The sequence below is a fragment of the Ranitomeya variabilis genome, chromosome 3 (assembly GCF_051348905.1).
Source record: "Ranitomeya variabilis isolate aRanVar5 chromosome 3, aRanVar5.hap1, whole genome shotgun sequence".
Lineage (NCBI taxonomy): Eukaryota > Metazoa > Chordata > Amphibia > Anura > Dendrobatidae > Ranitomeya > Ranitomeya variabilis.
This window is the reverse complement of record NC_135234.1, coordinates 488,592,069-488,736,247: the sequence shown is the minus strand read 5'-3', so window position 1 is coordinate 488,736,247 and position 144,179 is coordinate 488,592,069. Positions and strand designations below refer to the sequence as shown.

General features: G+C 43.7%; 1 protein-coding gene across 2 annotated transcripts; it reads right to left on the bottom strand.

The window, feature by feature from the left end:
- Positions 1–23,892: 23,892 nt before the first annotated feature.
- LOC143816432 (zona pellucida-like domain-containing protein 1) lies at positions 23,893–124,063 on the bottom strand. 2 transcript variants are annotated; one of them, XM_077296796.1, is made up of 11 exons: positions 123,976–124,063; positions 117,224–117,341; positions 108,206–108,435; positions 90,993–91,177; positions 57,765–57,837; positions 56,673–56,770; positions 50,449–50,529; positions 41,089–41,260; positions 39,240–39,348; positions 28,454–28,477; positions 23,893–24,233 (listed from the first exon to the last, which is right to left on the bottom strand). In XM_077296796.1, the coding sequence occupies exons 1-11, from the start codon at positions 124,042–124,044 to the stop codon at positions 24,070–24,072; spliced, it is 1,323 nt and encodes a 440-aa protein (XP_077152911.1). In that variant the 5' UTR covers positions 124,045–124,063; the 3' UTR covers positions 23,893–24,069. The 2 variants fall into 2 exon arrangements, with proteins under 2 accessions (XP_077152911.1, XP_077152912.1); XM_077296797.1 differs by having other exon boundaries at positions 23,935–24,233; positions 28,454–28,474.
- Positions 124,064–144,179: the final 20,116 nt, after the last annotated feature.

Sequence of the window (144,179 nt, the reverse complement as noted above, 5' to 3'; positions counted from 1 at the left end):
TTATAGAATAAAAGAACAATTTACATACTTACTCAAAAATATACGTATAAAGAGAAAAATCAGACAAACTGAACATTCTGCAGTGGTCTCTTAATTTTTGCCAGAGCTATATACAGTAAAGATAGATAGATAGATAGATAGATAGATAGATAGATAGATAGATAGATAGATAGATAGATAGATAGATAGTTAATTTTTCAAGCCATTTTTTCTTGTGAGAACCAAATGAATTTAAATATCAAAAGAGATTTACAACGTCAATGATGAAATGCCTGGAGCACAGCTAACACAATATATTAAAGTTAACCTAGAACACGGTAACAGTGTTCGGATATTCATATTTAACACCATACTCATAAACTGCGACTTTCTAAGTTAAGGTTTTGACAGTTCTTTTTTAATTAACGTGTTTATAGCTGGAGGACAATGCTAATAAATTAATTTTCTACTTGAAGTTGAGATGGATTATTTTAAAGAAGCCAATGAAAGAAAAAATGTATTTTTCACTATGTTGAAAAATTTCAATTATATTAATAAAGGGTTTTTAGCAAAAATTAAACATACTATTTTTCGACTATTTAATTGAAAGCATAGCAAGTGTTTGTTAGTGTTTGTTAGCTAACCACATTTTTAGTTAGAAAAAGAAAACAAAAAGCAGCACCAAAAGAAAACAAAGGGTACAACAAATCCTTCCAGGCATGTACCAAACCTCATGCTATTATCCAGAAAAATGAAGGCAGCACTATAATAGAAAATATATGTGTAATGTATTGGCCCATGTGCGACGTTTCATTCCAGGATGTGGACTTGAGAAAGGTCCACATTCTGGACTGAAACGTCGCACATGGGCCAATAAATTACACATTTTTAGTTAGATAGTGGAACATATTTTACTTCACTTTTCAATGCCAGCTAAAGCATGCCCATTTGAATTTTGGGCTTTGCAAGCCACCACCACCACGTCCACCACCATGTTATTATGCAGCCCTCGCTTCACATTTTCAAAGGGTCAGCAGATGCCTTGAAACCTGAGTTTGGGAAGGGCCCTCAGGTGGCCCTGTAGCTAGTGTTGTGTGATAACCTTCCGATATCCAAAAGTATCGGTATCAGATTGGATCGGCCGATATCCAAAAAATATCGGATATTGCCGATACCGATTCCCGATACCAATGCAAGTCAATGGGACACAAATATCGGAATGTAAATAAGCCCTTTCTGTCCTTCTACATCCTGTTCCGGAGGGGGGAAGAGTGTGGGCGGTGCGTGGGCGGACACTGTGCATGTCTGTGTGTGCGGGCGGGTGTCTGTGCGGGCCTCCCGGGGCTCTGTATGTGCTGCCGGTGGTCTGTGCGGGCCTCCCGGGGCTCTGTATGTGCTGCTGGTGGTCTGTGTGGGCCTCCTGGGGCTCTGTATGTGCTGCCGGTGGTGTGTGTGGGCCTCTCAGGGATCTGTATGGGCTGCCGGTGATCTGTGCAGGCATTCCGGGGCTCTGTATGAGCTCCCGGTGGTCTGTGCGGGCCTCATGGGGCTCTCTATGGGCTCCCGGTGGTCTGTGTGGGTGTGCCGGGGCTCTGTAGGGGCTCCCGGGGCTCTGTGCAGTGTGCAGGCATCGTCCAATGGAACTACAAGTCCCATCGGACGGTGCCTGCTACAGTGACAGTGATTGACACATTAGCCAATGATAGGACAGTAGTAGTCCCATCATCCAGCTAATGTGTTGAATGTAAAAAAAATACTATATGCATGCTACATACATACTGCATACATTCTACATACATACTACATACATACTACATACATGCTACATGCATACTACATACATACTACATACATGCTACATACATGCTACATACTTGCTACATACAATATACTACATACATACTACATACATGCTACATACATGCTACATACATACTACATACATGCTACATACATGCTGGATACATACTACAAACATGCTACATACATGCTACATACATACTACATACATGCTACATACAACATACTACATACATACTACATACATGCTACATACATGCTACATACATACTACATACTACATGCTACATACACGCTACATACATGCTACGTACATAATACATACATACTACACGCTACATACATGCTACATACATACTACATGCATAATGCATGCTACATACATGCTACATACATACTACATACATGCTACATACATGCTACATGCATGCTACATATATTACATACATACTACATACATTCTACATACATACAACATACTACATACATACTACATACATACTACATACAACATACATACATACATACTACATACATACTACATACATGCATATATACAACATACATACTACATACATACTACATACAATACATTCATACATTGCATACAATACATACATATAGACATATAGTACATTAAACATAGATTACATACTCACCATTACTTGTCACTATGTTCACCAAAGCCAGTGTCATCTGTAAAAAAGATTAAAAGAACAAACAACCAATATACTCCCTGTCTGCAGAAATCCACGAGTGTCCCACGATGATCTCCAGTGGAGAACGGCTGCATCAGCTGGTACAACCACTCTCCAGGGGCTCCAGGAACACAATGATGGGAGGATGGTATCCTTCCCCACTGTATTACTCCGCCACTGTAAAAAAATAGTCCCTACTCTCACTTTATGCCAGTGTGAGACATTTTCCCACGCAGCAATTGCCATAAAGTAAGACTTTGAACTCAGGTAACCTCAGTGATACACTGCAGGAGCCATTGTCTCCTGTCAGTGTGTCACTGAGGGTCCTATAGAGCAGTGACATCACCCGATGTCACTGTTCTATAGGGGAGATCGTCGTGGGACACTCGTTATTTATTGGACTGTGGCGGACAGGTAGTATACGATTTATTATTTTACGTTTTTTGCAGGCGCTGAAGTATGGTAAGTATGGTTAAATGAAGAATATTAAAATACTTTTTTCCTAATGTGTGTGTTTTATTAACCCTTTATTACTATTGGATTAATAATGGATAGGCGTCTTATTGATGCCTCTCCGTTATTAACCCGGCTTAATGTCACCTTACAATAGCAAGGTGACATTAACCCCTTATTACCCCACATCCCACCACTACACGGGAGTGAGAAGAGAGGGGCTAAGTGCCGGAATTGGCGCATCTTACAGATGCGCCATTTCTGGGGCGGCTGCAGACTGGTATTTGCAGCCGGGGGGCCAATATCCATGGCCCCTCTCTAGGCTATGAATATCAGCCCGCAGCTGCCTGCATAGCCTTTCTGGCTATAAAATATAGGGGACCTCACGTCATTTTTTGGGGGGTCCCCCTATTTTAATAGCCAGTAAAGGCTACGCAGACAGCTGCGGGCTGATATTCATAGCAGGCTACAAATTTTGGCCCCCGGCCATCGGCTTTCCCCCTCTGGCGCAGAAAATTGCGCGGGAGCCCACACCGTTTTTTTTTTCCTTTTTTTTTTAAAATTAAACGCTCATTAAGGCCTCTTTCACCCTTGCATCGGTACGGGTCCGTTGTTATGCATCAGGCCGACGTACCGACGCATGTTTTGAAATTTTTCACATCGTGAGCAGCAGATGCAGTGTTTCAATGCATCCACTGCCCATTCTGAAGTCCGGGGAGGATGGGGCAGAGTTTCAGCCACGCATGCGCGGTAGAAAATGGCGGACGCGATGGACAAAAAAAGTTCCCTTGAATGTTTTTCCGTGCCGATGGTCTGACAAAACATGATGGATCCATTGCACGACAGATGCGACGTGTGGCCATCCATCGCAATCCATTGCTAATACAAGTCTATGGGTAAAAAAACACATCCTGCGAGCACATTTGCAGGATCCATTTTTTCACCAAAAACTGCATCAAAAACCGCATCTACAACCGCACCAAAAACCTGCATCAAAAAAGCACCAAAAACTGCATCAAAAACAGGATAAAAAACCGCTCCAAAACTACATCAAAAACAGCATCAAAAACAGCATCATAAACAGCATCAAAAACTGCACCAAAAACCTCACCAAAACCTGCATAAAAAAGCACCAAAAACTGCACCAAAAAACTGAATCAAAAACTGCACAAAATACTGCATCAAAAACTACATCAAAAACAGCATCAAAAACAGCATCATAAACAGCATCAAAAACCGCACCAAAAACCGCACCAAAACCTGCATCAAAAACTGCACCAAAAACTGCATCAAAAGCAGCATCAAAAACAGCATTATAAACAGCATCAAAAACTGCATCAAAAAGCACCAAAACCTGCATCAAAAAGCACCTAAAACTGCATCAAAAACAGCATCAAAAATGGCACCAAAAACTACATCAAAGCAGCATCAAAAACAACATCATAAACAGCATCAAAAAGCACCAAAACCTGCATCAAAAAGCACCAAAAACTGCATCAAAAAAGCACCAAAAACTGCATCAAAAATAGCATCATAAACTGTGCCAAAAACCTGTATCAAAAACAGCATAAAAAACAGCATCATAAACAGCATCAAAAACCAAGCCAAAAAGCTGCAACAAAACTGCATCAAAAACAGCGTCAAAAACCTCATCAAAACTGCATCAGTTTTTTATGCAGGTTTTGATGCAGTTTTTGGTGCAGGTTATTGGTGCGGTTTTTGATGCAGTTTTTAGTGCTGTTTTTGATGTAGGTTTTTGGTGCAGTTTTTGATGCAGGTTTTGGTGCATGTCATGAATCCCAATGGCTAGGGATTGCACAGGACAAGCAAAGTACAAATATATTACGGACGAGCTCTAGGGTGATGGAACCTGGGCTGACCGCTGCCCTACACCTGACAAACGCAACTAGAGATAGCCAGGGAGCGTGCCTACGTTGGTTCTAGACGCCACGCACCAGCCTAAGAGCTAACTAGCACTGCAGAGAAAATAAAGACCTCACTTGCCTCCAGCGGAATGAACCCCAAAAGATATAGTTGCCCCCCACATGTATTGACGGTGAAATGAGAGGAAGGCACACACATAGAGATGATATATATAGTTTTAGCAAATTGAGGCCCGCTGAAAACTAGAAAGCAGAACGATACAAAAGGGGACTGAGCGGTCAGCAAAAAACCCTAATCAAAAAAACCATCCTGAGATTACAAGAACCCATGTGCCAACTCATGGCACATGGGGAGAACCTCAGTCCACTAGAGCTACCAGCTAGCATAGAGACATAATAAGCAAGCTGGACAAAAAAACAAACAACTGAAAATCAGCACTTAGCTTATCCTGAAAGATCTGGGAGCAGGTAGGCAGGAACCAAACAGAGCACATCTGAATACATTGATAGCCGGCAAGGGAAATGACAGAAAGGCCAGGTAAAATAGGATACACCCAGCCACTGATGGACAGGTGGAAACCAAAGGCCGCAACCCACCAAAGTCACCCAGTACCAGCAGTAACCACCAGAGGGAGCCCACAAACAGAATCCACAACAGTACCCCCCCCTTGAGGAGGGGTCACCGAACCCTCACGAGAACCCCCAGGGCGATCAGGGTGAGCTCTATGGAAGGCGCGGACCAAATCAGTCGCATGAACATCGGAGGCGACCACCCAGGAATTATCCTCCTGACCATAACCCTTCCACTTAACCAAATACTGGAGTTTGCGTCTGGAAATACGAGAATCCAAGATCTTCTCAACAACATACTCCAATTCTCCCTCCACCAGCACCGGAGCAGGAGGCTCAACCGAAGGAACAACGGGCACCTCATACCTCCGCAACAACGACCGATGGAACACATTATGAATAGCAAACGATGCTGGGAGATCCAAACGAAAAGATACAGGGTTAAGAATCTCCGAGATCCTATAAGGACCGATGAACCGAGGCTTGAACTTAGGAGAAGAGACCTTCATAGGGACAAAACGAGAAGACAACCACACCAAATCCCCAACAAGAAGTCGGGGACCCACGCGGCGACGGCGATTAGCAAACTGCTGAGTCTTCTCCTGAGATAACTTCAAATTGTCCACCACCTGATTCCAAATCTGATGTAGCCTGTCCACCACCACGTCCACTCCAGGACAATCCGAAGGCTCCACCTGACCAGAGGAAAAACGAGAATGAAACCCCGAATTACAAAAAAAAGGAGAGACCAACGTGGCCGAACTAGCCCGATTATTAAGAGCAAACTCGGCCAGTGGCAAAAAAGCAACCCAGTCATCTTGATCAGCAGAAACAAAACACCTCAAATAAGTTTCCAAGGTCTGATTAGTTCGCTCCGTCTGGCCATTCGTCTGAGGATGGAATGCAGACGAGAAAGACAAATCAATGCCCATCTTGGCACAAAACGTCCGCCAAAATCTAGACACAAACTGGGATCCTCTGTCAGAAACGATATTCTCCGGAATCCCATGCAAACGAACCACGTTCTGAAAAAATAAAGGGACCAACTCAGAGGAGGAAGGCAACTTAGGCAAGGGCACCAAATGAACCATCTTAGAAAAGCGGTCACACACAACCCAGATAACGGACATTTTCTGTGAAACCGGGAGATCAGAAATAAAATCCATGGAAATGTGCGTCCAAGGCCTCTTCGGGATGGGCAAGGATAACCCACTGGCCCGAGAACAGCAAGGCTTAGCTCGAGCACACACTTCACAAGACTGCACAAAGGTACGCACATCCCTAGACAAGGAAGGCCACCAAAAAGACCTGGCCACCAAGTCTCTAGTACCAAATATTCCAGGATGACCAGCCAACACAGAAGAATGGACCTCGGAGATGACTCTACTGGTCCAATCATCCGGAACAAACAGTCTTTCTGGTGGACAACGATCCGGTTTATCCACCTGAAACTCCTGCAATGCACGTCGCAAGTCTGGGGATACGGCGGACAATATTACCCCATCCCTAAGGATACCAGTAGGCCCAGAGTCTCCAGGAGAGTCAGGCACAAAACTCCTGGAAAGAGCATCTGCCTTCACATTCTTTGAACCTGGCAGGTATGAAACCACGAAATTGAAACGAGAAAAAAACAACGACCAACGAGCCTGTCTAGGATTCAAACGCCTGGCAGACTCAAGGTAAATGAGATTCTTGTGATCAGTCAAGACCACCACACGATGTTTAGCACCCTCAAGCCAATGACGCCACTCCTCAAATGCCCACTTCATGGCCAAAAGCTCCCGATTACCCACATCATAATTGCGCTCAGCGGGCGAGAATTTTCTAGAGAAGAATGCACATGGCTTCATCACCGAGCCATTAGAACTTCTCTGTGACAAAACCGCCCCCGCTCCAATCTCGGAAGCATCAACCTCAACCTGAAAAGGAAGTGAAACATCTGGTTGACACAACACAGGAGCAGAAGAAAACCGGCGCTTAAGTTCCTGAAAGGCCTCCACGGCCGCAGGAGACCAATCAGCAACATCAGCACCCTTTTTAGTCAAATCAGTCAAAGGTTTAACAATACTGGAAAAATTAGCAATGAACCGACGATAAAAATTAGCAAACCCCAAGAACTTCTGAAGGCTCTTAACAGATGTAGGTTGTGTCCAGTCACAAATCGCCTGAACCTTGACGGGATCCATCTCAATAGTAGAAGGAGAAAAAATGTACCCCAAAAAAGAAATCTTCTGGACTCCGAAGAGACACTTTGAGCCCTTCACAAACAGAGAATTGGCCCGCAGAACCTGAAACACCTTCCTGACCTGTAGAACATGAGACTCCCAGTCATCAGAAAACACCAAAATATCATCCAAATACACAATCATAAACTTATCCAGATATTCACGGAAAATATTGTGCATAAAGGACTGAAAGACTGACGGAGCATTGGAGAGTCCAAAAGGCATTACCAAATACTCAAAATGGCCCTCAGGCGTATTAAATGCGGTTTTCCACTCATCACCCTGTTTTATCCGCACCAGATTATACGCACCGCGAAGATCTATCTTAGTGAACCACCTAGCTCCCTTAATGCGAGCAAACAAATCAGTCAATAATGGCAATGGATACTGATACTTGACTGTAATCTTATTCAGAAGGCGATAATCTATACAAGGCCTCAGGGAACCATCTTTTTTTGCAACAAAAAAAAAACCTGCTCCCAGAGGGGACGAAGATGGACGAATATGTCCCTTTTCCAAGGACTCCTTAATATAATTCCGCATAGCAGTATGCTCTGGCAGTGACAGATTAAATAAACGACCCTTAGGGAACTTACTGCCAGGAATCAATTCTATAGCACAGTCACAATCTCTATGCGGAGGGAGCGAATTGAGCTTAGGCTCCTCAAAAACATCCCTATAGTCAGACAAAAACGCAGGGATCTCAGGAGTAGATGAAGCGATAGAAATCGGAGGTGCATCATCATGAACCCCCTGACATCCCCAGCTTAACACAGACATTGTTTTCCAGTCCAGGACAGGATTATGAGTTTGTAACCATGGCAGACCAAGCACTAGTACATCATGTAAATTATAAAGTACAAGGAAGCGAATCACCTCCTGATGAACGGGAGTCATGCGCATGGTCACTTCTGGACTGAATTCTATCACATTGCATAGTCTCAGGTGCCTGTTCAGAAGACACCGCCAACTGGTGCACGGGTTTGCGCTCCCGTAAACGCCGATCAATCTGAATGGCCATAGCCATAGACTCATTCAGACCTGTAGGCATAGGGAACCCCACCATAATATCCTTAATGGCCTCAGAAAGACCATTTCTGAAGTTTGCAGCCAGGGCGCACTCATTCCACTGAGTAAGCACCGACCATTTCCGAAACTTCTGACAATATATCTCCGCTTCATCATGCCCCTGAGAGAGGGCTAATAAAGCCTTTTCAGCCTGAATCTCCAGGTTAGGTTCCTCATAGAGCAATCCCAATGCCAGAAAAAACGCATCCACACTGAGCAATGCAGGATCCCCTGGTGCCAATGCAAATGCCCAATTCTGAGGGTCGCCCCGCAGGAAAGATATTACAATCTTGACCTGTTGAGCAGGGTCTCCAGAGGAGCGAGATTTTAAAGAAAGAAACAATTTACAATTGTTCCTGAAATTCAGGAAGGTAGATCTATCTCCAGAAAAGAACTCTGGAATAGGAGTTCTAGGTTCAGACATGGGAGTGTGAACAACAAAATCCTGTATGTTTTGAACTTTTGCCGCGAGATTACTCAGGCTGGAAGCCAAACTCTGGACATCCATGTTAAACAGCTAAGATCAGAGCCATTCAAGGGTTAAGAGGAGGTAAGAAGCAGCTAGACAGCAATTAAGGGCTAGGCAGCAAAACTCTGAAGGGGAAAAAAAAAAAAAAAATTCCCTTAAACACTTCTCTTTCTCCTGCTTCAGCCCAAACAATTAACACTTTGTGGGCCGGCTATACTGTCATGAATCCCAATGGCTAGGGATAGCACAGGACAAGCAAAGTACAAATATATTATGGACGAGCTCTAGGGTGATGGAACCTGGGCTGACCGCTGCCCTACGCCTGACAAACGCAACTAGAGATAGCCAGGGAGCGTGCCTACGTTGGTTCTAGACGCCACGCACCAGCCTAAGAGCTAACTAGCACTGCAGAGAAAATAAAGACCTCACTTGCCTCCAGCGGAATGAACCCCAAAAGATATAGTTGCCCCCCACATGTATTGATGGTGAAATGAGAGGAAGGCACACACATAGAGATGATATATATAGTTTTAGCAAATTGAGGCCCGCTGAAAACTAGAAAGCAGAACGATACAAAAGGGGACTGAGCGGTCAGCAAAAAACCCTAATCAAAAAAACCATCCTGAGATTACAAGAACCCATGTGCCAACTCATGGCACATGGGGAGAACCTCAGTCCACTAGAGCTACCAGCTAGCATAGAGACATAATAAGCAAGCTGGACAAAAAACCAAACAACTGAATATCAGCACTTAGCTTATCCTGAAAGATCTGGGAGCAGGTAGGCAGGAACCAAACAGAGCACATCTGAATACATTGATAGCCGGCAAGGGAAATTACAGAAAGGCCAGGTAAAATAGGAAACACCCAGCCACTGATGGACAGGTGGAAACCAAAGGCCGCAACCCACCAAAGTCACCCAGTACCAGCAGTAACCACCAGAGGGAGCCCACAAACAGAATCCACAACAGGTGCAGTTTTGATGCAGTTTTTGGTGCAGTTTTGATGCAGGTTTTGATGCGGTTTTTGGCAAACAAATAAACGGAAAATGTGCATGATTTGAATGGATGCATGCATGAAAAAACGTATTCGGAGTCCGGATTCATCATTTCACATTTCAGTTTCATAAGTTTTTGCCGGATCCATCGCTGTGCATGTTTTCGCCAGACAGAAAAAAATGTTCCTCTGTATGTGTTATCCGTCAGACAGAGACAGCTTTTTTGATGGATCCGGCAAAAAATGGATGAAACGTGTGGCCATCAGACGCAATCCAACGCTAACACAATGAGAAAAAACGGATCTGGCGGAAAAAAACAGATCTGGCGGTAAAAAAACGGATCTGGCGGAAAGAAAAGGATTCTGCAAATGTGCTCTCAGGATGCGTTTTTTACCCATTGACTTGTATTATGTTTCAACGTATCCACTGCCCATTCTGAAGTCCGGGGAGGATGGGGTGGAGTTTCGGCCGCGCATGCGCTGTAGAAAATGGCGGACGCGACTGACAAAAAAACATTCACTTGAACGTTTTTTCATGCCGATGGTCTGACAAAACATGACAAATCCATTGCACGATGGACGTGAAGTGTGGCCATCCATTGTGAAAATAATAAACTGTATACTACCTGTCCGCCGTAGTCCAATTAATAACGACTCGTTATTAATTGGATTATGGCGGACAGGTAGTATATGGTTTATTACTTTATGTTTTTTGCAGGTACTGAAGTATGGTAAGTATAATTAAATGAAAAATATTAAAATACTTTTTTCCTAATGTGTGTGTGTTTTATTAACCCTTTATTACTATTGGATTAATAATGGATAGGCGTCTTATTGACGTCTCTCCGTTATTAACCCGGCTTAATGTCACCTTACAATAGCAAGGTGACATTAACCCCTTATTACCCCATATCCCACCGCTATACGGGAGTGGGAAGAGAGGGGCTAAGTGCCAGAATTTGTGCATCTTACAGATGCGCCATTTCCGGGGCGGCTGCGGACTGGTATTTGTAGCCGGGGGGCAATATCCATAGCCCCTCTCTAGGCTATGAATATCAGCCCGCAGCTGTCTGTGTAGCCTTTCTGGCTATGAAACATAGGGGGACCCCACATCATTTTTTTGGGGGGTCCCCCCATTTTAATAGCCAGTAAAGGCTACGCTGACAGCTGCGGGCTGATATTCATAGCAGGCTACAAATTTTGGCCCCCGGCCGTCGGCTTTCCCCCTCTGGCGTAGAAAATTGCGCGGGAGCCCACGCCATTTTTTTCCATTTTTTGAAATTAAACGCTCATTAAGGCCTCTTTCACCCTTGCGTCGGTACGGGTGTGTCGCTATGCGTCGGGCCGACGTACCGACGCACGTTGTGAAATTTTGCACGTCGTGGGCTGCGGATGCAGTGTTTTAATGCATCCGCTGCCCATTCTGAAGTCTGGGGAGGATGGGGCGGAGTTTGGGCCACGCATGCGGGGTAGAAAATGGCGGACGCGATGGACAAAAAATGTTCACTTGAACATTTTTGTGACGACGGTCCGACAAAACACGTCGGATCCATTGCACGATGGACGCGACGTGTGGCCATCCGTCGTGATCCGTCGCTAATACAAGTCTATGGGTAAAAAACGCATCCTGTGAGCACATTTGCAGGATCCATTTTTTCCGCCGGATCATTTTTTTACCGCCGGATCCGTTTTTTACCGCCGGATCTGTTTTTTTCCGCCAGATCCGTTTTTCCGCCGGATCCGTTTTTTCTCGTTGTGTTAGCACCGGATTGCATCTGATGGCCACACGCTTCATCCATTTTTTGCCGGATCTGTCAAAAAAGCTGTTTCTGCCTGACGCATAACACATACAGAGGAACATTTTTTCTGTCCGGCGAAAACACGAACAGTGACAGATCCGGCAAAAAATGTATGAAACTGAGATGTGAAATGATGAATCCGGCCTCCGAATCGTTTTTTCATGCATGTTTCCATTCAAATCATGCACATTTTCCATTTATTTATTTGCCAAAAACCGCATCAAAACCTCCATCAAAACTGCACCAAAAACTGCATCAAAACTGCACCAAAAACTGCATCCAAAACCGCACCAAAAACCTGCATCAAAAAAGCACCAAAAACTGCATCAAAAACAGCATCAAAACTGCAAAAAAGCCTACATCAAAAACAGCACCAAAAACTGCATCAAAAACCGCACCAAAAACCTACACCAAAAACTGCACCAAAAACTGGTGCAGTTTTGATGTGATTTTTGATGCATCTTTTGTTGCAGGTTTTTGGCGCGGTTTTTGATGCTGTTTTTGATGCTGTTTATGATGCTGTTTTTGATGCTGTTTTTGATGCAGATTTTGGTGCTGGTTTTTGGTGCAGTTTTGATGCTGTTTTTGATGCTGTTTATGATGCTGTTTTTGATGCAGGTTTTTGCCGTGGTTTTTGATGCTGTTTTTGATGCAGTTTTTGGTGCAGTTTTTGATGCAGGTTTTGGTGTTGTTTTTAGTGTGGTTTTTGATGCTGTTTTTGATACAGCTTTTGGTGCATTTTTTTATGCTGTTTTTGATGCAGGTTTTGGTGCGGTTTTGGAAATAAATAAATAAATGGAAAATGTGCATGATTTGAATGGAAACATGCATTAAAAAACGAATTCGGAGGCCGGAATCATCATGTCACATCTCAGTGTTATACGTTTTTTGCCAGATCCATCGCCGTGCATTTTTTTGTAGGACAGAAAAAAACATTCCTCTGTATGTGTTTTCCATCTGGCGGAAACAGCTTATTTGACGGATCCGGCAAAAAACGGATGAAACGTGTGGCTATTAGGCGCAATCCGGCGCTAATACAACTCTATTAAAAAAAAAAGGATCCGGTAGAAAAAAACGGATCCGGCGTGAAAAAATGGACCAGCGGAAAAAAACATATCCAGCTGAAAAAAACGGATCTAGTGGAATAAAAAAGGATCCGGAAAAAAAAAACGGATCCGGCGGAAAAAAATGAATCCTGCAAATGTGCTCGCAGGATGCGTTTTTTACCCATAGACTTGTATTAGCGATGGATCACGACGGATGGCCACACGTCGCATCTGTCGTGCAATGGATCCGTCGTGTTTTGGCGGACCGTTGGCATGAAAAAACGTTCAAGTGAACGTTTTTTAGTCCGTCGTGTCCGCCTTTCTCTACCGCGCATGCGCAGCTGAAACTCCGCCCCATCCTCCCCAGACTTCAGAATGGGCAGCGGATGCATTGAAACACTGCATCCGCTGCCCATGATGTGCAAAATTTCACAACGTGCGTCGGTACGTCAGCCTGACGCATAGCAACGGACCCGTACCGATGCAAGGGTGAAAGAGGCCTTAATGAGCGTTTAATTTAAAAAAAAAAAAAAGAAAAAAAACGGCGTGGGCTCCCGCACAATTTTCTGCGCCAGAGGGGGAAAGCCAACAGCCGGGGGCCAATATTTGTAGCCTGCTATGAATATCAGCCCGCAGCTGTATGCGTAGCCGTTACTCGCTATTAAAATAGTGGGCCCCCCAAAAAAAATGACGTGGGGTCCACCTATATTTTATAGCCAGAAAGGCTATGCAGACAGCTGCGGGCTGATATTCATAGCCTAGAGAGGGGACATGGATATTGGCCCCCCCGGCTACAAATACCAGTCTGCAGCCGCCCCAGAAATGGCGCATCTCTAAGATGCGCCAATTCCGGCACTTAGCCCCTCTCTTCCCACTCCCGTGTAGCGGTGGGATATGGGGTAATAAGGGATTAATGTCACCTTGCTTTTTTAAGGTGACATTAAGCCGGGTTAATAACGGAAAGGCGTCAATAAGACGCCTATCCATTATTAATCCAATAGTAATAAAGGGTTAATAAAACACACACACATTAGGAAAAAAGTATTTTAATATTCTTCATTTAACCATACTTACCATACTTCAGCGCCTGCAAAAAACGTAAAATAATAAACTGTATACTACCTGTCCGCCATAGTCCAATTAATAACGAGTGTCCCATGACGATCTCCCCTATAGAACAGTGACATCGGGTGATGTCACTGCTCTATAAGACCCTCAGTGACACACTGACAGGAGACAATGGCTCCTGCAGTGTATCACTGAGGTTACTTGAGTTCAAAGTCTCACTTTATGGCAATTGCTGCGTGGGAAAATTTCTCACACAGCAATGGCATAAAGTGAAACTAGGGACTATTTTTTTTTACAGCGGTGGAGGAATACAGTGCAGAAGGATACCTTCCTCCCATCATTGTGTTCCTGAAGCCCCTGGAGAGCGGTCACACCAGCTGATGCTGCCGTTCTCCACAGGAGATCGTTGTGGGACACTCGTGGATTTCTGCGGACAGGGAGTATATTGGTTGTTTGTTATTTTAATCTTTTTTACAGATGACATTGGCTTCGGGTAACAAAGTGACAAGTAATGGTGAGTATGTCATCTATGTTTAATGCACTGTATGTCTGTATTTATGTATTGTATGTAATGTATGAATGTATTGTATGTAGTATGTATGTAGTATGTATGTAATGTATGTAGTATGTATGTAGTATGTATGTAGTATGTATGTTGAATGTATGTATGAAGTATGTATGTAGTATGTATGTAATTTATGTATGTTGTATGCAGTATGCATGTAGTATGTATGTATGTAGTATGTATGTAGCATGTATGTAGCATGTATGTAGCATGTAGTATGTATGTAGTATGTGCGTTGTGTGTATGTATGTAGTATGTATGCAGTATGTATGTAATGTATGTATGTTGTATGTAGTATGTATGTAGTATGTATGTATGTAATATGTATGTAGTATGTATGTAATGTATGTATGTTGTATGTAGTATGTATGTAGTATGAATATATGTAGTATATATGTAGCATGTATGTAGTATGTATGTAGCATGTATGCAGAATGAAGAATGTATGTAGTATGTATGTAGCATGTAGTATGTATGTAGCATGTATTTAGCATGTATGTAGCATGTATGTAGCATGTATGTAGCATGTTGTATGTATGTAGTATGTATGTAGCATGTATGTAGCATGTAGTATGTATGTAGTATGCATGGAGTATGTTGTATGTAGCATGTATGTAGTATGTATGTAGCATGTATGTGTAGCGCCCCCACTGCCGCAGGGCCGAGGGGTACCCGGTACCGGGCCTCTGAGTCTCTGCTTCTGGGGTTGTCACGGCGGCTAGGCCCCGGCCCGTGACCCTGCCGTGGGGCGCACAGTGAATGATAAGTGTGGATGTTGGTGGTGCAGTTGTGGGGTGCAGGTCGCGGTAAATAACGAGGACACCAGGTTGCAGTCTCTTTACCTCTTTACTGGAGATCTCTGAGTCCTCAGTCCAGAATACGGTTCACCAGGCTGCGCAAGTCCGGCCGGTCCAATGGCACCTCCAGAGTTCACTTCACAGGTGGAAATCGGTGCCTTCCTTCTTAGCGCTATGTGTTGTAGTCCTTCCCTGCTATGCTTACGGAAAGTACCCCACAACCGTTGTGTCTGTTTCTCGTGTTCCCTCACAACTCAATTAACTGATCTTCTGCTAATCTTCCGTCCCTTCCTGATGTTACAGTTAGAACGGCACCCGTTTGTCGGGTAGGCCTGGAGTTCTTCCGGGACCCTAGAGACGCCCCTCTCCCGCAATTGCCTCCCAAGACTTCATAGGTGATTTAGGTGAGACAGCCCGCCTGAGACTGACTGTCCTGCCGCTGTTTAGAGTATTGCTTGAAGCTGTCTAATGAAATACTCCCTCGGCGTTCCGGCCGCCGGTAGTGCGCCTCAGTAGGATGTTGCTCCGGTCTTACAGCACGACCCCTACTGGTATTCTCCTATTGCTTGATCTCGTTTCTCACTCAGCACAATCTATCTCACTTCTAGTCCTTTCTTGGGTCCCGCCGCTTCCCGGAGCTGGCGCGGACCCGTTACGTTCTTTTCAATGCCAAGCCTCTGTCAGGATCCCACCCCTGACAGAGACCCTACTGTCTCTTCCTCCACAACACCCTCTGCCACTAGGTGTTGCTTCGTCCAATCCAGTCAGCTTTCTCTTCTAACTTCCTGCCTGACCCCCAGTTTACCCACTATGGTGGGGAGTGGCCTAATGAATAGAACCCTTAGCTCCCCCCGGAGGCCCGGCTGTGAAATCTATTGGTGTCTGTGATACCTGATCAGATGAACTCCTTCAGTGCCATCGGACGCACCATGGCTCCCCATAGTGGCGGAGCCACAGTACTGCAACGACCAGGACTCTGGGGCGCTGCACTCCCCCCTGGTTAAACACAGTACTCCGGGACTGGGAAGAAAACAACAATACAGGTTAGCAAAAAGACATACAATTTTTGTTGAGTGCAAATAATAATAAGTATACTTGAACAGAGCTTCCCTTTATGGGAGGTGAGGACACTTGAACGTTACAAACATGGTTAACATTATAAATTACAGGCTATAAATAACTCCTGTTACCCAAACGGGTATTCTACTAAGTACAAAATTGTTGAACAATAATTTAACATTGCCTTTAAGGATTCACACTCTAAATCCACTAAAGACCTTCCTATAATCACATTATAAGGTATTTTAACTTTCCCATTCGCCTTCTTTAAATCTGCAGGACCGCCTGTCCTATCGGCACCAGACCTACTGCCTCTCCTTTCTGTTACAGGACCGCCCCGTTCAGCCAGGGCCTACTGCCTTTTCAACTACTATACACAGTATAGAACATAACATTACTTTCAGTTTAAGAGCACTAAGTCATCTCTACATGACTCCTATGAGGACTCAGGTTTACCTTCTATCCTAACTATCTATCAACATTATCTAAACATTTTCTATCGAACATTAAGCCTTCTCATTATCTTTCTTCCTTTCTTGCATGCTGGACACCACATCTATCTCTACGGGCCCACTGCATCCTTCTTCTATCTTTCACCTTTTAATTCTCAGAGCACATCATCAGTATTTCTTCACATTTAACTAATTAAACACATATAACTTTCTCGTACAAACATTATCATCACTTTTCTCTCATCAACATTATTGCTACTTGTCTTAAGCAATATTACTATTGAAACGCGACAAATGAACATCCCCTTTAAGAGGGGACCAAATCTCTGTGAGGTAGCGCGTCTTCTCAAGCTACCAGTCCATACTCAGCAAAGGTTCCAGTGCGGTATCTTCGCAAAAAGTCTTTCTTTAAGTAAAACCAGTAGGGAGCGCCTTTAATAAGGTGCAAACTATATACAAAAAGTTCGGATCATGCACTGTTCATGATTTCAGCAGTTCTGTAAACTTTGTGCAAAAACTTGGAAAGCAAACAAGAAAACAAGACAATAGGGATCCCGGGTCAACAAAGGGATCCCTTTAAGAGTTTACCCTGAGCGGGTTTAGCAGCAGCAGGAAATAGTAACTATATACATACTCATGATATCGAGGTTTAACCTTCCAAGTCTGGGGGCGGTTTCCGCGAGTACCGCTCTCCTCCTGCCACCACATAAAGGGCGTCCGCACCCCGGATTGGGGTCTGGGTACTCACAGTTCTCCTTGGGGTGATGGTCCGCAAGCATCTGGCACACAAGGAGATCGGGGGAATGGCTGCAGGTCTTGGGGAATCATCAGGGGCTGGTAGTGTCACTTCCGGCTTGTATTTACGTACATGCAAGGCATACCACCCTTTATCTCCCCAGTGGCGGGTATACTTAACTCGGTCCCCTGGATAGAGATCCCGGCCTGGATGTCCTTCCACAAGGTGCGCCTCCACGTCCCGCCGGTTTACAAACACCTCCAAGGCAAGGCCGGACTCTTTAATGAAGCCCCAACCTCCCTGCAATCGGAAGGTGCTGATCACACCGCAGCGCTGCGGGCCCCAGTTTTCTTCAGCGGCCTGCCTGACCTGGGCTTTGAGTTGAAGGTCTTTCTCCCGCTCAGCCTGACGCCGGAGTTCCTTCTTGCGGGCCCACTCCTCTTCTTGCTGGCGCAGCTGCTGGCGGTATTCCCTCTGGCGGATGACCTCAATACTCTCCCCTTCCTCCTGGACATCCCCGGGAAACCCCATCAGGTTGGTGGTGGCCGCGCGGGTCCACTTGAAGGTGACCCATTCTCCCTGGAACTGCGGGGACTGCTTGATGGGTCGCAGGGGGCGATCGGCAGTCTGCAAGGTTTCCCAGGGCCTCTCGCACTCGATACGGCTACACACCCGTCCGGGTGGTCGTGGTGGGGGCGAGTCTACATCCACCAGCAGGGGTTCCTCAATCGCCACGTCCAAGTCGGCGCTGTTACCTGCTTCCGCCGCATCTCCGGTGCCGGCCTCCTCCGTTGTCGGCTGCGGGACCGATACCTGGTGCGGCTCCTCGCTAGGGGTGGTTGCTCGCTGGCACAGGCTCCGGAACTGCCGACACAGCTCCTCCACTTCTGCCCCGAGGGTTTCCTGATTAGCGCAACCTGGTAAGGACTCCGCCGGCTCCCATTGGTAGAACCTGGCAGAGGTCTTCTCTCCCTCCCCGGGGTGACTTCTGCGCTCCATGCTGCCAATCGGATTCTGCCTCGTGGTCTCCAGAAGTTCTTGCCCCTCCCCGTCCGGAGGGCGGCCTTTCTCTCCTCCACCATCCCACACTAGGAGGTGGGCCCTTCCCCTTGATGGGCATATCTTCTGAACATAGTAGTATCTGTGAGGGGTGGGTTCCATTTTCGCGCCACTCTTCCAAGCTACGCCCACGATGACACGCCCCATGTTCCCTGCGCGCCACATATTATTGTAATGGCGACGGTTTTGGCGGGGAAGGTCATAGCACAGTCTTTGCAACATAATACAGTCCTAGCACAACAAATCTCAGTTCCAAGGCACACATGACCTGATTCTTCAGGCTTAAGTAGATCCTGTTTGTGACGCCAAGTTGTAGCGCCCCCACTGCCGCAGGGCCGAGGGGTACCCGGTACCGGGCCTCTGAGTCTCTGCTTCTGGGGTTGTCACGGCGGCTAGGCCCCGGCCCGTGACCCTGCCATGGGGCGCACAGTGAATGATAGGTGTGGATGTTGGTGGTGCAGTTGTGGGGTGCAGGTCGCGGTAAATAACGAGGACACCAGGTTGCAGTCTCTTTACCTCTTTACTGGAGATCTCTGAGTCCTCAGTCCAGAATACGGTTCACCAGGCTGCGCAAGTCCGGCCGGTCCAATGGCACCTCCAGAGTTCACTTCACAGGTGGAAATTGGTGCCTTCCTTCTTAGCGCTATGTGTTGTAGTCCTTCCCTGCTATGCTTACGGAAAGTACCCCACAACCGTTGTGTCTGTTTCTCGTGTTCCCTCACAACTCGATTAACTGATCTTCTGCTAATCTTCCGTCCCTTCCTGATGTTACAGTTAAAACGGCACCCGTTTGTCGGGTAGGCCTGGAGTTCTTCCGGGACCCTAGAGACGCCCCTCTCCCGCAATTGCCTCCCAAGACTTCATAGGTGATTTAGGTGAGACAGCCCGCCTGAGACTGACTGTCCTGCCGCTGTTTAGAGTATTGCTTGAAGCTGTCTAATGAAATACTCCCTCGGCGTTCCGGCCGCCGGTAGTGCGCCTCAGTAGGATGTTGCTCCGGTCTTACAGCACGACCCCTACTGGTATTCTCCTATTGCTTGATCTCGTTTCTCACTCAGCACAATCTATCTCACTTCTAGTCCTTTCTTGGGTCCCGCCGCTTCCCGGAGCTGGCGCGGACCCGTTACGTTCTTTTCAATGCCAAGCCTCTGTCAGGATCCCACCCCTGACAGAGACCCTACTGTCTCTTCCTCCACAACACCCTCTGCCACTAGGTGTTGCTTCGTCCAATCCAGTCAGCTTTCTCTTCTAACTTCCTGCCTGACCCCCAGTTTACCCACTATGGTGGGGAGTGGCCTAATGAATAGAACCCTTAGCTCCCCCCGGAGGCCCGGCTGTGAAATCTATTGGTGTCTGTGATACCTGATCAGATGAACTCCTTCAGTGCCATCGGACGCACCATGGCTCCCCATAGTGGCGGAGCCACAGTACTGCAACGACCAGGACTCTGGGGCGCTGCATATGTAGTATGTACGTAGCATGTATGTAGTATGTATGTAGCATGTATGTAGTATGCATGTAGCATGTATGTAGCATGTATGCAGCATGTATGTAGCATGTAGTATGTATGTAGCATGTATGTAGCATGTATGTAGCATGTGTGTAGCATGTATGTAGCATATAGCATGTATGTAGCCTGTAGCATGTATGTACCATATATGTAGCATGTATGTAGTATGTATGTAGCATGTATGTAGTATGTATGTAGCATGCATGTAGCATGCATGTATCATGCATGTAGCATGTATGTAGCATGTATGTAGTATGTATATAGTATGTAGAATGTTTGTAGCATGTGTGTAGCACGTATGTAGCATGTATGTAGCATGTATTTAGCATGTATGTAGCATGTAGCATGTATGTGGCATGTATATAGCATGTAGCATGTATGTAGCATGTAATTAGCATGTATGTAGCATGTAGCATGTATATAGTATGTATGTAGCATGTATGTAGTATGTATGTAGCATGTATGTAGTATTTTTTTTTTACATTCAACACATTAGCCGGATGATGGGACTACTACTGTTCCATCATTGGCTAATGTGTCAATCACTGTCACTGTAGCAGGCATCGTCCCTTGTCGACTTGTCATCCCATCAGACAATGCCTGCACACCGCACAGAGCCCCGGCAGCCCATACAGAGCGCCGGCACGCCGCACAGACCACCAGCAGCCCATACAGAGCCCCGGGAGGCCCGCACAGACCACCGGCAGCCCATAAAGAGCTCCGGCATGCCCGCACAGACCACCAGTAGCCCATACAGAGCCCCGGGAGGCCTGCACAGACCACCGGGAGCCCATACAGAGCCCTGGGAGGCCCACACAGACCACCGGCTGCACATAAAGAGGCCCAGGAGGCCCGTGCAGACCACTGGCAGCACTTACAGAGGCCCGCACAGACCCCGCCCACACACACAGACACGCACAGTGTCCGCCCACGTACCGCCCACACTCTTCCCCCCTCCGGAAAAGGATGTAGAAGCACAGAAAGGGCTTATTTACATTCCGATATTTCTGTCCCATTGACTTGCATTGGTATCGGTATCGGTATTGGCGATATCCGATATTTTTTGGATATCAGCCAATCCAATCCGATATCGATACTTTTGGATATCGGAAGGTATTGCTCAACACTAGTGACCACACAACGCTGGATGAAGCTGTCAGCGCCTGGAGAATCAGAGACGTGCAGGGACTGCGCCGGAAGCAGGTGAGTATAATGGGGAGGGGGAGCACTCCACTGAAGTGACGCTCAGGTCAGAGGGCGCGATGGCGTGGTTAGTCCACGCCCTCTGTGTAAACATTAGTGCAGAGGACGCGGAAGACAGTGGCACCGGAATGAGGACAGGTGAATATTGCAAGTGCCGGGGGCCTGATCAACGAGAGGTGAGTATGTCATTTTTTATAAAATCAGTTGACCGATGCACAGTGACACCATCTGCAGCAAGTTGATGCTGCAGCTCTCTGGAGATGGTCTGAGGATTGTCCTTGACTGATCTCACCATTCTTCTTCTCTGCCTTTCTGATGTTTTTCTTGGCCTGCCACTTCTGGCCTTAACAAGAACTGTACCTGTGTTCTTCCATTTCCTTACTATGTTCCTCACAGTGGAAATTGACAGGTTAAATCTCTGAGAAAGCTTTTTGTATTCTTCCCCTGAACAACTATGTTGAATAATCTTTGTTTTCAGATCATTTGATAGTTGTTTTGAGGAGCCCATGATGCCACTCTTCGGAGGAGATTCAAACAGGAGAACAACTTGCAAGTGACCGCTTTAAGTAGCTTTTCTCATGATTGCATACACCTAGCTATGAAGTTAAAAGCTCAATGAGGTTACAAAACCAAAAAAAGTGCTTTAGTAAGTCAGTAAAAAAGTAGGTAGGAGTATTTAAAACAAGAAAATGATAAGGGTGACCATACTTATGCACCTGTCAAATTTTGTTTGAATGCAGATTGCACATTTTCTGTTAGTACAATAAACCTCATTTCAAGGCAGAAACATTACTGTGTCCAACAGTTATTAGATATATGAAACTGAAATAGCTGTTGCAAAAAAAAACATTTTTATAAAACATTAAGCTTAAGATTAATAGGGGTGCCCAAACTTTTTCATATGACTGTATATCAGAGTTGTGATATCCGTATATTTGTGTGTGTGTATATATATATATATATATATATATATATATATATATATATATATATATATATATATATATATATATATATATATATATATATATATTTATAGTCACCAGCTTGGGTATAAATATATATTTATGTTATAGACTGCAGACTTGTGTGTGTGCAATAAATATCCTTTATCGTTACACTGTTTTGTCTCAATTAGTATATAGTATACAGAAAAGATAATGTTGAGGCATATTTAGTGGATATTAATTATTAATAGTCAAGTTTGGTGATAATAGTTAATATCAGACCTCAATAGAGGTGTAAGGAGGTTTCCCCCTTTTGGTAACCATAAGGTTTGATATTTTTAGGGGGAAGCCCTGTCCTTTAAAACAGTCACTAAGAGGTTTCCTTGAGTGGCATAATTAATACTCTCACTACAGTCTTGGTTTTTTTTTAAAGTGTGTCCCTTTGAAGTTAATAAAAGTTATGTTTTACTTTAGGATCTTTCATACGGATCTTTATTTTCCTCTGGAAAATTGTGTGTTACCCTATTCTGAATCCAGACAGTGTAGTTTAATGTTGAATTATGATGAAAAAAATGACATTATTGGTGTGTTTTTTTAAATATTTTTTTCGATGTTCACTGTACGTAATAAATAACATGACCATTTTATAGATTGGGTTGTTCCAAATGCGATTATATGAATGTATACTTTTTCTGGTTTATATTTGTTTTATCACAAAGGCTGCATTTTTAGTGACAAATGGACTTTTTATGATCTTTGTGCGCTTTTTTTTAACATTTTTTACATATTTTATTTTTTTTTTTTTACTTTTTTACTTAGTCCCACAATGTAAAATGAATAATTTTTACTTTAATCACTGGTCTCATGAATTGCAGTACTCATGTACTGCAGTGCATGAGACCTATAAGTGACCCTGGGGTACCATAGCAACAATATTGTTAAAGGATGTCTTTTAAACCCCTTAGATTCCTTTGTCAAGCTTATCGCAGAGTGGCTGCTGTAATGTACAGCTGTCACCAGTGACAATTTTGGCTACAGGGGGTGCTATTCACTTATTCCTGATTGCCATTTTACAATGCTTACGAGGGAATAAGGCCCCTTAATTGCCGCCGTTTTAATGCACATCGACGGTAGTTAAGGCGTTAATGGTTATAATTTAGTCGAAATCATATTTGTGTAGTATATTTTAATTTATTTTCTTACATACCTTTGCTTTTGCATTGATCAGTCAAAGCACGACCATATAGAAAAGTTAATAGGTGTAAACACAAAAGCTAGTTATAATGCGTTCCCCTTCTCTACAAAGGTATTTAGCCAATAGTTTGCAAAAAAAAGATAAGAATATGCTACCATGTGAAAATTGTCTTGGATGCATAGACTCAACAACTACAGATATAGGTCTGCAAAATATAGTCCATTTGCATAGCATTAGTTCTATGTGGTGATATAGCAACTGATTATACTGTACATAAGGTCCAACTCCCAAGCTAAATAATTAGATTCACATTTCAAATGCCAAGTTACTAAGTCTTTATTTTCTAGCACATTGAGAATCAAAATAATACATTGTAATTCCATTTAAATATTTCCACAATAATTAGTACATCTATGGACTCATCTACTTCGCTTCATAGCTTATTAGTGATGTATTTGCTATGTCTAAAAACATACTGTCGGAGAATCTTAATCTAATGAAAATTATTCTTTTCTGGATATCTTGTTTTCTGCAGTCTCCTGTGCATAAGAAATGCAATGCCTCCCATGAGTGTACACAGCAAAGCTAGGAATCCAACAGTTATTCCCAAACCAACAGCAGTGCTCACGATTTCATGAGAATCCTTATTAGAATTGCCTAGAAGGTTAAAAACAATATATGTTAAAGAATTATAGATCACAAAAAATTCTTGCCAAATAATAGTTTTATTTTAAAATATGTTTTTTATACAGAAAAGCTACAGTTCCAACTTTAAAAAGGACATATATGGGTAGATTCATCAATGTATTCATAATAGTTTTCTGGTGGACCATATTATGAAGTACATGCATTAGAAAAATGTATAAGGATTCAGAGTCACACTGACTGAGACTAATTTGTTCAAAATTTCCAGTTCTGTTCTAACTAGTTTGTGCTGTTTTAATAATCCCATTTCTATGTTACACAAGTAAAATTAAATGTCTCTCAGCATAAACAATAAAAATCCCAAACTAATCACAAAAGACTAATATAATCTGAATCTTTTAGTTGTTGGAAGTGTGGAACTGCTATGATGTTGCATATGACCAAACAAAATTCTACTGATAATTTTTGCATATAGGCTCAAGAATTCATAGAAAAGTTCAAATTTACATTTAAAAAACTATTGATGAACTGATTTAAATGAAATGTCGGACTGGGATGCCATGGGCCCACCAGTAACCAACTCCAGGGCTCTATTTTTCAGCTTCATGAAAATGTGACATTATCCTCAATCTCAAATTTATATAATAATGAACTGGGTAGCTTGTTAAATGAATAAGATGCCTCCTTTCTCTGTACACAGTGATTCAAGTATTTTGTGCCATTCTCCTGAGCTCCAGTGGGCCAGTCCAAGCCTGTTTACTTGTGCCTAGCATGGAATGGGGACAAATATATACAAAGTTCAGGGGTTTTAATATTTGAATTTTGCACATAAAAACTAAATCACTCACTGGATCAATGATTTGTTCAGATGAGAGTAAAATATGTCAGTATGCTAAACAGATAGTATATGGACAGCAGACAAACCAATGAAAGTCAATGGGGTGAGGGAAATGAGTGTGTTTAACAACTTCACCACCTTGGGATTTTCCGTTTCTGAGTTTCTTTTTATTTGCTTCCCGTTCGAGAGCCATAATTTTTAATTTTTTTCTGTCAATATGGCCATGTGAGGGCTTGTATTTTTGCAGGACAAGTTGTGTTAGGTGTCGAGTTCCTGCCGCTGTACAGGGGTTATCTCGAACCATGTCTGCTGCGGTCTCCCATTCTCCTCCAGCTGCAGTGTGGCCTGCTCAGCAGAGACGTCGGTCCCAGGATCTGGCTCAAGCAGATACTGTGCGTTTGGTTACAGCTGCCTTTCCAGGCTCAGCCTTTGTAACCAGCATTGATCAGCAGCGAGCAGACATTCCAGGTACTAAGTCCTGCTTTTCTTCTACTGAGCATGCCCACGGGATGACCTCTCATTGGAAGTCGGGGGTCACATGCTCAGGTCCTGTAGCATCTCCTATTGGATCACTAGGAAGGTCCCAGAAGGCTACAGCTATAAAAGGTTTGCATGGCCGCTCAGCCATGCGCTAGTATGAAACTGAAATTGTGTGTGTGTGGATGTATGACTGAATCTAGTGAAAGCTCCTTAATCATTCCCATCCCTAATGTTGTTGAAAGTACTTGGGTGATTGAGCTACCTAGAGCTAGACTGTGCCATACAGCACTAGGCACAAGCTACAGCATCTATTAGCAGCAACCGCCAGTGTGGCACCATGCACAATCAGTGCGCTTTCCTGACCCTAGATAGGGTGGTTAGTGGTGTCCACCAGAGCGGTGCTGTATGCACTCAGTCTGTTAAATGTTTTAGTTAGTCCTGTCCTGACAACTTGTCAGTGTAGGGTGGGAATTCCCACCTGGACTCAGCATCTAACTTAGGGTGTCCTCAGGCATGGGCTCAAAAGCCATCGAGGGTCAGAGCGAGTTCAATCACCAGTTTAGTGGGGATGATTCATAGGGATCCCACTAGCGTCTTTCAGCTGCACCCTGTGACTGCTAACAGGGCGCAGTGTATAGTTGGTGACTCAGTGAAACAACAGAGCTCACTTCCATTCACACTGGGTGAGGTCTAAACCCACGTGTGAGCAAGCGTTTATCCGCCATTACTCAACAGCAGGTTCCATCTCTGCACGGTGGACCCCTGGCTGCAAACGCACAACATATCTCCCTTTATATTATTTGGTGCATTAAGCTAGCCCTAACAAGTTGTACTTTTGAACTACAAAATTAGTTTTGCCATATAGTGTACTGGAAAATGGGAAAAAAATTAAAGTGCAGAGAAATTGCAAAGAAAGTACAATTCAACAATTGTTTTTTTGTTTTGTTTTTTATCATGTTCACTAAATGCTAAAACTGACCTGCCATTATGATTCTTCAGGTCATAATGAGTTTGTAGATACCAAACATGTGCAGGTTCTTTTTTATTTAGGTGGTGAAAAAAATCCAAAGTTTCTCAAAAATAATTAACAAAAAGTTGCCATTTTCAGAGACCTGTAGCATCTCCATTTTTCATGATCGGGGGTTGAGTGAGGGCTTATAGTTTGCATGACGAGCTGAAATTTTTATTGATATTATTTTGGTACAGAGACGATCTTTTGATTGCCCGTTATTGGATTTAATGCAATGTTGCGGCGACCAAAACAAAATTCTGGCATTTTTATTTTTTCTCATTACGCCATTTACTGATAGGATTAATTCTTTTTACATATTTATAGATCAGGCAATTCAGAACACAGTGATACCAAATATGTGTATTTCTTATATATTTTTATTTATTTATTTTTTTAATGGGGGGTGATTTTAACTGTTAGATTTTTTAATATTTTTAAAAACTTTTTTTTTACTTTACACTTCCTTTAATAGTCTCCAAGGAAGACTAGAAGCTATGTTCATCCAATTGCTTGTGCTACACATAGCAGGGCGGCGCTCATAGCTATCTGGCAATTACAACCACAGGGGTCTCCTGCAGACTCCGGGTTGTCATGCCAACCCATCGGCGACCCGCGGTCTTGTGAAATGGAAACCAATAGGTGGGATTAGTGGTGCACTTCCAGCATGCACATGTTAAATGCTGCTAACAAAGATTGACAGCAACATTTAACATGTTAACCGCCGTGGGTGGATCTGTACCAGAAAAGTTGCAAGCTCATCACCGGTGCCCCCAGCAAAAAGTGGGAGCCAACCTTAGATGTACCTATACGTCTAAGGTTGGAAAGGGGTTAAATATCGACTGATGTTAAAAATCTGCATGTGAAAAATCATAACATACAATTCTCTGATCCATTTGTCACATCAGACTTGCCCGTTAAACTCATTGGATGAAACCAAAAATTGGATGACATGCTAACACCATATATAATTATTAAAACTATATTTTGTCTAGTATTATTGTTTATTTTCTGATGCTAAATGGATGTAAAAAACAGACATATACTGTACATGAAAAAATGGATGAAGAATTGCCTTTTTTTCTGGATAAAAACATGATTTTGCTGTAATTTCCCAACAGCTGGAGTGCCGAAGGTTGCTTACCCTGGATCATAAACAGAAGCCAGGATAAAACTTTAGCACTTGGCATCAACTTTGAACATCTTTTTTTGATTGAGAAAGTACTTACTACTGCCTCTTTATTTTTTATGTGATCTGACTATTCGCAATTCTCTCTGTCTATTCGCTATGAAATATACTGTATATGTTGAAGATTTGTGTTGCTTCTTCCTCTACATAGAAGACCCAGTTAAGCATCCTAATCCACCATTCTACATACCACTATGACTGGGTAAAACTATCCCCAACTGTTTAATTGTTGGATGTTTTTTTTTTTACATTTTAATTATCTTTCAAATTAGACAGTTACTTAGCATTACAATTTTCCATCAAATTGACAAATTTTAGTAAAGTGTTAAAAATAAAAACACTTTTTTTCAAAGCATGTTAAGTCATTGACAATGTTTAATTCCACATTCACACGTTCAGTATTTGATTAGCATTGTACATCAGGATTTGTTTCAACCCAAATCAGGAATGTGTGGTGATGTGTTTCTATTTCATTTTACATCTGATTCTTCCAGTCGAGATTTTGGCTTACAAATATTCATGTAAAATATTGACCGAATACCGAACGTATGATTGTGTCACAAATGTGATGAGCCTTCCCTGAAACTAAAAATTAATTCTTCTTTTATTTAATTTTAATTGAACAACTATTTAACTAAAAAAGTTTTAAACATGTAAAATTTTACTTTCTTTGCAACTGTACATTTTACTTGAGAAGGAAACTACTAAATACTTACTGGAAACTGAATGTGTTAATTCTTCTGAAAGGAAAAAATAGTAAAAATTATTGATTATGTGATTTTAATATGCAATTCTTTAATCTTACAAGAACTGCCTAAAAATTCCTGGAATATAACTTTCTTTGTGATCTAAGGAGACATATTACAGCTATTTAAGGAATTTACCAAACATTAGTAGAATAATATGATAGTAAAAAGACATAAAAGCATAGGACTGTAAGACAGATTCTTTTCAGAATATTTTTATTCATTCCATAATGTTGATGCACAAGATAGTAAATCATATCTGACAAAGCTAAAAGGCTAATTGTATGGATGAACTTTCCTTGGACATTATATTAGTCAGCAATTCTATTGGCTGACTGATACATCAATTTCCTTTGAAGAAAACATTTTAGGTAGATGGGGATATCTACATTTTTACATGTACCTATTAAGTAGACTTTTGACGTCATGTAGATATTATAACTAGACATGAGCGAAGATCATTGGCTCCCTCCTTTATTTGGCAAATTATAGCGCTTACTGAAGACGCTGCATCGGAATTCTGATAATGAGCCATTCGGCTCAGCAGCTGCATGTGTCGCTGCTGTGTGACAGTCACAATACATGCATGTAGAGCTTGTGTGCTGTGACTGTCACACAGTCACGACTCACGACACATACAGCTGCGGTGCCGGACACCTGATTATCGGGAGCGATCCAGGTATCCGGGTTCCCGCTGCTGCTTCTTCAGGAAGCGCTATAGCTTGCTGAAATAAGGAGGGAGCCTACAATGTTCCCGCATCTCTAGTTATGACCATTAAATCCAGGGACAGAAGTCAGTTTTCCAAATGGGCATGAACACATTGCTTTGCTCATCCTGTCTCAACTGTCACTGAATTTTCTAGGAGCACTCCACTGCAAGTGCAGAGTTAAAGAAAGGCCACAAATTTTATAAATTAATCTTTAACCATCTAAGCATGTTTTGGCCTGAAAGACAATCCATTGTTTTTGTTTTTTTTACTTTTTTTGTTTCATTTCAGAAGCCATAAATGTTAATTTTTTTAGTCAATGTAACCATATGAAGGCTTCTTTCTTCCAGATAACGTGTATGTGAAATTTGCATTGTTTAAGGTACATATAACTTATTAACAAACTTTTCTTAACTCTTTATAGGGAAAAATATAAACAAAACAGGAATTCTGCCACTGTTTTTTTTGGAGGGTGGAGTGGAGAGGGGAGGTTTAGACTTTAAGCAATGAACCTTGCTGTAGATATAAGCTGTTAACTTTATTTGGTTCATGATCAACATTTATTTTTTTGCAGCTGTAGTTTTTATTGGTGTCATACGACTCCTTGATCACTTTTTATTACGCACTGGCTATGTTCACAAGGCATAATATTGTTATGAGTGCTATCCATGAAAAAAACTTAAAGCACACGGACCAAAGTTAATCAACTGTACTGATCAGTAGACCATTTCTTTCCACTGACTAAATGATCACATGAAAAAAAAATTTCAGCATGAACTAGACTGTTTCATATCTCGAAATTATTTATTTTATTCACTTATACAGCGCCAATAATTCCACAGAGCTTTACAGATATCATCATTACTGTCCCCATTGGGATTCACAATCTAGATTCCCTATCTGTATATCTTTGAAAAGAAAATGACTAATCCATTCAAGTCTATGAGTGCGGTAAAAAATTGGATCTCATAATGATCAACCAGATAGCATCTGATTTTAATGGCTTCATTACAGTTCTTTAGCATAAAAAAACTGTATTTGGTATTTTTTAACAACTGCTCATTTTTAAAGCTGGATGCCATTCACATGACATTGCAGATTAAATATTGTCTGGTTTTCCTTGATGAAGATCAGATTTTTTGTACGGTAGTGTGAACTTAGCCATAAAGAGGTTTTACTCTGTGGGTCAGCATGATTGTGATTATATAAATTATTATTATATGCCATTATTTATGATTTATTACTATTTTTGCCTAAATAATATCTTGAAAAATATATTTTGGTGCTATTTTTTGAGAGCCATAAGTTTTAAAATTTTCTGATAATGAAGCTGTGTGAGGCTTATATTTTGCATGATGAACTACAGATTTTAGATAACATTTTCTTACATTCTTTGGGAGATATAATTAGCAAAAAACAACTATTCTTTTATTTTTTTTTAACTCTTTAATGGGGTTGTCCAGATAAAACAGATTATCACCTATCCAAAATATAGGTGCTAACCTGGAGATTGGTGGGCGTTCCATCATTGGGAACCATATTGATTGGCAGAACAGAGATTTTTTATCCATAAAATGAAACTTTCATTCCTGTTACAAAATAGTGCGACAGTTCAGACATCCCACCATTGCTCCATTCATTTTCTATGGGGCTGCCAGAAAAAGCTGAGGGCAGTGCTCAGCAGCCCCATAGGAAATGAATGGTGCATCAGATGAGCATGCATGCTGCTGCCCCATTCTAATAGCGGTAAATATTCCCTATTCTGTAGATTGGTGAAAATTTGATCAGTCGGACCCCAGGATTGATAAAATATCATGTATCTTGCAGCTATGTGGTAACTTTTTATATTGGACAACATCATTAACTATGTAGCCAATTTTTCTTTTTAAGTTTTCATATTTTGTCACCTTTTTCAAAGCGTAATCACTTTGTATTTTTCCACAGACAGGGCTTGATTTTGGGGTGACAAGTTGCAGCTTTAAAAAACACTGTTAATGTATATCTCCAGTGTATGGAGAAAAAACCCATTTAAGGTGAAATTATAAAAACATGCTAATCCTCCATTACTTTTAATATCTGTAATTATTTTTTTTTTCTTTTCACTTTATTTTTAAGAATCAATATGGACTTGAACTTGCAATCTTTTTAATGCTTGTTCTACCAGTTATAGCAATAATCACTGGCTCTTATGAGGTCCAGACTGTGACTGGACATCAAAGGAATATCCTACATGGCAGTGACAAGAGTCTTCATCAGGCTCCTGGTTACAATGGCAGTTCATTGGCATCCAAGTAAGCCCTCAGGCAGAATGATGGCACTTAAATTATGATGTTCCTGATTAACAGCAGCATTTAAAGGGCTAACAGCAGTGATTGGCTAGATACATGCAGCTTCATAAAATTCCAACATTTTATTTTCTTAAACATATTCCTATCCTTTATGAGGATGCTGTCTTGTCAAAATATATTAGAATCTGGTTGTTGTCAAAAAAGCATTTAACCTTGGTAACATTTTATCCCATAGTTTCTTCAATTCTATCACAGGAAAGATATACACTGCTCAAAAAAATAAAGGGAACATTTAAACAACAGAATATAACTCCAAGTAAATCAGACTTCTGTGAAATCAAACTGTCCACTTAGGAAGCAACACTGTTTGACAATCAATCAATCTTACATGCTGTTGTGCAAATGGAATAGACAACAGATGGAAATTATTGGCAATTATCAAGACACGCTCAATAAATGAGTGGTTCTGCAGGTGGGGACCACGGACCACATCTCAGTACCAATGCTTTCTGGCTGATGTTTTGGTCACTTTTGAATGTTGGTTGTGCTTTCACACTCATGGTAGCAAGAGACAGACTCTTCAACCCACACAAGTAGCTCAGGTAGTGCAGCTCATCCAGGATGGCACATCAATGTGAACTGTGGCAAGAAGGTTTGCTGTGTCTGTCAGAGTAGTGTCCAGAGGCTGGAGGCGCTACCAGGAGACAGGTCAGTACACCAGGAGATGTGGAGGGGCCTTAAAAGGGCAACAACCCAGCAGCAGGACTGCTACCTCAGCCTTTGTGTAAGAAGGAACAGGAGGAGCACTGCCAGAGCCCTGTAAAATGACCTCCAGCAGGCCACAAATGTGCATGTGTCTGCACAAACGGTTAGAAACCAACTCCATGAGTATGGTCTGAGTGCCTGATGTCCACAGATGGGGGGTTGTGCTCACAGCCCAACACTGTGCAGGATGCTTGGCATTTGCCACAGAACTCCAGGATTGGCAAATTCACCACTGGTACACTGTGCTCTTCACAGATGAAAGCAGGTTCACACTGAGAACATGTGACAGACATGACAGTCTGGAGATGCCATGGAGAGCGATCTGCTGCCTGCAACATTCTTCAGCATGACTGGTTTGGCAGTGGGTCAGTAATGGTGTGGGGTGGCATTTCTTTGGAGGGCCGCACAGCCCTCCATGTGCTCATCAGAGGTAGCCTGACTGCCATTAGGTACCGAGATGAGATCCTCAGACCCCTTGTGAGACAATATGCTGGTGTGTTTGGCCCTGGGTTCCTTTTGATGCAGGACAATGCCAGACCACATGTGGCTGGAGTGTGTCAGCAGTTCCTGCAAGATGAAAGCATTGAACACATCTGGGACATCATGTCTCGCACCATCCATCAATGTTACATTGCACCACAGACTCTCCAGGAATTGGCAGATGCTTTAGTCCAGGTCTGGGAGGAGATCCCTCAGGAGACCATCCAACGCCTCATCAAGAGCATGCCCAGGCATTGTAGGGAAATCATACAGGCATGTGGAGGCCACACACACTACTGAGCATCATTTCCTTGTCTTGAGGCATTTCCACTGACGTTGCATAAGCCTGTAACTTCATTTCCCACTTTAATTTTGAGCATCATTTCAACTCCAGACCTCCGTGGGATATTAGTTGTGATTTATGTTGATCATTTTTAGGATTTATTCTTAACACATTCCACTATGTAATGAGTAAATATTTACAACTGGAATATTTCATTTAATGATATTTAGGATGTGGGATTTTAGTATTCCCTTTATTTTTTAATCAGTGTATATCTTGGTACCGTGTTAGCCAGTCGATAGAAAAATATTTAGAATTGAGAGTCCTAAGTGGTTGATACCTTTTAATGGCTAACTGAAAAGATAGTAACAAATTGCAAGCTTTCGACACTACTCAGGCCTCTTCATCAGGCATAGAATAATACAAAATCTGAAGAATCACATATTTATGCACAACACAGCAGAAAGATAATGCAATGGATAAGACAAGTGACGTGAAGCAGAGCTATCAATATGGGAGAGGGGACATATAGTTGTGTCCATAAATATTGGAACAGTTCATAGATAAGGAGTGTGAATGTTTTATTGGGGTCTGGTGTTGTGATGCCCCCACAAGGTCTGAACCACTGAGGACTCTCAAATCTAAATATTTTTCATTTCTACCAGTCAACACAGGACATAGTTAGGTTATCTGGGTTTTTTCAGATGCCACAGCAATAGATGTTGAATGTGCTCGCATTCTCTGATCACATGCAACTTTATCAATCATGATGGTTCACAATATTTTATAATCAAGGAATACAATCATTGTAATTCTCAAAATGTCATCTACATGATAAAATCTGTGGATTATAACCTTATTTACATAGGTTTCACTACTAAGAAACTAAGAGTTTGAATCTCAGAACATTTAACTGATTTTGTTTCCTCTTCTAGTTCTAATTGGTCAGTTCCTCATGCATCTAAGCACTTTTTTTCCGTTCATGAACACCTCACAACTTCTTTAAAAGTCTTGTGTATTGAAAGAGTGCGGAATACCCCCTGAGAGGGAGACACCAAGAGATGCCTCCTGATAAGAGAAACATTTTGGCTATACAATCTTGTCCACCTTATTCCCTGCCGGTTTAAATGCTCCCAGAGAAATTAGTAATCTTTGGTTAAGCACATGTTTGTTTACATGTTTTATCGTGATATTTGTTTATTTGTCTTGGTTTTGGTTTTAATTTTGTATTCATTATTCATTCTTGATCATGTGATTTTTGCAATGAATTCTCATTGGCTGTATCACTGTTTAGAACTCTGCTGTTAATCATTGTTATTAGCTTTGGGAAAGAGTGCCAGAGAGTGTTTGAAAAGCGATGCTCTTAAATTACAACATGAAACTGCAATAAAGCTTTTAAATTTTACTCAATGCAATTTTTGAATTTTGTAAAGCTGGATTCCTTTTTTTTGGATATTTTCATGTGTGTTGACACTTTTTCCATTTGCTTCGGAACTCCACGGGCTGGTCAGGTGAGCTGGTTTAATCTCTCTATGAAAGAAATACGGTGGTTATATAGCACAGTCAGCATCTGCCCTTCGTGGAGCAGATTCAGCTCCTGAGCCCTCTCCACACACCTTGAAGAATGGGGATTAAACACTTTTCCCCATTAGGTGTAGTTGACATGTTAACCTTATTATGTGGACCAAAATGTTGTTATCTACTTTATTATGTTTATTTTTATGTTTTGCACAAAAATTACTTTAAAAAATAGTTTTTCAGTATATTGTGTATACATTTTTGTGTGTACACAGAACTTTGCTCTGACAACTCTGCTGTATTGCATAATTATTGCAACCATGTCTGTCTGGGAGATGAAAGCTGAAGAACTGTGAGGATACCTGCAGATGTGTCAGGGGCATATCTAGGGGGGCAGATGGGGCATTTGCCCTTGCTGAAGCTCTCTTTGGGGCACTGTTGGGGTCACCTGATACAGCGATCTGACATGTCTCCCTGGCGGGTGCATTTTTCCGACCCCAAGAGTTGTAGTCGGCAGCTCTCTTTGCTGTCTGTCAAGCTGACAACTGGCTCAGAGAAGCCAGTACACATGAAGTCCTGAATATCAGCACTTCTGCATCAGGGTGACATCTGCAGCATTTGCAGCATCTGATGACTCTGCTAATGCCTCTCTCCATTGGAGCTGAAGAGACTGTAGATTTATTGTAATAGGGTAGTGGAAATTTAAGGAGCCATGAGGAGCAAGGCGGAAACAGTATTGGTAAGGACACAGTATATGGAATGGGAGTGTGGGGATTGCTGTAGACACAGCAAATGAAGTGGTGAGGGGTGGTGGATTGACACACTGTAAGTAGTGGAAGTGTGGCGTTGGTGTCGACACAGTATGAGTAGTTAAGTGGGATTTGTTAGGACTAGTGTTGAGCGATACCGTCCGATACTTGAAAGTATCGGTATCGGAAAGTATCGGCCGATACCGGCAAAGTATCGGATCTAATCCGATACCGATACCCGATACCAATACAAGTCAATGGGACTCATGTATCGGACGGTATTCCTGATGGTTCCCAGGGTCTGAAGGAGAGGAAACTCTCCTTCAGGCCCTGGGAACCATATTAATGTGTAAAATAAAGAATTAAAATAAAAAATATTGCTATACTCACCTCTCCGACGCAGCCTGCACCTTACCGAGGGAACCGGCAGCGTTGTTTGCTTAAAATTCGCGCTTTAACTTCCTTACGCGAAGTCCCGGCTTGTGATTGGTCGCGCGCCGCCCATGTGGCCGGGACGCAACCAATCACAGCAAGCCGTGACGTAATTTGAGGTCCTTCAGGATTTTAAAATTACGTTCCGGCGTTGTGATTGGTTGCGTCGCGGTCACATGGGCGATGCGACCAATCACAAGCCGTGACGTCACGGGAGGCAGGAGACGCGCGCATTTTACCGGTTCCCTCGGTAAGGTGCAGGCTGCGTCGGAGAGGTGAGTATAGCAATATTTTTTATTTTAATTCTTTATTTTACACATTAATGTTGTTTCGATACCGATACCCGATACCACAAAAGTATCGGATCTCGGTATCGGAATTCCGATACAGCAAATATCGGCCGATACCCGATACTTGCGGTATCGGAATGCTCAACACTAGTTAGGACACACTACAAAGATAGGAGGGTGGATTGGTGCAGACACATTGAAGACATGGAGCAAGGGATTAGTGCCAACACAGTTTGAGGAGTGGGATCGATGCATAAACAGTATGAGGAGTAAGTGGAGATTTGTTCTGACATAGTAAGAGGAGCAGGATGTGGATTGGTGCAAATGCATAGAGAAGGGTGATGTTGGGGATTTGGTGTAGACACAGTATCAGATGGGGGGTCATTAGTGTGGACACAGTAAGAGGAGTGGGAATTTGTTACAAACATACTATGAGGAGTGGTGGATTAGTATAGACTAAGTCTGAGGAGTAGGGAGATTAGTGTGAACACAGTATGAGGAGTGGAAGGGTTTGTGTGGACACAGTATGAGGAGTGGAAGGGTTTGTGTGGACATAGTTTAAGGAGGGAGAGGGAAGTGGTGTGAACATAGTAAGAAGTGTGAATGGGGATATTGTTGCATACACAATATTATCATCTATCATTTTAGCACCGTTTATTCCATGGCACTTAACATGTGAATGTGGTAAACATAATAAAAAACAAGCACAATAATTTTGAACAATACAAGTCACTGACTGATACAGAAGGATAGATGACCCTGCCCATGAGAGTTCACAGTCTACAATGGATGTGTGAGGATACAGTAGGGGAGGGTAGAGGTGGTCATGCAGTGGTATAGTGGATTAGTAGGGTTGCTATAGGTTGTAGGATTGTCAAAAGAGGTAGGTCTTCTGGTTCCTTTTGGAGGTTTCCAAGGTAGGTGAGATTCTGATATGTTAGGGTAGAGAGTTCCAGAATATGGTGGATGCACAGGAAAAATATTGCATGTGATTGTGGGAAGAGTAGATAAAAGATGAGTAGAGAAGGTGATCTTGTGAGGATCAGAGGTTGCATGCAATTTGAGGTGGAAGTGGTGTGAACACAGTATGAGAAGTGGGGAGATTGGTTTGCAGTGGGGATTGGTGTGGGACACATTGTGGGGAGCGAAGGGGACCTGTGAGAAGACAGAATGCCAGTATGGGGAGCAAGGGGGACTTGTGAGGGGACAGTATGTCAGTATAAAAAGCAAGGGGGACCTGTGAGGAAACAATGTATCGGTATGGGGAGCAAGGGAGATCTGTGAGGAGACAGTATGGGAAATGTAGAATATGTGAGGAATCAGTATGAGGAGCAGGGTGGGATTGGGTATTTAAACAGTATGGGAAGTGGGAATATATGTGGAGACAGTATGGATAGTGAGGGGGAAATGTGTGAGGAGACAATATGAAGAGGGAGGGGGGGAAATATGCAAAGACAGTTTTGATGGGAATAGTATGAGTGTAAATTATGAGAGGGAAAGTGTAAGGAGGCACAGAATATAAGCCGGGTAATGTGTGGGCAATATAGAGATGGGCCAGCATGGTGGGCTATGTTAGGACATGGCAAGGAGGGGACAGTATGCTGAGGAGGAGGAGTATGATGAGGAAGCACAGTATAGGGACTGGGCATTATAGGAGGGGACACAGTGTGAGAGGACAGTGTGAAGAGGGGGCCCAGTATGGAAAGTAGGGGGCAGTGTGGAGGGCATGAACCATAAGAGAGATAGTATGACATCATATTTTGTGCAAGGAACACAGTGAGGCACACTGTGAGAGACACAGCAGAGGGCAGACATTGTTATTCAGGAGCATTATTATCATGCTGCTTTTTTTAAGGGCACTGTCAGGATGTGCTGCAGAAAAAGGATGTGCTGCAGAGAAGATGGGAGTTTGCAGAGATGAGCTGTGAATGTGAAAAGTCATCATGACATCTGAACAAGATGAAGAAAAAAAGAAAGAGAACGATTCCCATTAGAGATGATATAGTCTATAAAGTACCTGGATGTAACTATTTATTTGTGATACTGCTTGCATCTCATCAGCACTGTGGTTCCTGCATATTTCGCAGTCTGGTGACTGGTAGCAACAACAACCTTTGCCACCTTACCATTATTAAGGACATATGGGAAGTTGTAGGTTCATGTGATACAAAAATAACATTTTTATTAATGTTAGGAGCCTATGTTAGGAGGGCAACAGGGATTGTCCAAGTTTGTGATAAAAGTCAGCAGTCACTCTATGTGACTGCAGACCTTTGAATCCTCATAGCAAACGCATTTCATGCTGTAAGGATTTTCTGTTGCTGGCAGTGAGAACAAGAATTCATGCACTGCAAGTATGCAGTTTGCATACATGCAATCACTTGCCAACTAGGTATGCCTGGCCTCACTCAACACAAGTGAACTGAGCGAGGGAGGCCTGACACGTTTATTTGGAATGTGGCAGGAAGTATGCAAATCGCACCAGAGTATCCTGACTGTGTGGTGTGCATGTTGTGAGCATTCAGAAATCTGCAGTCCCCAATCCTAACAGCGAGTAATATACTCACTGTCAAGACTCAGCTCTGCAGCATTCATCACATGACTATTCATATGCGAATTTCAAACCTAGAGTAGTGTCAACTAGCTTCTCGTCCTGCTTCTCTCAGTGAAGCAGAGGCTGTAGTATTTCACTGATCATTTAAAGAATTAGGAAGAGCAGCTCATCGGCATATAAGTGGTCACATGACATCTAGGGATGGGGATGTACCAAGCTGAATTCCTGTCCCAGGTACCAGAAAACTTAGATACATGCTTGGTGTCAATTATAATCACATACAGCTCTGCAGTGAGATCAGGGGAGCAAAGAGCAGCCAATACACATCACACTGGTAATGTCCCCTTCAAGATAAAATAAGGTCTGGATGCAGATTCTCATTCAGATCAGTGTCTGACCCATAGCCTGGAGCAGCTTATTTACATATAAGAAAAACAGTGATTTATCTGGAATAAGACATCAGATCGCAGATATCAAAGTATCATTTTATTCAGCTTCTTATGATTTGCATGCCCATATAATCAACATAAGAGAGTTCATCCTACTGACAGATTCCCTTTAAGGGTGGAAAGTGCAGATAAAACTATAATGAAGTTGTTGTTCTCACTGCCATAGCTTTAATCATTATATAATATGCCTTTTTGGAATTGCTATCAATAGAAGGACTCCATTATTATTTTAGTTACTTACCATTTTCAGTAGTGGTGATAATTCCTGGAGAAGTAATGGTTGCTGGATCAGAAACAGTTCCTGAATTGCTAGACACAGCTCTAGCATTCCTTTTTCTTCTTAAGCATGGCTATAAGGTATTATATAAAAGAAGAAAATGTGTAATGAATTCTGTTATATTTGTTGCTGAGCTACATATTCGGCTAGTTCCATCAGTTGCATAAGCAATGAAGTGGTAACATTCATGCATGATCAACACCACAATCAAATGCGAAGATAGGATGTTCCAGAAACCTTCGGAGCACTAATCAGAGGAAGACATGACTTTGGGAGGGGTGCAATATCTAAATGAAATTTGGATATTCTCATTGTGACTTAATGTACATCCTCCAAGTAAAACAGCTGCCACCTATATGTTGAAGGAATATTCACAGCCTCTGGTGCAATTACTGTTTTGTCTATAAGCCAGCCTAAGAAAGAAGTGAACCCCTTCACCACCTTGGGTTTTTCCGTTTTTGCATTTTCGTTCTTTTTCTCCCCTTCTTCCTAGAGCAATAACTTTTTTACTTTTCAGTCAATGTGATCTTATGAGTGCTTGTTTTTTGTGGGACAAGTTGGACTTTTGAAGGACACCCTTGTTTTTCTATGTAGTATACTGGAAAATGGGAAAAAAAATCTAAGGGTGGTGAAATTGCAAAAAAAGTGCAGTTTCACAATTTTTTTCTGGTTTTGTTTTTACCATGTTCACTAAATTCTAATACTGACCTGCCAATATGGATCTCCAGGTCATTACAAGTTTGCAGATGCCAAACATGTATAGGTTCATTTTTATTTAAGTAGTAAAAAAATTGAAAAGTTTGTAAAAAAAAAATGGCGCCATTTTCCGAGACCCGGAGCTTCTCCATTTTTTGGGATCTGGGGTTCGGTAAGGGCTTATTTTTTGTGTGCCGAGCTGATGTTTTCATTTATACCATTTTGGAGTAGATACGATGTTTTGATCTTCTGTTATTGCATTGTATTGTAATGTTCCGTCTACCAAAAAAGTAATTTTGGGGTTTTGATTTATTTCCCGTTTACCAATCACATTAATTTTTTTTATATTTTGATAGATCAGATGTTTCTGAACACATCAATACCAAATGTGTAATTTTGTTTATTTGATTGTTTTATTTTTAACAGGACAAAAGGGGGATGATTTGAACTTTTAATTTTTATTTTTTTTATTTTTTTTTAAAGCACAATTTTTGTATACACTCTTTAGTTTCTTCAATAGGCTCCTTAGGAGACTTGAAGCTGTGGTCTTCTGATCGTTCGTGCTACACATAGCAGGTCATGTGCCCTGCTATCCGTAGCAGAAATGATCATCTGCTATGAACGCCGGCCATGTTCTCCTGCAGACCCCCAGTTTCCATGTAACACCGATCGGTACACTGCGATCATGCTACAGGGGTGCCGAGAGTCATGGTTTGTGATGCACTTCCAGTGCATTCATATTAAATAACACTCTCAGAGATTGACAGCGGCATTTAACATGTTAACAGCTGCGGGTGGATCACGAATCCAACCGCGGCAGTTAGGGGCACATGACAGCTCATCAAATCGGCTGGCATGTGCCTGAAAAGAGCGGGAGGAGACATATAACGTACTTATATGTCATAGGTCATAAACGGGTCAAAAACTGAGCCCCACTAAGAAGGAGGCTATCAAGAGTTGAGTGTGGTTGATTAGAAATGTATAGTTTGCAGTTTGGAGGCACAATGTATTATTACAAATAATAGAGTCAACTATGCACTAAGATTTAATCATTTTTGGTGGTTTTATACATTTTAAATGAACACAATAATAAAAAGTTAAACAATGTCATACTCACCGTTTTAAATGTACTACAAGCAGATGTTTCGCAGAGACGTGTTATACAGTGCAAGTAGAATGTGGACACTGGCTGCCCATATTGTTCTAGAAAACGGAAAGCTGTGAAATAAAATTGTGCAACTTGACTATCTCCATTAACTGTTATAAAAGTAAATTGGTCCTTGTTACATCTAAAAAAACAAACAAACAAGTAGTGTTACTTTTACAGACAAGTTAAAAACAAAAACACAACAATCAATTTTACAATGAAATAACTAATACCAAAATAGGTTTTTACGTATATAGATGAAAGAAGAAAACATTAGCAAAAAGTTGGGCTTACTTACAGCATTTACAGTCTCTAGTTATATTTAAAATAACAGATGTATGTACATTTTTGTAAGGTTTTCTCTTCAACAATTTAACAATTCAAATTTGCTACAGTCACAAGTACAAACCTACATTTTCTCCCCTGGTTAGCAAAGTCTGCATGGTACAGGAAACTATATCATTTTTTAGTTCTGAGAACCTGTGTAAAGTAACCTATTGGAGCATTAAAGTGAATCTGTAAGTAGCTTTTTGCTATGTAATCTGAGAGCAGCATGATGTAGGTGCAGATAGTGCTCAATCGCTACAATCAGGCTATGAATCACCTAAGGAGATTGACTGACCTGGGAGGGTTATAATATTATATTCTACTAGATGGCAGCCCGATTCTAAAGAATCGGGAGTCTAGAATCCATATATACTTTATTTATTCAAATGTAAGAATAATACAATTAATAAATAATAGTAAGAAAGAACAAAAAATGGCTGCACTCACCAGCTCTTGACAATTCTTGACAGTACGGCACATTTCTGATTGGTCGCTCGCGGCAGGCGGCAACCAATCAGAAAAGTGCCGCGCACCACGAAGGCATATATCTTTGTCCACCCTGAGCGGGTGTAGGACGCTGGTGACGTCACTTATCTCCGGACATTATCTCCGGACAAAGCCACGGAAGTTGGCACAAATTGCCGGAAGTAGTATTCTAGGCAATTATATATTAGATTTTAATGTTATCAGTGTTTACCTTTGAACGTTTATATTGTATTGTCCTGTCACCAGCCATGTGTACGATTATCGGCCGAAAGCCTCTCTGGAACCAATAATCACCCCATGTAAAGGTATCTTTATAAGTTAAAGATTCAGAATACTATGACTTTTATCATATCCTGAACAGTCAAGTTTTTTATGAACCGTTAAGGTTTTCTGGTTGAAGTAAAAAAACCTCTGAGTGTTTACAGTTTGAAACCATAAAATGTTGAAAAATTATGTCATTCTTGAGTATATCACTCAATGGTGCTCATAAACGTGTCAAATTTGATCTATAATATACTTTAATATACGTTACTTTAATCTTTAATATACTTAAGAACAGGGCCCCAGACATCACACAGGGGGTCTGAAACACCGCACAGTGGTCCAAAATATCGCTGTGCTCTGCCTGGGGCCCCATATGCTGCCTGGGGCCCCTGTGCTCTGCCTGGGGCCCCATATGCTGCCTGGGGCCCCTGTGCTCTGCCTGGGGCCCCTGTGCTCTGCCTGGGGCCCCATGTTCTGCCTGGGGCCCCTGTGCTCTGCCTGGGGCCACTGTGCTCTGCCTGGGGCCCCATATGCTGCCTGGGGCCCCTGTGCTCTGCCTGGGGCCCCATATGCTGCCTTGGGCCCCTGTGCTCTGCCTGGGGCCCCATAGGCTGCCTGGGGCCCCTGTGCTCTACCTGGGACCACTGTGCTCTGCCTGGGGCCCCATATGCTGCCTGGGGCCCCTGTGCTCTGCCTGGGGCCCCTGTGCTCTGCCTGGGGCCCCATGTTCTGCCTGGGGCCACTGTGCTCTGCCTGGGGCCCCATAGGCTGCCTGGGGCCCCTGTGCTCTGCCTGGGACCACTGTGCTCTGCCTGGGGCCCCATATGCTGCCTGGGGCCCCTGTGCTCTGCCTGGGGCCCCATATGCTGCCTGGGGCCCCTGTGCTCTGCCTGGGGCCCCTGTGCTCTGCCTGGGGCCCCATGTTCTGCCTGGGGCCACTGTGCTCTGCCTGGGGCCCCATAGGCTGCCTGGGGCCCCTGTGCTCTGCCTGGGACCACTGTGCTCTGCCTGGGGCCCCATATGCTGCCTGGGGCCACTGTGCTCTGCCTGGGGCCCCATATGCTGCCTGGGGCCCCTGTGCTCTGCCTGGGGACCCATATGCTGCCTGGGGCCCCTGTGCTCTGCCTGGGGCCCCTGTGCTCTGCCTGGGGCCCCATGTTCTGCTTGGGGCCACTGTGCTCTGCCTGGGGCCCCATAAGCTGCCTGGGGCCCCTGTGCTCTGCCTGGGACCACTGTGCTCTGCCTGGGGCCCCATATGCTGCCTGGGGCCCCTGTGCTCTGCCTGGGGCCACTGTGCTCTGCCTGGGGCCCCATATGCTGCCTGGGGCCACTGTGCTCTGCCTGGGGCCCCATATGCTGCCTGGGGCCCCTGTGCTCTGCCTGGGGCCCCATATGCTGCCTGGGGCCCCTGTGCTCTGCCTGGGGCCCCTGTGCTCTGCCTGGGGCCCCATGTTCTGCCTGGGGCCCCTGTGCTCTGCCTGGGGCCACTGTGCTCTGCCTGGGGCCCCATATGCTGCCTGGGGCCCCTGTGCTCTGCCTGGGGCCCCATATGCTGCCTGGGGCCCCTGTGCTCTGCCTGGGGCCCCATGTTCTGCCTGGGGCCCCTGTGCTCTGCCTGGGGCCACTGTGCTCTGCCTGGGGCCCCATATGCTGCCTGGGGCCCCTGTGCTCTGCCTGGGGCCCCATATGCTGCCTTGGGCCCCTGTGCTCTGCCTGGGGCCCCATAGGCTGCCTGGGGCCCCTGTGCTCTACCTGGGACCACTGTGCTCTGCCTGGGGCCCCATATGCTGCCTGGGGCCCCTGTGCTCTGCCTGGGGCCCCATGTTCTGCCTGGGGCCACTGTGCTCTGCCTGGGGCCCCATAGGCTGCCTGGGGCCCCTGTGCTCTGCCTGGGACCACTGTGCTCTGCCTGGGGCCCCATATGCTGCCTGGGGCCCCTGTGCTCTGCCTGGGGCCACTGTGCTCTGCCTGGGGCCCCATATGCTGCCTGGGGCCCCTGTGCTCTGCCTGGGGACCCATATGCTGCCTCGGGCCCCTGTGCTCTGCCTGGGGCCCCTGTGCTCTGCCTGGGGCCCTTGTGCTCTGCCTGGGGCCCCATGTTCTGCCTGGGGCCACTGTGCTCTGCCTGGGGCCCCATAAGCTGCCTGGGGCCCCTGTGCTCTGCCTGGGACCACTGTGCTCTGCCTGGGGCCCCATATGCTGCCTGGGGCCCCTGTGCTCTGCCTGGGGCCACTGTGCTCTGCCTGGGGCCCCATATGCTGCCTGGGGCCACTGTGCTCTGCCTGGGGCCCCATATGCTGCCTGGGGCCCCTGTGCTCTGCCTGGGGCCCCATATGCTGCCTGGGGCCCCTGTGCTCTGCCTGGGGCCCCTGTGCTCTGCCTGGGGCCCCATGTTCTGCCTGGGGCCCCTGTGCTCTGCCTGGAGCCACTGTGCTCTGCCTGGGGCCCCATATGCTGCCTGGGGCCCCTGTGCTCTGCCTGGGGCCCCTGTGCTCTGCCTGGGGCCCCATATGCTGCCTGGGGCCCCTGTGCTCTGCCTGGGGCCCCATATGCTGCCTGGGGCCCCTGTGCTCTGCCTGGGGCCCCTGTGCTCTGCCTGGGGCCCCATATGCTGCCTGGGGCCCCTGTGCTCTGCCTGGGGCCCCTGTGCTCTGCCTGGGGCCCCATGTTCTGCCTGGGGCCCCTGTGCTCTGCCTGGGGCCCCATATGCTGCCTGGGGCCCCTGTGCTCTGCCTGGGGCCCCATATGCTGCCTGGGGCCCCTGTGCTCTCCCTGGGGCCACTGTGCTCTGCCTGGGGCCCCATAGGCTGCCTGGGGCCCCTGTGCTCTGCCTGGGACCACTGTGCTCTGCCTGGGGCCCCATATGCTGCCTGGGGCCCCTGTGCTCTGCCAGGGTGTAGGACACTGGTGACGTCACTTATCTCCGGACATTAGCTCCGGACATTAGCTCCGGACATTATCTCCGGACATTAGCTCCGGACATTATCTCCGGACATTAGCTCCGGACAAAGCCACGGAAGTTGGCACAAATTGCAGGAAGTAGTATTCTAGGCAATTATATATTAGATGGGCATTTCCTGAAGGAAATACATGGTGCTTGAACAGCGCTACCAGCTTTACAGCAGCACTTTTCACACACGGGACTGGGGGGCGCGCTTACTTTTGCACCCGGGGCCGGGGGCGCGCTTACTTTTGCACCCGGGGGCGCACTTACTTTTGCACCCGGAGGCGCACTTACTTTTGCACCCGGGGGCGCACTTACTTTTGCACCCGGGGGCGCACTTACTTTTGCACCCGGAGGCGCACTTACTTTTGCACCCGGGGGCGCACTTACTTTTGCACCCGGGGGCGCACTTACTTTTGCACCCGGGGCGCACTTACTTTTGCACCCGGGGGCGCACTTACTTTTGCACCCGGGGGCGCACTTACTTTTGCACCCGGGGGCGCACTTACTTTTGAGGCCGCACTTACTTTTGGTGGGCGGGGCTCCTCGGCCTCCGATTTGGTTGGTGGGGCCCCTCGTCCTCCGATTTGGTGGGTGGGGACCCTCGGCCTCCGATTTGGTGGGTGGGGACCGGCCTCCGATTTGGTGGGCGGGGACCCTCGGCCTCCGATTTGGTGGGTGGGGACCCTCGACCTCCGATTTGGTGGGCGGGGACCCTCGGCCTCCGCTTTGGTGGGTGGGGCCCCTCGGCCTCTGATTTGGTGGGCGGGGTCCCTCTGCCTCCGATTTGGTGGGCGGGGCCCCACGGCCTCCGATTTGGTGGGCGGGGTCCCTCTGCCTCCGCTTTGGTGGGCAGGGCCGCTTGGCCTTCGATTTGGTGGGCGGGGCTCTCGGCCTCCGATTTGGTTGGTGGGGCCCCTCGGCCTCCGATTTGGTGGGCGGGGCCCCTTATCCTCCGATTTGGTGGGCGGGGACCCTCGGCCTCCGATTTGGTGGGCGGGGCCCCTCGGCCTCCGATTTGGTGGGCGGGGCCCCTCGACCTTCGATTTGGTGGGCGGGGCCCCTCGGCCTCCGCTTTCGTGGGCGAGGCCCCTCGACCTTCGATTTGGTGGGCGGGGCTCCTCGGCCTCCGTTTTGGTTGGTGGGGCCCCTCGTCCTCCAATTTGGTGGGCGGGGACCCTCGGCCTCCGATTTGGTGGGCGGGGACCCTCGGCCTCCGCTTTGGTGGGTGGGGCCCGTCGGCCTCCGATTTGGTGGGCGGGGCCCCTCGGCCTCCGATTTGGATGGTGTGGACCCTCGGCCTCCGATTTGGTGGGCGGGGACCCTCGGCCTCCGCTTTGGTGGGTGGGGCCCGTCGGCCTCCGATTTGGTGGGCGGGGCCCTCGGCCTCCGATTTGGTGGGCGGGGCCCCTCGGCCTCCGATTTGGTGGGCGGGGACCCTCGGCCTCCGATTTGGTGGGCGGGGCCCCTCGGCCTCCGATTTGGTTGGCGGGGCCCCTCGGCCTCCGATTTGGTGGGTGGGGACCCTCGGCCTCCGATTTGGTGGGCGGGACCCTCGGCCTCCGATTTGATGGGCGGGGCCCCTCGGCCTCCGATGTGGTGGGCGGGGCCCTTCGGCCTCCGCTTTGGTGGGCGGGGCCGGGCCCCTCGGCCTCCGCTTTGGTGGGCGGGGCCGCTCGGCCTTTGATTTGGTGGGCGGGGACCCTCGGACTCCGATTTGGTGGGCGGGGACCCTCGGCCTCCGATTTGGTGGGCGGGGCCCCTCGGCCTCCGATGTGGTGGGCGGGGCCCCTCGGCCTCCGCTTTGGTGGGCGGGGCCGGGCCCCTCGGCCTCCGCTTTGGTGGGCGGGGCCGCTCGGCCTTCGATTTGGTGGGCGGGGCTCCTCGGCCTCCGATTTGGTTGGCGGGGCCACTCGGCCTCCGATTTGGTGGGCGGGGACCCTCGGCCTCCGATTTGGTGGGCGGGGCCCCTCAGCCTCCGATTTGATTGGCGGGGCCCCTCGGCCTCCGATTTGGTGGGCGGGGACCCTCGGCCTCCGATTTGGTGGGCGGGGCCCCTCGGCCTCCGATTTGGTTGGTGGGGCCCCTCGGCCTCCGATTTGGTGGGCGGGGACCCTCGGCCTCCGATTTGGTGGGCGGGGACCCTCGGCCTCCAATTTGGTGGGTGGGGACCCTCGGCCTCCGATTTGGTGGGCGGGGACCCTCGGCCTCCGATTTGGTGGGCGGGGACCCTCGGCCTCCAATTTGGTGGGTGGGGACCCTCGGCCTCCGATTTGGTGGGCGGGGACCCTCGGCCTCCGATTTGGTGGGCGGGGACCCTCGGCCTCCGATTTGGTGGGCGGGGTCCCTCTGCCTCCGATTTGGTGTGCGGGGACCCTCGGCCTCCGCTTTCGTGGGCGGGGCCCCTCGACCTTCGATTTGGTGGGCGGGGCTCCTCGGCCTCCGTTTTGGTTGGTGGGGCCCCTCGTCCTCCAATTTGGTGGGCGGGGACCCTCGGCCTCCAATTTGGTGGGCGGGGACCCTCGGCCTCCGCTTTGGTGGGTGGGGCCCGTCGGCCTCCAATTTGGTGGGCGGGGCCCCTCGGCCTCCGATTTGGATGGTGTGGACCCTCGGCCTCCGATTTGGTGGGCGGGGCCCCTCGGCCTCCGATTTGGTGGGCGGGGCCCCTCGGCCTCCGATTTGGTGGGCGGGGCCCCTCGGCCTCCGATTTGGAGGGCGGGGACCCCCGGCCTCCGATTTGGTGGGCGGGGCCCCTCGGCCTCTGATTTGGTGGGCGGGGACCCTCGGCCTCCGATTTGGTGGGCGGGGACCCTCGGCCTCCGATTTGGTAGGCGGGGCCCCTCGGCCTCCGATTTGGTGGGCGGGGACCCTCGGCCTCCAATTTGGTGGGCGGGGACCCTCGGCCTCCGATTTGGTGGGCGGGGACCCTCGGCCTCCGATTTGGTGGGCGGGGACCCTCGGCCTCCGATTTGGTGGGTGGGGACCCTCGGCCTCCGATGTGGTGGTCGGGGCCCCTCGGCCTCCGCTTTGGTGGGCGGGGCCGGGCCCCTCGGCCTCCGCTTTGGTGGGCGGGGCCGCTCGGCCTTCAATTTGGTGGGTGGGGCTCCTCGGCCTCCGATTTGGTTGGCGGGGCCCCTCGGCCTCCGATTTGGTTGGCGGGGCCCCTCGGCCTCCGATTTGGTGTGTGCTCTGCCTGGGGCCACTGTGCTCTGCCTGGGGCCCCATATGCTGCCTGGGGCCCCTGTGCTCTGCCTGGGGCCCCATATGCTGCCTGGGGCCCCTGTGCTCTGCCTGGGGCCCCTGTGCTCTGCCTGGGGCCCCATGTTCTGCCTGGGGCCCCTGTGCTCTGCCTGGGGCCACTGTGCTCTGCCTGGGTGTAGGACACTGGTGACGTCACATATCTCCGGACATTAGCTCCGGACATTAGCTCCGGACATTATCTCCGGACATTATCTCCGGACATTAGCTCCGGACGAAGCCACGGAAGTTGGCACAAATTGCAGGAAGTAGTATTCTAGGCAATTATATATTAGATTGCCTAGAAAGGCATAGCCCCTATAGGTATGGCCCCTCACTAGCATGCCATAAAGCTTAACCTTCATTAATTGTTAAAATATATGAAGTTAATAGGTTGCAAATAAAATAATTCAAATTTGAGCTGTGTATAAATAGTGAGAGAGCAGAATCCATTTTGTGTCATTGTTATCCTGCGTGATGGTGATCAAATAACACTGATGGGTGAGGAAGTTTCAACTTTCTATGCTAACCCCTAAAGTTCCTACTGGCTTATCGTTCGGAGGGAACTTTTCTTTTGTTTGTGACCCTATTTAAGCGCCTACATGTGCTAATAAAGCAGACATCCTATCTAGTACACCATACAAGTTTTGCAGTATTGACTTCCTCAAGATTTTGAAACATACTTTAATATTTGGAGTTTAAAAGGCATAAAAGAAAGTGGATTTTGCTCACAAAATTGACCCACGCCATTGTTTGGAAGTGTTCTGTCAGCACACTGCCAATAAGTGGTGGGGGCAGGCTTAGCCAGATTAGCCAAATTAGCCTGAATGGCCTGCATGTGAAACCTAGTCATCTAGTCATAATCTCCTGCTGCTAAAACACTGATTGTATTGAAACTACAGCACATAGCCTAATTAGTGACACATTAACTAAAATCAGGGTATCTGCTCTTACATCATGCTGCTCTCAGATTAAAAAGTAAAAACCTGCTGACAGATTCCCTTTAATTCATAGAAAAAGTATATTCAAGGCAGTGTCAGCTCTGCTGTCCTGGAAACTACAGCAGAGCATTGGGTATTTTGGGTTCAAACTATTTTTTGGATAATATTCCAATATTATATTTTAAAATATTACACTGGCAAAAGACAAGAAGATGGGTTTATGCATGCACTATTCTTCTGGTAATGAAAATGTGAACCTATGCTTGGAGCTGACAGGAACTAGGCTACTATAATTACGAAATTCAAAAAGGAAAATGGTGACTGAGATTGTAAATGTTTAGAGGAGGCAAAAGTTACATATTTTTAAATATGTGCATTAAGTATTAAAAGTGATATCAATTGTCCTGACTAGGGTTGAGCGACTTTTATTTTTATAGGATCGGGTCGGGTTTCACGAAACCCGATTTTCTCAAAAGTTGGGTCGAGTGAAATCGACCGATCCTATAAAAAAGTCAGGGTCGGGGTCGGCCGAAACACGAAACCCAATGCAGTGCAATGGGATACTATGGTTCCCAGGGTCTGAAGGAGAGGAAACTTGTGATTGGTCGCTGAGCGATCACGTGGGCCGCCGTGACCAATCACAAGCCGTGACATCATCGAAAGGTCTTTCAAGCGCCATTCTTAGGAACGGAAGATGCCGGTTACCAGCGGGCGATGTCCAGGCTGCGTCGGAGAGGTGAGTATATCAATATTTTTTATTTTAACTCTTTATTTTACACTTAAATGTGGATTCTGATACCGATTTCCGATATCGCAAACATATCGGAACTCGGTATCGGAATTCCGATACCAGATTCAGAAGATCGCCGACCTCATGGCCGACCCCACACAGGTCGGCGACTTCTGAAAATGGCCGACCCGTTTCGCTCAACCCTAGTCCTGACAATAAGAATGCAGAGTGGAAGGATAAAACATTCCAGACAACATAAGAAGACTTGTTTATAAAGCCGGGAACATATGGAAATGTTCATTAGACAGTTGGAGAAACTCTTTACAGGGATTTTGACCTTAAGTTACCTTTACAACATTGGGAAATTGTTAAAAAAGAAGGAAAATACTAAATGTTCTTACCCAACAAACAGGTCATATTTAGTTGAATTAGTTGGATAGGGTGAAACAGATGCATAACATTGGTCCAGAAGAACATTGAACCTGTTAAAAAGAGAATATACGGTATGTAAATAATTTCTGCAATTTGTGTAATATTACTTTTTCATCTAATCCTATTTTCTTCTAATGTAAAATGAACTATTTTAACCCCTTCATGACCGTGGGATTTTTCGTTTTTCCGTGTTCGTTTTTCACTCCCCTCCTTCCTAGAGCCATAACTTTTTTATTTTTCTGTAAATTTGGCCATGTGAGGGCTTATTTTTTGCAGGACGAGTTGTACTTTTGAACGACATCATTGGTTTTACCATGTCTTGTACTAGAAAATGGGAAAAAAATTCCAAGTGCGGTGAAATTGCAAAAAAAGTGCAATCCCACACTGGTTTTTTGCTTGGTTTTTTTGCTAGGTTCACTAAATGCTAAAACTGACCTGCGATTATGATTCTCCAGGTCATTACGAGTTCATAGACACCTAACATGACTAGTTTATTTTTTACCTAAGTGGTGAAAAAAAATTCCAAACTTTCCTAAAAAAAATAAAAAATAATAAAAAAAATTGCGCCATTTTCCGATACTCGTAGCGTCTCTATTTTTCATGATCTGGGGTCGGTTGAGGGCTTATTTTTTGCATGCCGAGCTGGCGTTTTTAAAGATTCCAATTCGGTGCAGATACATTTGCTTGATCGCCCGTTATTGCATTTTAATGCAATGTTGCGGCGACCAAAAAAATGTAATTCTGGCGTTTCGATTTTTTTTCTCGTTACGCCGTTTAGCGATCAGGTCAATGCTTTTTTTATTGATAGAACGGGCGATTCTGAACGTGGCGATACCAAATATGTGTAGATTTGATTTTTTTTTATTGATTTATTTTGATTGGGGCGAAAGGGGGGTGATTTAAACTTTTATATTTTTTGATTTTTTTCACATTTTTTTTAACTTTTTTTTTTAACTTTTGCCATGCTTCAATAGCCTCCATGGGAGGCTAGAAGCAGGCACAGCACGATCGCCTCTGCTACATAGCAGCGATCTGCTGTTCGCTGCTATGCAGCAGAAAATCAGGTGTGCTGTGAGCGCCGACCACAGGGTGGTGCTCACAGCTACCGGCGATCAGTAACCATAGAGGTCTCAAGGACCTCTATGGTTACAATGTACAAGCATCGCCGACCTCCGATCATGTGACGGGGGTCGGCGATGCCGTCATTTCCGGCCGCCCGGCCGGATGCGGTTGTTAAATGCCGCTGTCTGCGTTTGACAGCGGCATTTAACTAGTTAATAGCGGCGGGTGAATCGCGATTTCACCCTCCGCTATTGTGGGCACATGTCAGCTGTTCAAAACAGCCGACATGTCCCGGCTTTGATGCGTGCTCACCGCGGAGCCCTGCATCAAAGCAGGGGAGCTGACATCGGACGTACTATCCCGTCCGATGTCAGTAAGGGGTTAAACATATGCACAGGCTATGTGAACCCGCCCCGGTGCCACCCCCATGACTAAAACCTGAATGTGGTCAGGATGAATAAAATTAATTTCTTCCCGGCAGCGGGGCTCTAAGTGTGGTTTGTGGGAAAATTCAGAACGTTATTAATCTTCAGGTTAACCCCATATATGCAGTTTACTATGCAGTTTCTCTTTAAAGATGAAAGAATAATGACATGACCCTCTTCCTCACATGATCTAAGCCCTAGTGAGAACTTGTGAGCCCTTCCTAAATGGGAGATTTAAGATGAGGAAAAACAGTGCACCTCTCTGAACACTGCCTAGGAGGCTACAGTTGGCGCAGCCCAAAAAGTTGTATGTCTACAGATTAAGAAACTGATTAACTTCATGGATGAAAGGCTTATGACAGTTATTGAAAAGAAGGGTGGCTGTATTGGTCACTGATATTTTTTAAAATGTATTTTTGCACATTTAGAATTGTTTGGTTACTATTCTCATTTTAAGAGATGAAAATAAGTAATTGAGGTTGGAAAATGTACAGTTTTTAGTTGCATAAGTCTGCACACTAATATTTATCAAATAAAATGTACAGATAGATAATCTCCTAAAAAAGACCAAATCTACTTTTTACTTTCTTAAATATTCAGGTTTCATGTGTATTGACCGTTTAGATTGACCAGCATCACTGTAGTGGTACAATAATATAATATAATAATATATAAAATTAATCATAAAAAAATAAAAATTGCCTAATAATTGTACACACAGGATACATGACTGGAAAAAAGTCACTAAAATTCTCAACATAACAAATTAATAAAAATAATACATAGTGTAATATAGGAAATTCAGTAACAAAGGAATAGCAAATATTGGCTCTTTGGGTGAAGTGGTACTCATTGTCCGTCTCAATCAAGTACAGTGCTTTGCAAAAGTATTCGGCTCCCTGGAACTTTTCAACATTTTCCCACATATCGTGCTTCAAACATAAAGATACCAAATGTAAATTTTTGGTGAAGAATTAACAACAAGTGGAACACATTTGTGAAGCTGAACAAAATTTATTGGTTATTTTAAATTTTTGCGGAAATTCAAAAACTGAAAAGTGGGGCAACCAATATTATTTGGCCCCTTTAACTTAATACTTAGTTGCGCCACCTTTTGCTGCGATTACAGCTGCAAGTCGCTTGGGGTATGTCTCTATCAGTTTTGTACATCGAGAGACTGAAAGTCTTGCCCACTCTTCCTTGGTAAACAGCTAGAGCTCAGTGAGGTTTGATGGAGATCGTTTGTGAACAGCAGTTTTCAGCTCTTTCCATAGATTCTTGATTGGATTGAGGTGTGGACTTTCACTTGGCCATTCTAACACCTGGATACGTTTATTTGTGAACCATTAGATTGCAGATTTTGCTTTATGTTTGGGATCATTGTCTTGTTGGAAGGCAAATCTCCTTCCCAGTCTCAGGTCTTTTGCAGACTCCAACAGGTTTTCTTCAAGAATAGTCCTGTATTTGGCTCCATCCATCTTCCCATCAATTTTAACCATCTTCCCTGTCCCTGCTGAAGAAATGCAGGCCCAAACCATGATGCTACCACCACCAATGTTTGACAGTCGGGATGGTGTGTTCAGGGTGATGAGCTGTGTTGCCTTTACGCCAAACATATCATTTGGCATTGTTACCAAAAAGTTTGATTTTGGTTTCATCTGACCAGAGCACCTTCCTCCACATGCTTGGTGTGTCTCCCAAGTGGCTTGTTGCAAACTTTAAATGAAACTTTTTATGGATATCTTTGAGAAATGGCTTTCTTCTTGCCACTCTTCCATAAAGGCCAGATTTGTGCAGTGCACGACTGATTGTTGTCCTATGGACAGACTGTCCCACCTCAGCTGTAGATCTCTGCAGTTCATCCAGAGTGATCATGGACCTCTTGGCTGCATCTCTGATTAGACTTCTTGTTTGAGATAAAGGTTTAGAGGGACGCCGGGTCTTGGTAGATTTGCAGTGGTATGATATTCCTTCCATTTCAATATGATCGCTTGCACAGTGCTCCTTGGGATGTTTAAAGTTTTGTAAATCATTTTGTATCCAAATCCGGCTTTAAACTTCTCCACAACAGAAAAACGGACCTACCTGTTGTGTTCCTTGGTCTTCATGATGCTCTCTGTGCTTCGAACAGAACCCTGAGACTATCACAGAGCAGGTGCATTTATACGGAGACTTGATTACACACAGGTGGATTATATTTAACATCATTAGGCATTTAGGACAACATTGGATCATTCAGAGATCTGTTGTGAATTCTGCTCTTGGGTTCCCTCCGGTGGTTATTGGTAGTAATGCAGTTGTCCCTGGGTTGCAATCCTGGGCAGGTGTCCCTGCTGATTGCAGCTCTGTCTGGGATATTTAGGTGTGCAGGATTCATTAGCCCTTGCCAGTTGTCCATTGTTCTTGGAGGTTTTGCATCTCTGTCTGGTTCCTCCTGCCCTGCTGCCAAATCAGTAAAGATAAGTGTCTGGTTTTGTTTCTACAGCACACATGCTGTGTGCTTTACAATTCAGTATTATTCAATGTTTTTTCTTGTCCAGCTTAGACTGTGTTTGGATATTTCAGTCAAGTTGGATTCTCAGGAGATGCAGATATACATTCCATGTCTTTAGTTAGATGGTGGAATTTTTGTATTATCTGCTGTGGATATTTTTAGGGTTTTAATACTGACCGCTTAGTATTCTGTCCTATCCTTTCCTATTTAGCTAGCGTGGCCTCTTTTGCTAAATCCTGATTTCTGCCTGCGTGTGTCTTTCCTCTAATACTCACAGTCAATATTTGTGGGGGGCTGCCTATCCTTTGGGGTTCTGCTCTGAGGCAAGATAGAATTCCCATTTCCTTCCTATAGGGGTATTCAGTCCTCCGGCTGTGTCGAGGTGTCTAGGATGTGTTAGGTACACCCCACGGCTACTTCTAGTTGCGGTGACAGTTTAGGGTTTGTGGTCAGTACAGGTTCCACCTACTCCTGAGAAAGTCTCATGCGGCTCCAAGGTCACCGGATAATAACAGAGATCCACAATGAACTTCTGGAGTGAGTTTGCTGCACTGAAAGTAAAGGGGTCCAATAATATTGCACACCCCACTTTTCAGTTTTTGAATTTCCACAAAAATTTAAAATAACCAATAAATTCCATTCAACTTCACAATTGTGTTCCACTTGTTGTTGATTCTTCACCAAAAATGTACATTTGGTATCTTTATTTTTGAAGCATGATATGTGGAAATAGGTTGAAAAGTTCCAGGGAGCCGAATACTTTTGCAAGGCACTGTATTAAAGCAGTGCAAAAGCTACTTTTGTTGTCACAAAGAGCCTGGAGTTTTATTTAAAGGTTGTGCAATTTTTTTCTTTCATTGATTTGTGCTAAATCTGGAAAAAAATGTAAGACATTACAATAATTCACTAGGGATTAATTAGGAAAACACAAATGATGTGGGAGCCATTATTTTAGCGATATTAAGATTGTGCTGCGGTTTTTAGACTCATGCAGTAGTATTCTGGTCAGTATTTTGTATCAGTATCTATAAGTCAAGACCAAAGCTGTGTTTAAATTACAGAAAAGATGCAATTTAGAGCTGAGACAGAGGATTTACAGGACCTTTGTATGCAGTACACTTTTGGTAGCCAGACCAATGGCAATGTGAAGTTCCTCAACCTTTATTCAACTGCCAACAGGGTGCCTTTTGTGATTACAAATCCCCAGTTATTAAAGACATTGGAGCTCAATGTGTGTCATGGCACCACATGGGGTCTAATGACTAGGGCTTTTGTCACATCATGATGTTGCAATGGCTAAGTAATCACAAAAGGAGCCAAAGATGCAATCTTGTAAGTGATGGCCAAGCAGATTTGCACTGCCATATTTTAGCTACCTGACCAGGGTTCTGTGAATCTTTTTGCTCAATGCAGATCTCTCTATAATAGTTTTCACTTTGAGAGGTTCAATTATATTTTGGCTCACAAATACTGATGTAAAATGCAGACCAACTACAATACTGCATTGTGAATTAAAGTCTATAATGAAAGATGAAATAGTCTACATTCAAATTGTTTTATTTTTTTAGACATTTTTAGATCAGTGATGGTTTTGGCACAAATGTGTTGGAACACAATGTTGAAGCACTCACTAACATATAACTATTACAGGTTGGTAGAGTTGATTGACAGGTTTTTCCCAGAGTGAAAGACCTGTCACTCACCAAAAACAATGCTTAGAAAAACCAGCCAAGGTCAGGCTGGACTATTCTTGTCTACAGCTATGATCTTCAGCTAGATCTTCCAACCATATTTTCTCTAAAATGTCGGAGCACGTCAGAGAAATATATCTGGCTGCAATCATGCAAGAAGAGTCTGAGGTTTGGGCAGCTTGAATCAGCTGACATGTTCCCTCGAAAGAGAATAAAGTTGTCTGAGGCCAACATAAATGAAGGCTGCAATTGTGGACAGAATTTTATTTGTGTGCTTGTTACTGTGTCTCCACTTAACCAAGTGATAGCAATATCAATAACTAATATGTATATACAGTATATAAGTGTGACAAATATGATTAAAACACTTTTTTTAATCATTTGCACTTTCGTTTTGTTTTTTTATTGACAGTGAAAAATAATTTAATAAAGTATATTCTTTTGTACCAACTTATAGTAATACGTGTTCATCAATAATAACATAACAGGATTCACAATTTTATGCAAAGTGTTTTCCTTACTTTTCTGTTAAGTTGGTTGCCTTTACTGCTACATAGACCGTAGTGTTTATTTTGATTCCAGTTGAAGGAATAACAAGAGGTCTACTATACGATTCATCCTGAAAATACATAAATGAATGAAAATGAAATCTATTCTACGACAATATACGTTTAAGTCCAGTGTTGATGCATTAAAGTATCAATGTGTTTAGCTTCATTTCTTTCCAATGGCTTGCAGTCGATAATATAGCTTATAAGTAGCAATATGTCAACTGACTCATTGGTAACCAGAAATTTTTCTTTTATCAGGACGTGTAATTAAAAAAAATTGTTTAAACATTCTTATTCTGTACAAGCAAGAAAAATGAATTTGAATCACAATGATAAAATAAAAATGTCAACATGATTTATCTTCAGCTGGGTATAATAATGCCAAATATATAAATTAATAAAATGGTGAACAATAGCAAAACATGTAAGCCTTTGAGCATACTATCAAACATATGTTTGTTATTCACATTAATAATTTAAATAAAATGATAATAATATAGTAAAGGGAATCTGTCAGCAGAATCAACCCTAATCCATCTACATTAGTATGCAGGTCATAGAAAGTTGAGTAAAATGCTACCTTGATACCTGCGATCCAATGTCTTATTCCACAGAAAGCCTTTTTTTAAAAAAAATATGTCAATGAGCTGTTAAAATCTATAGACTGGAAACGTATCTCCCTTATTTTAAATGAAAGGGGGCATTAACACTGTGATATGTAATAACTGAGAGTCTCCCCTTCTGGTCTACCTGTCTCACTCTGGAAATGCCTCCTGTTATTTAAAATAAAATTTGGAGGAAGACTCATCAGGGAAATCTGTGTCCGGCCGATAGATCTTATCAACTCAATTACATATTAAGAAAATCGTGGATGTCTCAGAAATAAGAAATTGAACTGTAGATCAAGGTAACATTTTATTCATCTTTGTAAGGCCTAGATGCTCATATAGACGGCTTATGAGAATTGATCGAATTGAGAGATTCCCTTTAATACTGAACATATAAATTAAGTGAATTCTACTATAGAAAATAATACACCAGCTTTAGGTGAGAAATACTTACTACATATAGTTGCATAGAGAGTGTGCTAATGAAGCTTCCATTATTGGTAATGACAGCTATATTATTCCCAGCCCTATAAAGAGAAATATATGTCATTGCTACTTAGAAAACTATAAAATATACTTAGAAAACTATAAAATATAATATAAAGAGCATTTTAGCTGCGATAAATTATACAATAAGACAATCCCTTTTCATGTCTTTTATCAGATCTTATGGATATCACCGAGATGACCCAATCGGAGCCATTTACAGCTGATTGATATGGATTGGCTGTGAACTGCAATGTTCCATCTATAGTGAAATGGTCGGCATGTAATACTAAATGTACACTTTCTGGTTACTGAATTTACTGCATTACTAATCACAGTTGGGTGCATAAAATCAAGTGCAGAGCTATACAGTTTCCATACACAAACATTGGCAGCAAAAAATGTGGATTGAACTGAAGAACTGAGCAACTTAAAGCATGGCACTGCCATAGGGTGCCACTTTTTCTTCTTGTCAGCTTGTATTATTTCTGATCTGCTAGATCTGCCTTCGGTAATTGTATGCACTAATGTTATAAAGTGGAAATGTCCAGCAGTGACAACAGTTCAGCCAAGAAACAGTGAAACACGAAAACTCACCAATTACTAAAACTTGTAGATAAAAAATCACCTATTTTCTATTGCATCACTTATTACAAAGTTCAACACAGGAAGTGATATAAGAAATAAACCACAAATCCACTGGACTCTTCAACAACCTGCAAACCTAGATTCAGTAGAAGCCTATAGAATCTACCCTACCAGAATACATATTGCTTATTTTATAGTATGGTTATGGAGGGCTGATAGTTTGTGTTACTTTCTTCAGGGAAAAGTTCTTTATTTCTAGCAATGGGTAATGTTAATGTTACAATATATAAAGACAATTAGACAGTCATATGGTTCCAACCAAGAAGCATACAGTTGTCTACAGTTTGACAATAACTTCTAGATGACCGTTTCTAGTTCCAGCATAACTGATGTACTGTCAAGAAAGTAAGGTTCATAGGTGAATTAATAAATCTACTGTGCAAAACTTTAAGTGCTTAGCACGGAGCCCTAACATCATCCAACCCCTTTGGCATAAATTGGAATTGCTAACATCAATGCCGGTGTTAACATCAGCATCCAGCAAGAAGATGGAAATGCCAGCGTTTGCTGGAAGAAAAAGAAAGTGGACACTCCAGCATTGCGAGAAGGCTCATGAGGTGCCCTTAGATATTTGACTCTTATTCAAACTTTACTTGTACCTAGGCTCTGCCATGTCCCAAATTCAGGATGATAACTATGGGAGGCAGAACACTGAGCAGCAGGCTACAGGTCTTTGAGTGGGTTTCCTATGCCTAAGTATTCTTCACAATTGCCATGTGATTATAAATATCAATATTTCTCTAAATGACAGCACAATATAAGGAGGAGTAAAGATCAAAAATAAAAATGAACATGTAAAGGTAAAAAAAATCATAACTAACCATAAAGTACAGTAGCTAAATTTTCCAGCAGTAAAAAGGCAAAATTAATAAATTTAACTTTGTGATATGCAGCTTCTCTCATTCTTAGGGTATGTGTCCACAATCAGGATGGCCGGCGGTATCGTCGGAGCGGCAAACCCACTCGGCGCTAAGCCCCGCCCCCTTCTGGGATGCAATGATGCCGGATGTGTTCATTGCACACATCCCGCATCATCGCACCTCTCGCATAGGGCCCTGTGTTATTCCTTTCGGTGGCGCAGCATCGCCACAAGGAACACGGACATGCTGCGATCTTAAAAGATGTGGAGCATGTCCGGAGTCGCAGGGCCGACGGATGCGTGTTACCACGCATAGTGGACACGGGATTTCATAAAATCCCCTCCACTATGCTGGAACATCTGGACGCTGCGTGTTTGACGCTGCGGCCCTACGCAGCGTCAAACACGCAGCATTTCCTGAACGTGGACACATACCCTTAGGGGTTTAAATCTTTGTTAAAATTTGAAGGAAAATATATTTATTTTTAGTGATGAGCAAATGCATTCGGCACTATTCATTACTCACAAGAATAGTATGCTATTCATTACTCGGTGAGTAATTAACTATTTGCCTCGGTATATTCAAGTGACCTGCCCAGCATGTTTGGTGCTCTATTTGTAGCCAAAGAACATGCTGTGCTTGCTTGCCAATTATAGTAATGCCATTGACATTTTTGTTGTGGCATTACTGTGATTGGCTGGCCCTACTAGCAAAATTTTTAAGCCCTTTCGGCGCCATTTTGCACACATTACAAGTGGAAACAGCATAGTGAGAGCATGGTGTGAGTGTAGGGAGAGTGAAATCAGCTTATAGGGAGAGTTTCTGAGTCCAAAAAGGTCTTTTAAGAGATACTTAGAGTGAGGATTAGTTACCTTTTAGGTTGAGATAGCGTAGGGACAGATTTAATATAAGAGAGAGGGAAAGGCAAGCAGGGTGTTAGAATTGCAAGTACATGATGCAGATCTCTGCTAGGTTGCATTGCATGTAGGAGCAGATTGTGGGAGTAGGGAGAGAGGCAAGGTTTGATATCGACTAGTATAAAGCCTGCTGTTAGGGCTAGTGGAACGCACCAAATAATATAAAGGGAGATATGAGGTGCGTTCGCAGCCCGGGGTCCACCGTGCAGAGATGGAACCTGCTGCTAAGTAATGGCGGAAAAAGATGGCGGATTTACACTTGCTTACATGTGGGTTAGACTTCACCTAGTGTGAATGGAAGGCAACTCTGTTGCTTCACAGAGTCATTAATGTAATGCTGTGTCCTGTTAGTGGTCACAGGGTGCAGCTGTTAGACGCTAGTGGGATCCCTATGATTCACCCCACTATACTGGTGATTGGACTCACTCTGACCCTCGATGGTTTTTGAGCCTGAGCCTGAGGACGCCCTGAGTCAGATGCTGAGTCCAAGCGTGAATTCCCGCCCTAAACCGACCGGAGATATAAACGCAGCTGTGTCGCCTAGATATGGTGCTGACTGTTTGCTCCACTCATCCTAATACCCAAACAACAACCAGAGGGATGGAGATCATTAAGGAGCTTGCACCAGTCTCAAACACACAGCGCTCACACACCTAGTCAGGTTTATACCAGCGCATGGCCACTTTTAAAGCTGTAGCCTTCTGAGACCTTCCTGGTGGTCCAATTGGAGCTTCTACAGGACCTGAGCATGTGACCTCTGATCTCCAATGAGAGGTCGTCCCACAGGCACGAAAAGCAGGACTTAGTCCCTGGAATGTCTGCTCGCTGCTGGTCAATGCTTCAATGCTGGTTACAAAGGCTGAATATGGGATGGCAGCTGTAACCAGACACAAAGCATCAGCTTGAGCCAGACACTGGGACCGACAACTCTGTTGAGAAGACTCCACTGCAGCTGCAGAGGAATGGGAGACCGCAGATGACATGGTTCAAGATTCCCCCTGTGCAGCGGCGGGAACTTGACACCTAACACCTGCTCACATGCGCAAACATAACAATTTAACAGTAATTTTCCGGCGTCTGCTGTTGGCGCGTGTCGTAAAGGTGATATAAAAAAATTACTCTACTATTGGTTAAATACATAGCATATACTTATCTAACAGTTGTGTGACTGGCTCAAAGCCTGCTGAGATTCGCAAACATGACTATTTACCACTAATTTTCCTGAGCCCGCTGTTGACGTGTGTCATAAAGACGAAATTAAAAAAATTACTCTGCTATTGCTTAAATAAACAGCATATATTTATTTAACAGTTGTGCGACTGGCGCAAAGCCTGCTGAGATATGCAAATGTCACTATTTAAAAGGAATTTTCCTGAGTCTGCTATTGGCATATGTCAGAAAGGTGATATAAAAAAGCAATTACTCTGCCATTGGTTAACTAAATAGCGTATATTTATCTAGCAGTTGTGCAACTGGTGAAAATACTGCTTAGATATGCAAATGTGACTATTCACCAGTAATTCTCCTGAGTCTGCTGTTGGCATGAGTCATAAAGGCAAAATAAAAATATGCTTACTCTGCTATTGGTTAAATAAATAGAGCACATTTATTTAGCAATTGTGCGACTGGCGCAAAGCCTGCTGAGATATGCAAACTTCTATATTTACTAGTAATTTTCCTGAGTCTACTGTTGGCATGTGTCATAAAGGCGATATAAAAAAACAATTATGCTGCTATTGGTTAAATAAATAGTGTATATTTTTCTAGCAGTTGAGCGACTGGTGCAAAGTCTGCTGAGATATGCAAACATCAATATTTACCAGTAATTTTCCTGAGTCCACTGTTGGGGAGTGTCATAAACGCGATATAAAAAATGACTCAGCCAATGGTTAAATAAATAGCATATATTTTTCTAGCAGTTGTGCATCTGACCTAATGCCTGCTGAGATACGCAAACATCACTATTTACCAGTAATTTTCCTGAGTCTGGTGTTGGCATGTGACATAAAGGCAAAAAAATAATTGTGCTGCTATTGGTTAAATAAATAGTGTATAATTTTCTAGCGGTTGTGTGACTGGTGCAAAGTTGCTGAGATACACAAATATCAATATTTACTAGTCATTTTCCTGCGTTCGCTTTAGGAGTGTGTCATAAAGGCAATATGAAAAAAAATTACTCTGCTATTGGGTAAATAAATAGCGTGTTAGGGATGGCGGAACACACCAAATAAATATAAAGAAAATAATAAGGTGCATTTGCAGAGCGGGGTCCACCGTGCAGAGATAGTAACTGCTTCTCGGTAATGGTGGACACTAAGTGGCAGTATTGCACTGGACACATGTGGATAAGCTGCCACCTGGTGGGTACTTGCGAGGAACTCTGTTTCCTCACAGAACTGCTATACCCAAGAATATGGATACCATACCCTGTTAGCCACTAACAGCCACTAGTGTAAGGTCACAAGACTCAGCCCCAAGGACGCAGGGGTGAGAGTCTATTTAGACTTACTAGGCACTCGGTGTCGTGCAATGCCTAAACAACAACTAACTAATTGATTTAGTGCACAGAGTGCGATCAGCATCATGCTGGCAAACACCACTAACCAAGCCTGACTAGGGAATTTAGGGCACTGAGTGCATGTGGCGTCGCGCTGGTGAATGCCACTAATAGACACTGACCAATTTGTACTGTCCTGGCAATGCCACTTTTGGGAGCTGTATCTTTGTCCCAAACACCCGGACTCAGACACAGCAAGAGAGTAGGGATGATTAGGAACAACCACCAGATACACACATGCTTGCACACACACACGATTTTGGAACATACTAGTGCACGGCCATGCAAACCTTTTATAGCTGCAGTCTTCTGGGGCCTTGCTACTGGACCAATCTGAGCTGCTTGAGGACCTGGGCATGTCACCTCCGACCACCAATGAGTGGTCGTCTCATGGGCATGCTCAGAAGGCAAAAAGCAGGACTTAGTCCCAGGAGCATCTGCTCGCCACTGACTAATGCTGGTTGCTAAATCTGGACTTGGGAAGGCAGCAGCAACCAAACGCACAGCATTAGCCTAAGCAAGATGCTGGGACTGACGTGTCTGCTGAGCAGGATCATCTGTGGCTGAGGAAGAATGGGAAACCACAGAAGAAGTGGTTTGAGATTCCCCCGTGCAGCGGTGGGATTTCAATGACTATCATAGCGGATATTTATCTAACAGTTGTGCAACTGGTGCAAAGTCTGCTGAGATAAGCAAACATCAATATTTTCCTGAGTTCGCTGTTGGCATGTGTCATAAAGGTGATATAAAAAAATTACTCTGCTATTAGTTAAATAAATAGCTTAGATTTATCTAGCAGTTGTGTGACTGACCTAATGCCTGCTGAGATATGCAAACATCACTATTTACAAGTAGTTTTTCTGAGTCTGCTGTTGGCGTATGTCATAATGGTGAAAGCTAAAAAAAAATTACTCACAAATTGCTAGATACAGGGAATGTGTGTTGTTCCAGCATCTGGTAAAATTAGTTCTTTCTTTCTTTTAAATCCATTAAAACTTGTAAAAATTACAATGGTTGCATAGATGGGGAGCAAGATGCGTTTCGAGCGCTCACTTGCGTTCTTTATCACAGTTTTAATGGATTTAAAATAAAGAAAGAACTAATTTTACCAGATGTTGGAACAACAACCCTTTTTTTTTTCCTTGAGCACATTATCTGATGTGGATCCTCCTGGTTCCATGCAAACTGGACTTCAAGTACTACTGGAGCTGTCTTTCTTTTTACTGCAGGGAATTTGTATGTTACACCTATATGAGGGTACTTATGAAAAATAAAGCAAAGACTTTTTTTTCAAAACATATACAATATGGGAAAGGGTGACATTAAGGATCAAAGTCTTCCACGCGGTCCTGTATTAGTAGCCAAGAGGCTGGACCTCTCAATCCTCAACATTCTCCTTATTCCTCCCCCAATCAAGAGTCTCAGGAGACATATGACCTCAATGCTGGCCACTCTGAGGAATTGTTTACTTTTCCTTATAATTATTCTGTACTCTCATAGTGAACCATTAAAGAGAGTTATGAGGACGTGGAGTGCAGTGATGCACATACATTTGAACACTCATGGCAAAAAGAAAATCACAGTAGGAAAGGGCAATTCATGTGTGAAGAGGTGGAGGATAATCATGACGCACAGTTGCTAACAGCTCTGCCTAAAATTGAAACTCAAAAGAAGGATCAGAGTGATGAATAGGAAGACAACATGGTCGATGATGAGGCCACTGATCCATCCTGTCATGGTACCATGCATAGTGAGCACAGCAGTGCAGAGAGGGGTGGATCCATAGCATGAAAACAGGTAAGAAGAGGTAGTGGTTTGACTAGAGGGAGAACTCGGTCAACTGTTGCACAGAGCCCCCCACTCTGCTAGATAACAGGCCAAGATGGCATTGTTCCCCTATATGGCAGTTATTTTCTAAAAGTCCTTCAGACAAAACAACTGAAATTTGCAGCATCTGCCATACCAACCTGAGAAGGGGCAAGAACATTCCCAACCTGAGAACCATCAGCATGCTAAAGCAAGTGGCAGCCAAACACCCCAGTAGGTGGGTGGAATGCCTGGGTACAAAATTTATGTCTGAGGAGGAAACCACTGAACCTTCACATTGTTATGGTATTCCCAATCTGCTGTCCAGGAAGGAGGCACTGATGCCTCCTGCCCACAACTTGTGATTGCAGACACAACAGCAGTCAGCAACCACATCCAGTTCATTGTCCCAGCACAGCTTTCAGTTGTACTTGCCCCAGACATTTCACAGGAAGCAGAAATAGCCACCCACCCACAGGCCCAAATGCTAAACGCCCACATTGCCTGATTGCTAGCCTTGGAAATGTTGCTGGTTCATCTTGTCGAAACAGTCTTTCAGCAACTTCTTGGTGGTGGCATTACAGAAGCACGTGTTACACAATATCCGCCATGCTCTGGCCAACACAGTCAAAGGGAAGGCCTACCAAACCGCAGACAAGTGGACAAGTTCCTGTGGACAGGGACACTACATTTCCCTGATGGCACAATTGTAAACCTGCTGGAGTTTGGGACAGAGTCAGAAGCTGGGACATCATACATCATACATCTTCCCCACACCATGAATAGAGAGCCCAACTTTCATCAGGGTTTTAGTCTCCTCGTATCCAGTTCCTATCTGTCCACTTCCTCCTCAGCTGAACTAGCCTTCCCATCACTCCCCAGCTAGAAGGTCTGCCACACTGCATTGACTAAACAGCAGTATGCTCTGCTGAAGCTCATCTGTTTAGGTGATAAAACTCACAACGCAGCCGAGCTGTTGAAGGGATAAAAAGCCAGACCAATCAGTGGCTCACATTGCTGAACCTTCCACCAGGTCTGGTTGGGTGCAATAATAGGCATAACTTGGTGGCGTCTTTAAAGCTCGGTAAGCTGGTGCACATTCCATGCATGGCCCACGTGCTCAACTTGGTTGTACAGCATTTTTTAAAAACATGCCCTGACTTGCCGAACCAACATGCCAAAGTACGCCTTGTCAGCACCCATTTCTGGAAGTCATCTCCAGCTTTTACTGATTTGGCTGCACTGCGGCAGCGCTTTAATTTGCTTCATCACTGACTGACTTGTGACCTCAACACATGATGGAGTTCAACCTTTCGTGTGTTGACAAGGCTTAGTGAGCAGCAGAGGGCAGTGTCTGAATTCCAGCTTCTCAATGCTTGTCAGATTAACACTCAGGACCCACACATAACAACTGCTGAGTGGGTGTAAATCGCTGACCTATGTGAGGTTCTTCAAAACATTGAGTAGTGCATCAAGATGGTGAGCACTTATGATGTTATTATCAGCGTAACCATCCCACTGCTCTGTCTATTAAAAAGTATGCTGCAGAATCTCAAAGAGGAAGCTTTGAATGCCTAGCAGGTGGCTATGGAGAAAGGTTTTACAGTGGCTGATACCACACAGCCCAGCCTCAGACAATATTCTCAGGCCACATTGGGTGATGATGAGGAGGAAGAGGAGGATGAGAAGAAACAAGAGTTTTTGGTCTGTGCTACAGAGAGGACTACCAATCCCATCTTCATGACTGTCCAGCATGAATTACCTGAAGGGAGAAGACGAGGCATCGTAAGGAGGGGAGGATAGTTAGTGTTCGTCCTGGTTGGGACACTGAATGTTTGACTTCTTGTAGTCTACCACACATGGCACAGTTCATGTCCAGATGCCTTTCTCAAGAACCCCACCTGAAAGACATTTTGTCCACCATGAAATACTGGCTGTGCACCTTTCTTGACCCATGGTACAAGGAGAAATTTCCTTCTCTCACGTTGAAGTCAGTCGTGCCATTTTCAGTGCATGCCTGCCAGAGGACCGTTGAAGAGTTGCTGAAAAGATTATCTTCAGGCAATGCTGCTTGCAGAGATACCAACTCTTTTCACCCACAAGGATTGCAGGGGAGGGACACACATACCAGGTGCAACTCAGGGAGTGGGGAAATGTCACCAACTGGGCCATTTTCATGAAACCATCACATCAGCCACTATGTAGCCTTTTAACTGTAACAAAAAGGAAGAAGTTGACCAAGATGGTAAAGGAGTATTTAAGTGACCATACCAGCGTCCTTTCTGATTCTTCAATGCCCTTTAACCTTTGGTCGTCCAAGCTGCACACTTGGCCCGACCTCTTCTTGTATGCCTCGGAGGTGCTGCGATGCTCTGATGCAAGTGTGTTGCCTGAGCATGTTTTTAGTTCAGCCGATGCAATCATAATGGATAGGCGCACACGCATGTCAACGCAAAATGCACACAGGCTGACTCTCCTAAAATTGAACAAGGGCTAGATTTCCTCCAACTTTGTAAGCCCTATGGATGACAGCAACCCAATGTAAATGCAGCCCAAATGTTTTTTTGGGGAAGTTGTTTGAACATCCATCCCTTACCATCCAAACCCATTTTGTTCTGGAAATTACATCCTACTCCTCCTGCTTTTGCAACAAGTACTTAGTGGTTATACATGTATACCCCACATGGATGTTTTTAAATTTGTTAAGCCTCGTACATTGTGCAATGGTGAAACTTGTACTCCCTGTCTATAGCAATTATAATAACTGCTAAATTTATTGAGAAGTCCCCATCATGATCTCTTTCAGCATGCATGATACAGACCCCTTGGGTAGATTTTGAAAAATCTGTATCTGGAAGCCTGGTGTTGATATTTGGGATTGTACTCGGACATTGTGGAAAATCAGTGCATTAATATGCTGAACATACTTATTCAGGTTTCAGCCTTACACGGAATAAGAATAGGAGTAATGAAACATGCTCTATATATATGCTGCTAGTTTGAAAATCTTACCTATACATCCATTTATAAAGGGGATTTCGACATAATACCTCTGTTACATACACCATATACTGCTGACATACGCTCCACCCCAGTAGGTGGGTGGAATGCCTGGGTACAAAATCTGTGTCTGAGGGTGAAACCACTGGCCCTTCCCCTGTGTTACGCCCTTCCCAATCTGCTGACCAGGAAGCAGGTGCTCATGTTTCTTGAACACAACCTGCAATTGCACATATAGTAAGAGCATTCAGGAACCACATCCACTTTTTGATCCCAGTGCAGTATTAAGTTTTCCCTTGTCAGCATATAAATCTCTTCCCAAATTGTTAGTTAGAGAGAGCATACATATTCATTAGCACTTAACATTGTCCGGTGATGGACAATGACCATTCCTGGCTTTTCCTGGCTCCTAAATGAGACATGTGTCTCTTTATTAAACTGTTGCTTCCCTTTGATTTTCTTAGTTTTGTGAAAACAAAATGGTAGTGGTGTATTGGCGAGTTTCTATACATTTTAAGCAGGTCTAGAAGACTGAGTTAATAGACTCCACAGACCTATTCAGGCTGTAGCCTTACACATTTTGGAACATGGTCATTTCCACACTAAGGCCTATACCTGAGCTCTGTAGCACCGCCTATCACCTGAGTAATACACTCCACAGACCTCGTCACTCTCTGGGAGTAGGAACATATCCTGTAATTACTTCATTGTGGGTTAAAACCATGCAAAAGATACACTCTGCCTAGTTGGGTAGTTTCCAGAAGAAGCGTGTAGGCTTGCAGATTGGTTAATGGCACTCCTGTCTCTTTCCTTGAGGAGGCTGCTTCCAAGTAAAATGAGGCTTGTACATGTTCCTAACCTGGGTTTCAGGCCTAACAGACTGACCACAATACAGGCCCTCACTTGCATACACTGTATTCAGAATTTAACTCAAATGGTTTTGGTGTCTGGTGAAATCCAATATACTGACATTGATCATACAGCTTTCCCAACTCCTGTATTATATTCACCTTACAGCGGCTTCACCAGCTGCGACAGTGGCTCCATTGGGATCCGTTGTCCAAAATTAACTGTGGAGCTTACAAAACTCAAGTTTCACGGCACCTGCTGGCCCTCTGAAAATGTAAAGCAAGGGCCGCATAACGAAATGGCGGTGGACGTGGTGGTGGTGGTGGTGGGCGAAGCATAAAAAATTCAAATTGGCATGTTTTAACTGGTATTGGAAAGTTCTGGGGAATATGTATTCCACTATCTAGCTAACAATTTTGAATGAGGGAGGGACCTCCCAAATGTAGGAGTTAGAGCCCTCCCAACTGTATAATACAGGGCCACCTGAGGGCCCTTCCCAAATTGCATTTTTGCGGCACCTGCTGGCCCTCTGAAAATGTGAATCAAGGGCCACATAATGCATGGCAGTGAACGTGGTGGTGGTGGTGGTGGGCGAAGCAGAAAATATTCAAATTGGTATGTTTTAACTGGCATTGGAAAGTTCTGGGGAATATGTATTCCACCATCTAGCTAACAATTTTGAATGAGGTAGGGACCTCCCAAATGTAGGAGTTAGAGCTCTCCCAAATGTATGATACAGGGCAACCTGAGGGCCCTTCCCAAATTGCATTTTCGCGGCAGCTGCTGGCCCTCTGAAAATGTGAAGAAGGGACGCATAATGACATGGTGGTGGATGTGGTGGTGGACGAAGCCCAAAATTCAAATTGGCACCTCTAAAATGTAGGAGTAAGGGTCCCCCAAATTTATGATACAGGACCAGCTGAGGACCCTTCCCAAACTGTGGTTTCACGGCACCTGCTGACCCTCTGAAAATGTGAAGCAATGGCTACATAATGACACGGCGGTGGACGTGGTGGTGGTGGCCAGTGAAACCTAAAATTCAAATTGACATGTTTTAGCTGGCATTGTAAAGGGCTGGGGAATATGTATTCCACTATGTATAGAACAATTTTGAATGAGGGAGGGACCTCCCAAATATAGGGGTGAGAGCCCTCCCAAATGTATGATACAGGGCCACCTGAGAGTCCTTCCCAAACTGAGGTTTCACAGCACCTGCTTCCCCTCTGAAAATGTGAAGCGAGGGCCGCGTAATCACATCATGGCACTGGACGTGGTGGTGGCAGGCGAAGGCCAAAATTTAAATGGACATGTTTTAGCTGGCATTGTAAAGTGCTGGGGAATATGTATTCCACTTTCTAGCTAACAATTTGGAATGAGGGAGGGACCTCCCAAATGTAGGAGTGAGAGCCCTCACAAATGTAAAAGGAAAAACTAAAGCCAAAACGCTACTTGTGAACATATGCTAAATCCATTTAATTTTTTTTCTCTTGCCCCAGAACTTTTTCTTGGGTCCAGCACAAAAATATTTGGCTTTCTCATTGACTTGCATTGGATTCGTTATTCGGTACGAATACACAAATATTAGAAATTATTCGTACCGATTTTCTCAAATCCGAATAATTATTTGATCATCATTATTAACTTTGTGTTTATTGACAACCACACAATCAAAAAATGTAAAAAAAAAAAAGCTGGGAGGAAATTCATTGTCGATATGCTGAGGCATATGACAGCCCTCCGTGATTCTATCATGCAAGCTCAGACTGGCCCAATGAAGGACAATGGAATGCCTAGTGGTCCCCTGTGCAGGAGTGGGCCTCCATTCTCTCATTTGAGCAGTAGTTGGCACAATACGCTTGATTCACTGTGAACAGAAAAAGGCAGAATCACAGCAATCATTTAACAAACTACCCAGTTTTCTATTACAAAGAAACATAGATACGTTTGAGAATGAGGGTAGTATAATAATTGCATGCAGATCAGCAGTGGGCCCCCAGGTTCAGTATCACTGTTGGGCCTGTGGCATTCAAGTCCAACACTCTATAGGTGCAACTGGATGTGCATTGTTTTCAAACCCTTAACCCCTTCACCCCAAAGCCTGTTTTCACCTAAGTGACAGGGCCAATTTTTACAATTCTGACCACTGTCACTTTATGAGGTCATAACTCTAAAACGCTTCAATGGATGCTGCTGATTCTGAGACTGTTTTCTAATGACATATTGTACTTCATGATAGTGGTAAAACTTCTTCGATATGACTTGCATTTATTTGTGAAAAAAACAAAAATTTGTCGAAAATTATGAAAATTTAGCAATTTTCAAAATTTAGTTTTTATGCCCTTAAATTAGAGGTATGTCTCATAATATAGTTAATAAACAACATTTCCCACATGTCTGCTTTACATCAGCACAATTTTGGAAACATAATTTTTTTTTGTTAGGGAGTTATAAGGGTTAAAATGTGACCAGCGATTTCTCATTTTTGCAACAAAATTTGCACAACCATTTTTTTTACGGACCACCTCACACTTGAAGTGACTTTGAGGGGTCTATATGACAGAAAATGCCCAAAAGTGACACCATTCTAAAAACTGCACCCCTCAAGGTACTCAAAACCACATTCAAAAAGTTTATTAACCCTTCAGGTGCTTCACAGGAATTTTTGGAATGTTTAAAAAAAATTGAACATTTAACTTTTTTTTCACATAATTTTTACTTCAGATCCAATTTTTTTATTTTACCAAGGGTAACAGGAGAAATTGGACCAAAAAAGTCATTGTACAATTTGTCCTGAGTACGCCGATACCCCACATGTTGGGGTAAACCATTGATTGGGCACATGGCAGAGCTCGGAAGGGAAGAAGCGCCATTTGACTTTTCAATGCAAAATTGGCTGGAATTGAGATCGGAACCCATGTCGTGTTTGGAGAGCCCCTGACGTGCCTAAACAGTGGAAACCCCCACAAGTGACACCATTTTGGAAAGTAGACCCTCTAAGGAACTAATCTAGATGTGTGGTGAGCACTTTGAACCTCCAAGTGCTTCACAGAAGTTTATAATGTAGAGCCGTAAAAAAAATTCATATTAATTTTCTCAAAAATTGATCTTTTTGCCCCAAATTTTTTATTTTCCCAAGGGTAGCAGGATAAATTGGACCCCAAAAGTTGTTGTGCAATTTGTCCTGAGTATGCTGATACTTCATATATGGGGATAAACCACTGTTTGGGCGCATGGCAGAGCTCGGAAGGGAAGGAGCGCCATTTGACTTTTCAATGCAAAATTGGCTGGAATTGAGATCGGAACCCATGTCGTGTTTGGAGAGCCCCTGACGTGCCTAAACAGTGGAAACCCCCACAAGTGACACCATTTTGGAAAGTAGACCCTCTAAGGAACTAATCTAGATGTGTGGTGAGCACTTTGAACCTCCAAGTGCTTCACAGAAGTTTATAATGTAGAGCCATAAAAAAAAATTCATATTAATTTTCACAAAAAAATGATAATTTTGCCCCAAATTTTTTATTTTCCCAAGGGTAACAGGATAAATTGGACCCAAAAAGTTGTTGTGCAATTTGTCCTGAGTACGCTGATACTTCATATATGGGGATAAACCACTGTTTGGGCGCATGGCAGAGCTCGGAAGGGAAGGAGCGCCATTTGACTTTTCAATGCAAAATTGGCTGGAATTGAGATCGGAACCCATGTCGTGTTTGGAGAGCCCCTGACGTGCCTAAACAGTGGAAACCCCCACAAGTGACACCATTTTGGAAAGTAGACCCTCTAAGGAACTAATCTAGATGTGTGGTGAGCACTTTGAACCTCCAAGTGCTTCACAGAAGTTTATAATGTAGAGCCGTAAAAAAAATTCATATTAATTTTCTCAAAAATTGATCTTTTTGCCCCAAATTTTTTATTTTCCCAAGGGTAGCAGGATAAATTGGACCCCAAAAGTTGTTGTGCAATTTGTCCTGAGTATGCTGATACTTCATATATGGGGATAAACCACTGTTTGGGCGCATGGCAGAGCTCGGAAGGGAAGGAGCGCCATTTGACTTTTCAATGCAAAATTGGCTGGAATTGAGATCGGAACCCATGTCGTGTTTGGAGAGCCCCTGACGTGCCTAAACAGTGGAAACCCCCACAAGTGACACCATTTTGGAAAGTAGACCCTCTAAGGAACTAATCTAGATGTGTGGTGAGCACTTTGAACCTCCAAGTGCTTCACAGAAGTTTATAATGTAGAGCCATAAAAAAAATTCATATTAATTTTCACAAAAAAATGATAATTTTGCCCCAAATTTTTTATTTTCCCAAGGGTAACAGGATAAATTGGACCCAAAAAGTTGTTGTGCAATTTGTCCTGAGTACGCTGATACTTCATATATGGGGATAAACCACTGTTTGGGCGCATGGCAGAGCTCGGAAGGGAAGGAGCGCCATTTGACTTTTCAATGCAAAATTGGCTGGAATTGAGATCGGAACCCATGTCGTGTTTGGAGAGCCCCTGACGTGCCTAAACAGTGGAAACCCCCACAAGTGACACCATTTTGGAAAGTAGACCCTCTAAGGAACTAATCTAGATGTGCGGTGAGCACTTTGAACCTCCAAGTGCTTCACAGAAGTTTATAATGTAGAGCCGTAAAAAAAAAAATAATATTAATTTTCACAAAAAATGATCTTTTGCCCCAAATTTTTTATTTTCCCAAGGGTAACAGGATAAATTGGACCCAAAAAGTTGTTGTGCAATTTGTCCTGAGTATGCTGATACTTCATATATGGGGATAATCCACTGTTTGGGCGCATGGCAGAGCTCGGAAGGGAAGGAGCGCCATTTGACTTTTCAATGCAAAATTGGCTAGAATTGCGATCAGAACCCATGTCATGTTTGGAGAGCCCATGACGTGCCTAAACAGTGGAAATCCCCACAAGTGACACCATTTTGGAAAGTAGACCCTCTAAGGAACTAATCTAGATGTGTGGTGAGCACTTTGAACCTCCAAGTGCTTCACAGAAGTTTATAATGTAGAGCCATAAAAAAAAATTCATATTAATTTTCACAAAAAAATGATCATTTTGCCCCAAATTTTTTATTTTCCCAAGGGTAACAGGATAAATTGGACCCAAAAAGTTGTTGAGCAATTTGTCCTGAGTACGCTGATACTTCATATATGGGGATAAACCACTGTTTGGGCGCATGGCAGAGCTCGGAAGGGAAGGAGCGCCATTTGACTTTTCAATGCAAAATTGGCTGGAATTGAGATCGGAACCCATGTCGTGTTTGGAGAGCCCCTGACGTGCCTAAACAGTGGAAACCCCCACAAGTGACACCATTTTGGAAAGTAGACCCTCTAAGGAACTAATCTAGATGTGCGGTGAGCACTTTGAACCTCCAAGTGCTTCACAGAAGTTTATAATGTTGAGCCGTAAAAAAAAAATAATATTAATTTTCACAAAAAATGATCTTTTTGCCCCAAATTTTTTATTTTCCCAAGGGTAACAGGATAAATTGGACCCAAAAAGTTGTTGTGCAATTTGTCCTGAGTATGCTGATACTTCATATATGGGGATAATCTACTGTTTGGGCGCATGGCAGAGCTCGGAAGGGAAGGAGCGCCATTTGACTTTTCAATGCAAAATTGGCTGGAATTGAGATCAGAACCCATGTCATGTTTGGGGAGCCCCTGACGTGCCTAAACAGTGGAAACCCCCACAAGTGACACCATTTTGGAAAGTAGACCCTCTAAGGAACTAATCTAGATGTGTGGTGAGCACTTTGAACCTCCAAGTGCTTCACAGAAGTTTATAATGTAGAGCCGTAAAAAAAATTCATATTAATTTTCACAAAAAATGATCTTTTTGCCCCAAATTTTTTATTTTCCCAAGGGTAACAGGATAAATTGGACCCCAAAAGTTGTTGTGCAATTTGTCCTGAGTATGCTGATACTTTATATATGGGGATAAACCACTGTTTGGGCGCATGGCAGAGTTCGGAAGGGAAGGAGCGCCATTTGACTTTTCAATGCAAAATTGGCTGGAATTGAGATCGGAACCCATGTCGTGTTTGGAGAGCCCCTGACGTGCCTAAACAGTGGAAACCCCCACAAATGACACCATTTTGGAAAGTAGACCCTCTAAGGAACTAATCTAGATGTGTGGTGAGCACTTTGAATGTCCAAGTGCTTCACAGAAGTTTATAATGTAGAGCCGTAAAAAAAAAATCATAATAATTTTCACAAAAAATGATCTTTTTGCCCCAAATTTTTTATTTTCCCAAGGGTAACAGGATAAATTGGACCCCAAAAGTTGTTGTGCAATTTGTCCTGAGTACTCTGATACTTCAAATATGGGGATAAACCACTGTTTGGGCGCATGGCAGAGCTCGGAAGGGAAGGAGCGCCATTTGACTTTTCAATGCAAAATTGTTATGACCCCAATGGCAGAGGGTCTCAGGAATAATGCTAAGTCAGTAAATACAGAAAACCAGCTCATAGGGCAGTGGTAACTGGGCTGACCATATAATTAATCCTAGCACCACAAATACCAGCAGCCGGGGAACGTTCCTACGTTGATCCTAGACGTCTCGCGCCAGCCGGAGAGCTAACTACCCCTAGAAGGGAAAAGAAAGACCTTTCTTGCCTCCAGAGGAAATACCCCAAAAAGTTGGATAGAAGCCCCCCACAAATAATAACGGTGAGGTAAGAGGAAAAGACAAACATAAGAATGAGCTAGGAATTTAGCAAAGAGAGGCCCACTAGCTAATAGCAGAATATAGAAAGACAACTTATATGGTCAGCAAAAAATCCTATCAAAAATATCCACACTGGAAATACAAGAACCCCCGAACCGTCTAACGGCCCGGGGGGAGAACACCAGCCCCCTAGAGCTTCCAGCAAGGTCAGGAATCACATTTAGTACAAGCTGGACAAAAATTATAGCAAACAAATAACCCAAAAAACACAGAAGCAAGACTTAGCTTAATTTAACACGAACCAGGACCAGCAAACAGGAGCAAACAGAATGTGTCTGATAACACCGATGCCAGGCACTGGACTAAGGTTCCAGGAGGTTTATATAGCAACACCCCTGAAGTAACGACCCAGCTGGGTGCAGACAGAGGGAAGGAAATCCCAGAGTTATATCACTAGTAACCACTAGAGGGAGCCAAAAAAGTCTAATTCACAACAGTACCCCCCCCTTAAGGAGGGGTCACCGAACCCTCACCAAGACCACCAGGGCGATCAGGATGAGCAGCGTGAAAGGCACGAACCAAATCGGCCGCATGCACATCAGAGGCAACCACCCAGGAATTATCCTCCTGACCATAACCCTTCCACTTGACCAAATACTGAAGCCTCCGCCTGGAGAGACGAGAATCCAAGATCTTCTCCACCACGTACTCCAACTCGCCCTCAACCAACACCGGAGCAGGAGGCTCAGCAGAAGGAACCACAGGCACAACGTAGCGTCGTAACAAAGACCTATGGAACACGTTGTGATTGGCAAACGAAACCGGAAGATCCAAGCGAAAGGACACAGGATTAAGGATTTCCAATATCTTGTAAGGACCGATGAAGCGAGGCTTAAATTTAGGAGAGGAGACCTTCATAGGAACAAATCGAAAAGACAGCCACACCAAATCCCCAACACGAAGTCGGGGACCCACACCGCGGCGGCGGTTGGCAAAACGCTGAGCCTTCTCCTGTGACAACTTCAAGTTGTCCACCACATGATTCCAGATCTGCTGCAACCTATCCACCACAGAATCTACTCCAGGAAAGTCAGAAGGCTCCACATGTCCCGAGGAATAACGAGGATGGAAACCAGAGTTGCAGAAAAATGGCGAAACCAAAGTAGCGGAACTAGCCCGATTATTTAGGGCAAACTCAGCCAACGGCAAGAAGGTCACCCAATCATCCTGATCTGCTGAAACAAAACACCTCAAGTAAGCTTCCAGAGTCTGATTAGTTCGCTCAGTTTGTCCATTAGTCTGAGGATGAAAGGCAGACGAGAACGATAAATCAATGCCCATCCTAGCACAAAAGGATCGCCAGAACCTGGAAACAAACTGGGATCCTCTGTCAGACACAATATTCTCAGGAATGCCGTGTAAACGAACCACATTCTGAAGGAACACAGGAACCAGATCGGAAGAGGAAGGCAGCTTAGGCAAAGGCACCAAATGGACCATTTTTGAAAAGCGATCACATACCACCCAGATGACAGACATACCCCGAGACACCGGGAGATCAGAAATGAAATCCATGGAAATATGTGTCCAAGGCCTCTTCGGGACAGGCAAGGGCAAGAGCAACCCGCTGGCACAGGAACAGCAAGGCTTAGCTCGAGCACAAGTCCCACAGGACTGCACAAATGACCGTACATCCCGTGACAAGGAAGGCCACCAAAATGACCTAGCCACCAGATCTCTGGTGCCAAAAATTCCCGGATGACCTGCCAACACCGAGGAATGAACCTCGGAAATGACTCTGCTGGTCCACTTATCAGGAACAAACAGTCTGTCAGGTGGACAAGAGTCAGGTCTACCAGCTTGAAATCTCTGCAACACACGTCGCAAATCAGGAGAAATGGCTGACAAAATAACTCCTTCTTTAAGAATACCAACAGGTTCTGTGACTCCAGGAGAGTCAGGCACAAAGCTCCTTGAAAGAGCATCAGCTTTCACATTCTTTGAACCTGGTAAATACGAGACCACAAAGTCAAAACGGGAGAAAAACAATGACCAGCGGGCCTGTCTAGGATTCAAGCGTTTAGCAGACTCGAGATACATCAAATTTTTGTGATCAGTCAAGACCACCACACGATGCTTAGCACCCTCGAGCCAATGATGCCACTCCTCAAATGCCCACTTCATGGCCAGTAATTCCCGATTGCCCACATCATAATTCCGCTCAGCAGGCGAAAACTTCCTAGAGAAGAAAGCACATGGTCTCATTACCGAGCAACCAGGGCCTCTCTGTGACAAAACGGCCCCTGCCCCAATTTCAGAAGCATCCACCTCGACCTGAAAGGGAAGTGAGACATCAGGCTGGCACAAAACAGGCGCCAAAGTAAACCGGCGCTTCAACTCCTGGAATGCCTCCACGGCTGCAGGAGCCCAGTTAGCAACATCAGAACCTTTCTTGGTCATATCCGTCAAAGGTTTAACAACGCTAGAAAAATTAGCGATAAAACGACGGTAGAAGTTAGCAAAACCCAAGAACTTCTGAAGACTCTTAACTGACGTGGGTTGAGTCCACTCATGAATAGCTCGGACCTTGACTGGGTCCATCTCCACAGCAGAAGGGGAAAAAATAAACCCCAAAAAGGGAACTTTCTGTACTCCAAAGAGACACTTTGAGCCTTTAACAAACAAGGCATTCTCACGCAAAACCTGAAACACCATCCTGACCTGCTCCACATGTGAGTCCCAATCTTCAGAGAAAACCAGAATATCGTCCAGATAAACAATCATAAATTTATCCAGATACTTCCGGAAAATATCATGCATAAAGGACTGAAATACTGAGGGAGCATTAGAAAGCCCAAAAGGCATCACCAAGTACTCAAAATGACCTTCGGGCGTATTAAATGCAGTCTTCCATTCATCACCTTGCTTAATGCGCACAAGGTTGTATGCACCACGAAGATCTATCTTGGTGAACCACTTGGCACCCTTAATCCGGGCAAACAAGTCCGACAAGAGAGGCAAAGGATACTGAAATTTTACAGTGATTTTATTCAGTAGCCGATAGTCAATACAAGGTCTCAAAGATCCGTCCTTCTTAGCCACAAAAAAGAATCCCGCACCAAGAGGGGAAGAGGATGGATGGATATGCCCCTTCTCCAGAGACTCCTTGATATATGAACGCATTGCGGCATGCTCAGGTACTGACAGATTAAATAATCTTCCCTTAGGAAATTTACTACCTGGAATCAAATCTATGGCGCAGTCACAGTCCCTATGAGGAGGCAGAGCACTGGATCTGGACTCACTGAATACATCCTGATAATCAGACAAATACTCAGGAACTTCCGAAGGAGTAGAGGAAGCAATAGACACCGGCGGGGAATCAGCATGAATTCCCTGACAGCCCCAACTTGACACAGACATTGCCTTCCAATCCAGGACTGGATTGTGGGTCTGTAACCATGGCAGACCCAAAACGACCAAATCATGCATTTTATGCAGAACAAGAAAACGAATAACCTCCCGATGTTCAGGAGTCATGCACATGGTCACCTGCATCCAAAACTGCGGTTTATTTTCCGCCAATGGCATAGCATCAATACCTCTAAGAGGAATAGGATTTACTAACGGTTCAAGAACAAAACCACAGCGCTTGGCAAATGACAGATCCATAAGACTCAGGGCGGCACCTGAATCCACAGACGCCATAACAGGGTAAGAAGACAAAGAGCAAATTAAAGTCACAGACAAAATAAATTTAGGTTGCAAATTACCAATGGCGACAGGACTAACAACCCTTGTTAGGCGTTTAGAGCATGCTGATATAACATGTGTAGAATCACCACAGTAAAAACACAACCCATTCTGACGTCTATGATTTTTCCGTTCATTTCTAGTCTGAATTCTATCACATTGCATTAAATCAGGTGTTTGTTCAGACAACACCACCAGAGGATTAGCGGTTTTGCGCTCCCGCAAACGCCGGTCAATTTGAATAGCAAGCGCCATAGAATCATTCAAACTTGTAGGAATGGGGAAACCCACCATCACATTCTTAATGGCTTCAGAAAGGCCATTTCTGAAATTTGCGGCCAGAGCACACTCATTCCACTGAGTAAGCACGGACCATTTCCGAAATTTTTGGCAATACACTTCAGCTTCATCCTGACCCTGAGAAATAGCCAGCAAGGCTTTTTCTGCCTGAATTTCAAGATTAGGTTCCTCGTAAAGCAATCCGAGCGCCAGAAAAAACGCATCAATATTCGCCAATGCCGGATCTCCTGGCGCTAGCGAGAAAGCCCAATCCTGAGGGTCGCCCCGTAAAAAAGAAATAACAATTTTAACTTGCTGAGCAGAATCTCCAGATGAACGGGGTCTCAGAGAAAGAAACAATTTACAATTATTCTTGAAATTCCTAAACCTAAATCGATCTCCAGAAAACAATTCCGGAATAGGTATTTTAGGTTCAGACATAGGACTACTGGTAACAAAATCTTGTATACCCTGCACACGAGCTGCCAGCTGGTCAACACTTGTAATCAAGGTCTGCACATTCATGTCTGCAGCAAGCACACGCCACTCAAAGGTAAAGGGGAGGAAGAGAAGGAAGGAAAAAAAAAAACTCAGAATTTCCTTTCTTATTATCCCACTTCTGCAATGCTTTAAACATTCAATATTGGCCTGGCATACTGTTATGACCCCAATGGCAGAGGGTCTCAGGAATAATGCTAAGTCAGTAAATACAGAAAACCAGCTCATAGGGCAGTGGTAACTGGGCTGACCATATAACTAATCCTAGCACCACAAATACCAGCAGCCGGGGAACGTTCCTGCGTTGATCCTAGACGTCTCGCGCCAGCCGGAGAGCTAACTACCCCTAGAAGGGAAAAGAAAAACCTTTCTTGCCTCCAGAGGAAATACCCCAAAAAGTTGGATAGAAGCCCCCCACAAATAATAACGGTGAGGTAAGAGGAAAAGACAAACATAAGAATGAGCTAGGAATTTAGCAAAGAGAGGCCCATTAGCTAATAGCAGAATATAGAAAGATAACTTATATGGTCAGCAAAAAATCCTATCAAAAATATCCACACTGGAAATACAAGAACCCCCGAACTGTCTAACGGCCCGGGGGGAGAACACCAGCCCCCTAGAGCTTCCAGCAAGGTCAGGAATCACATTTAGTACAAGCTGGACAAAAATGATAGCAAACAAATAACCCAAAAAACAAAGAAGCAAGACTTAGCTTAATTTAACACGAACCAGGACCAGCAAACAGGAGCAAACAGAATGTGTCTGATAACACCGATGCCAGGCACTGGACTAAGGTTCCAGGAGGTTTATATAGCAACACCCCTGAAGTAACGACTCAGCTGGGTGCAGACAGAGGGAAGGAAATCCCAGAGTCATATCACTAGTAACCACTAGAGGGAGCCAAAAAAGTCTAATTCACAACAAAAATTGGCTGGAATTGAGATCGGAACCCATGTCATGTTTGGAGAGCCCCTGACGTGCCTAAACAGTGGAAACCCCCACAAAGTGACACCATTTTGGAAAGTAGACCCTCTAAGTAACTAATCTAGATGTGCGGGGAGCACTTTGAACCTCCAAGTGCTTCACAGAAGTTTATAATGTAGAGCCGTAAAAAAAATTCATATTAATTTTCACAAAAAATGATCTTTTTTCCCCAAATTTTTTATTTTCCCAAGGGTAACAGGATAAATTGGACCCCAAAAAGTTGTTGTGCAATTTGTCCGGGGTACGCTGATACTTCATATATGGGGATAAACCACTGTTTGGGCGCATGGCAGAGCTCGGAAGGGAAGGAGCGCCATTTGACTTTTCAATGCAAAATTGGCTGGAATTCAAATCGGAACCCATGTCGTGTTTGGAGAGCCCCTGACGTGCCTAAACAGTGGATACCCCCACAAGTGACACCATTTTGGAAAGTAGACCCTCTAAGGAACAAATCTAGATGTGTGGTTAGCTGTTTGAACCTCCAAGTGCTTCACAGAAGTTTATAATGTAGAGCCGTAAAAAAAAATAATATTAATTTTCACAAAAAATGATCTTTTTGCCCCAAATTTTTTATTTTCCCAAGGGTAGCAGGGTAAATTGGACCCCAAAAGTTATTGTGCAATTTGTCCTGAGTATGCTGATACTTCATATATGGGGATAAACCACTGTTTGGGCGCATGGCAGAGCTCGGAAGGGAAGGAGCGCCATTTGACTTTTCAATGCAAAATTGGCTGGAATTGAGATCGGAACCCATGTCGTGTTTGGAGAGCCCCTGACGTGCCTAAACAGTGGAAACCCCCACAAGTGACACCATTTTGGAAAGTAGACCCTCTAAGGAACTAATCTAGATGTGCGGTGAGCACTTTGAACCTCCAAGTGCTTCACAGAAGTTTATAATGTAGAACCGTAAAAAAATAATAATATTAATTTTCACAAAAAATGATCTTTTTGCCCCAAATTTTTTATTTTCCCAAGGGTAACAGGATAAATTGGACCCCAAAAGTTATTGTGCAATTTGTCCTGAGTATGCTGATACTTCATATATGGGGATAAACCACTGTTTGGGCGCATGGCAGAGCTCGGAAGGGAAGGAGCGCCATTTGACTTTTCAATGCAAAATTGGCTGGAATTGAGATCGGAACCCATGTCGTGTTTGGAGAGCCCCTGACGTGCCTAAACAGTAAAAACCCCCACAAGTGACACCATTTTGGAAAGAAGACCCCCTAAGGAACTTATCTAGATGTGTGGTGAGCACTTTTAACCCCCAATTGTTTCACTAAAGTTTAGAATGTAGCGCTGTGAAAATGAAAAAATCATTTTTTCTTTCCACAAAATGATGTTTTAGCCCGCAATTTTTTTTTCCCAAGGGTAACAGGAGAAATTGGACCACAAAAGTTATTGTCCAATTTGTCCTGAGTATGCTGATACCCCAAGCATTGGGGGGAACCACTGTTTGGGTGCACGGCAGAGCTCGGAAGGGAAGGAGCGCCGTTTGAAATGCAGACTTAGATGGATTGGTCTGCAGGTGTCATGTTGCATTTGCAGAGCCCCTGATGTACCTAAACAGTAGAAACCCCCCACAAGTGACCGCATATTGGAAACTAGACCCCCCATGGAACTTATCTAGATGTGTTGTGAGAACTTTGAACCAACAAGTGTTTCACTACAGTTTATCACGCAGAGCCGTGAAAATAAATTTTTTTTTTTCCACGAAAATTATATTTTAGCCCCCACGTTTTTCTTTTCCCAAGGGTAACAGGACAAATTGGACCCCAAAAGTTGTTGTCCAATCTGTCCTGAGTACGCTGATACCCCATATATGGGGGGAACCACTGTTTGGGCGCACGGCAGAGCTCGGAAGGGAAGGAGCGCCGTTTGAAATGCAGACTTAGATGGATTGGTGTTGTGAATTTACCTTTTGGCTCCCTCTAGTGGCTACTAGTGATTTGACTCTGGGTATGTCATTCATCCCTTGTATTCTCACCTGGGTCGTTAGGTCAGGGGTGTTGCTATATAAGCTCCCTGGACCTTCAGTTCAATGCCTGGCAACGTTGATATCAGAGCTAATCTGTAGTGCTCTTGTCTACTGATCCTGGTTCCTGCTTGATTAAGCTATGTCTGCTTTCTTGCTTTTTGCTATTTGTTTTGGTTTGTATTTTTGTCCAGCTTGTATATAATCTGTTTCCTGACCTTGCTGGAAGCTCTAGGGTGGCTGGTGTTCTCCCCCCGGGCCGTTAGACGGTTCGGGGGTTCTTGAATCTCCAGCGTGGATTTTGATAGGGTTTTTGTTGACCATATAAGTTATCTTACTACATTCTGCTATTAGTAAGTGGGCCTCTCTTTGCTAAAATCTAGTTCATCCCTGTGTTTGTCATTTCCTCTTACCTCACCGTTATTATTTGTGGGGGGCTACTATCCTACTTTTGGGGTCTATTCTCTGGAGGCAAGAGAGGTCTTTGTTTTCCTCTTCTAGGGGTAGTTAGTCCTCCGGCTGGCGCGAGACATCTAGCGACCAACGTAGGCATGTTCCCCGGCTACTGCTAGTGTTGGCGTTAGGAGTGGATATATGGTCAACCCAGTTACCACTGCCCTATGAGCTGGATTTTTGTACGTCGCAGACTTACTTGTTTCTCTGAGACCCTCGCCATTGGGGTCATAACAGTTTGCCAGGCCAGTATTAAATGTTAAATGCATTGCAGAAGCGGGATTATAAGAAAGAAAGTTCTGAGTTTTTTTTCTCTCTCTCATTTTTTTTTCTTTTCCCCTTTACCTCTGAGTGGCTTGTGTTTGCTGCAGGCATGAATGTCCAGACCTTGATTACAAGTGTGGACCAGCTTGCTGCTCGTGTGCAGGGCATACAAGATTATGTTATCAGAAGTCCTATGTCAGAACCTAAGATACCGATTCCTGAACCGTTTTCCGGAGACCGATTTAAATTTAGAAATTTCAGGAATAATTGTAAATTGTTTTTGTCCCTGAAACCCTGTTCATCTGGAGACTCCGCTCAGCAAGTAAAAATTGTTATTTCTTTTTTACGGGGCGACCCTCAGGATTGGGCCTTCTCGCTGGCGCCAGGAGATCCGGCATTGGCTGACATTGATGCGTTTTTTCTGGCGCTCGGTTTGCTTTATGAGGAACCCAATCTTGAGATTCAGGCAGAAAAGGCCTTGCTGGCTATGTCTCAGGGCCAGGACGAGGCTGAAGTGTATTGCAAAAAATTTCGGAAATGGTCCGTGCTGACCCAGTGGAACGAGTGTGCATTGGCTGCTAATTTTAGAAATGGCCTTTCTGAAGCCATTAAGAATGTGATGGTGGGTTTTCCCATTCCCACAGGTCTGAATGATTCTATGGCCCTGGCTATTCAAATCGACCGGCGGTTGCGGGAGCGCAAAACCGCTAATTCCCTCATGGTGTTGTCTGAACAGACACCTGATTTAATGCAATGTGATAGAATCCTGACTAGAAATGAGCGGAAAATTCATAGACGCCAGAATGGCTTGTGTTACTACTGTGGTGATTCTACACATGTTATCTCAGCATGCTCTAAACGTCTTACTAAGGTTGTTAGTCCTGTCGCCATTGGTAATTTGCAACCTAAATTTATTCTATCTGTAACTTTGATTTGCTCACTGTCATCGTATCCTGTCATGGCGTTTGTGGACTCGGGTGCTGCCCTGAGCCTTATGGATCTGTCATTTGCCAAGCGCTGCGGATTTGTTCTTGAGCCATTGGAAAATCCTATCCCTCTTAGGGGTATTGATTCTACGCCATTGGCAAAAAATAAACCGCAGTTTTGGACACAGGTTACCATGTGCATGACTCCTGAACATCGGGAGGTAATACGTTTTCTTGTTCTGCATAAAATGCATGATTTGGTTGTTTTGGGTTTGCCATGGTTACAGACCCATAATCCAGTCTTGGACTGGAAGGCTATGTCAGTGTCAAGTTGGGGCTGCCATGGAATTCATGGAGATTCCCTGCCCTTGTCTATTGCTTCTTCTACGCCTTCGGAAGTTCCGGCGTATTTGTCCGATTATCAGGATGTCTTCAGCGAGTCTAAGTCCAGTGCACTGCCTCCTCATAGGGAATGTGACTGTGCAATAGATTTGATTCCTGGCAGTAAGTTTCCTAAGGGGAGACTGTTTAATCTGTCGGTACCTGAACATACCGCGATGCGTTCATATATCAAGGAGTCTCTTGAGAAGGGGCATATCCGTCCTTCTTCTTCCCCTCTTGGTGCGGGATTCTTTTTTGTGGCAAAAAAGGACGGATCTTTGAGGCCTTGTATTGATTATCGGCTTTTAAATAATATCACTGTCAAATTTCAGTATCCTTTGCCGCTGTTGTCAGATTTGTTTGCCCGGATTAAAGGTGCCAAGTGGTTCACCAAGATAGACCTTCGTGGTGCGTACAACCTTGTGCGCATTAGGCAGGGCGATGAATGGAAAACCGCATTCAATACGCCCGAAGGTCATTTTGAGTACTTGGTGATGCCATTCGGTCTCTCTAATGCACCTTCAGTTTTTCAGTCCTTCATGCATGACATTTTCCGGAAGTATCTGGATAAATTTTTGATTGTTTATCTGGACGATATTCTGTTTTTTTCTGATGATTGGGACTCGCAAGTGGAGCAGGTCAGGATGGTTTTTGAGATTCTGCGTGAAAATTCTTTGTTTGTAAAAGGCTCAAAGTGTCTCTTTGGTGTACAGAAGGTTCCCTTTTTGGGGTTCATTTTTTCCCCTTCTGCTGTGGAGATGGATCCAGTCAAGGTCCGAGCTATTCATGATTGGACTCAACCCTCGTCAGTTAAGAGTCTTCAGAAGTTCTTGGGTTTTGCTAACTTCTACCGTCGTTTTATCGCAAATTTCTCTAGCGTTGTTAAACCGCTGACGGATATGACCAAGAAAGGCTCTGATGTAGCTAACTGGGCTCCTGCTGCCGTGGAGGTTTTCCAGGAGTTAAAACGCCGGTTTACTTCGGCGCCTGTTTTGTGCCAGCCTGACATCTCACTTCCCTTTCAGGTTGAGGTGGATGCTTCGGAGATTGGGGCAGGGGCCGTTTTGTCGCAGAGAGGCCCTGGTTGCTCTACTATGAGACCTTGTGCCTTTTTCTCTAGGAAGTTTTCACCGGCAGAGCGAAATTATGATGTGGGCAATCGGGAGTTGTTGGCCATGAAGTGGGCATTTGAGGAGTGGCGTCATTGGCTCGAGGGTGCTAAGCATCGTGTGGTGGTCTTGACTGATCACAAAAATCTGATGTATCTCGAGTCTGCTAAACGCCTGAATCCTAGACAGGCCCGCTGGTCATTGTTTTTCTCCCGTTTTGACTTTGTGGTCTCGTATTTACCAGGTTCTAAGAATGTGAAGGCCGATGCTCTGTCTAGGAGCTTTGTGCCTGATACTCCTGGAGTCGCTGAACCTGTGGGTATTCTTAAGGAAGGAGTTATTATCGTGTCTGCTATTTCTCCAGATCTGCGACGTGTGTTGCAGAGATTTCAGGCTGGTAGGCCTGACTCTTGTCCACCTGACAGATTGTTTGTGCCTGCTAGATGGACCAGCAGAGTCATTTCCGAGGTTCATTCCTCGGTGTTGGCAGGGCACCCGGGAATTTTTGGCACCAGAGATCTGGTGGCCAGGTCCTTTTGGTGGCCTTCCTTGTCAAGGGATGTGCGGTCATTTGTACAGTCCTGTGGTACTTGTGCTCGAGCTAAGCCTTGCTGCTCTCGTGCCAGCGGGTTGCTCTTGCCCTTGCCTGTCCCGAAGAGACCTTGGACACACATCTCTATGGATTTCATTTCTGATCTTCCGGTGTCTCAGGGCATGTCTGTCATCTGGGTGATATGTGACCGTTTCTCCAAGATGGTCCATTTGGTTCCTTTGCCTAAGCTGCCCTCCTCTTCTGATCTGGTTCCTGTGTTCTTCCAGAACGTGGTTCGTTTGCACGGCATTCCTGAGAATATTGTGTCGGACAGAGGATCCCAGTTTGTTTCCAGGTTCTGGCGATCCTTTTGTGGTAGGATGGGCATTGAGTTGTCGTTTTCATCCGCTTTCCATCCCCAGACTAACGGACAAACGGAGCGAACTAATCAGACTCTGGAGGCTTATTTGAGGTGTTTTGTCTCTTCTGATCAGGATGATTGGGTGACCTTCTTGCCGTTGGCTGAATTTGCCCTTAATAATCGGGCTAGTTCCGCCACCTTGGTTTCGCCATTTTTCTGCAACTCTGGTTTCCATCCTCATTTTTCCTCGGGACATGTGGAGCCTTCTGACTGTCCTGGGGTGGATTCCGTGGTGGATAGGTTGCAGCGGATCTGGGGGCATGTGGTGGACAACTTGAAGTTGTCACAGGAGAAGGCTCAGCGTTTTGCCAACCGCCGCCGCGGTGTGGGTCCCCGACTTCGCGTTGGGGATTTGGTGTGGCTGTCTTCTCGATTTGTTCCTATGAAGGTCTCCTCTCCCAAATTTAAGCCTCGCTTCATTGGTCCTTACAAGATATTGGAAATCATTAATCCTGTATCCTTTCGCCTGGATCTTCCGGTGTCGTTTGCCATCCACAACGTATTTCATAGGTCCTTGTTGCGGCGGTACGTTGTGCCTGTGGTTCCTTCTGCTGAGCCTCCTGCTCCGGTGTTGGTTGAGGGCGAGTTGGAGTACGTGGTGGAGAAGATCTTAGATTCTCGTCTCTCCAGGCGGAGGCTTCAGTACCTGGTCAAGTGGAAGGGCTATGGTCAGGAGGATAATTCCTGGGTGGTCGCCTCTGATGTGCATGCGGCCGATTTAGTTCGTGCCTTTCACGCCGCTCATCCTGATCGCCCTGGTGGTCTTGGTGAGGGTTCGGTGACCCCTCACTAAGGGGGGGGTACTGTTGTGAATTTACCTTTTGGCTCCCTCTAGTGGCTACTAGTGATTTGACTCTGGGTATGTCATTCATCCCTTGTATTCTCACCTGGGTCGTTAGGTCAGGGGTGTTGCTATATAAGCTCCCTGGACCTTCAGTTCAATGCCTGGCAATGTTGATATCAGAGCTAATCTGTAGTGCTCTTGTCTACTGATCCTGGTTCCTGCTTGATTAAGCTAAGTCTGCTTTCTTGCTTTTTGCTATTTGTTTTGGTTTGCATTTTTGTCCAGCTTGTATATAATCTGTTTCCTGACCTTGCTGGAAGCTCTAGGGTGGCTGGTGTTCTCCCCCCGGGCCGTTAGACGGTTCGGGGGTTCTTGAATCTCCAGTGTGGATTTTGATAGGGTTTTTGTTGACCATATAAGTTATCTTACTACATTCTGCTATTAGTAAGTGGGCCTCTCTTTGCTAAAATCTAGTTCATCCCTGTGTTTGTCATTTCCTCTTACCTCACCGTTATTATTTGTGGGGGGGCTACTATCCTACTTTTGGGGTCTATTCTCTGGAGGCAAGAGAGGTCTTTGTTTTCCTCTTCTAGGGGTAGTTAGTCCTCCGGCTGGCGCGAGACATCTAGCGACCAACGTAGGCATGTTCCCCGGCTACTGCTAGTGTTGGCGTTAGGAGTAGATATATGGTCAACCCAGTTACCACTGCCCTATGAGCTGGATTTTTGTACGTCACAGACTTACTTGTTTCTCTGAGACCCTCGCCATTGGGGTCATAACAGATTGGTCTGCAGGTGTCATGTTGCATTTGCAGAGCCCCTGATGTACCTAAACAGTAGAAACCCCCCACAAGTGACCCCATATTGGAAACTAGACCCCCCATGGAACTTATCTAGATGTGTTGTGAGAACTTTGAACCAACAAGTGTTTCACTACAGTTTATCACGCAGAGCCGTGAAAATAAAAAATATTTTTTTTCCACGAAAATTATATTTTAGCCCCCACATTTTTATTTTCCCAAGGGTAACAGGACAAATTGGACCCCAAAAGTTGTTGTCCAACTTGTCCTGAGAATGCTGATACCCCATATGTTGGGGGGAACCACTGTTTGGGCGCACAGGAGAACTCGGAAGGGAAGGAGCACTGTTTTAGTTTTTCAAAGCAGAATTGGCTGGAATTGAGATCGGACGCCATGTCGCGTTTGGAGAGCCCCTGATGTGCCTAAACAGTGAAAACTCCCCAATTCTAACTGAAACCCTAACCCCAACCCTAACCCCAGCCCTAACTCTAGCCCTAACACCAACCCTAACCCTAGCCCTAACCCTAGTCCTAACCCTAGCGCTACTTTCACACTAGCGTTTTTTTGCATACGTCGCAATGCGTCATTTTGGCGAAAAAACGCATCCTGCAAAGTCATCTGCAGGATGCGTTTTTCCCCATAGACTAACATTAGCGACATATTGACACACGCCGCAAGCGTCGTGCGACGGTTGCGTCGTGTTGTGGCGGACCGCCGGCAGCAAAAAACGTTACATGTAACTTTTTTTGTGCTGACGGTCCACCATTTCCGACAGCGCATGCGCGGCTGGAACTCCGCCCCCACCTCCCCGCACCTCACAATGGGGCAGCGGATGCGTGGAAAAACAGCATCCGCTGCCCCCGTTGTGCGGCGCTTGCACAGTATGCGTCGGTATGTCGGGCCGACGCAGCGCGATGGCCCCGTACCGACGCTAGTGTGAAAGTAGTAACGGGAAAATGGAAATAAATATATTTTTAAAAATTTTATTATTTTTCCCTAACTAAGGGGGTGATGAAGGGGGATTTGATTTACTATTATAGCGTTTTTTGGGCGGATTTTTATGGTTGGCAGCCATCACACACTAAAAGACGCTTTTTATTGCAAAAAATAGTTTTTGCATCACCACATTTTGAGAGCTATAATTTTTCCATATTTTGGTCCATAGAGTCATGTGAGATCTTGTTTTTTGCGGGACGAGTTGCCGTTTTTATTGGTACCATTTTCGGGTACATGACATTTTTTGATCGCTTTTTATTCTGATTTTTGGGAGGCGGAATGAACAAAAACCAGCAATTCCTGAAATTCTTTTAGGGGGGGCGTTTATACCGTTCCACGTTTGGTAAAAAGGATAAAGCAGTTTTATTCTTCGGGACAGTATGATTACAGCGATACTTCATTTATGTAATTTTTTTATGTTTTGGCACTTTTACACAATAAAAACTATTTTATATAAAAAAATAATTGTTTTTGCATCGCTTTATTCTGAGAGCTATAACTTTTTTATTTTTATGCTGATAATGCTGTTTGGCGGCTTTTTTTTTGCAGGACAAGATGACGTTTTCAGCGGTACCATAGTTATTTATATCCGTCTTTTTGATCGCGTGTTATTCCACTTTTTGTTTGGAGGTATGAGAATAAAGCGTTGTTTTTTGCCTCGTTTTTTGTTGTTTTTTTACGGTGTTCACTGAAGGGGTTAACTAGTGATATAATTTTATAGGTGGGGTCGTTACGGACGCGGCAATACTAAATATGTGTACTTTTATTGTGTGTTTTTTTTTATTTAGATAAAGAAATGTATTTATGGGAATATATTTTTTTTTTCTTTATTTAGGAATTTTTTTTTATTTTTTTTTACACATGTGGACATTTTTTTTTTACTTTTTTACTTTGTCCCAGGGGGGGACATCACAGATCGATGATCTGACAGTGTGCACAGCACTCACACTCTCACAGCAGGGTCATCTCATGACCCGGAAGGAGTCCCGCGGCCATCTTGGATCCGGGGACTCCTTCCAGGTCATCGGAGCAGCGCGATCTCATCGCGTTGCTCCGGTGGGAGAGCGCAGGGAGCCCCCGTCCCTGCGCAATCCCCCTCTATGCCGCTGTCACTATTGACAGCGGCATCAGAGGGGTTAAATGCCCGCGATCGGCGATAGCGCCGATCGTGGGCATTGCTGCGGGGTGTCAGCTGTCATATACAGCTGACACCCGCACCCGATCACCGCGGCGCTCAGCGCGAGACCGCGGTGATCGGTGCGCCGTACTAGTACTGCGGCTGGCACTAATGCACTAATTTTTTTTTTTTTTTTTTTTTTTACACTCCTTCTTCCAAGAGCTATAACTGTTATATTTTCTCCATCAATATAGCCATAGAAAGGAATGTTTTTTGGACTTTGTTTTTACTCATTCATTATATGGTAAAAATGACCCGGCAATATGATTCCTTAAATATAAATATGACAATACCAAACTAGTATGGTTTCTTTATTATATTACTTGCTAATAAAAAATATACATAACTTTGAAAAACAAAGTACAGTTGTGTTCATTTGTGCAAAGGAGAAAGAATACCTAGGCAGACTTGCAATGTATTGTAATAATGTTTCAGAAAAATCTCTATTGATATTGCATAAACTAAATATATTAAACTCAATTATTTATAATTAGTGGTGTAAATTAAGTTTAACAATACTTGTTGCTGCTCTCCTTTTCAACTTACACATCCAGCCGTGTATTGTTCATAATGTATTCCAGTGGATAACTGCAGGAATATAAATATTTCAGTTCTGGGCTCCGGGTGATGACTCCCACAGTTGGATCTTTTGACTTTATTATTCCACTAATATTAACCGTTTGGATTGAAGAAAAGGTACTGAAAATGCCTTCACCATTTACATCAGTTATCTAGGACAATGAAAAAAATGTAATTACTTATCAATATGTATAGCTAATGAATAATTTCACATATTCTACTGGATAATGGGCCAATTAATTTCTAAAACACCTTGTGGCAAAGACAGGCATATATATATATATATTAACCGTATGTATATAATTTGGTCCCTTGCTAATTTTGTAAGTTTGCCCACTAACGAAAACACGAACAGTCTATAATTTTAAGAGTAGGCTAATCTTAACATTGAGAGATAGAATATCAAAACTAAAATCCAGAACATCACATTATATAAATTATATAAATTTATTTGCATTTTGCAGTGAGAAATAAGTATTTCATCCCTTACCAACCATTAAGAGTTCTTGCTCCTACAGACCAGTTAGACACTCCTAGTCAACTCATTACCTGACTGTCTGTCCCAAGCTCTCCCTGGTTCCTGAATTTCTCTGTAAATTGCATTGATTTTCTATGGTATGCTGTACTTACTCCATCACTCTGTGTCCACAATATATTTCACTGCTCATGTGTTTGCAGGCATATCTGAGTGGTCCATGTAACCCCTCCTCCCGCTTTTATGACCTTTGCTTAACTGTGAACATTTGTTCTGGCCCCACTCACTCACATTCTATCACAGCTGAGCAGTTTTAATCCTAGATATATTTGAAGCCATCGGTCTGATCCAGACTTTAGTCTGATTCAGTCATCCTTCAAATTCCAACTTTCAAATTACAGATTTCTAATTACAGTACTCTGAATTAGACTTGAATTGGACTGGAATTTGACTGTAAAGTAACGGAATATCAAACCACTATAATGTTTCAGTTTCTTTTCTCTTTCACACCTATACTACTACTATTTTTCACTACCTCCTGTAATCCCCCCACCTAGTAAGGGACTAGTAATTCACCCTCCATCCTCCCCAGCCATCTCACCTCCTCCTCATAGATATTCCTCCACATGCAATCCTTTTTCTCCAGATGCACACAGCCGCATCATGTTCTATCCCGCTCCCACCTTCTAACGCTCTCTCTGCTGCTCCACATTCCTGGTGACATAGCCCCAAATCCTGGCCCTCCTCAACACATCCCCACATTCATTTCTAACCCCCTGCCATGATCCTCTATACATTTTCCCAACCATGATAACCTCATACCCATTCATACAGCCCTCACTCCCCTGGTCCCCCTAAGTGGAGCAGTATGGAACACACGCTCCGTCTGCAACAAACTGCCATTTGTCCATGACCTCTTCATCACCAACAAACTCTCCATCCTTGGCATCACTGAAACCTGGCTCACCCCCTCTGACTCAACCTCTCTGGCTGCACTTACCTATGGCGGATTCCACCTCTCTCACACCCCTCACACCAGCTCCAAACGTGGTGGAAGAGTTGGCTCGCTCCCATCTGACACGTGCTCCTTTTCTCCAATCCCGCTACCACCCTACGCTACTCTTCCCTTGTTTGAGGTGCACTTCTTCCGCATCTATTCCCCCTCCAACTTCCAGCTAGCTGTCATACTACCACCCCCAGAACTAGCCATCTCCACCTTTCTTTACTACTTCACTACCTGGCTACTTCATTTCCTCTCTACTGATATCTCCACTATCATCATGGGTGACTTCAATATCCCCATTGATACTTCCACCTCAGCTGACTCTAAACTTTTATAGCTCACTGCCTCCTTCGGCCTCACTTAATGGTCCTCTGCGGCCACTCACAAAGATGGTCACATACTAGACCTTATCTGTACCCGCTTCTGTTCCCTTACTAATCTCACTAACTCACCCCTCCTCCTGTCTGACCACAACATACTGACATTCTCTTCTCTCTCCTCTCCTAGTGCGCAACCCCCACTCCACAAACTCACTCACCCTTGCAGGAATCTCAAACTCTTCAATTTACAATCTCTCTCTTAGTCCTTTCACCCTCTTACAGACATAGCTTCCTTTCATGACACAGATGCTGCTGCCTCTTTTTATAACACCACAATAACAGCAACATTCGATTCAGCCGCCCCTCATGCATAGTAAAATTCATGCAATCAACAGGCAGCCCTGGCTGTCCATCCTGACCAAAGAACTGAAACGGGCTTTTACAGTCGCTGAGTGGAGATAGAAGCGATCCCGTTCTGTTGACCACTTCATTGCATACAAGAAGTCCCTCGCCAGCTTCAAGTCCACGCTAACTGCCGCAAAACAAACTTACTTCTCATCTCTCATATCCTCCCTGTCTCACATCCCTAAAGAGCTTTTCAACACTTTCAATTCGCTACTCCGTCTCCCAGCACCTCCTCCCTCCCCTCTCATTTCTGCTGAAGACTTTGCCTCTTTCTTTAAACAGAAGGTTGATAAGATCAAGTAAAGCTTTGGCCCACAGCGCCCAATGCCCCTCTTAGCTGCTCAAACCTGTTCCTCCAAAACTAGTTTCTCCACCATGACAAGATCAGCTCTCCACCCTCCAGTCAAGATCACACCTCACCACCGTGCTCCCGTACCACCTCATTCCTAACCTTGCCACAGTTTTCATCCCAACCCTAAGGCTATGTTCACACGATGCAGTTTTTGCTGCGGATCCGCAGCGGATTTGCAGCTGCGGATCCGCAGATGTTTTCCATGCAGGGTACAGTACAATGTAACCCTATGGAAAACGAAATCCGCCGTGTCAACGATCCTTTTTTCCGATGGAAAATCGGTGCTGATTTTCTGCGGAAAAAAAGAAGTACCATGTCAATTCTTTCTGCGGATTCCGCTGCAGGTTTCCACCTGCCCCAATAAGAAAGTGCAGTTGGAAACCCGCAGTGGAAACCGCAGTAGAAACAGGACCAAAAACCGCAGTGGAAATGCACCGCGGATTTCCACTGCGGGTTCTCAAAATCAGGACCTGAAAAATCCGCAGGCAAAAAAGGATCGTGTGAACATGGCCTAACACACCTCTTCAACTGGTGTCTTACCCTCATCCTTCAAACATGCCAAGATCACACCCATCCTCAAAAAGCCCTCCCTCAGCCCATCCTCTGTGTCTAGCTATCGCCCGATATCTCTTCTCTCTTATGCCTCAAAACTACTGGAAAAGCATGTCCATCTTGAACTGTCCTCCCACCTCTCCTCCTGCTCCCTGTTTGACCGGTTACAACCGGGCTTCCGACCCCACCACTCAACTGAAACTGCCCTAACTAAAGTCACCAATGTCCTACTAACCGCCTAGAGCAAGCAACACTGCTCTGTCCTTCTCCTGGACCTGTCTTCTGCTTTTGACACTGTGGACCACTCCCTCCTGCTACAAATTCTCTCATCTCTTGGCATTACAGACTTGGCCCTATCCTGGATCTTGTCATATCTAACAGACCGCACATTCAGCGTCTCCCTCTCCCACACCACCTCCTCACCGCGCCCCTTGTCTATCGGTGTTCATCAAGACTCAGTTCTAGGACCCCTACTTTTCTCCATCTACACCTTCGGCCTGGGATAGCTCATAGAATCCCACAGTTTGCAGTATCATCTCTACACCGATGACTCGCAGATCTACCTATCGGGACTTGACCTCAACTCCTTACTCACCAAAATCCCACTGTCTGTCTGTTATCTTGGCCTTCTTTTCTGCTCGCTTTCTAAAACTGAACATGGACACAACAGAATTCATCATCTTTCCCCATCTCACTCTACCCCTCCACCAGACCTATACATAAATGTCAATGACTGCTCACTTTCCCCAGTCCCACATGCTCGGTGCCTCGGGGTGATCCTCGACTCTGCCCTCTATGTAAGCCCTTACCTCCTCCTGCCATCTCAAACTCAAAAATATTTCCCGGCTCCGCACATTCCTTGACCACAAAACCACAAAAACACTACTGCATGCCCTTATCATATCCCACCTTGACTACTGCAACCTCTTACTTTCTGGCCTCCCCTTTAGCACACTGGCACCACTCCAATGCATCCTACGCTCTGCTGCCCGACTAATCTACCTATGTCCTCGCTATTCCCCAACCTCTCCACTATGCTAAGCCCTTCACTGGCTTCCTATCGTCCAGAAACTCCAGTTCAAAACCCTTACTATGACATCCACATCCTGTCTCCTCCATACATCTGTGGCATGGTCTCCCAGTACTTACCTACACGCAACCTTCGATCCACACAAGATCTCCTTCTCTACTCCCCTCTAATCTCTTCTTCCCACAACCACATCCAAGACTTCTCATGTGCTACCCCCATACTCTGGAACTCTCTACCCCAACACATCAGACTCTCGCCTACCATACAAACATTCAAAAAGAACCTGAAGATTCACCTCTTTCGACAAGCCTACAGCCTGCAGAGATCCTCAACCTACTGAACCACTGTACAACCAGATCTACCCTCTCCTAGTGTATCCTCTCCCATGCCCTGCAGACTGTGAGCCCTCGCGGGGAGGGTCCTCCCTCCTTCTGTATATGTAAGTGCCTTGTTTTTTGCTCATGTATATTGTATTTGTCTATATTTGCCCCCTTTTCACATGTAAAGCACCATTTAATAAATGGTGCTATAAAAATGTATAATAATAACAATGATAATAAAAAAAAATAATAATTACCTGCATTTAACACAGCTGTCTTACAAAGTCAAATTTTTAAAAGACTCCTGTCCATAGACTCAATTAATCATTCAGACTCTAACCTCTACAACATGGGCAAGACCAAAGAGCTTTATAAGGATGTCAGGGACAAGATCATAGACCTGCACAAAGCTGGAATGGGCTACAAAACCATAAATAAGATGCTTGGTGAGAAGGAGACAACAGCAGAAGAAATTGATTCATTGATTCACAATCAGTGTTGCTTCATAACTGGACAGATTGAATTCACAGAAGTGTGACTAATTTGAGGTCACATTGTGTTGTTTAATTGTTCCCTTTATTTTTTTGAGGAGTGTGTATATATATATATATATATATATATATATATATATATATATATATATATATATATATATATACTGTATATATGTATGTATATAGAAAAATAAGCATTTCAAGGGGTATTCTAGTCTCCAAGATCCTATCCCAATAAGGAGTAGGTGTAATATCAATAATATTAACAAATACATGCAATTAGAAATGTATTATCTATCTATCACCTATCCACAAAAAGCCATCCCTTGACCCAAGCGCTATGTCCAGCTATCGCCCCATATCTTTGCTCCCATTTGCATCCAAACTCCTCGAGCAGCACGTCCATGCTGAACTTTCCGCTCACTTTGCATCTAACTCTCTCTTCGACAACCTACAATCTGGCTTCGGTCCCCACCATTCCACTGAGACTGCCCTGACCAAAATTACTAACGACTTACAGCCTAAGCTAACAGACAATTCTCTATTCTCCTCCTTCTAGACCTGTCCCCTGTCTTCGACTCAGTTGACCACTGCCTCCTACTACAGATCCTCTCTTCCTTTAGGGTCAAAGACCGCGCCCTATCTTGGATCTCCTTATACCTTAACAACCGCACATATAGCGTTTCCTACTCCCATACTACCTCTTCATCTCGCCCCCTCTCTGTTGGTGTCCCTCAAGGCTCTGTCCTTGGGCCCTTACTCTTCTCAATCTATACACTCGGCCTGGGACAACTCATAAGGTCCTATGGCTTCCAGTACCATCTATATGCTGATGACACTCCGATCTACCTCTCTGGCCCAGATGTCACCTCTCTGCTCTCCAGAATCCCAGAGTGTCTATCAGCCATATCCTCCTTCTTCTCCTCTAGCTTCCTCAAGCTCATTGTGGACAAATCTGAACTAATTATCTTTCCTCCATCTCGCATATCTTCCCTACCTGATCTATCTATCAAAATAAATGAAATCACGCTTTCCCCTGTCCCGAAAATCTGCTGCCTCGGAGTAACCCAGGATTCTGCCCTGTCCTTCAAACTGCACATCCAAGCTCTCGCCACCTCCTGTCGCCTCCAGCTCAAAAATATTTCCAGATTCCATCCTTTCCTCAACCCTCACTCTACCAAAATGCTTGTGCTAGCCCTAATCATCTCCCGCCTTGACTACTGCAACATCCTCCTCTGTGGCCTACCTTCTAACACTCTCGCACCCCTCCAGTCCGTCCTTAGCAAATCCCTTCACTGGCTCCCAATTTCCCAATGTATCCAGTTTAAACTACTAACACTGACCTACATAGCCATCCATAACCTTTTTCCTCTGTATATTTCCAAACTAATCTCTCAATATCTTCCCTCACATAGTCTATGGTCCTCCCAAGACCTCCTTCTCTCCTCCATGCCTGTTTGCTCCTCTCCCAATTGCCTCCAAGACTTCTCCAGACTATCCCCCATCCTCTGGAATTCTGTGCCCCAACACGTCTGGTTATCCACCACATTTCGATCCTTCAAAAGAAGCCTGAAAACCCGCCTCTTCAAAGAAGCTTACAACCTGTAATGACCACACGGCCACCTCAACACCATTGGAGCTACTGCAACCCTCGACCTACTGTCTCCTTCCCCATACTCCTGTAGAATGTAAGCCTGCAAGGGCAGGGTCCTCTTCCCTCTGTATCTGTCTGTCATTGTTAGTTTTGTTTACTGTAAGCGATATTCGTATTTTGATGTAACCCCTTCTCATGTACAGCACCATGGAATTAATGGTGCTATATAAATAAATAAATAAATAATAATAATAATATTATAGCTGTTCTGGTTTGCTATGTCTCTTTTCTCATGCCCAAAGCATTGCAGTACCTTAGGTATCCATACTTACAACCATTGATTAAGTGACAGTTAGGCTGCCGTCATACTAGCAGTGTTTGGTCAGTATTTTACATCAGTATTTGTAAGCCAAAACCAGCAGTGGGCGATAAATACAGAAATGGTGCATATATTTCTATTATACTTTTCCTCTATTTGTTCCACACCTGGTTTTGGCTAACAAATACTGATGTAAAATACTGACCAAATACTGCTAGTGTGACGGCAGCCTTAGTTGGCTAGTTGCTAGTCGCAATTATGTAATAAACTATGTAATATGTGTAATAAACTCCCTTTCATCAATGACTTCTTCCTTTCTAATTCTCTTAATCTCCTGGCTCTTACTGAAACCTGGATCCAGCAGTCAGATACCACCGTTGCTGCTGCTCTTTCATATGGTGGACTACACTTTTCTTATACCCCAAGATCGGACAACAGAGCAGGAGGAGGTGTTGGTCTGCTCTTTTTACCCAAATGTACCTTTCAGGTTATCCCCCAATGACTCTTTCTTGTCTTCCCTTCTTTCGAGATCCATGCTGTCAGACTCTACATCCCCTTCTCTATGTGAGTGGCGGTGGTGTATCGTCCTCCTGGCCCCTCTCATCAGTTCCTGGATCATTTTGCCACCTGGCTTCCTCACTTTCTTTCCTGTGACATACCCACCCTCATCATGGGTGATTTCAACATCCCCATTGCTTTTCCCCTTAACCCATCTGCTTCTCACCTTTTACCTCTAACCTCCTCTTTCGGCCTCTCGCAGCATACTAACTCTCCAATGCATGATGACGGAAACTCCCTCGACTTGGCCTTATCCCGGCTTTGCTCAGTGGATGATTTCACAAACTCCCCTCTCTGACCACAACCTTCTTTCATTCTCTATCAAGAACTGCCATCCCGTCCAGGTCACCACCACTTTCCACACTTATAGAAACATACAGGCCATTAACACCCAGAAACGTATGAAGAACTTGCAGTTCTCATTGGCCCCTATCTCCTCCATCTCATGTCCTGATACTGCACTGAAGCATTACAATGAAACCCTGCAAAGTGCCCTGGATGAAACTGCACCTCCTATACATAGAACAATTTGGCACAGACGGCGACAACCGTGGCACACGCTGCAATCACATTTCCTGCAGCGGTGTTCCAGGTGCGCCGAACGTTTGTGGAGAAAATCTAATCTACCCGAAGATTTCATCCATCATAAGTTCATGCTTAAAACATACAACTCTGCCCTTCACCTCTTCAAACAAACCCATTTTAACACCCTCATCACCTCCCTGTCCAATAACCCTAAACATCTCTTCGACACTTTCCAGTCCCTACTCAACCCAAGAGGGCAGGCCCAACCATGGATCTCCGTGCTGATGATCTGGCCAATTACTTGAAAGAAAATTTACCACATTCGACAGGAAATTATCTCCCAATCCCCTCAGACCATGCACTATCCTCACACCCCCACAGCATCTAGCTCACTCTCTGACTTTGAACCAGTTACAGAAGAAGAAGTAATCAGGCTCCTTGCATCTTCTCGTCCAACCACTTGCACCAGTGACCCCATTCTGTCACATCTCCTCCAGCCCCTTTCCCTGGCTGTCACCTCTCACCTAACAAAAATATTCAACCTTTCTCTCTCTTCCAGTATCTTTCCCTCCTCTTTTAAACATGCCATCATGCATCCACTACTTAAAAAAAATCCCTCGACCAAAACTGTGCCGCTAATTATAGACCTGTCTTTAATCTTCCCTTCATCTCTAAACTCCTTGAACGCCTGGTCCACTCCCATCTTACCCGCTATCGCTCAGATAACTCTCTTTTTGACCCTCTTCAATCTGGTTTCCGCTCTTTTCACTCTACTGAAACTGCCCTCACAAAAGTCTCTAATGCTCTACTAACAGCTAAATCTATTGGTCACTACTCCATGCTAATTCTCTTGGATCTCTCTGCAGCATTTGATAATGTGGATCATCAGCTCCTCCTCACTATGCTCTGCTCCATCGGCCTCAAGTACAACGTTCTCTCCTGGTTCTCCCCCTATCTCTCTGATCGCTCCTTCACTGTATCTTTTGCTGGTTCCTCCTTCTCTCACCTTCAACTTACTGTTGGGGTTCCTCAAGGATCAGTCCTAGGTCCCCTCCTCTTTTCTTTGTATACTGCCCCTATTGGACAAGCAATCAGTAGATTTGGGTTCCAGTACCATCTCTATGCTGATGACACCCAATTATACACTTCTTCTCCTGATCTCATGCCTGCCTTTTTAGAAAACACCAGTGATTGTCTTACCGCTGTCTCTAACATTATGTCCTCCCTCTATCTGAAACTGAACCTGTCCAAAACTGAACTTGTGTTCTCTCCCTCTACTAACCTATCTTTCCCTGACATTGCAATCTCCTTGTGAGGTTCCACCATTACTCCTAAGCAACGTGCCCACTGCTTTGGGGGTCATACTTGATTCCGAGCTTTCCTTCACCCCCCACATCCAATCATTGGCTTGCTCTTCTTATCTGCATCTCAAAAACATTTCTAGAATTTGCCCTTTTCTTATTTTCGACTCTGCAAAAACTCTTACTGTTTCACTCATTCATTCTCGTCTTGACTATTGTAACTCTCTCCTAAACGGCCTCTCTCTTACCGAACTCTACCCTTTCCAATCTGTCCTGAATGCTGCAGCCAGGATCATATTCCTCACCAACCGTTACACCGATGCCTCTACCCTGTGCCAGTCATTACATTGGCTACCCATCTGCTCCAGAATCCAATACAAAATTATTACCCTCATTCACAAAGCGCTCCATGGCTGAGCACCACCCTACATCTCCTCCCTGGTCTCCGCATACCACCCTACCCGTGTTCTCTGTTCTGCTATTGACCTGAGGTTAGCATCCTCAATAATCAGAACCTCCCACTCCCATCTCCAAGACTTTTCACGTGCTTCGCTGATTCTTTGGAATGCACTACACAGGTTAATACGATTAATCCCCGATCCCCACAGTTTTAAGCGTGCCCTAAAAATGCATTTGTTCAGACTGGCCTACCGCCTCAACGCATTAATCTAATTATGTCTATGTGGCCCATTCATATAAGTTAAACCAAAATCAGGTTCCTCGCATCACGTTCTCATACAATTTATGCAGTTAAAAGCCCTCTGTGTCTATGCTGCTACATACTGTACTTAGTCAAATCCAAAGTAAGTCTGAAATTGCCATAAACGACACGCAACAAGACTTAAACCACAATTTTCAATAATATTAATACCATAATGTTTATTGATAATTACAACATAATAATAATAATTTATTGTCAGCAAAAAAACCTCCAATGTAAATGGAGCGGATACATCCACATAACATCAATGAAAAACCTATCTGAGAAATCAATAAATAACCAATGCCTATAACAAAAGAACCTGTCTTATAATAGGTAGCATCCTTTCACAGATGTGACCGTGGTGCATAGAAAACAATGAGCATCAGATATACTATGGAAGGAGCTAAAATTTATTGCACTGCCATCCGGCATATACTTGTACGCTCACTGCCAATATCCAGTGTTACCAATACACATTGTGGATGGAAATAAACAAGGCAAAAAAGGTTGTACTCACATAAGGTATGATGTCCGTGTCACCGTTCCTGTACCCCTGTACTGTACTTAGGCTGATAACTGGTTCATGCAGCTTTACATGAACACTTGATCCTTACACTATGGCTGGTCAGAACAACAAAAGCAATTGTTACCATCCACCTCTTGTGTCTCCCCCTTTTCCTCATAGTTTGTAAGCTTGCAAGCAGGGCCCTCACTCCTCTTGGTATCTGTTTTGAACTGTGATTTTTGTTATGCTGTAATGTCTATTGTCTGTACAAATCCCCTCTATAATTTGTAAAGCACTGCGTGATATGTTGGCGCTATATAAATAAAATTATTATTATTATTATTATTATTATTATTATTATTATTATTAACTATGGATACCTAAGCTACTGCAGTGAGGAAAGAGACATAGCGAATCAGAAGAACTATACTACATTTCCAATTGGAAGTATTTGCTATTATTATTAGTATTATTATTATACTTACTACATATTAGGATAGCATCTTGGAGATGGTAGGACAATGCATCGGTAACAGTCACAGATCTCCACTTCGACTCAGATGCCATCAAGGTGGATTTGGGGTATTGCTTTAGGCTGGTATTATTAACCCCTTACCGACCTGTGATGCCACATAGGCGTCATGAAAGTCAGTGCCAATCCGACCTGTGACGCCTGTGTGGCATCATGGAGGGATCATGTCCCTGCAGATTGGGTGAAAGGGATAACTCCAATTTCACCTGATCTGCAGGGACAGGGGAAGTGGTACTTCAGCCCAGGGGGGTGGATTCACCCCCCCGTGGCTACGATTGCTCTGATTGGCTGTTGAAAGTGAAACAGCCAGTCAGAGCGATTTGTAATATTTCACCTATGAAAACTGGTGAAATATTATAATCCAGCCATGGCCGATGCTGCAATATCATATCATCAGCCATGGCTTGAAACCCTGATCTGCCCCTTGGCACCACCACCGATCTCCTCACCAGTCCTTCATCCTGTGCTCCGCTCCCCTCTTTCACCTGTCCGCTCCCCCGTCCTCCTGTCCGCTCCCCCCGTGCTCCAATCCCACCCCCCATGATCTTATCCCCCCGTACTCCAATCCCCCCTCATACTTACCGAGCCTCCCGATGTCCGTCCATCTGCTCCATGGGCGCCGCCATTTTCCAAAATGGCGGTCGCATGCGCAGTGCACCCGCCAAATCTGCCGGTCGGCAGATTCATTCCAGGTACAGTTTGATCACTGTGATAAAACCTATCACAGTGATCAAAATAAAAAAAATAGTAAATGAACCCTCCCTTTATCACCCCTATAGGTAGGGACAATAATTAAAAACAGAAAATATATTTACTTTTATTTTTCCACTAGGGTAAGGGTTAGAACTAGGGTTAGGGTTAGAACAAGGGTTAGGGTTAGGGTTAGGGCTAGGGTTAGGGTTAGAATTAGGGTTAGGGTTAGAATTAGGCTATGTGCACACGGTGCAGATTTGGCTGCGGATCCACGGCGGATTGGCCGCTGCAGATTCATAGCAGTTTTCCATCAGGTTTACAGTACCATTTAAACCTATGGAAAACCAAATCCGCTGTGCCTATGGTGTGGAAAATACAGCACGGAAACGCTGCATTGTATTTTCCGCAGCATGTCAATTCTTTGATTCCGCAGCGTGTTACACATATTCTTCAATAGGAATCCGCAGGTGAAATCCGCACAAAAATTGCTGGAAATCCATGATAAATCCGCAGATAAAAAGCAGTGCATTTTACCTGCAGATTTTTCAAAAATGGTGTGGAAAAATCTCACACGAATCCGCAATGTGGGCACATAGCCTTAAAGTAAGGGTTGGAATTAGGGCTAGGGTTGGAAATAGGGTTAAGATTAGGCTTGTGGTTAGGGTTATGGTTATGGTTAGGGGTGTGTTGGGGTTAGGGTTGTGGTTAGGGTTGGGATTAGGGTTAGGGTTGGGATTAGGATTAGGGTTTGGGTTGGGATTAGGGTTAGGGGTGTGTCAGGGTTAGGGTTGTGGTTAGGGGTGTGTTGGGGTTAGGGTTGTGATTAGGGTTATGGCTATAGTTGGGAGTAGGGTTAGGGGTGTGTTGGGGTTAGTGTTGGAGTTAGAATGAAGGGGTTTCCACTGTTTAGGCACATCAGGGGTCTCCAAACGCAACATGGTGCCACCATTGATTCCAGCCAATCTTGCATTCAAAAAGTCAAATGGAGCTCCCTCCCTTCCGAGCCCTGACGTGCACCCAAACAGTGGTTTACCCCCACATATGGGGTACCAGCATACTCAGGACAAACTGTGCAACAATTATTGGGGTCCAATTTCTCCTGTTACCCTTGCAAAAATAAAAAATTGCTTGCTAACACATAATTTTTGAGGAAAGATAAGTGATTTTTTATTTTCACGGCTCTGCGTTATAAACTTCTGTGAAGCACTTGGGGGTTCAAATTGCTCACCACACATCTAGATAAGTTCCTTGGGGGGTCTAGTTTCCAAAATGGGGTAATTTGTGGGGGGTTTCTACTGTTTAGGCACATCAGGGGCTCTGCAAATGCAACGTGACGCCCTCAGACCATTCCATCAAAGTCTGCATTTCAGAACGTCACTACTTCCCTTCTGAGCCCTGACGTGTGCCCAAGCAGTGGTTTACCCCCACATATGGGGTGCATAAAGTGTATATACTGTATCTTGGACAATTGGATTCAAGTCTGCACTCTGGCTGGGCCATTCCAAAAATCAGATCATCTTTTGGCTAATCCATTCTTTTTATTGATTTTGAAGCAAGCTTAGGGCTTTTGTCTTGCTATAAGGTGAAATTTCTCTTCATGTTCAACTTTTTAGCACAGGCCCGAAGGTTTTAATGCAAAATTGGCTATTTGAGACTGCTAATAATGCCCTCTACCTTGCCTAAAGCCCCAGTTCAAGCTGCAGAAATGCAGCACAAAGGATAATGCTGCCTTAACCATGCTTTACTGTGGGTATGGTGTTCCTTATAACCTTTATGTTACACTGTACATTGCTGGCTGCAGAAGATTACGAAGATTATGGGACATTGTTGTCACATGCAGTACATAACCAGCACTTGCTAGAAATTCATGAGCCTCATTCAGTGTTGCTGTACACCTCTTGGCAGCCTCCTGGACCAATTTTTTTCTTGCCTTTTCATTTTCAATTTGAAGGAAAGTGCAGTTCTAGGTAATATCACTTTTGTGCCAAACATAAACCACATTTTGATTACTACATTCACAATGTTTCATAATATATCTAATGCTTTGGAAATTTAATGCAGACTTGGACATAAAAAATATGAATTTGTTATGTACCAAATACTTTGAATGCAAATGTTTCCACAACAGAGAGTTGAAATTAAACACAAATAAACGTTTTAAACTACTCTCCTGCCGCTATTGCATCTTTTGTCTAATTCAAAATGAGAAATTTAGTTATAGGACCTCTTTAAAGGTGATGAAAGTTCTGAAATGATTCTTCTTGGTGTGATTTTTTTAGAAGACAAAAACTTGACCTTTTTACAGTGGAATGTAGAGTTGATATATCCACTTTATAGAAAAATAACAATATGCACAGGTAGTTCTTGGCTATAAACTAAGTTCTGTAAGTTTGTTTGTAAATTTAATATGTCTATACATTTATTATTTGTTACTGAAATAGGACCTGAAAAAAAAAAATATTGCTCATCTCACCGCTGACCTCTCTAGCCACCCCGCTATCCATAGACTGCCCTATCTGCTCCTCTTTTTCCTGCCATAGCATCAAGAATGTCCAGCCTCCTCACTTACATTCTGGACATCTAGCCACTTCTAAGCCTCAGATGCTACTGAGCATCATAAGTTCACAATGTCAACACTGGGATCTTATGTCACACAATGACCTCTGGCACCTGGATGTTGCCAGAAATGCTAGTCTATAAAGAATTAGACAGAGATGCAGCATGCAAAGTTGGAAAAAAGAGGACCAGACAGCAGGGGGCCACAGAGGGGAGCAGTGAGGTGAACATTTGTTTTCTTAACATCTGATGATTGTATCTAGGGGTTTTATGTAAGTCAGATGTACATATGTCAATAACTGCCTGTAAATATACAGCTCTGGCAAAAATTAAGATACCATGACATCAAAACCCTGTCATGGGCAGCCCAATCTCCAGACCTAAACCCCACTGAAAACCTCTGGAATGTATTCAAGAGGATGATGTATAGTCACAAGACATCAAACAAAGAAGAAGAACTGCTTACATTTTTGCTCCAGAAGCAGTGTGAAAGACTGGTGGAAAGCATGTCAAGACGCACGAAAGCTGTGATTAAAAATCATGGCTAGTGTTGAGCATTCCGATACCGCAAGTACTCTCCTTCAGGCCCTGGGATCCATATCAATGTGTAAAAGAAGAATTAAAATAAAAAATAGGGATATACTCACCTCTCCGACGCAGCCTGGACTTTACCGCCGTAACCGGGAGCCGTTGTACCTAAGAATGCGCGCTTGAAGGGCCTTAGATGACGTCACGGCGCTCTGATTGGTCCGTAGCGGTCGCGTGACCGCTACGCGACCAATCACAAAGCCGTGACGTCACCTAAGGTCTTTCAAGCGCTTGAAATATCTTAGAAGACGTCACTGCTTTGTGATTGGTCGCGTAGCGGTCACGCGACCGCTACGCGACCAATCAGAAGCTGCGGACGTCTTCTAAGGTATTTCAAGCGCTTGAAAGACCTTAGGTGACGTCACGGCTTTGTGATTGGTCGCGTAGCGGTCACGCGACCGCTACGGACCAATCAGAGCACCGTGACGTCATCTAAGGCCCTTCAAGCGAGCATTCTTAGGTACAACAGCTCCCGGTTACGGCGGTAAAGTCCAGGCTGCGTCGGAGAGGTGAGTATATCCCTATTTTTTATTTTAATTCTTTCTTTTACACATTGATATGGATCCCAGGGCCTGAAGGAGAGTTTCCTCTCCTTCAGACCCTGGGAACCATATAGGATACCGTCCGATACTTGGTGTCCCATTGACTTGTATTGGTATCGGGTATCGGTATCGGATTAGATCCGATACTTTGCCGGTATCGGCCGATACTTTCCGATACCGATACTTTCAAGTATCGGACGGTATCGCTGAACACTAATCATGGCTATTCCACAAAATATTAATTTCTGAACTCTTCCTGAGTTAAAACATTAGTATTGTTGTTTCTAAATGTTTTTGAACTTGTTTTCTTTGCATTATTTGAGGTCTAAAAGCACTTTTTTTTTCATATTGACCATTTCTCCTTTTCAGAAAAAAATACAAAATTTATTGCTTGGAAATTCAGAGATATGTTTTCAAAAGTTTATAGAATAAATGAACAATTTACATTTTACTCAAAAATATACATATAAAGAGAAAAATCAGACAAACTGAACATTTTGCAATGGTCTCTTAATTTTTGCCAGAGCTGTATATTTACAGTGGGAAGAGTAATTATTTAATATGCTGCCAATTTTCTTCAAATGCTGCTTACAGTCACTCCTTAGTTGCCCTAGCTATGTGTTTCGGGTCATTGTCATGCTGAAAGACCTAGCCACCCATCTTCAATGCTCTTACTGAGGAAAGGAGGTTGTTGGCCAAAATTTCACAATATGTGACGCCATACATCCTCCCTTCAAAATGGTGCAATCGTCCTGTGCCTTTTGCATAAAAGCAGCACCAAGTATGATATTTCCCCCACCATACATCACGGTTGGGACAATGTTCTTGGGGTTGTACTTCCTCCCCCAAACAAGATGAGTGGAGTTGGTACCATAAAGTTCTATTTTGGTCTTGATGATATTCCATGCCCTGCACGATTTTAATTCATGACAGCGTAGTTTGCTACTAATGGTATTGTGTGTGTCTGTGGTCCCAGCTTTCTTCATGTCATTGACCAGGTCCTCCACATAGATTGGGGCTAATTCATGACCTTTCTAAGAATCATCCTTACCCCACAAGGCAAGATCTTCAATGGAGCCCCAAACCGAGTAAGATTTACTTTCCTGTTTTCCTAGAGCCCAACTCAGCCTTTTGCAGGTCTACAATTTTGTCCCTGGTGTCTTTAAACAGTACTTGGTCTTGGCCATTGAGGAGTGTGAGGTTGAAGTGTGATTGATTGAGTGTGTTTACAGGTATTTTTTATACAGGTAATGAATTCAAACAGGTGCAATTAATACAGGTAATGAGTGCAGAGGAGGGCTTCTTAAAGAAAAACTAATAGGTGTGTGAGAGCCAGAATTCTTGCAGTTTAGAAGCTGATACATATTTCATGCAATAAAATACAATTTAATTATTTAAAAATCATACAATGTGATTTTCTATTTTTTAATTTTAGATTCTATCTCACACAGTTTAAGTGCACCATAGATAAAAATTGCAGACCTTTATATCCTTTGTAGCTGGGAAAACTAGCAAAATGGGCAGTGTATCAAATACTTTTTTTCCCCACTGTATATATATTAATATATATATATATATATACTTTATATATCTCTCGTGAATCTTGAGTGATGCAATCACATTACTGCTATGCATTTTTATTAGACATAGAAAATTAGGATTTTTTTTACCACTAAAACATCTTTCAACTTGTTTACATGTTACATATTTGAGAGACTGAAAAATTACTTGAAAATAGAACATGATAAACAGAATATTCAAGCAAATTGTTTTAGCATGTGTCATACACATTATGAAAAAAATGAGACCTTACCTGGAATGAACTTCTACAAGTTGAACTGTCATTGATTGAAAAAATAAACTTCAAGAACGGTACTGAATCCATTGTACCAGATAAATCAATTGTACCCTGACAACTTGGGTTAGAAAAAACATCATTCATATAAAGCTGGCTTTCATTATACCCAGCAAAGTAAATGGGGCACAAGTAAATGTAGAGTTCAATTTCCTGTGGACCACACGTCACTAAGATGTCATTATAGTCTGCAAGAAAAATGAAAAATGTATATACTGAAAATAAAATTCTACCAATGTTTTGACAAATAAATTTATGGACAAATATTTTATAATATTAAAGTCATTAGCCTGCTAAGCATAAAAAAAAAACTATTTTAACAAAATGTGCTACAAAGTCTTACCAAGAAATATGGCAGCAGATTTTGCATTTTCTTCAAGGCACCATCTTCCTGAAGTTTCTTTAAACTTAAAGGGAACATATTGCCAGATTTTGTTATGTCATCTGAGAACACTATGATGTAGTGGAAAAAAGCCTGATTACTGTAATATGTCACTTACTGGGCTATGTTTTTCTGTTCCAATACAATAAGTTTTTTTGATAAGCAGGAGATTACAGGACAATCTGCCTTGTGCCTCCTAGTCCAACCACACCCCCAACACTGATTAGCAGTTTCCTCTCACAATACTTTGTACACGGAAAGCTGCCAATCAGTGAAGTGGGCAGTGTTATATACAGCTCAACATGTCTGCTCTGCTAAATCTGCAACAGGGAAAAGTGTGATTGTATCCTAATTGCTGCACCCAATAAACTAAGTGATACATCATTGAATCAAGGTCTCTGAACGTACAGTACATCATACTTTTGTCAGATTACATAGCAAAAACCTGCTGATAGAATCCCTTTTAATATATGGTCTTTTATTAATCTAGAACACTAAATTTACCGGTTCAGTTGATTTAATTTTGAACATATTGTTGGTGGCTTGATGATGCCTGCATATTAAATCATTTCACCATGTTAGAAAAGTTGTTTTGCAAACCTCAGCCAGTTCATGGTTTCTCTAATGCCTGCCAATCAGCTTTTTTTGTCAGTGGAAGTATTTGACCAGTTCTTACAATGGTTCTCTGTTTTTCCAAAGTTAGAACAGCTACTTGCCAACGACCCTCTACGTCATTCATTTGCCAGAACAAGGACAACCTTTGTAAAGCCATCCACAACCTGTCTCCTCCATACATCTGTGACCTCGTCTCCCGGTACTTACCTGCACACAACCTCCGATCCTCACAAGATCTCCTTCTCTACTCCCCTCTTATCTCCTCTTCTCACAATCGTATACAAGATTTCTTTCACACATCACCCCAAGTCTGGAACTCTCTACCACAACACATCAGACTCTCGCCTACCAACCTTCAAAAAGAACCTGAAAACCCACCTCTTCTGACAAGCCTACAACCTGCAGTAACCACCGCTTGACCAAGCCACTGCATGACCAGCTCTACCCTCACCTATTGTATCCTCACCCATCCCTTGTAGATTGTGAGGCCTCGCGGGCAGGCTCCTCTCTCCTACTGTACTTGTCATGACTTATATTGTTTAAGATTACTGTGCTTGTTTTTTATTATGTATACCCCTCCTCACATGTAAAGCGCCATGGAATAAATGGCACTATAATAATAAATAATAATAATAATACACAGGTGAATTTTTACAGAAACTTAAAAAATACTTATATATTGATTTTCAATGTTTCTCTTAATTTGTCTTACTTTTTACTTAATATTGTTATGTTGTGCACAGATTTAGTGAAAAATAAAAATGTTGCTAATTCTGTGCTTCTCCAGCCTGTGTCAGGTGCTTGACACTATAATGTACTGTATACCTCAGCAATTGCTGTTACCACTAATTAGCTCATTAGTTATAATAAGGTCACTGATAGTGAATGCTAAAATCAATTAGCAGAACATATCATCATTTATAAGCTGCTACAAATAGCTGTAGGTATACATTTTGTAAATGAGAAAAAAATGTAACATATTAAAAGGGAAAAAAACTAAGGCAATGCAGATACTCAAGATTTTGCTAAATATTTTGCTTTGAACAATCCATGATCATTGTAGGGTTGCCGCTGGACAGGTCATGGGAGGTTTGTGTCCCTGAGGTGCCAAGCCTCAGTGATGTAGTGCCAGGAGAAGCAGGCTGCAGCACACGTAATGCTGAGAAGTGTTTTAATGGGCACGGATTATGGGTCCGGGTTTTGCAAGCAGCTGAAAGTGGGATGAGCTCCTCACTTACCTCCAGTAAAAGTATTGGAAAGTCCTATTTAAGGCAGCTGGGGCTGACTCAATTGATCTGTGTGTTTTGCAAGGTGAGGAAGCCGTGCATGTGTTGTTCGGACCCTGCTAAAGTCTGAGAGTGAAGGTTTAACATTTAAACCAGTTAGGCGGTGCTTTATATGGACTAGTTATTTCTATTTATGTTCTGTTATACCTTTTTGTAGTACGAAGAGTCTTTTTTATTTTGCCAAAGGCGTAACTAGGGGTTTAGCTCGAGGGGGGCGGAGCGAAACTTTTGAGTGGGTCCCTAATCATGTAACCCTGATTACAGCTATAGTAAAGCACCCTAATTGTGGGCATAGGGGAACCTCAGCAGATGACTATGGTATTACTAAAAATAAATCTCTATGACAAAACAACACTGATATTACCGCCATATAGTGCAAATACAGTGGTAGATACCAGTGCTGTAGATGATATAGGAGATTACAGTACAGATATAGATAGTGACTTACAACTGATTTTCTTTCTGATGGTATCGTTCATTTTTCATGTCTTTTCCATCTGGCCCAGACCAACACGAAAACTTCTTCTAGCCCCAACTCGTCTGCAGAGATTACAAAAAACACATTAGACTTCTCAAATTTCCAGCCCAGTCCCAACCTGTGCTATCTGACCATCCTACTGATACAGCAGCTCAGCATTGGGGTATGTGCCTCTATTACTGCACATGGTGTGTGGTACTATAACTGCACTCCTATTACTGTTCCACATGGTAATGCCAGCACTGTGCTCCTTGCAAAGTAAAAATACCTCCTTTGAGTCCTCTAGATGGTAAAATTACCCCCTAAAAAATATTAAAGCCCTGTGCTGGTGCCCTAGAAAATAGTTTTCACATTTTGCCCCTAGAAAGTGATAATGTCTCATGTGCATCTTTGACAATCACAATAATCTGAGGGGAACCTATAACAATAATGCTTCTTAAATGCCTACTGAACATTTAATAATATACGGTGAGTCCTTTCATGTACAGCTCCTCTATGCATAGTATGAGGGACCCACACTAAACTATACACGGTATATTGCTCCCACAGCTCCCCTATACACAGTAAGAGGGGCCTACAGCTTACATATATACAATATGATGGACCCACAGTTTTCCCATGCACAGTATGATGGGCCCACTGCTTCCCAAAACGCAATATAATGACTCCCACAGTAACACCAACACTATATAATGGCCCCTACACTTTATATTAGCCTCCACAGTAGTCTCCACACATGATGGCCCCTAAACTGTGTAATGGTCCTCCCATTACCTCTCAGACTATATTATGGCCCCACAGTAGTCCCCACACTTCATATTGGTCCCTCACAGTACTCCCCACACCATATAATGTACTCCAAGCTGTATAATGCCCCCCACACATTATGAAGACCCCACACTATATGAGGCCCCCTACAATGTGCAGTACAGACCAAAAGTTTGGACACACCTTCTCATTTAAAGATTTTTCTGTATTTTCATGACTATGAAAATTGTACATTCACACTGAATGCATCAAAACTATGAATTAACACATGTGGAATTATATGCTTAACAAAATAGTGTGAAACAACTGAAATTATGTCTTATATTCTAGGTTCTTCAAAGTAGCCACCTTTTTGCTTTGATGACTGCTTTGCACACTCTTGGCATTCTCTTGATGAGCTTCAAGAGGTAGTCACTGGGAATGGTTTTCACTTCACAGGTGTGCCCTGTCAGGTTTAATAAGTGGGATTTCTTGCCTTATAAATGGGGTTGGGACCATCAGTTGTGTTGTTCAGAAGTCTGGTGGATACACAGCTGATAGTCCAACTGAATAGACTGTTAGAATTTGTATTATGGCAAGAAAAAAGCAGCTAAGTAAAGAAAAATGAGTGGCCATCATTACTTTAAGAAATCAAGGTCAGTCAGTCTGAAAAATTGGGAAAACTTTGAAAGTGTCCCCAAGTGCAGGGGCAAAAACCATCAAGTGCTACAAAGAAACTGGCTCACATGAGGACCGCTCCAGGAAAGGAAGACCAAGAGTCACCTCTGCTTCTGAGGATAAGTTTATCTGAGTCATCAGCCTCAGAACTCGCAGGTTAACAGCAACTCAGGTTAGGGACCAGGTCAATGCCACACAGAGTTCTAGCAGCAGACACATCTCTAAAACAACTGTTAAGAGGAGATTTTGTGCAGTAGGCCTTCATGGTTAAATAGCTTCTAGGAAACCACTGCTAAGGACAGGCAACAAGCAGAAGAGACTTGTTTGGGCTAAAGAACACAAGGAATGGACATTAGAACAGTGGAAATTAGTGCTTTGGTTTGATGAGTCCAAATTTGAGATCCTTAGTTAACCACCGTGTCTTTGTGCAACGCAGAAAAGGTAAACAGATGGTCTCTACATGCCTGGCTCCCACCGAGAAGCATGGAGGAGGCGGTGTGATGGTGGGGGGTGCTTTGCTGGTGACACTGTTGGGGATTTATTCAAAATTGAAGGCATACTGAACCAGCATGGCTACCACAGCATCTTGCAGCGGCATGCTATTCCATCTGGTTTGTGTTTAGTTGGACCATCATTTATTTTTCAACAGGACAATGACCCCAAACACACCTCCAGGCTGTGTAAGGGCTAGTTGACCAAGAATTGTAGTGATGGGGTGTTACGCCAGATGACCTGGCCTCCACAGTCACCAGACCTGAACCCAATCGAGATGGTTTGGGGTGAGCTGGACCACAGAGTGAAGGCAAAAGGGCCAACAAGTGCTGAGCATCTCTGGGAACTCCTTCAAGATTATTGGAAGACCATTCCCGGTGACTACCTCTTGAAGCTCATCAAGAAAATGCCAAGAGTGTGCAAAGCAGTCATCAAAGCAAAAGATGGCAACTTTGAAGAACCTAGAATATAAGACATAATTTCAGTTGTTTCACACTTTTTTGTTAAGTATATAATTCCACATGTGTTAATTCATAGTTTTGATGCCTTCAGTGTAAATGTACAATTTTCATAGTCATGAAAATACAGAAAAATCTTTAAATGAGAAAGTGTGTCCAAACTTTTTATCTGTACTGTATTAGGATCTCACCCATAATGTATGATGTCCCCACAGTCACACAAATGTTTAATTAAAATAAAAAACATCATATACTCCACCAAGTATCCAGGCTACTGACGAGTCAACCAGCAAAGCGTGGATAGACCAATGCGATATCATTGTGCTGGCATGCGCACAGGACTTTAGTGTCCTGGCACCGTGCAATGATGTCAATGCACCTGAACTATAAAGTCCTGAGCACATGCCGGCGACTCGGCCAGTGTATCACCCTGACATTCTGTAAACTGTAGGCTTTATGTGACATGCGTTCTTCCAAATTGAGAACAGTGGTGCAGGGAGACTTTGTCTCCCTTCATTACCGCAAGTCTTAAATATATCAGGGTGCTGCTTATGCCAATACACTTAGGGGTGGTGGTAACTCTGGGTGGCCACTTCCGATCAAGGGGCCCTGGGGTGACCGTACCCTCTGCCACCTGGTAGCTGCGTTACTGGTGCTTCCATAAACAATAATGCTTCTTAAGTGACTGACAAGCATCTTCCTACATATGTGTGTAAGCGAAGACTTATCAGTCATTGCCAGCAGCCGACGAGAAGCCACCAGGGACCACCTGTATTACTAGTGCACAGCGCGGTTCTGTCTCCAGTAGCTATTAAAAGTATGGTTTTCTCTGAAATGCCGCAGTCTTCCAGAGAAAAACATACCTGAGATTGTACAGCCGTGCCTTATACATGCTGCATATAGTTGGGCAGCATGTATCACCTGTCAGGTTATCTTTAATAACTTTATAACATTAATAAGCTGCCTTCTTAGTATGAAATTATTATATACAATGCAGCTCATGCCATGGTCTCTGTATGGGAGATTGTTATACTAACAGGCCAGGCCCATAATAAGACCCAAATAGTAAGAATAATAAGCCCCCTACCTCCCTATCTCCTGCCTCCACAAATAGCACCAATCACATGCAATGTAGTGCCGAACACTAAACACTGTCAGGTGGAGTGCACAAAAATCCAGATGTAGCAGCGCTTTGGAGGCAGCGCATGTTCGCTGCGTCCAAAGAGCTGCCGTCCATCGAATGCAGGTTAATCCGTATGTGTTCAATGAACCCTGCGGATTCACTGTGTCCAATACATTGTATGGGTGAAATTTCCCTTTGAAATTCTATTAAATTCACATGCTGCAGTCTTGAGGTGATCCGCAGCCATCTGTGGGTGCATAGTGGACATGGGATTTCTTTGAATCCCGGCCACTATGTTGCAACATCTGGCAGCTGCAGGTTTTATGCTGCATAAGAACGCAACGTCAAACCTGCAGCAACTCCGGAGTGAGTACACACACCCTAGTAATAAGTATAATTATAATAGTAAGCCCCCTACCTACCCATCTCCAACCTCCCCAAACAGCACCTATTATATGCTATGTAGTGCAGAACACTAAACACTTTAATAATAAAGCCCACGCTCTGTCCTCCCACCCCTACCCCTTCAGCTCCCACCCTACCTGCATCCTTTCAAATTCACCCCACAGTGACCATAACTTACCTGAATTTAGGAAACCTAATACATTTTGGCCACCATCAGAAGAAGTTTGCAGGCAAGTAGTTTATAGATGGCACTGGCGATTTCTAATCCAAGCACTGCAGGTGAGCAAAGGGCATAAGATGAAGTCAGACAGGGCCAGACAGTGTCTGAGGTAAATGTAGTGTGGGCACTAGGACCCAGAGCACCCATGGAGTGGAGCTGACTGCCGAGCATGTCTGAAACTTATTAGGTCAGCTCCAGCCACATATTACACTGGACCTAGACTGCCACTTTGCTAGACAGTGTGCAGACTCTCAAGAAGATACTGTAGAGGAGCAGGCATTTTGCTTTCTCCCTGAGTGTTACATTCTGCCTCATGACAGAAGTCGCTGTGGCTCCTGGTGGGCCCTTTCATGTGAATAGCTCAAACAACTTTGTAGACACCAAATGGATGTGAATACTTTTCTGCCCAATGATGACAGAAGTATTCTAGGAGTGATATCTTTATTGGCTCACCAGAAAATAATATGTTTGCATGCTTTAAGAGCACAGTGGCTCCTTCTTCAGGCGGGATTACAAAAAATCTTTGTAATCTTGCCTGATAAGGAGCCATTGTGATCTGAAGGCTTGCAAGCATATTATTTTCTGGTGAGCCAATAAAGGTATCACTCCTAGAATAATTCTGTCATCATTGGGCAGAAAAATATTCACATTGATTTTTCTGGCTAACACGGTACCACAATACAATTTGTTATTGTACATCATAGACAACAAATGGAAACGGGAAAATGGCAAAAAATGGAATTGGCCTTTAAGATTGTTGTTATCATAGCACAAATTAATTACTTTATTACTTAAAGGTGTTTCCCATTTAATTTATTAATAAACTATCAACAAGATAGGTGAAAAATGTATAATTTGTAGAGATCCAACTGCTGGGACCCCTAAGAAATCTAAAAATGAGCATTACAAGGGTCTTGCTTGACAAGTGGCAAATGTGGATAGATGGTAAGTAGAGATGAGGGAAAATAGCAAAAAGTTCGGCAATAAAATTTACTTTTACTAGTAAGTTCCTAAAAAGAGGTTAATTACCTCTGTAAAATTATGTGCAAATAGTGTTACCAACACACAAATACAATTAGCAGATAGTTCAACTCTCTGTTTGGGATGACATATTCATGGCAATAGTCACACAATATGAAAGATAATATAAATAAGCAGAAAGCCCAAATCCCTTTTGCGGAGAAATTTTTTTATGACATTAGTCACACAAAAGGGCTAAACTATCCATTTGCTTAAAAATAGCATGCAAATGCAAGAATTTGTTAAAAGCTAGGTTTGCAGGAAAAATAGGACAATCTCACGGGATGTTGCGTTTTCTAAGATTTTTCTTTCCTCCTTCCTCTGCGACCTACAGAGGGGGTCTCAGTATTTATTATCCCTGTCAGTCCCTGTTGTTATGCTGACCCTGGCATCCCAAGTTCACAGCTAGCCTTTTTCACTAGCCAGCCCTCGACTCACCCTGTGTGTGAGCCTAAAAAAGACTTGTGGCTCACACATTGAGTTTATAGTGAGCTAGTCTAAAGTGTGGAGACGTCACTAATAAGCAGAGAAGAAAGGTGCTGGATCACAGAGAAAATGGTGGTAGGTGAGCATAATAATATAATAATACACTCACATTACATTACATGCACATATAAACAGAAATAATGAAAAACTATTCATGGGAGGGCTTCTTTAAAGAATCGTGTGCTGCAGTTATCTTTATTAAAATACAAATTAGTTACAAATTTCCTGGAGAAATAAATATGCTTTCTAATTTGCACAACACGCTCACTTATTTCCATGCATTTGTACCACTTAGCTAATAAACAATTAATCCAAGTCAATAAACCTCTAGTTAAAAATATCAGATTTTTAATTGCCTTCAATACCTTATAATCTGCAAAAGTTATTACATTCACAGCTAACAGCCTATTATGATGATTTTTGGAGTTTCATCTCATTATCTGGTTCAAAGACCATTAAATAGTCTGTAAGTACCTAAGCATAAGAGGATTTCTTTCAGACAGCTCATTTAGATACTGAATTTTAGTTTGAATATCTATCATTTTATGTATTTACATGAATGAAACTTTAATTTATTTTAGATTACCTGGTGTTCTGAGAGTGTTCCCACAGTCATTGATGGTAATGCATTGATATCCATGAATTAGAAAAAACAGCACAATATAAGCAAAGTTCTGCTTTGATCCATTTGCCGATGAGAAGTCCTTAAATTAGATAATAAACAACCATTTTACTGTAACATTATCTACATAAAATGTAGTTAAATGCTGGTTTAGTATTTCCTGTTCAGAAAAAAAAATAGATTACTGAAGTTTTAACAGCCAAATCTATTCCTGAAAAAAGGTAACAATATGATTGAGCTTTAGAATGATGGCCTTCGGACTGTTGAGGTTAAACGAATATAATTAGCTAAACCCCTTTCTAATTTTTTTTATAAATATAGCCATTTCCTTCTGTATCATCTGTCTAGTAAGTAATAAAGCACTGTTTTAGCCATGGGGTAAGTGCCATTTTTTCTCCATTTTTTATTATTTGAAATTACCTTGGACTTGTTGAGCACCACGTGTGGCCATGATAGAGCTGACTCAGAACTTAAACAGCTGAAGGTATTTGTATATGTAACACCTATACACTCTAACCTGGCTTCACTTAGATGTGCAGATTCATTTCTCACATTTGCAACAATATGTTTGGCCAGCCCTCTACTCTCATGATGTAGTCACACGAATACATAATTGACAAATTAATGTTTGCAAGAACATCATTACAGAACAGCTGCATGAACATAACATCAATCACTTATGGAATGGGCAAAATGCACTTCCATTAGTTGATCAGATCATTTATGCCAGCAAAACAAAAGTCAATGTTATCTGCATCATGTAAGTATATAAATACGACATATGTTGCTGATAACATGATACTGTATGGGAACAGAAACATCATACTACCGATAGTTCTATCCTCATTATTGTTCCTCAGCCTGTGTTCATAGAATGGTAAACGAACATCTAAAACCTGCCATTTACCATATATACTCGAGTATAAGACGAGATTTTCAGCCCAAAGAAATGGGCTGAAAGTGCCCCTCTCAGCTTAAACTCGAGTCATGGTCAGTGGGGGGGTCAGCGGCTGAGAGGGAGCGTCACATAATCACCTCGCTCCTGGCGCTCCTGACTCGGTCCTTGCATGTCCCATGGTCTCCGGCACCGGCATCTTCTTCCCCTGTGCAGCGGTCACGTGGTACTGCTCATTAAAGTAATGAATATGGACTCCACTCCCATAGGGGTGGAGCCGCATATTCATTCCTGTAATGAGCAGTACCAGTGACCACTGAACAGAGGAAGAAGCTGCCGCGCCCAGAGACCATATGTCCGGGAGAAGCTGCCAACGACCGCGCCGGGAGCAGGTGAGTATTTCATATTCACCTGTCGGTGTTCCACCGATGCTCCATCTTCCACATCCTCTGCAGTGACTTTTCAGGTCAGAGGGCGCGATGATGTATTAGTGTGCGCACCGCCCTCTGCCTGAACAGTCAATGAGGAGAGACAGGACCATGAGGAGCAGCGGGCAGCGACGAGAGGTGAGTATGTCATTTTTTTATTGCAGCAGCAGCATTATATGTGGCACATTGTTATATGGAGCATCTATGGGGCCATAATGAACTGTCTGGAGCATTACATGTGGCACATTGTTATATGGAGCATCTATGGGGCCATAATGAACTGTATGGAGCATTACATGTGGCACATTGTTATATGGAGAATCTTTTGGGGCCATAATGAACTGTGGGAGCATTATATGTGGCACATTGTTATATGGAGCGTCTATGGGGCCATAATGAACTGCATGGAGCATTACATGTGGCACATTGTTATATGGAGCATCTTATGAGGCCATAATCAGCATTTGTGCAGCATTATATGGGCCAAATATCCATATGGAGAATCTTATGGTGCCATAATCAGCATTTGTGCAGCATTATGTGGGGCATATTTTAATATGGAGCATCTTATGGGACCCATCATAAATTTTATGGAGCATTATATGGGGCGTATTTTGTATGGAGCATCTTATGGGGCCCATCATGAACTGTATGGAGCATTATATGAGGCGGCTCCTGATTCAATATGGATATTCAAAAACACTTAACCTACTGATGTCTCAATTAATTTTACTTTTTTTTGTTTTTGCAAAATTAGGGGGTCGGCTTATACTCGGGTCGGCTTATACTCGAGTATATACGGTAATAGGTTGAAGCATTCTTGGGCTAAAATTAGTATTTCTTAAGGCATCATTAATTTGGTGAAAAAATGTTATTAGAAATTTAATTTATAATGCTAGTGTCTACATACATAGCAGAGAATGCTTTGTGCCCCTCATGGAGCGTGAAGTAGATGCAACTGTTACATCAGAAATTTACCTATATACCCCTGCATAATATAATGTCCGATTCACTGACAAGAAGTAGACTTATCATAATGTTAAAAAAATGAGATTTATTATTCTGGCTACTAAATTTATTGATCATAGTAAGCTACTATTTAGAAACAAATTTAATATCCCAAGAAAATAATAGCAAATTCAGTTTCTGGTGGTGAGTCAAAGCAGAAATTATTAAACTCATCATGCTAACAAATGGACAAATGTTACAAAATAAATTGGTAATTATTAAACATCTGTAAAAAGATATACATTAACATATACATTTAAATAACAAAGAACAAAGAGATTGGGCTATTAAACTTCTGATAGTACCATTAACCACACTGGAAGGTAACCCTGACCTCTTGAAAATGTTTATACAGTGGTGTAGATGGATTCCACACTGTAGCAAACTACACGACTATGCAGATAGGCAAAGCTGTTGTCGATATACAGTATAAAATTCAATATAATTGTATTTTATGCTCAAATCAAGACTAAGTTTGAATTATGAGCTTGCTGCATCTTGGTATAGACAAAAGTGCTTAGTATAGACGATAGGGCTTAATCATTTATTGGCAGCAAACAAATATTGTGATAATTGACTAGGAATAGAAATACAACATTTGCAGAAGTCACTTCTTTTTTGTCTTGTGGTATTCACTGCTTTATTTTGTACCAAATTCTTCAAAATTACTCTTGTGGGTTGAATAATTTTGGTCAATTTCAAATTTTTGTTTTTTTACTTTTTTGTGCCCTTTTAGAGCCAAAAATTGCATGAGCTATGAAAATGTTGCACACAACTCTAACATCTATGAAAACATTTGTGGCATACAAAAATTGCAGGGATCTGAAATGCATTTGCACCAAAATGCATTTTTTTTCAAAAATCGCAAATTGATGAATTGGTGGCAAAGATATGGAAAACAAAAACTACACTCACAATTGCAAACAGAAATAAATGCAAAATTTAACAAGAATAAAAAACTGTGTAAAAAACAACTGGGTTCGCGCTGCAGTGTGTAACGACTAGGAATATGTGCCCAATGCTCTGCTGAGATGGTGCATAATGTGCCAGTAGAAATAATGCCAGAGAGATAATTGCTGCAATGCCCAGCACACCATGAGGCCACCAAATTGCACACTCACCGTTGTGTTGCAGTGTGAGTGCAATTTGCTTACCGGCTCTCCGGACCCACCAGGTCTCAATTCTGACCATTGGTATCTGGTACATGGTGGCCTCGTGGTGTGCTGGGCATTGCAGCAATTATCTCTCTGGCATTATTTCTACTGGCACATTATGCACCATCTCAGCAGAGCATTGGGCACATATTCCTAGTAGTTACACACTGCAGCGCGAACCCAGTTGTTTTTTACATTGTTTGCACTCACCAGTTGACAGCTGAGGCCCCTCTCTGTCTCGGTTCCTGCGGCTCAGTGTCTTTTTGGGGAGGCAGCGCTGGTGTATTCTTTTATATTCAAGAATAAAAAACTTTCAAAAAGGCATAACTAAAAGGAAGAATTTGGCACAAATTTGGTTTAATCCAACAAAAACTAGACATTAAAAAGGCGCATGGGCAATAATGAATCGGACCGAAAGTTTATTAGAAAACGGTAGACATTTTAATAGTACAAGATAGCTTAATATTTTGGGGGGTTGATATTTACCTGTACAGTTCTTGAATATTTAATACCAGACAGGGTGTAATAATATTTAGAGAAACGCTCACATTTGGAGAAACTGCAATCATTTTTAGAGAAAGACAAATTGCAATGATCTTAAAGTTTGTAATATCTTCCCATTATACTTCCGAGAGACATGAGCATAATGGAAATGTATCCAGCCAGGTGCCTTCAAAAGCACAAACAATTAAATATAATGGTTTCTTCGTGTGTCCACTGTTATGAGTCAAATCTTTTCTAAAACAATTATATGTTTCTGTTATTCACTTTCCACAACTAAATTAACTTTTATCTTTAAATATTAAGTAAAATTCCAAAAGGCAGGGAAAAAATTGCTAGGTTCTTGTTATGATTATGAATGCAACCATTTCTGAATATGTGTCACAATTCAGTAAGGAAGGGGGGGGGGTCTCAAATTGTCCCTGTAACTGGGGCTGTAATTATCACTGTCTCTGTGGGTACTCTTGAAGGTATAGAGGCCCGAGTCTCTAGCATTAATATGCTTCTGTTACACCTTGGTCTGTCCCCTCTCCCACACCATGAGGCATGGGACAAAAATGTCATGTAAACAGAACACAACTACAAAACAGGGATAACAGAAAACCTCTACCATACAAAAGAACTGACCAACAATAGTTAGGAGGATAGGTACAGGGAGGAAAAAACTAAATAGGAACAGGGACCTGGAGATAAACACATACGTACTACAGCAAACCACAGAACACTTCTACAATAACGCTACTCCAAACACTAAACTTTAGCACAGCACACAGGAAGACAAATCTTTCATCGGCATGGACATGTGGGCATGACCAATTTGTATTGAAAGAGTTAATGACCAGATCAGATGCAGCTGAAACAGAACTGCATGTTTCTGACGAGCATACAATAGGTCCTTAACTTCTTCCGCACCAGAAGAAATTAATTCCATTTAATATGGGTCACAAGTCACACTATCTCTAAAAAATAACTTTGATTAATTACCCAACGTGACTATCTAACTCCAGATCGTCTAGGAAGATGTGACACCCTCGTGACAATATGTGATCTAGCTAATCATCATATCTAACACAACTACAATGAACTATTAGGCGTATAAGTAGATTTTAACTACAACATCTGGAAAACAGGATATTTTGTCTTGAAAATGACAGATTTTGTAATATTACTCTCGGTATCACAATCTAGGTTAGTATTCTGTTACAATTAATGTTAGTAGAGGATTGATCAGTGCTTTGAATAGACATCTGGAACTAAAGAAATTTCAAGAAATGAATCCTAAATAGGTCGCTATAATGTTTGATGCCAGTTTTCCTCATTGTCTTCCTAGATAATCTTTTTTATTGCAATATTTTAATTCTATACAGCATGAATTCACTTACTTGTTAAAGTCACTGTATAATGTCTGCTAGAGACACGAGAATTACTATATTACATGAAGCAAAGTATGTATCTAATTCACATTTCGTAGATTTGATTTGCCATGTTTTTAGACTGATGGTGAATCATTGTGAGCTACATTTTGTAGAATGCATGCAGAAAAATTTGTACAAAGATTTGTTCTTTTGTACAATTTTTATATTATGCATTGACTATTAATAAGCGGTAAGTTCACCTTCACAAGCACTTGCATAGCTTCACCCAAAACAAAAATGAAATTACTTTGCATTTAGTCTTGAATTATAAATCTTACTCCAGTCTATGCCTACATCTCAAAAACATACATTGTCCTGTATCTCCAAGGCTAGAGATTACAAATTAAGTGCATCATGATATTGCAATCCCTCTTGCTTTGACTTGTTCATTTCATACGTAACCTGCTCATTGCTAACTTTGCAAAAGAAGGGATCCAGCTGCGTGGTGCCCACCCCGATGCACGTTTTGAAGTTTATCTTTGTCAAAACGTGAGTCAGAGTGGATGCAACTCAGACTGGGGTCTTTTGATTCTTCCATTGCAGTTAGAACAGCTTTCATTATTTTTTTTAATACATCATACCTTTTTATATTATCACTGTACACAGAATATGTCTACAATTTTAATGTGTTATACTGTGAGCTGTAATATACAAAAAGCATGAATATACTGTATTGTACATATGACTGAACATTAGGTTGGCATGACACCTGGCCTCCTGTATCAATGCGGTAAATTATTTTATCCTTTTATATACTTTGTCTGCCCCCCTGCAATGTTGTACACTTTTTGTTACTTGCATGATTCATTAAATAAAGCATATACTTTATATTATTAGTATGCATTCTGGACTTTATGGTTGCTTCCTCTCCCTTTTTCATTCAGAACTTGTTTATGTAGCTTAGGTCTTTTTCTGTTATTGCTTGTCCAGAATATAAACATTTCCACCAGTTGTCACAAAAGTTAAGGTTATGTGTTCTAATTGCCGATTCTGGATCATCAAAATAATAATTAAAAAATATTTTATAGAAAATAACTTAATTTAAATGGATTTAAATATATTTTTTAACGTCCCCTTGTCTGGATCATTTACTTGTTTCTGTTTTTGTAAACAAGTACCGTAATTGAAAAAAAGGTTTTTCCAATACCAATAAAGACTTGAAAAGATTGATCCGATCTATTTACTACTTGCAAATACTTTTTTTTAAATGCAGAAAATGAACAATTTCTATGTGACAGAACTATAACAGAAGACACATAAATAACCATTTTATGATCTGTTTATTTAAAGAAATGTGAAGTTAGTGACAACTTACCATATCTATTGAAGAGCACTCCTGTAAGCGCTGTGTGTTCTTCAGTGCAGACTTTATATACACATACATTGGGGAAATGACTGCATCATACTTGACAACCAATATGTAGTACACTAATAAAGCATATTGTTTTTGGAGTTACTCGGATGAAGGAAAGGAAAGATGAGAAAAAAGCAATTGTATAAATCCAACAATAATTGTCACAAAATGTCCACCCTTCTGAATTGATTGAGTAATTGTAAAGTGTATATTTGCTTCCTGACCCAGTAACCTGATATAAGGTTTAAATAAAGATATTCACTGTATTATTGCGTACAACAGACAGGATGCAAAAGATATCCATGTCATAACTCATAGTTAGGCATTTAAGAAAAGAATCACATGAAAAAAAAACTATGTAAACTCCTTATTTCCTCAGCAGATTATGTTTCATTAAATGCTTATATTTTACTAAATGTTATGAATAATTTCCTTTCCAGTGTACTTAGAGATGACATTGCCAGATACGCTTGTCTTTACCAATGCATTTGTTTTAAAGGTATTCCTTTTTATTAATGTTGATTAGTTTTTTTTAGAATACTTATGCTATTAATGTGTAAAATAGGTGAAGAGTAGCTTCTTTCTCCACGAGGCCTGATAATTTATTTTCAAACTTCTCAAATACTGTGTAAAATCTGTATTCAGTGAAGACAGATTTTCCCATTACTGAGATAGGATTTAACTGTTGCAGCGGATGAGAGTCTATGTAAAAAGGAGGAGCTAGAGGCAGGGCTACTCCCCTCCTCCCCTGCTCCTCTCTACATAGAATCTCCTCCATAGCAAATGATATCTCCTTTCCCAGTAATGTAAATTTCTGCTTTCACTGAATGCAGATTTAACCCATAAATTGAGAATTTTGAGATGGAATGATCAGTCCAGGTGGAGAAACAACAAGATTTATCTGATGAGATATATTACAAAGTTGCTTATTTTCATGTGTGGTATTGATTTGTAAAATAAAACTTAAAACTACATTTACTCTCTAACCCCTTCATGATTGGAGGTATTTTTGTTTTTTCTACCCTTCTTTCCAGAGCCATAGCTTTTTTTATTTTTCGGTCAATTTGGCCATGTAAAGGGCTTGTTATTTGCTGGACAAGTTGTACTTTTGAACGACACCATTGGTTTTAACATATTGTGTTCTGGAAAATGGGAAAAAAATTCCAAGTGGAGTGATTTACCATGTTCACTAAATGCTGAAACTGACATACCATTACGATTCTCCAGGTCATTATGAGTTCATAGATATCAAACGTGTATAGATTTTTTTCTATTTAAGTGGTGAAAAGAAATCCAAAGTTTGGTAAAACATTTAACTAGATAACAGCTGGGGGTGGATCGCGATTCCATCCACGGTTGTTGCACGCACATGTAAGCTGTATATAACAGCTTACATGTGCCAGAAAAGGTGCGGGCTCTGCGCCAGAACCTGCACCAAACAGAGGGAATCTGACATCGGCATACTATTACACCCGATGTTGGAAAGGGATTAATAATATAGATATTACCAATATCTAACAAAATATTTAATCAAATGATACAGTAAATAGACAATAAGGAATATATGTTGCAGTATTAGAGAGCAAACATAATTAATGTCAAAAATTGTAGATATCAGCAATGGCTACAAATATATTCAGGTTAAAACAAGCAGCAGCGATAGTCATATATATACAGTACAGACCAAAAGTTTGGACACACCTCATTTAAAGATGTTTCTGTATTTTCATGACTATGGAAATTGTATATTCACACTGAAGGCAACAAAACTATGAAATAACACATGTGGAATTGTATCCTTAACAAAAAAGTGTGAAACAACTGAAATTATGTCTTATATTCTAGGTTCTTCAAAGTAGCCACCTTTTGCTTTGATGACTGCTTTGCACACTTTTGGCATTCTCTTGATGAGCTTCAAGAGATAGTCACCGGGAATGGTTTTCAATTCACAGGTGTGCCCTGTCAGGTTTAATAAGTGGGATTGCTTGCCTTATAAATGGGGTTGGGACCATCAGTTGTGTTGTGCAGAAGTCTGGTGGATACACAGCTGACAGTCTTACTGAATAGACTCTTAGAATTTGCATGGCAAAAAAATAGCAGCTAAGTAAAGAAAAACGAGTGGCCATCATTACTTTAAGAAATGAAGGTCAGTCAGTCCGAAAAATTGGGAAAACTTTGAAAGTGTCCCCAAGTGCAGTGGCAAAAACCATCAAGTGCTACAAAGAAACTGGCTCACATGAGGACAGCCCCAGGAAAGGAAGACCAAGAGTCACCTCTGCTTCTGAGGATAAGCTTATCCGAGTAGCAAGCCTCAAAAATCGCAGGTTAACAACAGCTCAGATTAGAGACCAGGTCAATGCCACACAGAGTTCTAGCAGCAGACACATCTCTAAGGCTACTTTCACACTAGCGTCGGGAACAACCCGTCGCTGTGCGTCGGGCCGAGGTTCCCGACGCTAGCGTGGTCTCCGTCGCACAACGGGGGCAGCGGATGCATTTTTCCCACGCATCCGCTGCCCCATTGTGAGGTGCGGGGAGGTGGGGGCGGAGTTCCGGCCGCGCATGCGCGGTCGGAAAAAGCGGACCGTCGGGAGCAAAAAACGTTACATGTAACGTTTGGCAATGCGTCGCAAATGCGTCGCTAATGTTAGTCTATGACGAAAAAATGTATCCAGCAAGAACTTTTGCTGGATGCGTATTTTCGGCAAAACGACGCATTTGCGACGTATTGCAGTTAACGCTAGTGTGAAAGTAGCCTTACACAACTGTTAAGAGGAGACTTTGTGCAGCAGGCCTTCATGGTAAAATAGCTGCTAGGAAACCACTGCTATGGACAGGAAACAAGCAGAAGAGACTTGTTTGGGCTAAAGAACACAAGTAATGGACATTAGACCAGTGGAAATCAGTGGAAATCTGTGCTTTGGTCTGATGAGTCCAAATTTGAGATCTTTGGTTTCCAACCACCGTGTCTTTGTGCGATGCAGAAAAGGTGAATAGATGGACTCTACATGGAGGAGGAGGTGTGATGGTGTGGGTTTTTTTTCCTGGTGAAACTGTTGGGGATTTATTCAAAATTGAAGGCATACTAAACCAGCATGTCTACCACAGCATTTTGCAGCGTCATACTATTCCATCCGGTTTGCGTTTAGTTGGACCATCATTTATTTTTCAACAGGACAATGACCCCAAACACACATCTAGGCAGTATAAGGGCTATTTGACCAAGAAGGAGAGTGATGGGGTGTTACACCAGATGACCTGGCCTCCACAGTCACCAGACCTGAACCCAATCGAGATAGTTAGGGGTGAGCTGGACCGCAGAGCGAAGGCAAAAGGGCCAACAAGTGCTAAGCATCTCTGGGAACTCCTTCAAGATTGTTGGAAGACCATTCCTGGTGACTACCTCTTGAAGCTCATCAAGAGATTGCCAAGAAGAACCTAGAATATAAGACATAATTTCAGTTGTTTCACACTTTTTTGTTAAGTATATAATTCCACATGTGTTAATTCATAGTTTTGATGCCTTCAGTGTGAATGTACAATTTTCATAGTCATGAAAATACAGAAAAATCTTTAACCCCTTCATGACCTTGGGATTTTCCGTTTTTTCGTGTTAATTTTTCACACCCCTCCTTCCCGGAGCCATAACTTTTTTACTTTTCTGTCAATATGGCCATGTAAGGGCTTATTTTTTGCGGGACGAGTTGTAATTTTGAGAGATATCATTGGTTTTACCATGACATGTACTGGAAAATGGGAAAAAAATTCCAAGTGCGGTGAAATTGCAAAAAAAAGTGCAATCCCATGCTTGTTTTTTGTTTGGATTTTTTGCTAGGTTCACTAAATGCTAAAACTGACCTGCCACCATGATTCTCCAGGTCAGTACGAGTTTATAGACACCAAACATGTCTAGGTTATTTTTTATCTAAGTGGTGAAAAAAAATTCCAAACTTTGCTAAAAAAAATGGCGCCTTTTTCCGATACCCATAGCGTCTCCATTTTTCATGATCTAGGGTCGGATTAGGGCTTATTTTTTTGCGTGCCAAGCTGACATTTTTAATTATATCATTTTGGTGCAGATACATTTTTTTGATTGCCCGTTATTGCATTTTAATTCAATGTTGCAGAGACCAAAAAAAACGTAATTTTGGCGTTTCAAATCTTTTGCTCTCTACGCCCTTTAGCAATCAGGTTAATCCTTTTTTATTGATAGATCAGGTGATTTTATTTTTATTGTTTTATTTTGAATGGGGCGAAAGGGGGGTGATTTAAACGTTTATATTTTTTATTTATATCATATTTTTTTAAACATTTTTTTTTACTTTTGCCATGCTTCAATATCCTCCATGGGAGCCTAGAAGCTGGCATTGCCTGATTGGCTCAGCTACATAGCAGCGATCATCAGATCGCTCCTATGTAGCTTAATTACAGGCTTGCTATGAGTGCCGACCACAGGGTGGCGCTCACAGCAAACCAGCATCAGTAACCATAGAGGTCTCAAGGACCTCTTTGGTTACTATCCAGATGCATCGCTGACCCCCAATCATGTGACGGGGTCAGCGATGAGCGCATTTCCGTACGTGTGGCAGGAAGCGGTAGCTAAATGCCGCTCTCAGCATTTGACAGCGGCATTTAACTAGTTAATAGCGGCGGGTGGATCATGATTCCACTCACCGCTATTGCGCGCACATGTCAGCTGTTCAAAACAGCTGACATGTCGCTGCTTTGACGTGGGCTTACCGCCAGAGCCCACCTCAAAGCAGGGGATCTGACCTCGGACGTACTATCCCGTCCGAGGTCAGAAAGGGGTTAAATGAAAAGGTGTGTCCAAACTTTTGGTCTGAAAAAGAATTTGAAGAAGTCAATTTCAGTGAGGCCAGTGGTGTCAAACTGGATTCCTGAGCTGCTGCTGAAATCCGGAATAACCGGCTGATAATTTTCGGGGTGTGCAATCCATATGGGATCGATTGCTGCACGAGTTGCCTGGGTCCTAGGGTGCCTTGTTGGGGGTCCTTACTCAGTGGATGAGGAGGAGGTGAATAGTGCCTTGTTGACGAACGGGCCATTTGTTTTTACTTTGCCAAACCTCGGGGATGTGTATGTAAGTGGTGCTTTTACACATGTAATGTGTGGGGCTTGTGTATAGGGTACTCTTTACTATAACAAAACAGAGAGGAAGAAAAAGTAGAGAGATAAAATGTAGAAGAAAAAATGGAAAGAAAAATCAGATGTAAAGAAAAAAGTTTGTATAAAAAATACAGACGTTCACTGCACTAATGCCATCCCTACGAATTTACCTAATGCAAATTCTTTTTTACAAAAGAAAAACGGATGTCTCCAACAATATGATGTACGCTCCCTTAATGCACTTTTTATGCAAGAAAAAAAAAGCTACCTCCCTACCTATAAAACTACACTGTACTTTTTTTTTCCAAAACAAGATCAGGCGACACTTAGGCTATGTGCACACGATGCGGAAAACGCAGCCGTTTCGCAGCTGCGGAAAAATCCGCAGTGGACCAGAATACGTGTGCACATAGGCTAACGCTGTGACGCCGGCTATACTAACACACTACCACTAAAACTTCACTGTACAATATTTTTCTCTAAAAGAAGATCGGTTGTCACTAACGATGTGACGCTGGCTATGCTACCTTGTTACGTCTAAAACTATGCTGTACTAGCTACTATTATTATTTTTTTTTTTTAAATTGGACGTCGCTTAAACTGCGAAGTCAGCTACACTAAATACCTAAAAAAATAAAAATTCCATGATGCAGTCTCTGATCAGCAGCGATACTGATCAAAGCGCTGCGGACAGAGGAAGAGCACAAATGCTCTACGCAGGATGCCGCACACACAAAAAAAGCGCAAAAAAACTGTGCTAAAAATTCAAACATTGCATTCAGACCAATGTTATTCAATCAGTGTGTGTATATCTGCATTTTTTTTCCAGCTCGGATCGGATCACGCTCGGACTGGAAAAAACTTGCAGCATGCTGCGATTGTAATATGAAATTGGATCACATCCCGCAATAGAAATCAATGGGTGCGAGAAAAAAAAATCACACAGCACTCGGACCATGTTTTTACACATCAATCTCCTTTGAAAAGCTAGCAATTCACATACCGCGTACAGCAATATGACAGGTTAGAATAGAATAGATAGAATAGATATATACACATAGGACGGATAGATAGAGATATAGATGTCAGTGACACACACACACACACACATATATATATATATATATATATATATATATATATATATATATATATATATATATACTGTATATATATAAAAATTACATGTATCTAAGAAAAGCCGGCAATTCAGCAGCCATGTACTGTAACATCACAGCAGGAGCCGACAGCATAGAATAGATGAATTACACACAGTATATACACATAGAATAGATAGATATACAGATGTCAGTGACATATACAATTCGTAAAGTGCATGTACAGCTTACAGTACATGTATTTAATTACTAAAAGATTATTTTTTAGAAAAAAATGGTGTAAAAATTTGTGTAATTTTCTTAGCCAGCAGAAGGAAATCTGATGGCTAGGGGCAGATGTTTATAGCCTGGGAAGGGGGTACTGGCTATTAAAATGGGGGACCCCCAAAAATGTTGTAGGGTACCCCTATAATTAATAACCAGCAAAGGCTATGCAGACAGCTGTGGGCTGATATTAATAGCCTGAGAAGGGGCCAGGGATACTGCCCCAGCCAGCCTAAAAACATCAGCTCTCACCAGCCTCAGAATAGGTGCATCTATAAGAAGTGACAATTCTGGCACTTAGCCTTGCACTCCCCACTTGCCCTGTAGAGGTGGCAAGTGGAATTACAGTTGTGGTGTTGATGTCACCTTTGTATTGTCAGGTGACATCAAGCCCCTAGGTTAGTGATGGAGAGGCATCAATAAAACACCCCCATTACTAAACCCATAGTCATATATAATTTTATAAAAACACAAACACCCAGAATACAGTCCTTTAGCTGAAAGAATAACACAGACTCCATTGACTCCTTCATGACCCAGCTTATTTTGACCTTAATGACCTGGCTATTTTTTACAATTCTGACCAGAGCCCGTTTATGAGGTAATAACTCAGGAACGCTTAAACGGATCCCAGAAATTCTGAGAAATTTTTTTTGTGAAATGTTGGGCATCATGTTAGTGGTAAATTTAGGTCAATAATTTTTGCGTTTATTTGTAAAGAAATCGGAAATTTGACAAAGATTTAGAAAATGTCACAATTTTTAAATTTTTTATTTTTTTTCTGTTAAAGCAGAGAGTTATGTGACACAAAAAAGTTAATAAATAACATTTCCCACTTTACATCAGCAGAATTTTGAGGAAAAAAATTGTTAGGAAGTTATAAGGGTGCAAAGTTTATCAGCAATTTCTCATTTTTCCAGCAAAATTTACAAAACCATTTTTTTTAGTGACCACATCAAATTTGAAGTCCCTTTGAGGGACTCATATGACAGAAAAAACCCAAAAGTGACACCATTCCAAAAACTGCACCCCTCAATCTACTCAAAACTACATTCAAGAAAATTATTAACCCTTCAGGTGCTTCACAGGAACTAAAGCAACGTGGAAGGAAATAATGGACAATTTAATTTTTCCATCAAAAATGTTCTTTTAGCCTCAATTTTTTTTCATTTTCACATGGGCAACAGGATGAAATGGATCCTAAAATTTGTTGGGCAATTTCTGCTGAGTACAGCAATACTTGATATGTGGTCATAAACCACTGTTTGGGCATACGGCTGGGCTCGGAAGGGAGGGAGCACCATTTGACTTTTTGAATGGAAAATTAGCTCCAATCGTTAGTGGACACTATGTCGAGTATGAAGAGCACCTGTGTGCTTAAACATTGGAGCTCCCCACAAGTGACCCCATATTGGAAACTAGACCCCCCAAGGAACTTATCTAGTTGTGTGGTGAGAACTTTGAACCTCTAGGTGTTTCACTAAAGTTTATAGCGCCCGGGCATGAAAATAAAAAAATCATATTTTTTCCACAGACAAAATATTTTAGTCCCCAATTTTTTATTTTCCCAAGGGTAACAGGAGAATTTTGACCCCAAAATTTGTTGTCCAATTTGTCCTGAGTATGCTGATACCCAATAGAGTACATACCAAAAGTTTGGACACACCTTCTCATTTAAAGATTTTTCTGTATTTTCATGACTATGAAAATTGTACATTCACACTGAAAGCATCAAAACTATGACTTAACACATGTGGAATTATATACTTAACAAAAAAGTGTGAAACAACTGACATTATGTCTTATATTCTAGGTTCTTCAAAGTAGATACCTTTTGCTTTGATGACTGCTTTGCACACTCTTGGAATTCTCTTGATGAGCTTCAAGAGGTAGTCACCGAGAATGGTCTTCCAACAATCTTGAGGGGGTTCCCAGACATGCTTAGCACTTGTTGGCCCTTTTGCCTTCACTCTGCGGTCCAACTCACCCCAAACCATCTTGATTGGGTTCAGGTCTGGTGATTATGGAGGCCAGGTCATCTGGCATAGCACCCCATCACTCTCCTTTTTGGTCAAATAGGCCTTAGACAGCACGGAGGTGTGTTTGGGGTCATTGTCCTGTTGAAAAACAAGTGATGATCCAACTAAACGCAAACCGGATGGAATAGCATGCAGCTGCAAGATGTTGTGGTAGCCATGCTGGTTCAGTATGCCTTCAATTTTGAATAAATCTCCAATAGTGTCACAAGCAAAGCACCCCCACACCATCACACCTCCTCCTCCATGCTTCATGGTGGGAACCAGGCATGTAGAGTCCATCCGTTCACCTTTTCTGCGTCGCACATAGACACGGTTGTTGGAAGCATAGATCTCAAATTTGGACTCATCAGACCAAAGCACAGATTTCCACTGGTCTAATGTCCATTCCTTGTGTTCTTTGGCCCAAACAAGTCTCTTCTGCTTGTTGCCTGTCCTTAGCAGTGGTTTCCTAGCAGCTATTTTACCATGAAGGCCTGCTGCAGTCTCCTCTTAACAGTTGTTGTAGAGATGTGTCTGCTGCTAGAACTCTGTGTGGCATTGACCTGGTCTCTAATCTGAGCTGCTGTTAACCTGCGATTTTTGAGGCTTGCTACTCGGATAAGCTTATCCTCAGAAGCAGAGGTGACTCTTGGTCTTCCTTTCCTGGGGCGGTCCTCATGTGAGCCAGTTTCTTTTTAGTGCTTGATGGTTTTTGCCACTGCACTTGGGGACACTTTCAAAGTTTGCCCAATTTTTCGGACTGACTGACCTTCAGTTCTTAAAGTAATGATGGCCACTCATTTTTCTTTACTTTGCTGCTTTTTTCTTGCCATAATACAAATTCTAACAGTCTATTCAGTAAGACTATCAGCTGTGTATCCACCAGACTTCTGCACAACACAACTTATGGTCCCAACCCCATTTATAAGGCAAGAAATCCCACTTATTAAACCTGACAGGGCACACCTGTGAAATGAAAACCATCCCCGGTGACTACCTCTTGAAGCTCATCAAGAGAATGCCAAGAGTGTGCAAAGCAGTCATCAAAGCAAAAGGTGGCTACTTTGAAGAACCTAGAATATAAGACATAATTTCAGTTGTTTCACACTTTTTTGTTAAGTATATAATTCCACATGTGTTAATTCATAGTTTTGATGCCTTCAGTGTGAATGTACAATTTTCATAGTCATGAAAATACAGAAATATCTGAGAAGGTGTGTCCAAACTTTCGGTCTGTACTGTATGTGGGAGAAAACTACTATATGTGCCCACGTTGAGGATTGGAAGGGAAGTAGTGACGTTTTGGATCTCAGATTTTGATGGAATGGTCCGCGGGTGTCATGTCACGTTTGAAGAGCCCCTGATGTGCCTAAAGAATGGAAGCCCCCCCACAAGTGACCCCATTTTAGAAACTGGACCCCCCAAGGAACTTATCTAGATGTGTGTTGAGAACTTTGAACCCAGAGGTGTTTCACTAAAGTTTATAGTGCCCGAGCATGAAAATAAAAAAAATCATATTTTTTCCACAAACATGATCTTTTAGTCCCCATTTTTTCCCCTAAGGGTAACAGGAGAAATTGGACTCCAAAGGTTGTTGTCCAATTTGTCCTGAGTACGCTGATACCCCATATGTGGGAGAAAACTACTGTATGGGCACACGGGGCTTGGAAGGGAAGTATCAATGTTTTTTAGTGCAGACTTTGATGGAATGGTCTGCGGGCATCATGTAGCTTTTGGAGAGCCCCTGATGTGCCTAAACAGTGGAAACCCCCAATTCTAACTCCAAACCTAACCCCAACACACTCCTAACTCCATCGTTAATCCTAGCCACAAACCTAACCCTAATACACCCCTAACCCTAATCCCAACCCTAACCACAAACCTAACCCTAACACACCCCTAAACCTAATCCCAACCCTAACCCTAAACTCAGCCCTAACCCTAATCCCAACCCTAACTTTAACTTTAGCGCAACTCACTTTAGCCCAACTCTAACCCCAATGGGTCAACTGGTGCAGAGGGGGTGATCAACGGGGCAGGGGGGCCATCACCGGGGCATGGAGGGGGTGATCACTGGTGCATCACTGGGGTGGGGAGGGGGTGATAACTGGGACGGGGAGGAGGTGATCTCTGGTGCGGGGAGGGGATGATTACTGATGCAGGGAGGGGGTGATCACTGGGGCGAGGAGGGGATGATCACTGGTGCGGGGAGGGGGTGATCACTTTTGCAGGGGGGTGGAATCAGATTTACTCTCAACTGGTGGGGAGAGCAGAGGGCAACAGAGGACAGCACAGATGGGAGCACATACCAGATGGCAGCGGGGTGAGCAACAGCAGCGGTGGTGGCAGATCGCAGGCGGTTGCAACAGATTGCTGTTGGGGGTGGTGGTGGTAGTAGTGGCAGTGGGGTTATCGGCGGTGGTGGGGGTTGCGGGGTCATCACGCAGTGGCGACAGCGGCAGCAGGCGAGTGCAGCCATAGTTGACACCGCCCCTCCACATTTGATTGGAGGGATAGCATCACATGGATGCTAGCTCCTATCAGATATGGGGGTGGTGACACAGAGACCACCCAGCTTCAGCCAATGGCGGATGATATTGCAGCATTGGCCATGGCTGGATTGTAATACTTCACCAAGCTTCATTGGTGAAATATTACAATCTCTCTGATTGAAAGTAAGTGAAACAGTCACTTTCAACATCCAATTAGAGCAATTGTAGCCACAGGGGACAAAGCCAGCCCCCGGGCTCAAGTACAGGTACCTCCTGTACCTGCATGTCATGGGACATTTCAGTTAACCTGTTCACTCGACCTGCAAGAACACTATCCCGCCATGACTAGGGTTGAGCGACTTTCATTTTTTTAAGATCGAGTAGGGTTTTGGGAAACCCGATTTTGTCCAGAGTCGAGTCGAGTGCAGTCGGCCGATTATCGCTAAAAGTCGGGGATCGACCGAAACACGAAACCCAATGCAAGTCAATGGGGAAGCATAGTCGGCAGTGAGTGGAGGCCAGGAAAACACCTACAGTGCCCATTTTAATGCCAAAAACATCCATTCTTGTTTCTGAAGCTTGCCAATCTTAATTAACTGTATAATAATAGTTGGGCATAGGGAATTGGGGGAAAGTTGTGGGGGGAGTAGGGCTGGCTCAAGTTTTTCGTGGGCCCAGGAAATGCGGACTACGTCACGGCGGTGTTGCAGGGAAAGGTAAGTATTTAAAAGTTGCAAGTGCTGTGATCCTGAGCAAGCAGGGGGGGCCCACTCGTTCGCATTGCCACTGGCACAGGGCCCCTCAAAGTACGGCGGTGTGTTTGCATGGCGGGGGCGCCTCCCACCAGCAGCGACACTTTTGCGTACTCTGAGGGGCCCTGTGCCAGTGACGTCGCCAACGAGTATGCCCCCCCACCTGATGAAGGAACCTGCACTTTCATCTGCACCTTCCTCTTTGTCCCTGTGTAAGGTGGTATAACATGCGGGAAGGGGAACCTTACTTTCAGCAGGGACAGATTCTGGCTGTGTAGAGTACAAGGGGAATGTAGTGGTCTAGGTCAATGTACCAGCAGACTCATTTAGCAGTGGCTGGGCAATGGGCAGGATGAGGAGGAAACAGATATAGGGCCAAAGAATAAAGTAGGCTACATGCAGTTCAAAATTGGTAACAGGACTAAACAGGCGGCATTGCTTTGTTCAGTGGAGTAGCAAACCCAAGAGCAGCAGACACTGTTTCAAGGGCCTAACCACACTAGTAGGCCAAATGCAGTTTAATATCTGATAGTATAGGGCGAAAGCCAGAATGTGGAAGCTCAGCTTTGTTCAGTTGAGGACAACACCAGGGAGGGGCAGACACCTTTAGTAGGCCGGAAAAGCCTATTGCATTTTTTAAAATGGTAATTTGGAGCAGAAGGTTGAAGCTCAGCTTTATTTAGTTGAGGGCAACACCAGGGAGGGGCAGAAGCCGTTAGTAGGCCCTAACCACCATTTTTTTTTTTTTTAAAACCACTTAATGAGAGCCGGAAGGTTGAAGCTCAGCTTTATTTAGTTGAGGACAACACCAGGGAGGGGCAGAAGCCGTTAGTAGGCCCTAACCACCATTTTTTTTTTAAAACCACATAATGAGAGCCGGAAGGTTGAAGCTCAGCTTTATTTAGTTGAGGACAACACCAGGGAGGGGCAGAAGCCGTTAGTAGGCCCTAACCACCATTTTTTTTTTAAAACCACTTAATGAGAGCCGGAAGGTTGAAGCTCAGCTTTATTTAGTTGAGGACAACACCAGGGAGGGGCAGAAGCCGTTAGTAGGCCCTAACCACCATTTTTTTTTTTTTTAAAACCACATAATGAGAGCCGGAAGGTTGAAGCTCAGCTTTATTTAGTTGAGGACAACACCAGGGAGGGGCAGAAGCCGTTAGTAGGCCCTAACCACCATTTTTTTTTTAAAACCACTTAATGAGAGCCGGAAGGTTGAAGCTCAGCTTTATTTAGTTGAGGACAACACCAGGGAGGGGCAGAAGCCGTTAGTAGGCCCTAACCACCATTTTTTTTTTTTAAACCACATAATGAGAGCCGGAAGGTTGAAGCTCAGCTTTATTTAGTTGAGGACAACACCAGGGAGGGGCAGAAGCCGTTAGTAGGCCCTAACCACCAATTTTTTTTTTTTTAAAACCACTTAATGAGAGCCGGAAGGTTGAAGCTCAGCTTTATTTAGTTGAGGACAACACCAGGGAGGGGCAGAAGCCGTTAGTAGGCCCTAACCACCATTTTTTTTTTTTTTAAAACCACATAATGAGAGCCGGAAGGTTGAAGCTCAGCTTTATTTAGTTGAGGACAACACCAGGGAGGGGCAGAAGCCGTTAGTAGGCCCTAACCAAAGTTGAAGGCCAAATGCAGTTTAATTTCTGATACTATAGGCCGAAAGCCAGAAGGTGGAAGTTCCGATTTAGACAGTGGAGGACAATTTGAATTAGGGACTGCAGACAGACTTAGTAGGCTGTCCCCTGTGGACCATGCATCCACCACATTAACCCATTGCGCCGTAATGGACACGTAATCTTCCGTGGCCATGCCTACAGGTCCATGCGTCTGTTGTCAGGTGCACCTTTGTACTCACAGATTGCCAGAGTGCATGGACAATGCGGTCTTCTACATGCTGGTGGAGGGTTGGGATGGCTTTTCTCGCAAAAGAAGTGTCGACTGGTTAGCTTGTAGCGTGGTACAGCGTAGTCCATCATGGCCTTATTAATAGTAAATAAAATATATAACTAGGCTCTATGAACTTTTAAATAGGTTCCAGGGGTACACGGGCAGCATTGGTGTGGTCAGTGGAGGAGTATTGCAAGTAGGGGCTGCAGACAGGCTATCAAAGGCCTAAAATAACAAACAGTAGGCAGTCATGGCAGTTTTACATCGGTTACATGGATACACAGGCAGGCACTCCAGGCAGCATTGTGCTCAGTGGAGGAGTATTGCAAGTAGGGGCCGCAGACAGGCTATCAAAGGCCTAAAATAACAAACAGTAGGCAGTCATGGCAGTTTTACATCGGTTACATGGATACACAGGCAGGCACTCCAGGCAGCATTGTGGTCAGTGGAGGAGTATTGCAAGTAGGGGCCGCAGACAGGCTATCAAAGGCCTAAAATAACAAACAGTAGGCAGTCATGGCAGTTTTACATCGGTTACATGGATACACAGGCAGCTAGGTGGTGAGTGGAGGAGTATTTAAAGTAAGGACCGCAGACAGGCTATCAAAGGCCTAACATAACAAACAATAGGCTCATGGCAGTTTTACAGCGGTTACATGGATACACGGGCAGGCAGCTTGGTGGTGAGTGGAGGAGTATTTAAAGTATGGACCGCAGACAGGCTTCGAAGGCCTAACACAATAAAATGGGCTGGCTGTAGGCACTTTAAAATTGGTTCCAGGGGTACACGGGCAGCAGTGGTCTGGTCAGTGGAGGACTAGTGGAAGTATGGACCGCAGACAGGCTTCGAAGGCCTAACACAATAAAATGGGCTGGCTGTAGGCACTTTAAAATTGGTTCCAGGGGTACACGGGCAGCAGTGGTCTGGTCAGTGGAGGCCTAGTGGAAGTATGGACCGCAGACAGGCTTCGAAGGCCTAACACAATAAAATGGGCTGGCTGTAGGCACTTTAAAATTGGTTCCAGGGGTACACGGGCAGCAGTGGTCTGGTCAGTGGAGGCCTAGTGGAAGTATGGACCGCAGACAGGCTTCGAAGGCCTAACACAATAAAATGGGCTGGCTGTAGGCACTTTAAAATTGGTTCCAGGGGTACACGGGCAGCAGTGGTCTGGTCAGTGGAGGCCTAGTGGAAGGAGGGACCGCAGACAGGCTTCGAAGGCCTAACACAATAAAATGGGCTGGCTGTAGGCACTTTAAAATTGGTTCCAGGGGTACACGGGCAGCAGTGGTCTGGTCAGTGGAGGCCTAGTGGAAGGAGGGACCGCAGACAGGCTTCGAAGGCCTAACACAATAAAATGGGCTGGCTGTAGGCACTTTAAAATTGGTTCCAGGGGTACACGGGCAGCAGTGGTCTGGTCAGTGGAGGCCTAGTGGAAGTATGGACCGCAGACAGGCTTCGAAGGCCTAACACAATAAAATGGGCTGGCTGTAGGCACTTTAAAATTGGTTCCAGGGGTACACGGGCAGCAGTGGTCTGGTCAGTGGAGGCCTAGTGGAAGGAGGGACCGCAGACAGGCTTCGAAGGCCTAACACAATAAAATGGGCTGGCTGTAGGCACTTTAAAATTGGTTCCAGGGGTACACGGGCAGCAGTGGTCTGGTCAGTGGAGGCCTAGTGGAAGGAGGGACCGCAGACAGGCTTCGAAGGCCTAACACAATAAAATGGGCTGGCTGTAGGCACTTTAAAATTGGTTCCAGGGGTACACGGGCAGCAGTGGTCTGGTCAGTGGAGGCCTAGTGGAAGTATGGACCGCAGACAGGCTTCGAAGGCCTAACACAATAAAATGGGCTGGCTGTAGGCACTTTAAAATTGGTTCCAGGGGTACACGGGCAGCAGTGGTCTGGTCAGTGGAGGCCTAGTGGAAGTATGGACCGCAGACAGGCTTCGAAGGCCTAACACAATAAAATGGGCTGGCTGTAGGCACTTTAAAATTGGTTCCAGGGGTACACGGGCAGCAGTGGTCTGGTCAGTGGAGGCCTAGTGGAAGGAGGGACCGCAGACAGGCTTCGAAGGCCTAACACAATAAAATGGGCTGGCTGTAGGCACTTTAAAATTGGTTCCAGGGGTACACGGGCAGCAGTGGTCTGGTCAGTGGAGGCCTAGTGGAAGGAGGGACCGCAGACAGGCTTCGAAGGCCTAACACAATAAAATGGGCTGGCTGTAGGCACTTTAAAATTGGTTCCAGGGGTACACGGGCAGCAGTGGTCTGGTCAGTGGAGGCCTAGTGGAAGGAGGGACCGCAGACAGGCTTCGAAGGCCTAACACAATAAAATGGGCTGGCTGTAGGCACTTTAAAATTGGTTCCAGGGGTACACGGGCAGCAGTGGTCTGGTCAGTGGAGGCCTAGTGGAAGTATGGACCGCAGACAGGCTTCGAAGGCCTAACACAATAAAATGGGCTGGCTGTAGGCACTTTAAAATTGGTTCCAGGGGTACACGGGCAGCAGTGGTCTGGTCAGTGGAGGACTAGTGGAAGGAGGGAGCGCAGAAAGGCTTCAAAGGCCTAAAATAACAAACAATAGGCTCATGGCAGTTTTACAGCGGTTACATGGATACACGGGCAGGCAGCTTGGTGGTCAGTGGAGGAGTAGGGACCGCAGACAGGCTATCAAAGGCCTAAAATAACAAACAATAGGCTCATGGCAGTTTTACAGCGGTTACATGGATACACGGGCAGGCAGCTTGGTGCTGAGTGGAGGAGTAGTGCAAGGAGTGTCTGTCCCAGTACTCCCAAAATATAAATAGATGTTAATGTCTCGCAAAACAACCAAAACAAAAAAAAAGATGGCATACTTAGGTACAGGGGTGGGCTCATCTGCTGTGTTTCTGACATAGTAATTTGGCAGTAACTATTTAATGGTGCCAATATAGGACACAGACACAGACTACTTTAAGTTGCATCATAGATGTCTACAAATTTGTATTGTCAGTGCCAGACATTGAATGATGTCAGCGAATAGACTAAAGATTGGTGGAGCTGTGCGACATAATTTTGCACGTAGTACAGCCCAGTTTGAGCTGGGGTAGGGGGGAACTCTCTTGAGGCCGGCGGGACCGCCCCAGGGCCACTCATGTTACAACGGTGTGTCTGACGTTGGGTGCGCACCACCACCGCCAGAGACACTACATTGTACTATGAGGGACCCAGTAGCAATGCCGTCAACCAAAAGCGAGCACACCCACCTCTTCAGACAAACAGCAGTCTCACGGGTGCTTGCGCCAAGTCGCGATACCACGGCCCCGTGTGGGGAGTTTGGCCATTTAGGGAGGTGTAAACATGTCGTATGCTGTACAATCTGCAGCAGCAAATTAGACATTAGAAAAGTAATTCACAGGCAAGAGCTTTTCATAGGAAAGCTAGGTGTCGGCCGGGCAAGGTGGGGCAAAAGATTTTGAAATCCAGTTGTGGTTCATTTTAATGAATGTTAGATCGTCAACATTTTGGGTAGCCAGACGAGTCCTTTTTTCGGTTAATATTGACCCTGCAGCACTGAATACTCTTTCTGATAGGACACTTGCTGCCGGGCAAGCAAGCTCCTGCAATGCATATTCTGCCAATTCTGGCCAGGTGTCTAATTTGGAGGCCCAGTAATCAAATGGGAATGACGGTTGAGGGAGAACATCGATAAGGGATGAAAAATAGTTAGTAACCATACTGGACAAATGTTGTCTCCTGTCACTTTCAATTGATGCAGCAGTACCTGTCCTGTCTGCGGTCATAGCAAAATCACTCCACAACCTGGTCAGAAAACCCCTCTGTCCAACGCCACTTCTGATGTGTGCACCCCTAACACTCCTAGTCTGCTGCCCCCTGGAGCTCGTGTGAGAACGATCACGTGCGCTGTGTGCTGGGAATGCCTGAAGCAAACGGTCAACAAGAGTTGATTGTTTGGTTGCTAATATTAGTTCCAAGTTCTCATGTGGCATAACATTTTGCAATTTGCCTTTATAGCGTGGATCAAGGAGGCAGGCCAACCAGTAATCGTCATCGTTCATCATTTTCGTAATGCGTGTGTCCCTTTGTAGGATACGTAAGGCATAATCCGCCATGTGGGCCAAAGTTCCACTTGTCAAATCTCCGGTTGTGATTGGTTGAGGGGCAGTTGCAGGCAAATCTACGTCACTTGTGTCCCTCAAAAAACCAGAACCCGGCCGTGACACGCAACCAATTTCCTGTGCCCCCGTGAAAGTTTCCGCATTAAAAATATACTCATCCCCATCATCCTCCTCGTCCTCCACCTCCTCTTCGCCCGCTACCTCGTCCTGTACACTGCCCTGACCAGACAATGGCTGACTGTCATCAAGGCTTCCCTCTTCCTCTGGTGCAGACGCCTGCTCCTTTATGTGCGTCAAACTTTGCATCAGCAGACGCATTAGGGGGATGCTCATGCTTATTACGGCGTTGTCTGCACTAACCAGCCGTGTGCATTCCTCAAAACACTGAAGGACTTGACACATGTCTTGTATCTTCGACCACTGCACACCTGACAACTCCATGTCTGCCATCCTACTGCCTGCCCGTGTATCCTCCCACAAATAAATAACAGCACGCCTCTGTTCGCACAGTCTCTGAAGCATGTGCAGTGTTGAGTTCCACCTTGTTGCAACGTCTATGATTAGGCGATGCTGGGGAAGGTTCAAAGACCGCTGATAGGTCTGCATACGGCTGGCGTGTACAGGCGAACGTCGGATATGTGAGCAAAGTGCACGCACTTTGAGGAGCAGGTCGGAGAACCCAGGATAAGTTTTCAATAAGCACTGCACCACCAGGTTTAAGGTGTGAGCCAGGCAAGGAATGTGTTTCAGTTGGGAAAGGGAGATGGCAGCCATGAAATTCCTTCCGTTATCACTCACTACCTTGCCTGCCTCAAGATCTACTGTGCCCAGCCACGACTGCGTTTCTTGTTGCAAGAACTCGGACAGAACTTCCGCGGTGTGTCTGTTGTCGCCCAAACACTTCATAGCCAATACAGCCTGCTGACGCTTGGCAGTAGCTGGCCCATAATGGGACAACTGGTGTGCAACAGTGTCATCTGCCGATGGAGTGGTTGGCCGACTGCGTTCTGTGGAAGAGCTGTAGCTTCTGCAGGAGGACGAGGAGGAGGAGGAGGGGGTGCGAACGCCTACAGCCAACTGTTTCCTAGACCGTGGGCTAGGCACAACTGTCCCTAAATTGATGTCGCCTGTGGACCCTGCATCCACCACATTCACCCAGTGTGCCGTGATGGACACATAACGTCCCTGGCCATGCCTACTGGTCCATGCATCTGTAGTCAGGTGCACCTTTGTACTCACAGATTGCCTGAGTGCATGGACGATGCGCTGTTTAACATGCTGGTGCAGGGCTGGGATGGCTTTTCTGGAAAAAAAGTGTCGACTGGGTAGCTCGTATCGTGGTTCAGCGTACTCCATCAGGGCTTTGAAAGCTTCGCTTTCAACTAACCGGTAGGGCATCATCTCTAACGAGATTAGTCTAGCTATGTGGGCGTTAAAACCCTGTGTACGCGGATGCGAGGATAAGTACTTCCTTTTTCTAACCAGAGTCTCATGTAGGGTGAGCTGGACTGGAGAGCTGTAGATCGTGGAACTTTCGGGTGTGCCGGTGGACATGGCAGACTGAGAGACGGTTGGAGACGGTATTGTTTCCGCCGGTGCCCTACATGCAATATTTCCTCCTACAAAACTGGTGATTCCCTGACCCTGACTGCTTTTGGCTGGCAAAGAAACCTGCACAGATACTGCCGGTGGTGCGGAAAATGGTGGCCTTACAGTGACGGAAGGGATGTTGCGTTGCTGACTAGCTTCATTGGCCGAGGGTGCTACAACCTTGAGGGACGTTTGGTAGTTAGTCCAGGCTTGAGAATGCATGGTGGTTAAGTGTCTATGCATGCAACTAGTATTTAGACTTTTCAGATTCTGACCTCTGCTTAAGCTAGTTGAACATTTTTGACAGATGACTTTGCGCTGATCAGTTGGATGTTGTTTAAAAAAATGCCAGACTGCACTCTTCCTAGACTCTGATCCCTTTTCAGGGATTGCAGACTGAGCTTTAACCGGATGGCAACGCTGTGCTCCAACAGGTTTTGGCTTTGACACGCGTTTTGGTCCAGATACGGGCCCGGCAGATGGAACCTGTTGCGATGTTGATGCCTGCTGCGGCCCCTCCTCCACCTCCGCTTCTGAACTACTGCCGCCTGCACCCTGTTCCCCCAATGGCTGCCAATCGGGGTCAATAACTGGGTCATCTATTACCTCCTCTTCGAGCTCGTGTGCAACTTCGTCTGTGTCACTGTGTCGGTCGGTGGTATAGCGTTCGTGGCGGGGCAACATAGTCTCATCAGGGTCTGATTGTGGATCTGTACCCTGAGAGGGCAATGTGGTGGTCTGAGTCAAAGGAGCAGCATAGTACTCTGGCTGTGGCTGTGCATCAGTGCACTCCATG

Excerpts from the sequence above, each read along its gene's own strand:
- LOC143816432 (XM_077296796.1), bottom strand. The coding sequence starts at position 124,044 with ATGTATGTGTATATAAAGTCTGCACTGAAGAACACACAGCGCTTACAG. Across the intron at positions 91,178-108,205 it reads CTTGTAGAAGTTCATTCCAG|ATAACTGATGTAAATGGTGA; the intron begins GTAAGGTCTCAT and ends TCATTGTCCTAG. Across the intron at positions 41,261-50,448 it reads AAATATGACCTGTTTGTTGG|ATGTAACAAGGACCAATTTA; the intron begins GTAAGAACATTT and ends TTGTTTTTTTAG.